Source organism: Perognathus longimembris, chromosome 1, assembly GCF_023159225.1.
Source record: "Perognathus longimembris pacificus isolate PPM17 chromosome 1, ASM2315922v1, whole genome shotgun sequence".
NCBI classification, from domain to species: domain Eukaryota; kingdom Metazoa; phylum Chordata; class Mammalia; order Rodentia; family Heteromyidae; genus Perognathus; species Perognathus longimembris.
Window position 1 is genome coordinate 14,327,056 of NC_063161.1, and position 144,179 is coordinate 14,471,234.

A 144,179-nucleotide genomic window follows, 5' to 3' on the forward strand; every position below is an offset into this window, starting at 1 on the left:
GAAACTATAACCCCTCAGGCTATAGGGCTGAATTTATTCTACCACGTAAGAAGTTTGAAGTAATTTGAGATGTTAGCTTTTAAAAAAATACCACATACATTTGTTTCTTGAAAATATGAATATTATGAAAGTATTGCAAAAGGTAATGCTTATATGGTCTATTATTCTATTCTTAAAAACAAACTACTGCTACATTCTCATATTTCTAATCTTATTACAACTAAAATTATCTATCACTTCTGAATTCTAGTCCATTCTTCACTTACATGTTAAAAAAAAAACAAAAGCACTGGCTTGGATTCAGGTTGTTCAGTCTACAGCCATAGAAAGCCCTTTCTCATTGAGTTTCTAGAAGTGATGTTTTCAAGGTAGATCAATGCCATGGATAGATCAATGCCATGATCAACTAACCCAGTACTAAGAAGAAGAATCCAGGAGACAGAAAGCTCCGTCTCTACAAACATGCTGGTGAAAGTAATGGGGCTCAGAACTCCAAAAGATGGCACCTGAGAGGCATTTGAGAAAACAGCAGAAGTAGGAAGGTCTCTCTGACTGCCTTCCTTTCAGTATAACATCATCAGAGCCAATGGGAAGGTGCCCTCCCCCCTGTGTCTAGAGGTGAGCAGATTCTAAATGGACTTAATTTCTCTACCATGTATCTGCACAGGTCATCAGGTCATATCTGCCATATTTTCCATGACTGTCCACACTTACTGTACCCAAGTTTTCCCATACAGAGTTTCATTTCCTTATGCAGAGTCCTTAGCCATATAAAACATGTACTAGAAAAAGGAACATGCTTTTGTTTGACTGGCTTTTGTTATAGGGACCTTATTCATAAACCTGTGACAAGGGAGGAAAAGATATACTGTTTTCTTCTTATTCAATGTATTCTTCTTATTCAACATATGCAATATAGACTCTAAAAGCAATCATGGAAATGAAACAGAAATACACAGGGTCCTCTGAACTCAATTCCACTGTAGCTCTTAGTTAGATGTCACTACTACACTAGTATATTTGGCAATTTCAAATGCTGTTCCTCAGTTTTCCTTTCTCTATTATACTTAACATTTTTTAAAACTATATTTTCATCATACTCATTTCTAAATCAGGTATTAAAAGGAAGAAGTATGGAACGATTGCAGGAAGGAAAGAAGGAAGAAAAAGAAAGAAGGAAGGAAGGAAAGAAGGAAGGAAGGGAGGGAAACAAGGGAGAGAGGGAAGGAAGGAGGAAGAGAAGGAGGAAGGGAAGGAAGAGAAAAGGAAAGGAAAGAAGGGAACAATAGATGGAAAGTACTGAGCCTCTACACCTCTTGGTAGAACTATGGGGGACAAAGGTATATAGTAAATAAAATCTGCTCATAGAACTATGGCGAACAAAGGTATATACTAAATTAAATCTGCTCATAAGAAACAGAAAACTATGACCAAGAACAAAAATAGAAAAATCTTCATTAGCCTAAACAAAAAGTTAGCAATACCCATCCCATCATTAGGCAGGGCATGGTATTATGTACATGTCAGCCCAGATATGTCAAAAGTATGAGACCCACCCTAGGTAAAAACGACAATACCTTACCTGAAAAATAACTAAAGCAAGAAGCATTGAGGGCATGATTCAAGTGGTAGAGGCTCAGTGTTCCAACCCTAGAACCACCAAAGAGAGAGAGAAAGAGGAGAAGGAAGGAAGGAAGGAAGGAAGGAAGGAAGGAAGGAAGGAAGGAAGGAAGGAAGGAAGGGGAAACAAGAAATAAAGATAACTATTCTCACCTCTTTGTACATTCTCAACTCTGAACCAAACTCCCTATGTCTCCTTGCATCTTTGTCTGTATTTTGGTCAGGTGCCTTTATGTATGCCTTTAAACAAATAGGAAAAATAAACAAATATGAAAAAGGAACATCAATTTCATTCAGGGAATATAGCACAGCCACAAGTATATCCACTCACCGATATATTTTTCTCTGTGCATTAGACAGGAGGTTCTGTGAAAGATGGTGTGTGTTTTTGTCATTCTACTTCTAGTTCTCAATGTGCTGCTGATTATGCTCAATAACTATTTCATGAATGGAAGAACAGATGAATATATAAATAAGTACATCCTTATTTACATCATGAGCACAAAAAGAAAAGACATGGCAAGGTGATAAGGGAGTACACACAGCTGAGCCACTACTTCTAGATGGTGCAGGGGTTGGGAGCACAGAAGAGATGCCCCATGCTTGAAGAAGGCCAGGTGACAAATGTGTTTGACTTTCCAGCTGAAAGTATGAGAGACAAAGTGAGGGTGGAAAGCAACTCTTTCACAGAAGCTAAAGGAACAAACAGGATACATACAGCTTGTTGGGGTACAGTACACAGTCCAATTTAGCCAGGAAGACAGATGAAATTCTGTAAGGCAGAAAGCTCAGGTCAAGCTGAATTGCAGAGGACTTGGGATGCTGTACTGGTTCTCCCATAGTCAATGACAACAGACAAACACAAACAAATCGATGTGATTCAACACATCACACTCCAGGACAAAGAATATGTTGAAGTAGAGTCCTGGAGTCAAAATCTTTTCTAAAGGAACTTAGCAGAAATTGCTCAGAATTAATTCCTTCTAGAGGAAATTCTGAAAATCTACACAGTACAACAAACAAAAGTATCTCTTTCCAATAGTACAGGTCATGGAAGGGTCTGATTTTACCCAGGTCAGTTATACAGTGGCACAGTTAATTTGATTCACATCTGAATTTGCTTGCATGCTTGCCCCCTTCAAACCTTTCGAGCAAAAACATGGAAAGGGGCACAGTGTTGTAAAGTTGAACTGAAAAATAAAGACATCAGGTGAAAGGCCTTGTAGTACCCCACCATTTAGTCTTGCTTGTTTGCTATCTTACTTACTTCCTTCTTTTTCTTCCCCTCTTTTCTTTATCCCCTACCTCATAATTTTTATATATTTGTCTTGCACACATACACTTAACTAGAACTATGGGATTCAGCATTCTCATTGAACACAACAAATTTCAAGTGTGTCTCTGTTTCAGTCATTACAATCAATCTTCCTGGGCAAGAAGCAACACTCTGCTTTGCTGCTAGAGAATGGTTGGGCCTTAAGGAACATCTAGAAGGTATATGCAGCTCCTTTTTATGATTACTGGTAGACCAAATCTCATTGTGTTCTTCCAGGATCATAAAACTCGTTCACATAGTCACCTCTTAAAATTTAGCTGCTTTGCCTAAGGCATGATTTTACCATGTGACAGTCACTTAAAAAGCCAATAACAGCCATATTCAAGATGATTCTGTCATTCAAGGAACCCATGTGAACACAGCTTGGCCTTTCTAGACCATTTTCTGGTTGTAATATCAACTTGCTTGACCTTGAGCTGCATACACATATTCTCCTTGCAGTCTAGGTAATTAGTTCCAAGACAATGAGGGTTCCATACCTTGGGGTGGCCTCCAGTTTCAGCATGGGATTGGATAGCCCCCCCACTGATGAGTTGCCTGCTCCAGTCACATATCTTGAGGAGAAGCTTTCCATATACAATAAGCCAGCATTGGCTCTGGCTTCCTGCCTGCCACTGGAAAGGTTTCCAATGGGCTCAGTGGTGATGCTGTGGAACTGTTATTCATAAATGGAGAAGATGCCAGTGTGTGTCCCCAACATGTGCCGAATGCTGATGCCACTACTGTCTCATCGATGGTGACTGTAGTTAGTGTCTCTGTTCATCCCTCCACTGAATTCTCCCTTCAGGCTTTCAGGAGCTGTGGGGATTTTGTTGTTGTTGTTGTGTTTTGTTTGGGTCCTAAAGAGATGGGTCAGGCATGGTCTCAATTGCTCTTGCTTAGTCTCAATTGTTCTCATTTGGTCTCGTTGCACTACAAAGCCTGTCCTTGGGGGTAGCACATGATGAGCTGTCTGTGCTTTGTTTGGAAAATCCACCAAAACGAAAGGTTTGGAAAAGCCCAGACTTTGAGAGACTTGACTCTGATGACCTTGAGAGCCCTTTGGAAACAACTTAAAAACCTTACGTTTCTTCCAACTCTGTCAATGCTATGATTTTCTCTGAGTCTCTCTTGTTTTGCAAAGCAGCGAGAGAGTTTAATCACACTAGCACCTTGCAAAGAAGCAAGACCAGAATGTGGGGTTTCTAATTTGATAGGAGCCCAAAGTAGGAGAAAGCCTGCCAGTTGGGTTGGCAAAACTCTAACTCTATCAAGTTCCAAATGTGAAGTCACCATTTACCTTACAAGGGAGTAGGGATATAAGGCCAGAGAGTAGTCGATCAAAGGAAACCAGTTTAGCTAGGAGGACTCACTGGCCAAGGAAAAAAGAGGGGAGAAAGGAGAAAACACACAGAGAGCAAAAGCAAAACAAAAACAAAGACAAGTCAATAAGCATGAAGTCTGTTCAGACCATCCTTCCTCAAATTGCAGGGAAGTCAGCAGGACTTCAGCAATGGCCCTCCGCCATTCCCTCTAGGAACTGCCAAACAAGAAACATAATGGCTTTCTGAGAATTCTTAAGCTAGGGTAAATTGAGAAGGATTTGCTCTGTCACTTATCCTAAAACAACCTGTAGCTGTTTTGTCTTTGTTTGTCAGTCTTAGGGCTTGAACTCAGGGCCTGGGTGCTGTCCTAGAGCTTTTGCACTCAAAGCCTTAGCACCACTTCTGGTTTTCTGGTGGTTGATTGGAGATTAGAGTCTCACAGATTTCTTGTGCAGGCTGACTTTGATCCACAATCCTCAGATCTCATCCTCCTAAGTAGCTAGGATTATAGACATTAGTTACTGGAGCCCAGCTTGTAGCTTTTTTGTAGTCTTAGGAATTCAAGACTCTAGGACTCTAAGATATGGGAATATTCAAAATCATTAATTGAGAAACAGAGGGTTATGTTTCACTTAATAGCGCTTACTTAAATCAGAACAGGGTTTGGCAGTTACAGGTTTGTTAATTTAAGTTTCTTTACTATAGCTCCCTGTATGTAAAGCTCCAGGAAGAATACATTCTAGAAAAGTTGGCCTTTGTTCTACTGGAAGAGCATAAATATAAATGGCTTCCTAGTAGAGTCAGGCTTTGCCTGAGCAGCTTTCTGTCTTAGACTCTTTAATTCCTTCCTTTGGGAAAGCAAATTTCTATTTCTGTTTCCCTGCTTGCCTTGTTTTATTAAAGATAACATGGTATTGTATGAAATCTGTAGGAACTTATATACCAGATACTAATCTATATTAGACCAATCTACATTTCAATCTAGGATCTGTAATTTACTATCTATATGATACCAGCAAAACCATTCAAGTTGTCCTACCTTGATTTTTCTCTTCATCTCTCCAGCAACTATTTTTGAGGATCCATTATATTCCAAAAATTGTAAGAAGTACCTCAAAAATAAGTGGAAGAAGAATTATTTCCTTAAAGTACCTGAAAAATAAATGAGAGCACTACAAATAATATGAAATGAAGAACTGGATATCCTAAGTATGTAATAATGGTAGTTTTGTGCGTTGCTAGTAAATTAAAAAGGCTGAGCATCTATTGAAAACGAAGGGCTAAAAACTGGGAGCAAGAGATAGATAAGTTAATGTTTTTTGAGATATTTTTCCCCTGACTATAGATGTGATACCCACTCAGTGAATAAAACTAAAAATGCAGAGAAGTATTAAGAATTTTAAAAATACTTGTTATTCTGCTACTCAAAGAGTCATGGCCCCAATAAGACCAGGTGCAGAGTCAGCCTCTGGAGGCAAAAGCATGTGGGAACTCTCCCTCTTCGTGTTGCCAAAGGATCCTACCCCAAACAGCACCTTGGGCCAGAAGTTCCTCTCCATTTGCCAAAACAGCCCATTTTCCTATACAGGGTCAATCACACTTGTTTTCTAGAAAAATGAAGTAAGGATGTTTGTGTACACGGTAGATTGTGGGGTGTGTGTGTGTGTGTGTGTGAGTGTGTGTGTGTGTGTGTGTGTGTGTGTGTTCTCTGCATATTTGTTTCCTCTTAGTGGTAGAAAAATACCAAGTATTGTCAGCAACAAGCAGCATCTTTGTAAAATGTCAATGGCATCACCAAGGCCAGTGGTGTGTGACTTCTTTTTAGCAAGATCAAGCCACAGATTCTACAGGAGCCAAAGGCTGGAAAAATGCCTAGGATGAAAACAGAATCAGAACACACAACTCATTGTCTTAAATTTTCTTTGTTTCTTTTTGTTGTTGTTGGTTTTTTTCTTTTTCTTTTTGCACCTTTGGAAAGATGGTGATGATGGTGGTGGTGGTGATGATGATAATAATGTAGATGACAACTCAGCTTTAATAAGACTCAGTGAGTATATATTTTGAAAACTATTGATATGATGGTTAACTAAAGGTGTCAGTTTAGCTGGGTTATACTATTTAGATAATTGGGGAAACATCATTCCAGGTGTTGCTGTGATTTTCTTTTCAAAGTGATGGCCAACATATAAACTAGTAGATTTTGATAAAGCCAGTTTCCATAATGTGTTTATCCAATCCACTGGAAGCCTTCTTTGAAAAAGACCTTCATTAAAGGAAAAGAGGGGATTTTACCACTTATTTCTTTTCAGACTCAAATAGCACCTCTTTACTGGCTACCCAGCCTGCTGATCTACCTTGTAGATTTTGGAATTTCCAATCAGGTGAACCATTTCCTACATATCCATGGATATATCCAATTGATTCTATGTCCCTTGAGAGCCCTGATTTTAAGCTACTAGGCTTAAAAGATAGTTTGAGCTCTGAAAGAATCTGCGGTCTTCGTAAGGGGTTATTACACAGAGCACGCTATGCTGCAAAGTGTTCATTCTACTTTCAAAGGTCTGACCTGGGCAGAAGTACCCAGGGTCAAGGGTATACACACTCACTAGAAGAATCATTACCAAGGGCTTCCCCAAAATGCACAGTCTCTTCTTCAACAGAGTACTCCAACTTCTGTTGAGACTAAAGACCCTAACAGAAAGTATCTGGAAGTTTCCCCAATCTTTCAGAAAAAGCTAGAGGCTAGGGTTGTGTGTCTCACTCTCAATAAATAGACAGAAACTTTACGTAACCCATGTAAAGAGCAGGATGGACTGGCGAACCAGTTTTCTTGGAAAGTTTAGCATTGCCCAGAAATAAGGCCTTTTTGCCTCAATCCTTATAGTGAAAAATCTTTAATAAGCATAATCATTTCCCTTTTTGATTAAAATCTGCTTCCTGAAGTATAAACCATTGGTGATCATTCTGCAACTCAATTCTTTCCCAGGACTTCTCCGTTAGACCTGGATTATGATGTAATGAGGTTTGGTCATTGCATATTTACTACACCTCTGCCCCCCTCCTGGAACTATACTAATCTCTAATGTTATGTACCAGTCAATCAACCTCATTGGAGAACTACTAATTATTATCTCATCCTTCTCATGATCTAACCTCACAATTATCTTGATACAGAGAAGCAGGAGGGAATGGAAGCTGTTCCTCAGTGTTTATTGGAGGAGGTTGCTAGTAGGAAGGTGGGAAGGGGAATGATAAAGGGTCTCCATGGTACCTACAGCCTCATCTCTCACATCACCCCAAGACTAGGAATCTTTGGGATCCTATAGGAACCTCCTGGCTCACCCTGTTCCTTCTGCATGGAAAAGTATTATTCACCACCTTGGAGGTGAACTCCTACTTCAAGGCCTAACTCAAATGCTCTTCTCTCTGCCAAACCTTCTTAACATTTCCAGACTCTTCAATTGAAGGGGGGAAAAAAAAAAGAGTGAGCCAAAAAGGATTGTAAATTATCTATAAATGTAATTAGCACACATATAGGGTGGAATGTAAAGAATGCACAGGATCTTTGTTCCAAGCCTTTGCATTGTGGCTCTGTGTTTGTTTTCCCAACACAGTGGCTTATTACACAGCAGGATTCCCAAATATCACTTACATATTATCATAACTGTTGGTTACTCTAAATATATCTTCTTTCTGAAAATGGTATTTTAAAGATTTAGCTACATATGCTTTAAAACTTGCTTTAAAGTATTTATTTTAGCAAGGGATATAATTCAGTGGTAAAGCACTTGCCTAGCATATACAAGGCCCTAAGTTTGATCTCCAGCACTGCAAAAAAATAAAATAAAGATATAGATATATGTGGACATATATGTATATTTAAGTATAGAATCACTTGCCCGAAAGATATTCATTTTTAAGAAATATTTTTAAATTCTGATAGGAACTGCATTTGTAAAGTCTTAAGGCCTCAAATCCACTGTGTGTGTGTGACACGTGTGTGTGTAGTGTATGTGTGTGTGGTTGGTTGGTACTGGGGTTTACACCTGGGACCTGGCACTCTTGCTTGGCTTTTTTGTTCAATGCTGATATTCTGCCACTTGTAGTGCCCCTCCACTTGTAGCATTTTGATGGTTAACTGGAGATAAGAAATCCCGTGGACTTTTCTGCCTAGGCTAGTATCAAACCTAAATTCTCAAATCTCAGCCTCCTGAGTAGCTAGGATTACAGGCTGACCCAATAGCACCCAGCACCGATCAACTTTTTTGTTGTTGTTAAAAAGGACATAACCGTGTGTTGAAGACTCATTGGAAACACGAAAACCAGACTCACACTTTCTCCGTTATATACTCAGGATAGAAAGGAAATACAAATGGTATTACTAATATACTTACTTAAGTGGTTCTTAAATGCTATGGTCTTTTAGCCTAGGTGTTCCTCCACATTTGCTACACTGATGGGGTAGAAAGCCTGCAGAAAAAAAAAAAAAGAAAGGCTGGCCTGAAGCTCCACTCCTAGACATCTAACTTTGTTTCATGGGATTTGTCATTTTTCTACCCAACAACCTTTCTTTCTTGTTTCATTTCTCTTCTAAAATAAGAAAGTTGGCCATTTTACTTAGCGAGTTTATGAGTGTTCATATTTTACCTTTGATGTTATTTGTTTTCCAGACTTCTTTTCAATAGAAAAAACAACAGCACATTTTTTTCAGCCCATGTAGGAGTTCAGCTTCGGTCCTATGGGCATGAGGAACACATCCATGCCATGAAGTTTATGGTCTTTCTTTTGCCCTTAGCCCTCTTCTCTCTTTTAGACGACAGCTGGTCAAATATCTCTCTTCTTTATTTAAGGACTTAATAAAACCAAAGACAAGTGCAATTTAAAGCTTAAGTGCAGCTTTTATTTAAATTTAGAACTTTTCTAACTCTACCTCCCTCCTCCCCCATCCTCCCCCTGGCCCCCCAGACCACACATCTGTGAAGTTGGCAGCGTCCCTTTCCCAGACGCCCACTAGAGGGCGCGCACATTTTTTCGATTGCCAAGGAAGGCGCCTTAAGTGAGTTCCAGTCCTGAGGTTTGAGACTGGTGTCTCTTTGCCCACTTTCTATTCAACATGGGGTAACTGTGGTGAGCTCTCAAGTTTTCATCCTTACCCCATGCAGTGCCTCCTCCTCTTGCCATCACGAAGAATTCCTTTGCTCACAAAACCACAACAATTTTGTGTCTGTTTCCAGCATTTGTCCTTTTGACATTTTAGAAGAAACAGGATCCAAATTTGATGTTGAAAAGAAAGCACTGATTTCTTTAGAGACAGGATTTCTCCTCCTTACTCTCATTTTCCCTGGCTGTGGGGGAAATTATTCCCTTAAGCAGTTACAGCAGCTCCTTTGAGAATAACAGGAGCCTTCTGAGCAGATTCTTCGAAGCTGACAGCAGACCCCCTTGCTCTGGAATAGGTCACATTTGGGAGTCTGGAGGGGGGGAGATGCAGTCTTTTCTTCAGACCTTTACATTCTGCAACAACAAGCACTTCACCTCAAGTGCTGGAGAATACACTCCTGGAATATTCCTCTCCACCACTACCACCCCCCCCCCAAAAAAAAAAGAAAAAAAATCAAGATCCAAGACAAATAGTGGAGAGTTCTTTGTCTTGAGCCTGTACCCTGTGTTGGATTCCTAAGGTCTTTCACCTCTAAATCTCCATTCTGCACTTTTCTCCTCCAGGAGTCAACAAAGGTATAAGGATATGAATTGCGCCTGTGCCCTACTGCACATGGGTATAAAATGACTTTTGGTTGAGCTCCTCTCCAAGGGACACAAGGAAGATTGAGGCCTGGCTTGAGCATAAAGAGGGGGTACTGGGCCTTCCTCCCCATCCTTTCTATGAACCACAGCCAGCCTGCCCTTTTCTGGAAATGAACCATTTTGTTTTATTTTTATTTCTTTTTAAAAGGTGTCAGAAGTCTTCTGAAGCTGTAGCTTTATGCAAATAGGTTCTACAACACAAGTGGAAAGCTTGAGGGGAGAGTTATTTATATCCCACAGGCATTACACATGCAAAAGGTGAAACTGTGAATCTCTGAATTTCCAGGAGTGGATGTTCTCATGATGAGCACGTTCTTGCAGGTAGCTATTTTGGGGGCACATACTTCCTATATCTATCTGTCAGATTTTCTTTTTAATTTCCACACAGGAGACTGCAGAAGCATTTAGTAATTTTAGAATGACCCTGGATATTTCTGTCCAATGAAATCTCCAAACCTGGACTTTTCCTGGACATTAGACTTACCACCACCACCTTAGAAGACTCTGGAAATAAATCCACTCAGTCACGAATAAGTAATAGTGAACTAAGCACTGCTGCATCAATCCTAGCTATTTGGGAGGCTGAGATCTGAGGATCATGGTTTGAAGCCAGCCTGGGCTGGAAAAACTTACAAGATTCTTATCTCCAAATAGCCAGCAAAAAGCCAGGAGTAGAGATGTGTCTCAAGTGATAGAGCACCTTTTCATGAAAAAGTAGGGGAGAACAGGTTAGCTCTGGTTCAAGCCCTGGCATGCACACACATGCGCATGCACACACACACAAAGATAATAATGTGGTACACTTACTGTCTGCTCATTTTCAAATAGACTCCTAGAACCAATAAAGAAAGTGAACATTTTGCTAGAAGTTACTGCCCTGCTCCATTCCTTCCTTGCTTTCCCATGACACGCAGACCATTCTCCAGTCTCCAAATTGGAACTATACATTTATCACTTCACAAAATTGTTTCCCCTTCTGGAAACTGAGAGCTCACCTCCAAATGTTTCCACAGTACAGGCAATGACAATTATGACTCATGGAAGTTTCACTTTTCTTTGATTGTGACATAAAAACTGGGACCTAAATTAAAACTCAATTATCTCATAAGGGTAATTGGAGTTATAAAACCAAGTGAGTTGCTGTGTTGATCTTGCAGGGAACACCATGACTGATGGAATGCTATGTGCTCTGCCCCCTGTGCAGCCTCTCAGATGAAATGATGGAGCGTAAGGTAATCTGTGCAGAGTGCATGCCAGGAAGGCATCACGGGGGGGGGGGGGGGGAGGGGGCGGCAGCAGCAAGGAGAAATGAAATGAGTCTCTTAAAACCTGTTGGAACCATTCAAGTAAGCCTCAACTGCAGGAGAAAGCTATACGGCACAGTGCAGCTCACCTGTTGGTGAACTCCGCACCAAGACTCTAGCTGGCACCTGACTCTCTGAGCTTAGAAACCCAGGTTCTTTCTCAGCTGGGAGAGGTGAGATCAAGTGTTTGGTTCCATAGCATTGATATTGTCCAAGTCCATGAGAGGAGGTGGGACTGTGTGTGTGTGTGTGTGTGTGTGTGTGTGTGTGTGTGTGTGTGTGTGTGCTTTACAAAAGGCGTAATCCATAAAAGCTACACACAAGTAAAAAGACTTGGGGTAAATTCAGTCATAAATCAAGTGCCCAAGAGGAGCCTGTGAAAGGAAGCTTTGCATTATTCTGAGCCAGGAACACCTGTCCAATGACAGGTGTCTATAGGGTTACTGCTTGAGGATGCACTTGGTGTGCTCCTTGGGGGCAAATCTGATCCACTGAAACTCTGCAACCTCATATTCTAAGTCTCTGGAAATAGAAATCCCTCTCCTATTGTGTGTGTGTGTGTTTGTGTGTATATATGCACATGCGCGTGTGCATGTGCACCCATCCTGGGGCTTGAGCTCAGGACCTGAGAGCTGTCCATAACTGCTTTGCTCAAGACTTTGCACTTTATCCACTTGAGTCTGGCTTTTTGGTGGTTAATGGGAGATAAGAGTCTCACAAAGTTTCTTGCCCTGCTGGCTTCAAATGAGGATCTTTAGATCTCAGCCTTCTGATTAGCTAGGATTACAGAAGTTGAGCCACCAGTCTTCAGCCATTCTGGATTTTTTTTTTGGGGGGGGGGGGGGGAAGGTTTCACTTCCTGCATCCCAAGAGACTTTGCTGTCCCCTTCCTACTCCTGTATATTTCAACAGAGTACATACCCATCACATGGCAATGGCATCTTCTTATCTTTCTGCCCCTCATCTGTTTCTCTAGGGATGTGTACAGCTAAGCACACAGTAGGTGCTTGCTAAACGATGCCATGCACCCTTGAAAGCAGCATAACTCCAGAGTTCTGACTTTTATTTCTGAAAATTAAACAGTGCTATGAGGCTTTACCTACACAGAAGATTGGACAAAACCTAGCCCCTCTGCAAAACCGAAGAGGTTTTTCTTTGAGGGCATCCACCTCGGTAAGTACAGTTCTGGCCCTGGGAAAACAGAGAGAGGTGGAGCAGGATTTCCGGGCACGTTCTGCTTTCAGCTGACGCATCAGTATCCTCACATCTTCTGATAACCATGAGAGGCAAGGTCCAAACCACCCTCGCCCCCATGCCCTGGGAGAGCATGCCTAGAAAGACAGCCAGAAAAAGCGCTGTGTCTAACCTGGGCTTTTGCAATTTTGTTTCCCAACCTACTGTCTTATCTATTGCCTCGAAAAGCCAAAGAGAAATAGGTACAAATTGTATTGACAAAATAAATAGAAATCAGAACTTGATTATAGCAAAGGCAAGTATACATTATAAATAGCAAAACAGCTGGCTTGGACCATATTGCCGGTCACTTACCCAATTGAGGGCTTTGAATGACATCATAACCCTGGAGAGGGTATTGCTAGCCAGCTGGTGTTATTTAGGATACACAGAATTGGAGTGACAAAACACACACACACACACACACACACACACACACACACACACGCACGCACACACTCACAACAGGTCCTACTTATGCAGAAAAATATAATAAGAAAATAGCCTGTCCCTCTGACTCTTTCCTTGGGGGCTATGGAGATGATGGACAGCTAGGCTTGTAGAAGGAGTTTACTCAATGATTTTATTTTTCAGTTGGTTTTACAGCTCAGCAAGTCTCTGCCTGGTCTCTAGCATAAAGCCAGAGCCAGTATGTGAAAAGAAGCCCATCCACTGCTGCAAGTTTGAGGAAATTAGATCATTCCTTTCAACTTGGCGAGTAGGACAAGGGGTCAGCTCAGGGCTAGCTTCCAACCTCGTTCATTCCAGTCACTGCAGGGTTAAACTTTTGAGGTTTGCTGGAGATAGTCTGTTGCTCTCCTTTCTTTCTTTCTTTTTCTGAATAAAATGTTGCATTTGCTCTAAAATATAAGTGTTCCCCTGTCCCATGCATATGCCTTTGATTCTGGAAAGGTGCATTAGCAGATGCATGTGTCTCGCTGGGTAGAAGGTTAATCAGAGAACAGACCGTAATTTTCTATGGCAGCCTAAATATTTTAATGCCCGCTCTCCGTGTCACTAATGCACATTTTTTAAAGAGGAAAAATAAAAATGCTTCTGTGCTCCAGTTTTAAAATGCAAAGGTATGATGTTATTTGTCACCATGCCCAAAAAAGTCCTTACTCGATAACTTTGCCAGAAGAGGGAGAGAGAGAGAAGGCAAATATTCCCCCAGCTGTTTCCTGTCTACAGTGTCTGTGTTTTGTAGATAAATGTGAGGATTTTCTCTAAATCCTCCTTCTCTTTGCTAAATCCCACTGTCACTGCTAAATTCAGAGCTGATAGAGCCTGCGCAATGGAATGAAGTCTTCAAATTGAAATGTGACATTGCTCTCAACATCAACCATCTCTCTGGATTTTTTTCTCCTTTTTTCTTTTCTTTTCTTTCTTTTTTTTTTATTTGCTTCATTGTTTCTGCTAAGCAATTTATTTCCAGACTTTGTACTTCCGAAGCCATGGGGAAAATCAGCAGTCCTCCAACTCAATTATTTAAGTGCTGCTTTTGTGATTGCTTGAAGGTAAATATTTTTTCTTCTTTGAAATGATGGGAGGGAGTTTGCTTCAGACTGTATATACTCCTTTTGCTCCTGAATACCACCGTTGTGCACTTTAGAATTTTCATTGTTTCAGAACTGGGAGTTATTTCTAAATTGCTGAATGTGCATTTCTGGGGAACTGACAAAATAGCTGCCTTTCTACAGATACCTCTAGCAGCAGAAATTATTGCAAGGTACTTAAGCTAAATCCTTTACTTCTGCCGAGCTTTGGTGGTATGTGACAGAAAATTCCTTTAAGTCCTGACTATGGCTAAGGGATAGAGAACATGGTTATAAACTTTAGGATTTTGCAGGTGCAGATGTTTAACGTTTAAGATCACATTTGTGTGTGTGTGTGTGTGTGTGTGTGTGTGGTCTGTGTGTGTGCAATTTGTCAGGACTTTCCTTTACAAGGCATACCACAGATGCAGTGTTATATGTTAGGTGATATGAAAGATTTCACAAATTACAGCCTTTGGAGCTAAGGATCCAGAACTCACTACACTTTTGTGTTCAGAGGATCAAAGTTACAGTGAAGTTTCATTTGCTCTTCAGAGAAACAACTCTCACTGCCCTTGCCTAGCTTTATCATTTCAACAAATACATGCTGTCTCCGGGACGCTAGAAAGTTTCTAGCAGATGCTTGTCTAACTTTTCTCATTGGAAGAGGACTTTCCAGGGTAAAGTTTGGACTTAGAGAGTTTTGTGTTGTAAAATGTTGATTTCTTTTTTTTAATGCTCAGAGTTGTCAAGTCTTTTTAGGTAAAATTGGCTACTGTTGTCAAGGCACCCAACTTCTCGTTTCTGATCACTGGCCCAAGTTCAAGTTTCCATTCTCAGCAAAATTATATCCTGCAAGACTTGTGTTTTTTCAATTTGCAAGCACTTTTTAAGCTGCTGTCACTGGGCTCCTTGGAGGCACTTGCCAGAGGGCTCAATTCATAAAAGCTCCCAGTCACTGACAGCAGAATTCAGTTGCGCTTTTCAAAATGTTTCACGGCTAAGACTTTCCTTAGTCCAGTAAGTAGCTCGGGAGTTTAGGTTACAGCCTTGTGGGGCGCCTGACTCTGCTGTCCTTGAGATCCTGGTGCACTCGGACTGCCTGGCTTTCACAGAAATGATGTCAGTATTCCTGTACCTTCTGTTGTCTGGGAGCTGGTGGTGTTTGTTTTTTTACATCTCTTATTAGATGATCATCAAAGAGAGGGCAGAAGGCTATCTCCGATTCACTACGAGATGGCAAAAACTATCTCCAAATGAACTTTTCAGGCTATGGCTACTGAACATTTTCATAAGCTCAGCTAGCAAAGTGTCCTTAACTTTTTCCTGGACTTGCAGCAGGAAGTGGCCATAGAGCGATGTGTGGTCTTTCCAATGAGATTCAGTGAGCAAAGGGGGTCCTGCCTAGGGGCTCTGATGGTCCTGCAAATCTCAGCTCTGTGTCTTGGAGGTTGAGCAGGGAGAATGGAGGAAGGGAGGGCATGAAGGAAGAAGAGAGCAGCCCAGGACTTAGTCGACTCTGTTCACTATTCAGGGCAGCTACAATCAGCACACAATGGAAATTGGTATCTTGACAGAAGGGAAAGGATTGTCTGCACTGGCAGCTGTGTGATTTGCTCATTATTTGAATGGACAAAAGGCTTGTAGCCTACCTGCCTGGGTGTCCAAATGTAACTAGATGCTCTCCCAAACCCCACCCACAAAGCAGCACATGTTTTTTAAGTCTTCAGTTTTCTCTTCACATCAGCTTCATAATACCCACCCTGACCTGCTGTAAAAGACCTGGAACACACACAAATGATCACACCTCCAGTGAGTATTTTCCTATGACTATTAGCCTTCCATTGGAACTGGGCATTTTTATAATGACCCAGATACCTGGAATCAATTCATATGCCATTTATTGAAGATAAAAAGAGAGGTCTTTGAAATGTGGATTTGTGAATTTTTTTTTGGAGTAGGAGGAGAGTTCTGAGGTGGTTTGGAGTTCTCCCCATCTCTTCTCTTGGGCTCTTTCTTCTCTATCATATCTTTCCTTTTTTCTTCATTTGTTTCTTTTGTGGCTGGCCAAATAAAAAGCCAAGAGATTAGTGAGCCTACAGGACCCTTTGCTTTAAAGTTTTTTTTAACCTCTCAGCAAGTTTGTTGGTTATTGTTTTCTGGTTTAGGAGTATAATGTGATCAATTCTCTTATTTTTTTGTGGGTGTGCTGGGCTGTGTTTTCTGTGTTAACGGAAAATATACCAGAGGTTCTGTCTTGTTCTAGAGCTATAATTCCTGATATTTATTTTGGTAATGTAATTCTGTGGTGGGAGGTGGGGGGAGAAATAGAAAAAACTATTGAAATCATCTTAAATGCTAGAGATTGATGTGCATTTCTGGTCTTAAATGTGTTCTGCCAGTAATAACTGTGAAAAGCACAGCTTTGACATTTCATGAAGCTCTAAGTTCATGCAGGGTATAACTTTGAGTACTATTCTCCACAGTTTTCACAAAAGCTGAAGAACTTAGAGGCAGGTGCTTGGCCTTCAGTATTGTCAACAAAGAAGGGAAGGATGGAGCAAAAGAGAGGGAAAGTAGAGTCATATAATATTCCCAGTGAGATTGAATTTTCTCTGGTTTCCACCGGAAATATTAAAGGAAATTTCCCCTACTCCCTTTTTGAACAAGAAAAGAACAAGGACCAAATGATCCTTTGCCCCTAGCAGTCCTTATGGCTTGGGCTAGGTGAGGGCTAGGTTAAGGACAACTGAGAAAATGAGATAAATATTCAATTGAGGTTTCACCTCTCCTCCTATTTTATGCCTGTTATTTATGATGATTTGACAAAAGATGGTTGTTGTTGTTATTGTTGTTTTCATCTTAACTGTTTTACAAGCATGGACTAAATATGCATCTTGTGTGAACAAGAATAAGGGAGTTAGGTTTTCTTGCTCTTTAGCTTTTTACCCAATTGCTCGTCTGAAGATCTGGCCACTAAATTAGAAATCTTGTTTAAAATGAGGATGTAAACTTTAGCAGTGGTATAGAGCCATTATGTTGCGAGTTCTCATGAGGTGAAGGGCGTAGCCAGAAAGTGAATAACTGAGTCTGTTTCTCAGAAAAAAAAAAGGAAGAAAAAGAAAAAGATGACAGAGTTGAATGGATGAGTGAGGTTCTCTTGAACCTCTTGGTGCAATTATGACTCCGGCATGACTTCGTCATTCTTTTAAGTGCCCTTCACCTAACAGCCTGTGTGTGGCTCTTCCCAATGCTGTTGAGCATACATGTATCTCTGCAGGCAAAGCTGCTCACCTTGGGGACCTTCTTGGAAAAAAAAATATCACATCTCGGTGCCACAAGTAGCAACATGGAAAATCCAACGGTCCCATTTTCTATTTCTTAGAGTGAGGACACACACTTCAGCCAGAGGAATCTGGTGGCTCCAGATAGAGCTGTCTTTTGGCTTTGGTCATTGGCTAAGTCATGCCAACCTGTGGGTCCGTTGGTAGATTTTGCTATAAAATGGATTCAATGACCCCTAAATGTCTTCAAGAGCTGAATTCTGAATTCCTATGACTGGAAAGAAAATACTTGGGCAAGTTTTTATTTTAGAGTCTTGTACATATGAGGGATTATAAGCAAGTGTTTATTTGACATTGGGTACTTTAGAATGCAAGGGTACCATTTACTTAGTGTTGGAGTCTTAGAAAACGATATCCCCAAAGTGTGGCTCTTTGGTATTCTGCATACTTTGGAATCAGAAGGAAAGTTTCTCTCTGACCCTTTTCTGCCTTCCTTTCTCCTACTTTCCATTCTCCCCTAAGGCAGACCATAGAAACTCGCTTCCTCAAAGGCAGCCATAAATCCTATAGATCTGACTTTAATCTTCCCTCTGACTTTCTGTGAAGTAGCTCAGCATAAAAAAATCTTGACCTATCTTGGCTGATAGTAGAGCATACAATCAATCCTTGTTTGGGGTGGAGGAGGGGGGACTCCAGCTCCAAACTCAGAACACAGAAGAGCAAAGAAGAGTCAGAACAGAAAATACTTCCTATCTTTCCCATCTCTGTTAACTAACATTCAATCATATTATTTTGTGCAGTGACATTTCTTATCTGGCTGTCCATGCATCTTCATCCTGAAGGCTCCCTCATCACATACAACTTTAATTAAATAAGTATATCATGCCTTTCTCTTGTTATACAAGTATAGGCTCTGACCCTTTGCTGGGTAAGGAAAGACATCCTACCTTTCTGCTCCAACAGCATGGCCAATTCCCAAGTCCTAGATTTTCTTCTGGCTTCTGTTTAGTTTGTTTCCTTCTTCCCATGGTTGGGTTAACTGCTGATAGTCTCAGGTAATAAATCTGTGTGCTCTCTCTCTGTCTCTCCCGCTCTGATTCCCTCTCATAGTCTTCATCTCTCTCTGTTTCTGTCTGTCTGTCTGTCTCCCACCCACCCCCAAAGATGTAACATTTTCCACAAGTTCTTTTTTGGTCACAGTAAACACTTATTAATCAGAATCCAGGGACAGATATCCTGGGTTTAATATTCTGGTCAATAATGAATGAATGAATGAATGAATGAAAGAATATGGAGGGCCAAATTTTTAGATGATTTAAATTATCAACACACATTTGGCTACAAGCCTGCATTTGGCACAATTATTTAACCTTTGACAATTTGAACTTGTAGCAGGATCTCAGAGTGGAGTGTGATCCCACTGTCACCACGTCTTTCATGTACATATTGGAAGAGCTCTTAGCCTGGTTCATTGTGAGAGGGAATCTACACCAAAGAGGTTCAGGAGGACTTTTCTCCAAGGATCCAGTAGCAAGGGGCTTAAGCACAGGCTGTTTGATGCTAAGACATGCTTAGTCCCAGACTCTAGCCCCTCATGTGCTTTGTGGAAGCCTGAGCCTCTGTCTGTTTCTTCTGCAGGTCAAGATGCACTTCATGTCCTCATCACATCTCTTCTATCTGGTCCTCTGCTTGTTCACCTTCACCAGTTGCGCCACCGCGGGACCAGAGACACTCTGTGGGGCTGAGCTGGTGGATGCTCTTCAGTTCGTGTGTGGAGACCGGGGCTTCTATTTCAGTGAGTAGCTCTCCCTCTCCTTATACTGCTAACCTGCTAAGGTACATGGCTCTGCAGAGAGTGTGTGAATTGCTGAGTGGATACCAGGGGCCTGGCAGCCATCCTTAGCCTCTAAAAGCCTTCATGAAAGCTTAATTTTTCAGTGGGGCTTCAACAGGAGATCAAGGATAGAACTTTCTTCCTTAATGGTTCTTCTTAACCTGCTTTCTGCTGAGCCTTCCTCCAGTGATTATAGGCTACTGTCACTGCTGTTTTCGTTTGTTTGTTTGTTTTTTCTCTAACAGGTGGATGGGGACCCTGGGGTATTGAGAATTTGGGTTTTGCGATTCATGGGTATCAAAGACACATAGGACTTCTCTGTGTGCAATAGCACTTGTAGTAAAGTTGTAAATACTCTACAAATGTGCCCTTGGGAAAAGAATTAAAAGGATACATTCATGTAATTGCCAAACAATATGCAATCATCATAAACAGACAAGACGAACTTTGCTCAAAGATGTGTTTACAAATAGACAAGCTTTCTGTAAATTCATCCTGAAATGTCATACCCTTTATACAAGTTGATTCTGACATTTTGTTTTGCATTTTGGTCATTGCTCACCTTTGGCATAGCTCTTCTCTGAGCATAGTTCTTCTTTGACACAGCTCTTCTCTTCTTTCCATTTGGAAGAGGGTCTTTGACAAGATCAAGGGAAAACCAGGGGTATTTATCCCATAAGTATGTCTCAGATAATGGCAAAGTCAACTATAAATTAAAAGCGTATAGCAAAGTTAGTGCTTGCACACAATGAGCACAAACAAAAGGCATAGGTACCTAAGAGAATTGATCACTTACATAATCTACCTCACAGGCATCTGTCTCACTATATACTACAAGACAGTGAAAAACTTAAAGCCAGATGCTCACTCTGTCTAATTCTTTGGATTGTTAAGAGAGTTCCAGGAAACAGAGCATGAATCATTCCCAAAGGTTTATGTCACTCAAATGTAGACAGCTTACTTAGTTACCTATGAAGCTCCAAATACATTGTGCAATGACTCATACTTGAAGTCTCTCTCATCTTATTCCCAAATGTTAGCCTCTCTCTAGGCAGGTGTGGGGGGTGGGGAGGTATAAGACTAAAAGTAAAGGGTGTGTATATATGCCAGTCAGGAGATGAGGAAGGGAGACAAGGAAGAGCAGGCAGGTGGGGAGACTGGTGATCTATACCATGGCTTTGCCAAAATAAAAGAAGTATCAAGTTACAGAGCATCAAAAGTGCTAATATTTGAATGAACACATTCCCATTCCATGCCTCTAGCCAGTGCTTTCATTGAGTGAATCCATTTGTTTTTCATGCCAATAAACCTTTCCAGTCCAGTTCTGTTACAGGGAAGATGAATGAATTCATTGGGTAGATGTTTTTTTTTTCCTAATAACAAATATGTTTTACCTTTAAAGTATCCCATGGAAGGTAAACATGGAACGTGGATATGGTTCAACAACAGGTTGCAACCGTTTTAAAAATGTTCCTGCTACTGATCAACATTTTGTTTTGGAGGGAAGGAAGGAAGGGAGGGAGGGAGGGAAGGAAGAGAGGGAGGGAGGGAGGGAGGGAGGGAGGGAGGGAGGGAGGGAGGGAGGGAGGGAGGGAGGGAGGGAGGGAGGGAGGGAGGGAAAAAAATGGAAAATGGTTCTCACTTATGCCTGAGAGGATTTCTTTTTCTGCCTTGGTAATCCATTTGTGTAATTTCCTTCCACCCAGTTCACTAGGTAACTGCCAAGCCTGCAAACCCCTTCTGCTATGTGCCAGGTTGAATTGTGCTGATAATTCTGACATGCTCCAGGATTTCCATGCATGGTGTATGGAAACTGGATCCTTCTATACCCATGACGTTAGCACTGGATGATGAGAAATTAGAATGGAAAGAATGACTTTAATCCTAAGTAACTGTTCTAACTCAGGCCCAGAGGGTACTGGACAATTAATTATGTTGGAAACCAATGTCAAGGCACTGAAAAGATTCTTTTGTTGGGCCACTACCATGATTAAGGTTTAGTAAATGTATATAGGTTGTGTTTTTATAATTTGGAAAAATAATAACATTACACATAGCAGTTCTTGATTTTTAAGAGTATGATATTGGATAGACAGTGGTTCTGTAAACCATGTGTTGTCAATATTTTTGCTGAGAGGCTATGATTCATGTGTTCTGCCTTACAGAATTCTGTCACTCATGTCAGTCCCTTCTGACCATGCACAAAGGTATTCTTGTTCGTTTTCCAGTCAAGTGGGCAACCAACTCCCTTTAAATTGTACTTTACTTCAAACATGCATGGAGCATCTGTTGTGTGTCCTAAAACTGAATGTGATGCCTAGAAATGACTGAGAGTCTGACCTTGCCATTAAGAGACCCACAATTTAGTTAGGAGGGTAAAAAAGATGGCCACCTAGGCATAACCAAGTGTCGAGTGAGTAAAATAACCTTGGAGACAAGATGAGATCCTTGAGGCTTTCTTAAAATATTTTGTATTGTTTTTGCCAGGCTCTCCCTTGCCATGAATGAACAATGTCCTCTCAATGGGCTTTATGGTGCCAAAGGCCCTGACTATTTCCCTTTGAATCCCAGAGGCAAGTTAAGTGCCTAGTCATTGTCCCTTTCTATGACTGAAGTGACAGCAATGAATCCAATTGAATCTGATGGAACTCCTTACTTGGGGTCTTCAGACCCATTGAGAAATTATGTTTGTCAAATACTTTGGACCACACTTCTCACTGCATGCTGACTAGTTACTGAATAAAAATTGTTTTTCTTTCTTTCAATTAAATATAGTGTATGTATATTAACAACAACTTAGAGACTATATTTTGGCCATCCCCAAGCTACAATGACAGTCTGTTTTGTGCCTGAGCCAATAATTCTTACAGGCATGAACTGTTGTCAACAAATGTTATTGTTTCCTTTTCATCCCCTGAGAGCTTTACTGGTGGGGGGGGGAGGAAGGGGTGGGTGGAGTCAGCTTTAAGCATTTAATTTTCAAAATACTTCTTAGAAGCAAACATTCTTTCTCACTCAGAAGCCCTGTCAGTTGGCACTTAACTGCTTCTTACCCTTATTTTCAAAGGTTTGTTGTGTCTGTGCCTTTTATTTTAAGCAACACTATTTTGGAAGCACAGAATTTTTTTTCTCAATAGTGTAAGGCAATTTCCAATGTTAGTTCACAATTTAAACATATGAAATAAAATTGTCTCCACTTCTTCCTTTGGACACTGTACCCTTGTCTAACAAGAAGATGTTTTAATGTTGTTAAAACTGTTCTGAATAACAAAAAATTAGTAGTGCTTATGTTGTACAGAGTAATTCAGCCTTGAAAATGAGCTCATAAACCCCATCAAGCCCAAATTTCACTGGTGGACAGTAGAAACAACCTTGTAGATGATCTGTTTTGTGAGTATCTTCCCATCATAAGTGGTATAGTGCATCTATAATTAATGATACTTCCCCAGACAATTTATGAAATGAAAGATCCAGAGAAGAGCTAATTACAATTCTTCCCTATGTATCATTGTAAGAGAGTCTATCCACCAGCCTTGTGTTCTTTCCATACTCCTTGAGGAAAACAGTGGCATAATGGAGATGAGAGCGTGTTGGGAGAAAGCTAGCTATTATCTTACCAGATGGATGGAGCCCTCACTGAAGGTGTGTCACTGTAACCTCATTTGCCATGAAATACAGCAATAAGTAAAAGAAAATGGAATAGGCTAAGCTTGCCATAGGTATATTTTTTGGCAGTCATGGCAGTTTTTACCCTTTTAACATATTGTTTAGAAGCTTGTGGAATTTTTCCTCCTTGGAGATATGTTAGAAATGAACGGACAACCATCTTGGATGGTTTCAATTAAGAATAACCAAACGAAAGAGTTTCTAGGGCCCTTTTTAGTTTTAAGAGTCCATAAACAGTCCCTTAAATAAACTATATTTGCTCTACTTTGGGCAGTCTAAGAAAAAGGAGAAGTAAATCAATTAGAAAGGAAATCTGGGTACCTTTTCAGTCATTCCAGATTTATGGCTTTTGTAAAATATGCTTCCAATGCATAGTTATTAAGAACAGGTCTGAATAAATGAATGGCATTTGTGCTAAAACGTAGTGTTTTTACAGAGTCTAAGTGAAACTCTGCAGTTAACTTTCACTGTTATTGATTGCATAAAAACCTTCTTAGGTTTAGGTTATTATTATTAACTCAAACTTCTTTCCTTTGATACACAGTGCTCAGAAAACTGCTCTGAGACCTGCTTTGAGTTGAATGACTTTGGCCTGCATTTTTAAACCTCTTGAAGCTGAAATGTCCTTGTCTATAAAACAAGGAGATTTTGTTAAAGTAAATGACCTCAGCCAACTTTAACAGACTTCTAGTCTAGGTTGTAATTAACAAGGATCCGATGCTCTTCAAGAAAAGAAAATACTGGATTTAAATAGTGACTTATGAGCTATTAGCTTCCTTTATCTTCTCTGAAGGATGGAAAGAAGTTCCCCAAAGATAGTCCAGGTGCCAGTGGCTCACACCTGTAATCCTAGCTACTCAGGAGCTTGAGATCTGAGGATCACAGTTCAAACATAGTCCAGGCAGAAAAGTCTGCACAAGACTCTTACCACCAATTAACTACTCCCAAACTGGAAGTGGAACTGTGGATCAAAGCAGTAGAGTGCTAGCCTTGAGCAAAACAGCTCATGTCAGACCCTGAGTTCAAGCCCCACAACCGACCAAACAAAAGCAAACCAGCTAATTTAAAGTTGAGACTGAATCTCTCAAGAATGATATCAGAACTCAGACATGACCATATTTACTCAGATTATGAAAGCAAAGGAGTACACACTTCATGAAAAAAGAGTGACATTTTCCAGAGAGAAGATGACTATCTGACACTCTGACCTTTATACTTTCTTGGCTGTGAGAACAAGTAGATAGGTTTGGTTTTAACTGTACTTTATCAAGTTACCGGAAAGAAATAAGAATCTGTAGGTTTCTCAATTTTCACTGAAAGTTTTTTTCCACTAAAAGAAGAGAGTGTACAATTTTGAACATGCAAAGATACATTTCCCCATCACTAGCACTGTTTTGAACCAGACTGGAATTGAGCTGTGCCATTGTATCAGTGTGCTTAGCACCTAGTAGGTCGCCAGGCATGCATTTGTGTCGTTGCTAGTCAAAGTTAGGCATGGGAACCATAACTAGCTGTGGAAAATCTAGTCTCTTTGAAGCTAATTGGCACATGTGGAATTATGGCCCTGGCCTCATTAGGACCACAGGACAAACGGGCCATAGACACTGTTAAAAGCAATTTTTTATCTTGACAGCAAATACTCAGTTCTTATTCTTTAAGCATACCCAAGAGGACCAAGTCTCTGTAAGTAAGAAAGTTATGGCTTCTGTGCAAAACTTGAAAACAATTTGCATTTTTATGACATGTTCATACTCTCTAAGGCCCTCTTCTATCTGTTAGAGAGTTATAAACAAGAGAATGAAGGATTCAAGATCAAGGGCTTCTCCTCTATTGCTAAATATCCAGAGTTTAAACCCCAACTCTGCAACTGACTTGGGTTAACCTTGACAATGGTACTTAACCTCATCACTCCTCAATGTCCTGCTCTGTAAAGTCAGGCCCACTGTATGGTGTTGGCATTAGAATTAAATGCATACATGGATTGCAATCGATTCAGTTAGAATGCTTCCTGACCCATAGGATATTTCACATGTATGCTTGCCATTACATTTATGTCTTTCCTATCTGGAATCATTTGCAGAATCTATCCCTAAAAGGTGAAATAGCTACAGAAACTAATTATGCACACATCCTCTTTCCTTAGGGGGTAGCTGAGAAAACATTGTTATCAGTGGTAGCGTTTATATCAGTAGTGCCAAAGCTAAAAAGGCAAGAAGAATGTCTTATACTTGTCTATTCCATTTACATTTTCAAAATCAAATCATATTGGCTCATGCATTTTCTCTTCACCTCAGTCTTGATGGGCAATAAGAATGGTTCCATTGGACAAATAAGGATTGTGAGTCAGAGAGATTTTTTACTTCCTCACTGAATGGATCCATAACCAAAGCCAAGTATTTCTTGCCTCAAAAAATGTCTTGCTTGGTAATTTGCATTATCTAAAAGCCTAAATTGTGTGCAAGCCCTCCTATGATAGATAAGAAGCAGGAATCTTGATGAGGTTGAGACATTTCCTCAAAATGAAGCGTGAGGGGGGTTGAGAGGCAAGAATTCCACCTGCCTGTTATCACTCAGTTGTTTGTAGACCGTTGCGGCTCGTATCTTCAAGTGGCTCGTAGAGAAGACATTTGGGATGCCAGTGAGAGTTTAGTATTCTACAGCTTCAAATGTCTGGTCCAGGCATGATGCACCATGACAGCAGTCCTTGGGGCTCCATTCGAACCAACTACCTCTCGCCAGCATCTTTCCTTGTGCTTGCAAAGCCTGCACCAAAGAACCAGACAAACTAAAAACAGGCACGAGGTACCTCCCAAGGAGAGGTCTCATTGATCTCAATAACAGGCTGTAAAATTCTTTGCCCTTTATGTAGCCAGACTTCTTTGACAACCATGGTGGCAAAAAAAAAAAAAAAATCATTTTGCTGACCTGGCAAAGTTCCATCCTGCACCTCTCCATGAAAGGTCAGCAAGCTCTTGCATCCCAAAGAATTACTTTTGGTTGCCTGGAAAGTTCAAATCCCTTATTAGCTGTTATACTAAGGAGATGACAACAGAGCATTTTGTTTGTCTTTATCTATATGTGAGAGCATGTTTGAAACATAGCAAAGAGCTGTTATTTGACATGCAATTCCCTAACTACAGTAAGCTGTATGCCTATTTAATGCATTGTTTAGTCTCACATTGGCTAGAGCCACTTAAAGAAACACTTGGCAAGCACTTGGTTTTCATTCTTGGCATAGCTGCCCCTCTTCATTTTTCACTGAACCTTAAATACCAAGAAAAACCCTTTCTTTAAACCCTCACTTTATATCTGGCATATTGTTTCATGTAATTTGCCAGAACCTTTGCACGTGGCTCCCTACATTTGTCCTATGCTAATTAATGGCTTTGCAATATTTGATCAGCAGAAGCACAGACACAAAGAGAAATTGTGCAACCAGTAGAGACCACACAGTTTTTAAATTAAAACCTTTTGCCTTAAATGCTCAGGCATTCTGCAAGGATAATGGTTTCCATTCTTTTTTTTAAAAAAGAAGTTGTCTTTCTGAACCCCGTAACAAGATACCCAAGAATCTGTTTCTACCTCTTTCTTGAAACTACCTGATGCTTAACAGGAAATATCATTGAAGATTGCTACCACTTTGGAAGGTCTTGGAAAATAGTCTTGTCAAACACTGAGTCTGACTCTCAGAGAGGAGAGATGTATCTAAGGTCACATAGATAGTTAGGAGAAGTAGAAGGAGATGCTGTTGATTCTGTTTTCTTATCCCATTCAAGTATTTCTCCATTAACAGCATCAAACCATGCCCATGTCAAAGTTACCTAAAATATCCCAGAGAGGCCTCTAATGAGATTTAGCCAAATGAATAAGATCTCAATGGATCCTTCAAAGTATAAAATAAACGCTTGACATTTAACAATTTTAGAATTTGGCTACAGGAATTTTCACCTTAAAGTGATTCTCTGCCTGTCCCAAATGTGCTTACGGCATTTCATCAAGTCCACTATTATATGTTATATTATTCTGAATCTCTGTCACTCTCTCCAGTGTCAACTTTGGTAGAACTACTTTGGAATGACTTAGCAAAGCTCTGTTCCTGGAAAATCTGAAACAGTCTGGCCATTTGTTGGATCAGCCCTTTTTTTCTGGACATTTCTCTGATGATCTCAAGCCAAAATAAATTTACACCTGATTTCTTTGCAGACTCACAAGCAAATACTTAGAATCTCTCTGGATTTTCTTTGTTCATTTGTGGCCTTTGGGCAGTACTAGAAAGACTGTTGAAGGGCCCTTTTTATACTTTGAAAATCTATCAAGCTATCACAGAACTGCCAGGCCATTCTGCGAGTGTTTCTGGGAAGATGGCACTACTACCTTTGTGCCATTTACCCTGATGAAATGGGTCTTTCATCAGAAGCGAGTGATTTAGAAAGACTGCACTGAGCCAACCCACAGGCAGCCAATTCCTGATTATCCATGAAACTGGGGAAAGGAGCACACAAGCTAGAATTCTGGACTGAACTGATTTGAAGATGGTTGATTTCTCTTCTCTCTCTTCCTACCCTATCTTCAACCCCTTTATAAAACCAGGTGATTTCTTTTAAAATCCTACTTCATGCTGATCCTTTGCACTTATTATTCCAAGAAATGCCATTAGCAATAGGACTTTCAAAGTTGCCACTATTAAAGTTTGGAGCCATGTAATTTTTTTTGAAGGTGAGGGCTGTCCTGTGCATTATAAGATATCTGTTATTATGTTGGCCTCTATCAACTGCCAGTAGTCAGCTTGACCTACTTGTGATGACCCAAAATGTCTCAAGACATTGCTCAGTGATTCTGGGGGGAAGACAAGTCACCCCCAGTTGAGAATTTCTATACTAGACACGTCTCAAAAAGAGAAACAACTAGAACGGTGTTGAAAATCAAAAGCTTACAAAGATTTGCTAAGTGGAAGATCAACTTAGCCACTAGTCACTGATTAATCCAGAATTTGTGGCCCATTGCCTGGAATTAGTGATGAGAAAAGTCTTTGGGCTTTTGAAAACCTTTCTCTGAAAATACAAGCTCTTCCTGTAGGCTCTTTTAAAGATATGGGTAGACTTTCCCTTTTGCCTTCCTGTGATGGACCTCATTTATGTTAGTAAGAGAAGTAAAGGCAGGCAGAAATGGTGGGGTGAAAACCATATGCTTAGAGGATTTTGCTTGTGACATGAATAAGAGGAAAGAGGAACTTGGCATCTCTGACCTCAATATTTGATGGTAATCCCTTCACAGTCCCATCTTGAGTCCTCACCAGTGAAAAGATTCAAAGGCAGTGGCTACAACTTTTCTCCTTCTTTCTTGTGACTTTCCTATCTGAATAACATCACACTCATTTTATTACCCAGAAACAATGAGCAGTCCAACATTTGGGCTGGACTCAGTTCCCTTACTGAACAACATTGTGATCTTGGAAGAATCATTCCATATCTTAGGCCTCTCATTCTTCCTCATAAAATGGGAAATAAAAATATTTTACCTCAGAATTGTTCTGAGAACCAAATATGGCATTCTGGAAAGTGAAAACGCTATCCTTCTATGTCATCAGTAACTGATTGAATTGAATACTTCATTTTGTGCCTTTACTCCCTGTCTGCAAATTAGCTCAATAAAATCTTCTGCAATAATTATAACCTAGGAAAGTTAGTTTGGTAGTATCATTTCTTAAACTTTATGTGTGTGTATATGTGTATGTGTCTGTCTGTCTGTCTGTATACCAGTACTGAGGCTTAGAACTCAGGGCACCATGCTCTCACTAGTCTTTTTCTCTCAAATGTGGCAGTCTACTACTTGAGCCACACCTCTACTTCCCACTTTTTTGGTGGTTTATTGAAGACACAGGTCTCGTGGACTTTTCTTCCTGGCCCTCAAATGTTTTAATGAAGAAGAAAAACATATTGGCATCTTATAGTCACATATCACTTTTGCATTTTGGCTGCTGGAGAGTTAATGAATGCTCATTCGAATGCTCATTCATTATGACACTTTCCACTCACTGGAAGAAGCAGAAAAGAGAAGAGGCCTATCACTTTACCACACTGGGTTTGGTGAAAGGGTTTGTCTCCAAAGGGGTGATGGGTAGTTACTGAAGAATCACACAGAAGCAGAAGAATCTCTTTCTCCCAAGTCAGCTCTTGCCCACTTCTGCTTCACCTCAAAACACGGTGTTCAGCTGAGGGAATATATTCTTAATCGGAAAAATATCCTTGCTCTTTTAAAACACCCATCTAAACTTCTTTCTTGTTAGATTCTAACTTGGGAGATTCTGCTTTTTGTTTTTTCTTTGAACGTGTCTAAAACAGAATCCAAGTTGTGAGTTTATCACAGAGACCAAATAGTCCTCTCTCAGGAGCCCCACTTACATCCATTATTCCTAGAGACACAAGCTTGGATATAATGCACACCTGAAATCCCAACTACTCAGGAGATGAAGATTGCACTTCAAAGTCAGCCCCAGGTATAAAGTTGGTCGAATGCCATCCCAATGCACAAACCAGTTGTGGTTGTGTGAACCCAAGCTGCCCGCTACATGGAGGCACAGATGGGAGGATTTCCATCCAAGACTATGTCTAACTAAGCAAAAAGCATATGACCCTATCTGAAATAGAGCTAGAGCAGGGAAGGGCTGGGGGTGGGGCTTAGATGGGAGAGTGCTTATCTGACAAGGATGCGGCCCAAAAATCAAATACTGTTTATTGCTCTTCTGAATTTTTTGTTCCCTTTTATTTTGAGATTTTGAGGAAAAGCAGAGATGAAATTTTCTGTTCTCCACAATAACCTGTGGGGAGCACTTAATAAAAGCCCTTGGTCTAATATTGAAAAAAGAAATCATTCAAGATCTATTTCCTTCTATCAGTTCCCAAAATAAGCCTCATTACATCATTGTGAATCATGGTTGTATCTAAAGTGAAAACTCAAATCTACTTGAGATATTGCCTTTTGTGACCCTTTCGCTGAAGAGGTCAGTAAGTGTAGTTAACAGAACTTTCCAAGTCTTTCATACCCTTACCACTAGGTTCCATCTATTTTGAAAACAGAACTTCTACTTAACTCATCTCTCCTTCTTTCTCCCTCCAAGTTATTTCAAAAGAGTATCTGTGGGCAAGGAAAATAGGTAACTAGCATATAATCCCTCACAAATAAGTCCCAGAATAGGTATTATAGATGGCCTACCATCCCTTAGAGAATACCACAAGTACTTTCTATTTACCAAAGCTGAAGTGAAGAGTCCTCGAGTTAGCAAGAACCCTGAAGGGAAATCTGGTATAGACAATCAAGGTTCAATGAAAACCACAATGTGATTGACATCATAAAGCATATTAGTGGGCAAATCTAGAACTACAATTCAATCAACTTCATCAGCAATCCAGAGCTCTTTGAAGAACTAGACATATTGAACTTAACCTTGATAAATTCATGTACAAGTAATCCTGGTAAATACAGTCAAAACACTCAGAGTGAGTGTTAAATTCTGCTGATATAATTCATCACAATAGTCTTTGGAAATCCAAGCACTTAACCATTCATAAAATCATCTTTCTGACTTCTAGTACCTATTGGTAGTTAAGTGTCAAATCTAATCAGCCTAACTATTGGAACCTGAATGTTCATAAACTCTAGTGGTTTGATAGCTTAGGTAGTTAGAAGGTGAGGGAGAGAGAGAGAGGGAGAGAGAGAGAGAGAGAGAGAGAGAGAGAGAGAGAGCAAGGGGGGAAGAATGAATGGAGACAGGAAGGAAAGAAGAAGGGAGGGAGAGAGGGAGGGAAGGAGGGAAGGATTCCATTTTAGTTCATTTTACAAGCTAATACATTTTGAATTGCTAACTCAGAAGATACCCACACAGGTATTATCAATACACTTCCTGCCCCCACACATTCTAGACTTGCTAGTCTTTCATGACGGTCTTCCATGAAGAAGCTTAGAGTTTCCTACGTATTTTGAGTTTTATGTTTCTTTCCATTAAAGTTTCCAGCCATTCTCAGACATATTTAGCTTGGCAGAAGGTAGGAGTGACTCATGGAGTGAAAAAATTTGAAAGCAAAGCTACTGAAAATGGATCTAATTTCTTTTTAGGGTAATTTGGAAGCGAGAAATTGATAATTTGTCTAATTTTTTCTGGTTTCGTCAGCTGTTACACTGCCACATATTTATTCCATATGGATGTTTTGTTATTTTGGAAACACATAACCAATTTCAGCTGCAACTATATCACATATGGCCAAAGAGTAAGACAATTGCTGGCTCATTGGCTCATTGTGTTTGGCTAGATACCCTTAATCAATGGCTATCGAGTGAAAAAAACAGGAGCAAACAAAGCATGTTCAGCAAGTTTCTTCCTATGGATCCAACCATTTCACTCTGGGTTTACAAATGTTCTCTACTAAAGACACGGCAATGTTTTCAGCATAGATAAGCTACCAGTTAACTGTGTCCACCTCATAATTCTACTCTTGTTGTTATAGAGATGTTCCCCACCCCAATCCCTGCTGTTTCTTGTTTCCTAATGTGAAACAAATAATGAGGAATAATTCTAAGACCAATGACACTGTCAAGAGTGTATGGACCCTAACTAATGAGCCACAAGACTTGTGAAAGGCATTGGTGCCCCAAACCTAGCTAGTATTTCCTTATTTTATTAATGTGCCTGCTTTGTGTGAAATTATAGAATTATGTCCCTTACTGAAAACCATAATTCAGTAAACACACAAAAGAACCAAGATGTGAAAGCAAAAGACACAGAAGGGCTTATTTCTGACTGGCTCTGAAAGAGATGTTGCCAATGTAAAGTCAGTGGGTTACTGGTTTAATGTAAATGATTCTGACCACTGCCACTACCACATACAAAACAAGAGCAATACTAAAGAACAGGAAAGTCTGTCCCTTAGAAGAAATCAGATTTCATTGATAGTTACAAAAAAGTGTTTTATGGCAAGAAGCAATCTCTTCTTTATAATGGGAAAATGAAGTTTGATTAACAAATGTTCTGGGAACATACATCAGCATTGCTTAGTGTATTAAGATCGTTCTAGAGCCTTACTACTCAAAACAACCTAAGGAAAAGAAAATTTCAAAAACCTAAGAGCTTATGAGAAATGCCTAATTAAAAGACTCCCCTAGGGGCTGGGAATATGGCCTCGTGGTAAAGCGCTCGCCTCGTATACCTGAAGCCCTGGGTTCGATTCCTCAGCACCACATATGTAGAAAAAAGCCAGAAGTGGCACTATGGCTCAAGAGGTAGAGTGCTAGCCTAGAGCAAAAAGAAGCCAGGGACAGTGCTCAGGCCCTGAGTCCGGGCCCCAGGACTGGCAACAGAAACAAATAAACAAAAAGACTCTCCTAAAACAAACTAAAATATGCATTGAAACCAGATTCTGAGGGATTTATTGGTATGTACATTAGGGTCTATGGAAAATATTCCCCCAAAAATAATTGGTGATATTCATTTCAGAAGAGAGAAAGTAGAAAATCATGGGAACTCCACTCTCAATAAAGATTTGGACAATGGTTTTGGAGCCAAATCTGCTAGTGATCATTACCAATAAAAAAAAAAAAAAAAAAAAGGTGATTGTCTATACAGAATTCCCATTTCTTCAAGATGACAGCATCTTTCCTCAGAGGAAATCTAAAACTGCTCTAAGGATAACCCCTGGCCTGACTCTCTGTGAACCTGAAATTAGAACTCACAATTGCTTTAGTGACAATTTCTAATTGCATCACTAAGGCTCAAGAATTCAGCTCTGATCCTCAAGATTTTGCCCAGTTTCTTTTCCAAAAAATACATTTTCGGGCTGGGGATATAGCCTAGTGGCAAGAGTGCCTGCCTCGGATACACGAGGCCCTAGGTTCGATTCCCCAGAACCACATATACAGAAAACGGCCAGAAGCGGCGCTGTGGCTCAAGTGGCGGAGTGCTAGCCTTGAGCGGGAAGAAGCCAGGGACAGTGCTCAGGCCCGGAGTCCAAGGCCCAGGACTGGCCAAAAAAAAAAAAAAAAAAAAAAAAAAATACATTTTCAAGAATAGCTAAGCAAGAGACCTCCAATATACATGCATGTTTTATATTTATCATTTTGCTTCTTCTGTTATGACCATCCAGGTTCTAATATCCTTTCTTATGAGTCTGAGTTGATTAAGTCCATTAGAGCTCCAATCAAGATTTACAAGAAATAGGTTAAAATGAGAAAAATATATTTCTCTGTCACCTGTGAGTAGGTAAAAGAGAAACTTAACACCTAGAGACAAATATTGCCATCTAACTCAAGCTTACATCTATACAATTGGTATTTCAGGGGCCTTTGGGCACTAAGGTGAAAGTACTTCGAAGGAATGTCTTCATCTCTATTCTCTTGAATACTGAGTGGCATAGAAAAGAAGCCAAAGTGATGAGTCTACAATTAAATTGCTTATTGATATAACTTCCATACATTTAACTTAAGTACCAAGCAAAAGCTACCAAGGGAAGAATGCAATTAGTTCCATACCTAATTTGATTTCTTAAAATGGATTTTAGAAATTTCCATGAAACAACATTAAATGGTCCTTCTAGAAAAAGCCTTAGAGACTATTTTGCTGAAATTAATTCAATAGAGACTGGACAAGGAGTCAGGGATATCACTGTAATACAACAATGTGGGCTGAGTATAAATGCAGCAAAACAAATTACTTTGTTCTAAGCTGGCTTTAGCATACCTAGACCTATGCCACTTCTGCTTCCAATATCCAGGATCTCTTTGGATACTAACTATCCATCCTTCTCTTTTATTTAATCCAAAGTGTATTTATTGCCTTTGTCCTGTCACCTATGCATTAGGATAGTGACCTCTGGCTCAAAGGAAGACGACATACCTTGTCTTTCCAGAGCTCTTCCTCAGACACATCAAGGGTACAATTCAACTCAAGTTGAAAAGATAATCACCTCCTCCTAGTAAAAGAAGAACCCAGATTTGGAAAAACAATTGAAACTTCAATAATGTAGTGATCATCAAATGGACATTTCTTCAAGAGCAAGTGGAAGTTTGAGCCAGTGAAGAAGGAAGGGTCCAGGTTCCCCTCCAATGTAATGGATGGCTTATGCAATCGCTCAGACTGCTGAGGACAGTGCAGACCGTCAAAACCAAGTCTTAGGACAAAGTGAGTTGTAGCATTATAGTTTGTTTTGCACCAAGATCCAGAACAGCTGTTAGCAATTCATGGGAAGATATCACGTGTCCCTCCTTCCAGTCCCCTCACTGTGGAAGTCCTCATCACTCACCAAAACAATTGCAACAGCTTCCTCCATGATTGCTCTGTGTCCAATCTTGCCTCCCACCCATGAGATTAATCTTTCTCAAGCCCAGTTCTGATCACTTCATTCCTTTTCTAAACAATGCCAGTGACCATCCATGGGCTAAATAGAGTCCAAACTTGACAGCAAGATATGTTATGGACAGCTTCTGTCTGACTTTGTGACTCTGTTTCCCTAACATCTCCCCCACAGCAGAGCTTACAAACCAGCAGTCTGTAAGTCATATCCAATCTTTGTAAGTATTTTGTTTGGCAAATACAGTGTTTTCATAAAAATGTGAATCATTTTCCAATATTTACTAAATGACTCTTCCCTTCGTGTTGTTGGCACATGCTTTCTTGCTTTACCCAAATCCTCACCACTCTCTGTTGCCTTCCTCTGGCCCACTTCACTTCCTTATATCACTTGCTCAGGTATTGAATCATTGGCTCAGTGAACTCATAACATTTACAAATGCCCCCCATGTATTCCAAAATCCAACCTAGATGACTTAGTACCATATGTTTTATTTTCCTGGACTTGCCTTCTGTTCTCTCAAATGTCACCTTCTCAGTGAAGCTTTCTACCATATGTCAACTTTCTTTTTTCTGAAGGTGAAAAAACCATTATATTACTCTTAAAGCACTTATAATCTGCTCGTGTGTGTGTGTGTGTGTGTGTGTGTGTGTGTGTGTGTGTGTTCATACATCATACGATCTGGTTAACTAGGAGCCCCCCCCCCCAAAGGTGGGGGCTATGCTTTATTTATCTCTGTAAGATTGTCCTCACTCCATCATACCCAGGAAGTCAACAGCAGCATGGAATTCATTAAGTTCTCCATTTTTCTTTGCACTCAACTGGCCTAGTCTAGCTGTGCATGTCCATAAGAAGGCAGTAACTCATTTGAAAGGCAGACACGGCGGATGTGGAAGGCCCCTGTGGACTTTCAGGCATTTTTCAAGTAGGGAGTGAGAAATGCTGTATCTAAAAGAAACTACTGAGGGAATTTAGGTAAACAGAACACGATCCTTTGTGTTGGAAGCTGACTATGATTGCTAGATGAAAACCTTCTTCATACCTCACAAAGAGCATCAGCAATGCTTTAGTATGCTCAACTTGTGTTAGAGTTATAGGAGTCAATCTATTCCTGAGGCTCCCACTGAACCACTGCCAGGTAAAGCACAAGTATCCCAGAAAAAAAAAAAAGAAAGAAAGAAATGCAAAGAGTTCTCCCTGCTGCATTCCAACGTGTCCATTTGCACAAGTTCTGAGTAGGGACTTAGAAAGGGCCTCCCAGGCCTATCTGCCTTAGCAGGAGGGCTGTCAACAAGTCACAGGGTTACAGAGTCAAATTGCACGTCTAAAAATGGAGCCAACTTAATGAATTTGGATGGGAATGATCAGTAGTAAAATATTGACCAAAAAGAAGAAAGTCACTCTTTTCAAGGTAACTAAATTCAGCAATATTTTACTGACCACTGTGTAACTAGCAAAGGGTCAGAAGCCATGAGATAGCTGAAATAAGAAAACCAGAGGACACATTAATATTAATGAGTACCTATCATGCTCTCAAACGGAAATATAAAAGTCATATCTGAAGGTCCTTCAAGCTGATTTTAAAAGGGAGACTTAGGCATATGTAGAAATAATTTTTATAACTTTCAATCATTAAAGGAAATAATAGTATATTTAAATGGTATTTTTTAAGTTCTTTCCTGGACATGGAAGATGTCAAAACATGTCATTGAATTTCTAAATGTATACCACACATGTTGATCCTCTCTTCTTTATACACAGTCTTGTAAGGTCTTCCATGGATTAAAAGTCATGAAGAATTTGTCATTTCATTCTCTGTCTGCAGTGACAAAGTTGCTTTGATTTTGAGTTGATAGAAAGCTCATGACAGAAATCCTTCTCTTTCTGAAGCTGCCAGGACCATCTTAAGTTCAAGGACATCTTCAAACTCTATCAGGAATCACAAGGTTCACCTCCCATCTGACCTCCAAATCCCATAATCCAGATAGGATCTGATGCTGAGAACAGCAGCATTCTCAGCTACTTTTCTTTCAGCACAAGTACTTTTCAAAGCACAAGGAATTTTTTTTTTCTTAAATTAAGCTGAATTCCACCTGTGAGTGACTGGACCTATTGGCATAATAATTATTTTCCTATTAGAAAAACAATATTGGATATCAAGAACTCTTCATCTGGGGTGAGGCGATTTGGGCATCTTAATGAAGTTTGAATAAACTGGTTGTAAAACCAGAGTACCTGTTGCTCATTCTCTCCTTTACAATCCAGGCACAAACACTCCTGCCTGCCTAACAAAACAGGTTTTTGTGGGTAGGAAGTAGGATAATGCCTGTGGAGCCCTCACAAAATTCCTAGAGAATCAATACTCTCTACCAGCTTCTAAAGATAACTTGAGCAACAACTTCTTAGAATCAAAATGATGCTGGGCCGAGTGAATGTCCTGAAACTGAAAGTGTGTTAGAAAATGCATTCATGCATCTTCCTCTAGGCCTTGGGGACTGCCTTTTCTTTTTGTTTTTTTTTTTGGGGTCAGGTATTAGTTCTGTGGACCAGAATGGCAAAGGCAAAAGGAAGAGTCGCTATATTATCGGTCAGTAGTTTTCAGATTTCTCCATCTCATGAGCAGGGATAAGAGGTTAATTAAATACATCTCTTGGGCAACAGAAATGATCAAGGCTGTCACTGTAAGACAGTTGCTTCAAAAAGTAGGCTTTTGTTTCAGGGGAAAAAAAAATCTCCCACAGAGAAACATGGAAAGCCGACGGGAACTATAAATAGGACTATCATTTATGTCAATTATAAATAGATTTGTTCCCTTTTTGATTAGAAGATTAATGCTAGCTAAGTCTGTAGTTGAACAGAAACAAGGGAAGAACTGACAAAATATTGTTTCAGGCTAACAAACTTGACACCTTTCCCCCTCCTGTGGTGTTTTCTCTGGATTTTTCCCTAAGTGAAGATACTTTTTCCCTCAGTTGAGTTTAGAATTCAGTGCCCTTTTTAAAGTACATTTGCTCATCCTTCATCCGCTCTCCTTACCTTCTAAAAGAAATAAGACACTTTTTTAAGGAGAAAAATACGAATACATCAGACGCTCCTCAAGTGCCCACGATGTCCTATTACAGTCTTCCTTTTGATGTGCAGATACTTAATAACCACATCATTGCATAGTGACCAAAAGAATATGGAGAAAATGAGGGAAAAGCCGACATTCCATAGGCTGTTTCAACTTAATACTCATTAGGTATGGAACCATCTTCCTTCCTTCAAGTGAGAGCACTCTGCAGAGGGAATCGCAACTCTTCAAGTCTAGTTAAGCCAACTCCTTGTCCTCTGATCATGCTCATGACTCATCTCTTCCCAGTACCAGAAAGAGAAATGGCAGCTTCTCATCCAAGCTGTCTACTAGGTTCATCCTGGGACAAGGAGTTGAGGATGGAGCTGCAAGGTGTCTCAGTTCTGTACCAGGCAAAATGGAATGCAATGAAAGATGTATCACCTCTCTGCTAGGATGACAAAACAGGACATCCTGCCCAAAATCCAGCTAGAATCTTGGAGGCTTTGGATTGTAGATATCCCAGACATACCTGGCATTAAAGAAACAGCTGTAAATGAAGATGTCTGTCAGGAAAGGGCAACATCAATAATCCCTTTAGGAAATTTCTCTTTCACCTGAAATAACCTATTTGGGTTTCCCTGTGGGATTTTTTTTTTAATTTAACTTGTCTACTGGGAATGTATACTTTGATCTGAGATGCAAGGGAGATTTCTGGGGGGAATAAAAAAAAAATACTGGGAAGCTTAAGTCCTCCGCACATAAAGAAATATATTGACTAGTTTTAAAGATATAAAATTCTTAGAACTGTTGGACAGGCTTTCTGTTGCCTGACCTCTCTCTTCCAAGTGGCATTGCTCAACAGCCCAGCGCTCATCAGAAGGCTGACATCATTCTGTTGTGCAACTGGCAGCCAGAGCAATGTCACTTTGCTAACTGCACTTGCTGTGTGCATTCAATGACTGAAAAGCTGAGTGGCTTTAAGTTTTGAGTCAGAAGTTCTAAACAGGATCATCTCCCCCCCACCCCCACCACCACCCCCTGAAACCTGAGCCCTTCGTTCTTCTGAAAAGTCAAAATGCATTTGAATCTTGCAAATGGAGAATGTCAGAGCCAATATTTTCCCCTTTAATCAAAACCTAGAAATGGCACTGTGGGTGGCTGGGGCCTTGTCCTCTTTTTCCTTTGCTCCCCTTCCCCCACACTCCCAGCCAAAATTCTCTAGGCTGCCAAGGGCTCTAGTGACAAAGCAGCTCCAGGCATTGTAGGATCCATCCTGAACTTCTCTGCCAGGCACAGAATGAATGGTGGACCCTGACCAATGGGATGTGGAGATAAGCCTAAGAACTCCCAAACTAAGAGGTAAACAAGAAACACTTCTCCTCCATCATCTGTATATGCACTCCCTCCTCCCCACCAACAAAATCATTTGGTTCTGTGTGGAAAGGTCCAAGTCTGCCTCCAATGTTGACTTCTGATTCGGTGAATCTTGCATCTATTTATGTGGGATCATTCCTCTAGCTTCATCTATGAACAGTTTTCAAAACTTAGGATTATGAAGCCCTTCTCTATTCTTACATAGTAGCCTGGCCTGAGAATGGCTGGGAGCTTCCTAAAGAGCACCAAGTTCTGGCTTGTTCACAAACGTGGCAGTGCCTTTCAGACTCAGTGAAGTTAAACATTGGCACGTGCAGGCAACCAGCAGGTGTTAGTGTTTATCTTGTTCTTTCTTACTACTGTCATCTTTTAAGGAAATCTAGGAAAAGTAGAAAAATGGGATCTGCCCTTTCTCTTGCTACATGGACTCCTATTCAGGGAGGAGAATAGGAAGCTCTGTCATTCCACTCTGGAGGAAAATCAAGTGGGTATCTGCAGGTTCTAGACACATCCAGCTGGTCATCTGGTATTATACTAATCAGATAGAGTGCAAAGTAAGATGAGATTGGAGAACAGGACATTTACATGGATGAATACCAACTACTGTTCTTACTATACTTTTTAAAATAGTCCCATGTATTATTATCTCAGATAAGTCTTAATGCTGTGAAACAGAACTGGAATTATCTTCACTCTGTATGTGAGACCTCTAAGGCACAGAGATGTACAGAATGTGGGCACATAACTTCTAAGTATAGCAACAAGGTTCTGAACTCAGGCATCTATAATACCTGATAACCTCCATAACTACTCTAAATATTTGCTCTTTTTTCCCCCTCTTTTCTAACTGAGAAATTTGCTAGATAACCTCTCTGGCCAAGTTCAAAAATCCCTTCCTTATCACACCCTCCTACTCTTTTAGTAAGAGTTTTGTCATTATGTGCTCCATTTATCTTGACATAAAATGTGCTCCATTTATCTTGACATAAAATAATTTGTCCATAGAATGATTTCCCCAAATTTACTTAAGTAGATGTTTTCTTGTGAGCTTCTAGACAGAATTGCTACCACATTCTTCTTTATCTATGAGCCTTGCCCCACCCCCCCAACCTAGGACAAAGTTGCATGTCTACAAAGTATTCAAGTGACATTGCCTGACCGGAAGTAAATCACACAGGCCTTTAGTTAAAGCTTAAAAACAATGTCCCCTACTTTTACAATAAGACTTTAAATAAATGTTTAAAAATGTTAACGCCTAAGAAGTGCCGAGCCTAGGGGGAACTTTCCCACTGCTAAAACAAATAAACAAACAACAGCAACAACAAACCTTCCAAACTATAATAAAGAAAACCATTTGGAAAAGCACAATGCAGACAGCTCCAGGTCTCAGACCAACCTCACCATTCCAGGTATAGCTGCACACGGCTGCACAATCCCAGTGGTGCTTCAGAAGGCAAAAACTTCAGGCCCATGTGGATGCAATGTCTCACCAAGGGCTGTATAGGGGGGTTCTAGGCTTCCTCAGAAGTGTCCCTTCATGCTTAAAAAAAAAACCTCTCAGCTTCTGAACACCTCCCCCCACTCCCCACCCAAACCTGAACTCCCCAAGGGTGATTCAGAAACACTCAATTTAATTAAAACTTCTTTTTTTTTTTCACATTCAAGTCACAAGTTTTCACAGGGTACAAACGTGTTGCTAGCCCAGCATTTTCCAGACTAGCCTGCTCAGCAAGGAAGGTGCTGATTTCTTTTTTAGGGACCATGTCCTTAAATTGCTTTGCTACATAGATGTCCCTAAGCACTCAATCTCTCTGGCAAATTCCAAACTAAGCTTTCCCTTTTTTTCTACTCTATTCTTTCTCTGGCCCAAGATTTCTTTCTCTCAGAGGTGAGCCAAGAGGGAGACAATGTTATTTTGTTTAAGTAGACTTTTAATATCTACCATTTGCTATCTCCAAACTCAGAGAAGTTAATAACAACAGTAACACTAGCACTTCATCTTATAAAAGGAGGTCAAAAGAGCACATGGAATGGCCTACAATAGTCTAACAGACAGGGCCCATCTAACACAGAAAGTTATAGATATGGAAAGTTGAGTGCTAAAATGTAATTGATAAGTGCAGGAATATATTTACGGAGCATCTACTATATGACAGGCTCTATAGTAGGAACTGCTGTTATGATATTGCACTGAACTGCCAGGGTTCCTGTCTTAGGTGGTGAGAGTTGAATTAAACAGGAACAGGTGAGCAAGAACAAAGAAGGGAAAGACACTTGTGTAGTGAAACCACCTGTTAAAAAGAACTACATAGTACAGTTTCCAAGGTTTGGTTTCTTCCCAATTGTTAGAACAACCTCCCATCTTTTCCATTTTTCCACCAATCACTCTACAGAATACACTGTTCTTTACTGATGGTTGTAATCATTGGTTTGTAATTTGCTTATGGAAAGGAAGCCTCACTCGCTGATAGATGCAGTTGGGGCTCTTCATCTTTTTCTTTACTTCAGCTAACCAAAGGAGGTCACTAAAACGGTTTGCTTTGTTGGTCCCCATAGGGAATTGGGCACATTGTTCCTCTCAATTTGCCTGCACACTTTGGGACATTTCTGGCACATTCTATTTTCTTATCCTTAAAAGATCCACAATTCCTGAAGTGTCTTGTAAGGGGAAGCACAAAATGTTCGTAGCTCTCTATTTTAGTACCTTGAGCTCTAGGAAGTGCTGATTTCCTGAAAGTTCATTATCCATCCTGTATAAACAAATTAAACAGAGAATGGAAGATGATCTTTCTAGTATTATTTGTTTGAAAAGCACTGAAGATGAATTCTCTAGATGAATCAGTAGGAATTTCAGATCCCTGAAAATCAAGTGCATAAGGAAGTCACAGGACTTCATGTCTCTATCCAGGAACCAGCTGGTCTAACTAGAAGACTTCTGGAATATAGAAGCTACACGAGAGCTATGGAATAAGTCAGTAAATTCCATATATGAAACTTTTACTCACTTGATATAGAACTAGAGTGTTTTGACATTTGCTTATTTTCTCACCAGAAGCCTTTTTGGCTTCCCCCAAATCCTCCTGCATGTCTTTTTTAACACCATCAGACTACAGCATCTTCTGAAATCACTTTCAGTGCTGAACTTCAATGGCTCTGTACCCCTAGATCACAAATCCTAACTCCAATTAACAGAAGCTTAGACAAAACTACCTAAGGTCATTCTTTTGAGATTCGACCCAAGGTATTATGAAGCCTTATTGGAACTGGAAAGAATGAATCAAAACTAAATGTAGAGATGAAAAGCTATTATGTCTGCAAATAGCACATAGATTCGAGAAGATGAAAAAAAATGTCAGGAGCAGGTAAAGTGTGTCAAAAGAATGAGAAAGGCAAATGTATTATCTATATTTACCAATGAGGAGACTTAGGACATAGCCTTATCCTTCAAATACAGAGATTGAAAAGTCCAGAAAAGCAGCATTTTTAAAAACCAGGTCTAATTTAGTACCAAAGACATCCCTCGTCCATTTGTCTTGAAGTGGAGCATTGTGTAGTGGCTAGGTTTCCATTAATGGAAGAACGTTACTGGGGCCCTCAGAACAAGAGAGCTTCATAAAGAAAGTCGAGAGCAGGGTCGAAGGGCAAACACAGTCCCTGTCATATCCAAAATAGTTCACTTAGCTCTTTGTGCTACTTTCTTACTCTTTCATGGAGCAATTTCTAGAAGAGTCGTGTAAAAGTCAGGAGACTTTTTTAGCTTTGAGCAGCAAATGAGTAAACTAGGCACAGAGAGTATGAAATTTAGTAAGGAGAGAGAAAAGGAGTGACAGGGGAATAATATAAAAGCCCTGGAAAAGAGTGTTTTCCCTTTGGAGAATCTATCCTGTGAAAATCCACATCTATAAAACATGCTCTGGATGGATTTTCTCGGTCCAGAAGAACCGTCACGTTAATAAAATGCATTTTAAGTCTCCATCTCCTGACCTCACATTTGACATGCTTGGGTTCTTCCTTCTTAACAACTCACCCGACCTGCCCTCTACATTACCTAACAAGATGAAAGGAGAAGCTGTTAAGGGGGGCAGGGTCTCTCTACATTTGTGTCTTACTTCTGCCCCATTGGATATAACATCACAAGGTTTAGCAATCACAGCTAACTCAAAGGGTAAGAGTTTATGTCAAGAACAGAAGTAGAAGTACCAAGCCAGGCACTGGTGGCTCATACGTAGAATCCTAGCTACTCGGGCTGAGATCTGAGCATCATGGTTCGAAGTCAGCTTAGGCAGGAAAGTCCATGAGACTCTCATCTCCAATTAACTACCAGAAAACTAGAAGTGGTGCTATGGCTCAAAGTTGGTAGAGCATTAACTTTGAGCTAAAAGAGCTTAGGAATAGCTTTGTGAATTCCAGCTCCACGACTGCCAAGAAAAAGGTAGAAAACCCATAGAATGAAAGGTTTGGAGCAGACCTTCCAACTTATAAAAACCCTCTGTCATATCCTGACAAAGGCCTGTGCTAGAATTCCTTCAGGGATAGTAACAAAAAGGAACTCAGCTGTCTCCCTTCTGTAAATAGAAATTCATACCAAGGGGTAGCATACCAAGAGTGAGATGGGGAGAGTGTGAGTTCCTTCGCTGAATCTGAATCCCTATTTGCACCTGCTAAGGCACTTAAGCTTACTCTGCTTCTTATGTTAGTTATTTGTGGGTTATCTCATCTCCCTGCTGGGTCATAAACTGGCTGAAGGCAGAGGCTTTGGCATGCCCATCCTTTTTCACAGTACTTAAAGTAGTGCTTTAAATATGGCAGGTAACCAATCTTTTTTTCTCACTTTTCAAGTTGACCACTTTTAAACTGACAAGCAACTTAGCTGTGCAAGACTCTGTAGATTATAAATTATGTGACCATAGATTTAAATTGCTTTACTTGCCTTTACTATGTAATCTATTAGAAAGTATGGTTGACATGTCAATAAGTAGTAAATAAATTTGTTGAATAAATTCATGAATGAAATAAAATTGGTGAATCACTGTTCCTGGCAGGTGCTATCCTTTTCCCCATATGAAGCTGAGTCAGTGTGGGAAGAATGCTTTATTTGACTCTAATTCTTTGTCTTTCACTTTGGTATTCCTGATATAAAGATACCACTATCACTGTTAATCCAATGCTGATGTAGCTTGAACTTTTGTTCAACGTCATCACAAATCCTGTAGTAAATTATCTAGAAAAGACAAACTAGACAAAATACTTAAATGGGGAAAAATGCAAAACTGGACCAAATCTTTTCTTATTGTTAAGAGCAGCACAAAGGACTGCCACAGCATCATCTACTTTGGTCTCTTGCTCCATGTACTCTGCTAGCTTCCTTCCAAGAATCTCTATATAAATGCATACCAATTCAATAGGAACAATAGTACAATGGAAATATTTGAGGTATCAGTAACTATCCAGGGTCTATTATTTTGTTCATCCAAAATCAGGTTGGCAGAAAAATGCTCTGTGAGTGAAAGCTCTAGAATTACATTTAAACAAGATGAAGATCTATTTTTCTCACACAGTAGTCTTAAGACACATAGTCCACAACTACTTAACTATTTTCTGTGTAGAACATCCCTGTTCTACAAAATCCTCAAAGATCCACCTCCTCTAGCTATTTGTTTTGCCAGCCTGTGTGATAGTCCTCATCTACATGGCTCAAGTGCCCTGCTCAAGATTTAGTATCACGTCTATCTTCCAGTCAACAAGAGTATTTTTTACATAATAAAAAAGAAAGGAAAGGTTCATTCTGGTAACCTTCTGGGAAAAGATCCCAGGAACTATTATGTAGCACTCTCATTTATCCTCCATTGCCTGGAACTTGAACATAAGGATGTATATAGCTGCAAAGGAGGCTGGGAAATATAGTGAACTGAAAATTAGGGTTCTTAATATTACAGAAAGAGGGAAAGTGAGTACTAGGAAATGATTATGGATCCCTATTAAGCATCTGAGTTCTTTATCTCTTAGGTGCCCAACCCCAAGTCTGAGCTTTTGGCATCTGTATCTAGATATCAGTCCTGCTAGCACTGCTTAATGAGCTGTGAGCCATTTCCCACATTATTAAAAATGGAAACAATGCTTCCTTCTTAGGTCCCTGTAGGGATGATCTGGCATAATCTTCAGCACAGTGAAAGGCATATGATAGATGCTTAGACCCCATTTATTACAATTATCATTCTGTCTGAATATAAGACTGGCTCCACTCAAGCTTCAGATCAATGTGGGTATGAAAACATTAACAAAGCTCCTGGTGGCCATGTTTCTTGAGCAATTGCACACCCTGTCCATTAGCCAGATTTATTAAAACAAATGAGACATTCTCAAGAAAATGTCTTTACTCTCATCTGCCCCTCCCTTTCTGTCTTCATTAGATGGCATCAAATAAGACAGAAGCAGTACTTCTTAGTATAATAAAATAACAAATAGGATCAGCAGTGGACAAAGGGGAGCATATGATGGCAACTGGGATAGTGGAGTTTTTAGAATGCAAATAGCATTTTTTTCTACTTTCCCCATTTATCAGGTCAAGAAAACTAATATGGTAAATTACTGAGTGAAAAGGTAAGGAAAAATCACCACCTTTGGCACTGTCCACAATACTGTGTCAAGTAAATGGGTTAAGAAGTATACTGGGGTTATGTTGCATTGTTTCATGCTAAATTTTTTCCTTACAACATCCTCTAAGATGCATTAAGCTCCTTCCATTTCTGTGTAGTTGAGAACTTTCCACTCAAGGTGACAAACCATGTGGTGGAATGATTTGATAGTCATAAAGGCCCAAGTTTGAGTCCTGGAATGGCCACTTCCTTGATGGATGAAATATATTAGTAAACTTTTCTAAGTTTTGGTATTTTTAACAATAAGTGGGGTAATAATCGTGTCCATCTCATGGGACTGTTGAAAGAGCTAAATGAGATTGTACATGTATAACCCAAGAGCCTTCCATGTTTTCCAGTCTCTTTTAGTCACATTCTCTCCAAATTGACCTAAAGTAACTTGTGACTTCTTCACATATTCTCACAAGAAAACTAGGCTTTGATTAGGAGCTCTGGAGACTCACAGCATTATGCTTCTTCAAGTTAGTCTACTTCCAAGTACACATCCTAATTATTTCCCATTCTGTGCTAGCATTCTTTGACACCTAGATCTACCCTCCTGTATTATATTCCCTCTTCACTTAGCTCACTCAAAGGATACAGAAAGGTGGGAAGGAGGAAAATCATGAATGGCTGGAAATTTTCAGAAGAAACAGAAATGGACATAAGGAAGAGAACCTGAGACCTTGATAGTGGGAGACAGAAAGCAATACATCACCTTCCTGAATAGAGGATAAAAGAGTAGAGAGTAAAAAAAAAAAAAAGATAATTGTAAGATTCTGAGTCTTGGCAAACAAGAAGACAAATCATTAAAGATATGGCAAAATGAGAGGAAGATTTGACTTTGGTTAACTTGACATTGGTCTATCAATCATAAATATAGCATTCAGAAGACAAGTCCCAAGAGACCTTAGTGTACTAAACCGAAGCTCAGAGAAGGGCAAAACAGAAAAACTGGCCTGAGAGTTTCATTGTACAGGTGATTGCTGAAGTATGCCTCTTTCCTTGCCCAGAAAACATTAAATGTGTGAATTTATTTTAAAGGAAAGAAGAAAATGAATAGAATCTCAAAAGGACTGAGCACCATTCAATCATACCACAAATGATTTTTTTAAAAAACTCATTCCTTTAGACCAAGAACTAAATTTCTCTCCCCATTATTAGTTTTTCCATTAAAATTTCAAATCATGGAACCATAACATATTGCAGTTAGGATAAGTCTTAAAATGGCCCAAATAAGGGCTGGGGATATAGCCTAGTGGCAAGAGTGCCTGCCTCGGATACACGAGGCCCTAGGTTCGATTCCCCAGCACCACATATACAGAAAATGGCCAGAAGCGGCGCTGCGGCTCAAGTGGCAGAGTGCTAGCCTTGAGCAAAAAGAAGCCAGGGACAGTGCTCAGGCCCTGAGTCCAAGGCCCAGGACTGGCCAAAAAAAAAAAAAAAATGGCCCAAATACCTCACCTACTAATGGAGAATCTGACCTACTAGAGAAGTGGGAAAACTCTGCTTTCTCACTCACATGGAACAAACTACTATCAGAAATTCTGCAATTAGAATTAGCTCCTGCAGATTATAGTGTTAGACATTTTTCCCTCTGCATCCAAGAAGTTTCCCTCTAACTGAAGTACAAACATAGATAGCAAGGAGACCATGTGGACTCAGGAGCCAGAAGTTTGAAATGTCAGTCCCACACAAGAAGAACACACTGCATAGCTTCAGAGTCATTTTCACTTTTCCAAGCTCATAGTTTCTTCATTTGTGTAGCTAGAGGATGAGTCTAGACCATCACTGAAATATTTGGTAGCTCTGACATTCTCCAGTGATCTCTAACTGGATCCCTCTTCTAATCCCTCACAAAATGGAGATGCAAGCCCATCCCAGCATTTTGGGATCTCCGTCAGGACAAGAGCTGGCCTCTCTCTGTGGGGGCTGGAGAAGGGAAACAGCTGAAGCAACACTCTCAGTTTCCTTCCCATTCAGAGGAGAACAATCAAGCTCCTCCCAGGGGAAACCCATTTGGATTTGGACAGTGTGGGGTCTGTCTTCTGACGGGAAAGGAGGATTACTGAAGAACGTGGGTGCTTAGTGGCCATGATTCTCAACACAGAATCAAAGATGGAAGGAAAGCCAAGAAGTCCTCTATCTAAGCCTTCCAAGGCAGATGGTTGTCATCCTATGTTTAAAGATCTCCAGGGTAGCAATTGCACAGCTTCACACAGCGCCCTGGGTCTGCATGTTTCCCTCTTAGAACCAAGAAACTCTTCCTGATGTTTAAGTGGAAATACTCGGAATGCAGCTTGAGTGTGTTTGCTTTTGCCTAGTGCTCAGTGGAGATGAGGATGAATACGCTGTATACATCTCTGTATACCTGGTTATAGTCATTAAGGCATCCCTTAGCCTTATCATTTTTGAGCCACATCTTAACTTCATTTATCACCCAGCTAATCATTTTTTTTACTCCTTACTGGAACATTTCCAGACTTTTCAAATGAGTCTTAAAATAGGAGGTTGAAATATGAGTACCTACTCTAATTAAAACCTCAGCAATGCCAAGTTTTGAGGAAAGATGATTCTCTGGGATTTCATTTTATAACTACATACTCCAGCCTTCTATTTTGCCCATTCAGTGCCTACAACTCTTTGGCTATAGTCATTGTCTCCAGCAGACAGAACCCCTTCTTGTTCATGTCAAAAAGCCCATTTTTAGTGTGGGGTTTGTTGTTGTTTTTCCAGAGCTGAGGACCGAACTCGGGGCCTTGCGCTCACCAGGCAGGTGCTCTACACTGAGCTAAATCCCCAGCCCTGAAACAGCCTGTTTTTAAGGATTTCCCTTTTCCAATTTGTTTATGATCTCTCTAGATTCTAATACTACCTTTGAATCTTTTGAAGATCTTTTCCTGTTGCTGCTGCACAATCTGAAAAACACCCTTTTCTACTAGCTATCATTGAAGAAGAAATCACAGTTTACAACCATCCCCAAACACCCTGAGTGTTATTTATTTCTCCCATTACTCAAAAGCATGGTTTGAGCCTGAACAACAATACAGACTGCCTCACTCTATTCATCCACACTGGTGTTCCAAAAGATGTTTGAACACCTGTGAGAGGCACTTGGAATACAAGGATAGGTAAATCAGTATCTCTGTCCATTTACTAACATGACCATATATTTATTTAAAAAAATATTCGTTAAGCATTTACTCTCTTCGTGGCTGGTATGAGGGCTGTGGCTATCTCAGTGAATGGGGAATAGAAAACTCTTGCCTCCACAAAGTGCTCTTTCCAGCAGGTTTGCATACAAGGGAGGAAAAGGACAAATCCATCAATAGGTAAATAGGACCATGCCAAACTTAAAGCAATACTTTGGAAGAAACAATATGATAATAGATTTAGGTCATTTGGGGGGAAAATGTACAGACACACAATTATACACCATGTAAAGGGTCCATGAACTAGATTTCTAACTGCTACCATTTGAGTAAATCTTGATTCGTGGACCAAGTTGGTCACTTGGTTATATGCTTTTATTATCCTGTGAGCTCCTTGGAGGCAGACCCAATGTCTTACTACCTCTATAACTCCAGTCAGCCTTGGTGGGATGCTCCACATACAAGGGACAGATACTCAGACATACTTCTGTGCCTTTGGAAGGCCCTCCCCAAAGGACCCTAACAAGGCTGCTGTGTGAGAAACTGTTAGGGGCCATGGGGAGTCAACACAGGGGTCCCACCCAATCCTAGGGATACTCTATTGACTTCTTAGTAAAACAATGAGATCATTTTCTATTTTCTCTTTTCCAGAAATAGATCCCTGAAGAAGACATGTATTGAAATGACCCAGGGAGGCCAAGGGAAGGAAGTGACTAGAAAGAAAATCATTAAAAACTCAAGTTCTTAAAAAGGAAATGGAAACAGGGACTTGAAGGAAAGTTCCAATTAGCAAGCCAGCCATGGCCTCTGCCTCCTGTCCCTATGCACCCAATACAGATTTCCTGTCTGTGAGGCACTGTTTGATAGAAAACTCTGAGCACCTCACACATAATCTCTTGAGGAGGACTGAGAAACTAAACGGAGCTTCATTTACCCCCTTGTTGCCACTTCTCTATGAAAGCAGTTTGATTAATTAATCCTATTTCTTCTGCAAAATCAATCCTAAAACTTAGCTAAGAAATACTGGTGATTATGTATGGCCCGACTGACAACCAATCATAATTTTTCTTTTATCTCCATGAGTTTTGAATGACCTATAAAAAGTTGTTATGATGATGTGGTCTTAAAGGTGTGCCCCAAACCTAACCCTACCTTTTTGGCTTTTCTAGATTACCATAGACACTGAAAAGGTAGGCTTTGGCTTCTCATAAATGTCTGTCTTCTGAGCTAAGTTTTATATGATGCAGACCGGCTTTAAAACCCACCTGATGATTTTAAAGCTTAAAAACAAATTAAACTTAGCGGAGCAACAGTGATTCATGCCTATACTGCAAGCAGATCAAGAGGCTGAGATCTGAGGATCATGGTGCAAAGCCATCCCAGGCAATAAAGTCCAAGAGACTCCTATTTTCAATTAGCCAACAAAACGCTGGAAAACAGAGCTCTGGCTCAAGTGGTAGAGCAGTAGCCTTGAGCAGAACTAAGCTAAGGGAGGATGCCTAGGCCCTGAGTTCAAGCTCTAGTACCATCCCTCTCTCTCTCTTCCTTCCTTTCTTTCTTTCTTTCTTTCTTTCTTTCTTTCTTTCTTTCTTTCTTTCTCTCTCTCATAAACACACACACACACACACACACACACACACACACACTGAACTTGGTATTTAGAAAATGCAGCTTTCAGTGTCAGAGGACACCGCTATGCATATGGCTTTCCATTTTGCCAGGGAGCCTGTTAAATTTAGATTTTTTCTAACCTCAACCATGGCTTCTGGTCTTCAAGTTGCTAGTTGGAGTGTAGAATTGAATGACTGTGAACATTAAAAAAAATATGTAAGAAAGGGGAAGAGTTAACATGCATGATTTTTCCCCCATTCGGTGCCTTACTTTGGAAGATTATATTTTTTTTCTCTATTTTGCAGTTCAGTTGGTTCTGCCATCAGATTAGCATACAGATAACCTTTACTAGGAACTTATCAAAGGAGATACAAGCCCTTCCTGGTCTTTCCCAGGACTGCAGTCTTAATTAGCTCTTCCCTTCTCTCCAGTGCTTGTGTACTTGACCCCAGATTACCCACACATTTGGGAAGTGAATTTTACACAGTGGCACAGATAGCAACCAAGAGAGCTTTATGGAAATGCACATTCACAGGCACCTTCCCAGACCTCTAAAAATGGAAAATCTAAGGTTGGGGTCCATTGGTTTGGGTTTTAACAAGTCCTCCAGATAATATACCAACACAGGCTCAAGTTGAGAAATCACTGCTGTGAGTCTTTGTACATCCACCTACCCCAAGGTGTATTAGTCTTCTTGGACATTGGATGCATAGGTTCATGAGCCTGAAATTCATCCTTTCTTGGGGCACAGAGCACAAGAAAGTGAGGAGAGAGAAGTCTTAACATGTAAAAGCAAAGGAACTTCCAGATCCGTAAGCTACATAAATTCTGTCTGCTGATCTATAGAATGGGAATAAGTCCATCAGCAGGGGTTTGTTGACATGCTAAAGGACAGAAGGTATGACTGTGATTTGTACTGCCGCCCGCTCTCTGGAGCGAGCTGTGGAGCTGACTTGTGTGGATCGATAATGCTGACGTGTGTTATGAACTGCAGGCTGCTGGGGGTGGGACTGAGGCAGGGACGGGCTGTCCTCTTTGTCCTCGTCTGCATCCTGAGCACGGAGTCCAAGCAGCTAATAGCCAGTTGTTGGCTCTTTGGTGAATAATGTAAACTAACATTTGCTAAGTGTTTACTCGTGCATTCATGACCAGCACCTTGTGAGGTGCTGACATCTAAGAGGATCAATAGTTTATCCATAGTCATATAACCAGGGATGGGGTAGCCAGTGTTTCCATTCAAGAAACTGGCATCAGGGACTATGTCCTAACCATGTCCCCATAACCACTTGCACTCAAATAGCAATAGTGACACTGGAGAGGATCATGTGAGATGCTGCTCTGTGAGCAGTTGCTGGGTGCCACAGGCTGCTCCACACTCTTGGTGCCTCGCTCCTACTAATCCATAGAGGTAAGTATTCTTATAGACCCCTTTAATGAGAGGAGAGGTAGAAATACAGACACTGGTTCAATGTTTTGGTTGATTGGTTGTCTGGTTAGTTGGTTGGTTTTACTTTCTTATTTTGGGAGGTGCTTGTTTTTTCTTTCTGTACTGTGCTGTGCTTTGCTTTGTACAGTGTTGGAGACCAATTCCTGGCCCTCATATGTGCTAAGCAAGTACTCTACCACTGAACCAAAATCTCCAGTCCTTGATATTATCTTTCTTTTCCTCATTGTGATACTTTCTCTTTGACATAGCGCTTCTATCTGTGACTGTTTGTCTACAGATGAATTGTGCCTCACATGCCCAGAGCTGTTCTTCTAGACACAGGAGCATAGAAGCATGAAGTTTCTGCCCTCAAAAATACTTAAAACCAAGTTGGGGGGGGGAAACACAGAACAGAAGATAAAGGTTATAATATGTAGCTAAGTTGGAGTGGTTGATGCACAAAGTAATTATGTCACTTCTCCAAAGAGGTTAATAGAAAAATCATGGGAACAGAATGCTCTCTGATACCCAAAAGAAACTTCACTTGCTAGACTTAGACTTCAGCACTTGTTTGGAGCAAGCATCAATGACCTGTGGAGCCCATTAGTGGGCACTGCACTTTCCATTAAGGTGCCACAAGAACCATAAGGGGCTACTGATCTGTTAATGCATTTGTGTCTAAAACAGACTAGATGCTCAATAAATATGTGTGATGGAGTGATGATATACATGAGAAGTAGCATATGGGTAAGGGGGGTAAGGTAAGATTTGGGTCTGGATAGAAAGGCAGGATATCAGGGATATTATACCCCAAAGAAGGTTGAAAAACACTAGGCTGAACAAGAGCTAGGTTGTCCAGAGGTGACCTCAGTTCAGAGGGATCAAAGGAGGAGAGCCTATGATATTTGGGATTCAAATGATCTCACTCCATCTATTGGAGTATTATGTTGTCTTGGCAGCTGTAATCCTTGAATCCGCCCTAGAAAAGGAACATTATAGATACTTTGTGATTTTGAAAACTGAGAACCAGGATCTCTTGTCATCAATTTCATTTTCCTAGATTTTATTTTTCTTTTACTTAGCAACCCTTTGAAAGCCAAACCTAAGTCTCTGTGACGTCTCATGTTTCCTTCAGAGGAAACTGCACTAGTAATTGAAAACAGAAATTTGGTATATTTTCTCTAATTCATAGGACACAGGTAAGAGTCTTGTTTGTGTTCCACCTTCACTTTCGCTTTCTTAATTCTTAGAGAAAAGTCTGGATATAATTCCCTGCTTTGTGCATGAACTTCTTTCCTGTACTTATGCATGCCTGTGGAGTTCCAGCAAAATAGATATGTCTGACAGGCATGGTGGTACATCCCTATAATCCCAGAAACTGGGAGGCTGAAGCAGGAGGATTCAAGTTTAAGGCTAGCTTGGGCTACACAGTGAGGAATCTATCTCAAAAACATAAAAATAATTGTCTGCAAATAAAAAAAAGAATTCCATGCCTGATAATTTTTTCATAATCTATCCACAAGTAGGATGTGATCTGTCTAAACATATTGCTATATTCCTAGCATTAGAAGTACTGCTAACAGTAGTATTCCTACTAATAGTAGAAAAATGGATTTAAAAAATGATAGTAAATATAACCAATAAAATGTTCTGAAGTTTTAAAATGACAATTATGAAGATCATGTAGCAATGTAGAAACACTTGCCATGTAAACGTAAGTGCCAGAAATATAACACAACAAACTTAGGCTGTGACTGTAGCTATGTCCAAATATGATGTGCATCTGGATAAGAATAAGAAGAAAACAACAACATAATTTGTTAGGATATCAAAGTTTTATGTGAAATATTCTCAGTCTGTTCAAGTTGTTATAACTTTATGCAATCCACAGTTACTGGAAATGAGATTTTCTGGCAAGATGTCAGAGCTGACTGCTCCATCTGAAGCTGCAAGGGTCACAGTATGCTGGGTGGAATGTGAGCCTCCATCATCCAGCCATGTCCTCAAATGCAGAAGTGAAGTGCACAGACTTCCATTTCAAGGGCGAGAGCCAGCCTTGGCACTACTTCTGGCATTCTCCAGAAGGCAATAGACTGTGTCTAATACATGTGCTTAATCCCTGGGAAGGAGGGACCCACTTAGAAGGTCTCACTTACATCTAACATAAGCATCATGCACCCATGAGAGTCACAATAAAAGACTCTGATTCAGAGTTTTTCATCATGGTGGCCTGACTCTACTACCCCTTACAGAAGATATGACTTTGGCCAAGTTACTGCTTAACTTTCCTAAGTCTCAGCTTCTTCATATTCATCAAGATATAATCACAATTCCTTCTCCACAGAGAGGCCACAATGATATAAATGAGAGAAGACATGAAAAGTAACATTTCCCTGAAAAGTAATAAGACATGAAAAATGATGGTTTAATAGAAAGTACTCAGTAACAATAAGCTGTTGGCTATGTGTTATTGCAAAGGCTCTGATTTTTCTAAATGTCAAAGAGAAAGCCGAATGGAAAAGTTTTTGAGTTTATTGTGGTTATATTTTGGGTTTTATTATAATGCCTTCTCTATCACTAGCTTCCTGTATGCAAGTCTCCTCAAATGTTCTTGCCTGCATGGAGGGGTTATCTTCACTACTGTGTCAGAGAGCTTAATGAATCTTCAAACCAGATTTGAAGAAACACAACATTTCAGGCCAGGTAGAAAGCTGGGAGAGATACCATGGGACATGCCACAGATGACTAACCCAGATGGGGGATATAAGACATTTGGGAAGCCAAGAGCTACAGCCAAAGACAGAAGAGGAATTTGGTCTGAAAGTCGAATGTTAAGACATCAACAGCCTGGAAAGAGAAGTTCAGGGTGATTTGTGGCCTGTTGAGTACCAGGGGGAAAACAATGTGGCAAAAGAAGTCACAGATGTTCTGAAGAATGTGAGGAATTTATGACAGTTCATAGTCCCACTGGGGGAATGCCTGCCAAAGACAAATCTCAGGAGACTATGGGAGCATCAGTTCACCAAGGAGATACAAAAAGACCAGGAGTTTACAAGTGACCTTTACCAGAGCATCTTCCTGAAACAGAAGAAGAAAATAAAGATGAAAAGAAGTAAAATAAAATACCAAGTGTTTAGAAGTAGATTCCATTTTTCTTGATCTAGTAGCTTCCATTTTTTAAACTACTCGTTTCTTTAAAAGTCATTTTTCAATGTTTTGAATGACAGTTCCGGGGTGAATGCTAGGATCTGAGTATGAAATGACCTCAGGGACCCATCTATTGAAGGAAGTCCTGATCTCCAGTAGTGGCGGCATTGGCAGGTGATTGGATCATGAGGGTACCAAGTACATTAATAGATGAATCCACGGGAGGAATTCATAGGTGAGTGGACTATTAGAAGGAATTTGATTGGAAGCAGTAGGGGGTGTGCCTCCGCAGGATGTATCTTTCTCTACATCCTCCTTTCTCTTTCCCTGCTTCCTGGCCACCATGAGGGAAGAAGCTTTCCTCTGTCATGTATTTTCTGCCATGATGTTTCTGCTTTTTATAGACATAAAAGCGGTGGAGGCAGCTGACCATGGACTAAAACTTCTCAAACTTCTGGGCAAAATAAATCTTTCTTCCCATAAGTTGTGCACACGAGGTGTTTTGTCAAAAGTGATGACAAACTCATACAGCGTAGATTGCTTTAGTGCTCTCTGTTTGTTCTTGTCATAACTGCTTCTGAGTCAAAAGTTTTACTTACTCTCCTCCCATCTCTCCTGTATGGAAAGTGCTACAGAACCCAAAGAATTGTTTCTTCTCATCAACCTGAAGGCTTATGTATGTAATGCTTATATAATATAGTATTATATAATAATTGTGATTTGACATAGTTCAGACTACAGAAACCATACCTATCAAAATATAAGAAACTTTCAAAGATAAGAAACTTTGCATGGCATTATGAGGAAGAAGGTCCTGGATAGGAGGCAGGAAAGGAGAGAGAGAAAGAGAGAAAGAGAGAGAGAGAGACAGACAGACAGAGACAGAGACAGAGAGAATGGAGGCTTCCCAGATGCAAAACTGTCCATCGGAAGACAGCCTTTAGCCTCTGCACTTAGACCCTTACTTCCTGCTACAGTTAGAACAGAACTTCAGTATTAGCATAAACACTACTCATGAAGCTGTCCCAAACATACGACTGAGCCAAAGAGAGCAGACAGAAGGCAAGCATCAGGGGAAATAAAAATGGCCCACAAACTAGTCATCCTGGCCTGGTGTCCCTACTCAAAAGGATTCTCCCCAGCTGTATGTCACATTAGGTTTCACATTGCTTGTCTCAAGGAGTCCAACTAATTCTGCAACGATGGAGAGGTTTTGTGATGAGTTGGAAAATGATTTCTGGGGCAACACTCTAGTTCAAGATGCCATTGTCTCAGAGTGGGCCCCAGGACAGAGCTCTGTGACCACTCACAGTATGTCTGAAGATGAAGAAAAAATACAAATAAAAAGACTACGATATCTCCAGCCAATATCACAAGCCAAAAATATTTTTTCTCCACTGAAGTTAATAGGATAATTAAGAGAATTGGAATTTTTTTTTCTTGGTGGATAATTATATTTTCTAAAAAGCATTTAATGAGGTTTGGGATGTAGGCAGGATGTTGGTCCCAAATGAAATAAAGATGAGAACATCATTTATCTTGGATTCAAGCTGTAACTTAACCACCTCATATTCTCAAGTGCTTGCGCTCTCTGTCTCTCTCTCTCACCAGTCATAGATCATTGCTTGAATAATAGTCAGGTTGGAAGGAATATAGCTAAGAGGTTGAATCATTACCATAAGATTACTAATAATCCACTGCAATTGACTTTGGGACTGCTATAACAAAGACATGGGAAACTCTAAAATATAATAATTTAGGGAAAACACTTATGTTCTCTTGATCAGACTTAAGCAATCAAATGCTATGGGAAAAATGGAAGCATTTTATAGGAGCAAAATTCTCCATAAAAGAAAGAAGTAATAGTCCAATGCATCCAGATTTTATCTGAAATTTTCTGAAATAATGTACTCTAAATTAGCCATTCAGCCTTAGTCTACATACTTTCTTGGAAGAAGTAATAGTCCAATGCATCCAGATTTTACCTGAAATTTTCTGAAATAATGTACTCTAAATTAGCCATTCAGCCTTAGTCTACATACTTTCTTGGTATTTTGATGAATAATACTATACCATGCTTAAGAATGTCTTGTAAAGATTTAAAAATTTTTAGTAACCTTGTCATTAATGTATTCCCTAAAAACAGGATGGCACATAAGAAATCTACATTTATGAACTTTATCATGTGATTTTTCTCCCTTGGACACACATTGAGTACTAATGACATAGATCATGACCTATCTAGAAACACATGAGGGAACATGAACTACCATTGGAAATCTCCAAGAAGATGATGCATTTGTTCACCTGAACAGAAGTGATTATCTCACACAGGATTCATATACCATTGAAAGACACCAAGAAAGATAAAACATTGGCCTACATTGAGCATTAAACATTAAGTATTGTGGTCAACAATATTGATAACCCTCATAGGGCTGAGTTACTTAGAAGAGTAATGGTAAAACGTATTTCTAGGGAGACTTCTTTAATAAATCTCATTTGCAATTCCCACCAAAATGAGAAGCCATTATTCTCTTAACACTCTGATTTTTATAATGTAGTTTGATTGTATCTACTTCTTACACAACTCCTGGGAAGGGATGGATTCTAAAAGGGGGTAGTGGGGTTGGAGATTTAGCTCAGTGGAAGAACATTTGCCTGGCAAGTGCCAAGTCCTGAGTTTGTTCCTCAGCTCTGGGGGTAAAAATGAGTAGCATAGCCTTCCAGATAATATTGAGAGCTGTGTCTTGAAATTACTCAGTACTTTGGCTATCTATATGAGTTTTGGATGACTTATGAGTCAATGCAAAGAATCTGGGGCTGAACTCCAGTATTGCTCTCAAGATACCATATTGCTTCTTTCTTTTCTATTTCCTCTATACAAATGGCATGGTGTTGTGAGCTATAGAAACACTCTCCCAGACCTTTTGATCCAAGAAAAACACTGTTGACACACCAGCATGAAAAGGATGTCACACACAACCCAACTGGCAGTCAAGTGCAAACCAGGCAGTTATTTATATCATGTAACACCCAAACCATCTCCTCCAGCTCTTCACTCTCCCTCCTCCTTCCTTCTCTCCATGTGTTCAATCTGTCTCTGACTCTGGCTGCTGCCTTCTTGGCCACATAGTGCCAAGGGCTGTTTCTGCTGCTGTGGAGGCTGTCTTCCAATAGTTTACACCCTGATGCAGGCCTGGATGCCTTTCTTTACAGGCCTTTCACCTCCCAATACTCTCCCTTCCTTCAGACATGCCAGATTTCCCTGGCAGCCATCACCTCTTCTTCACCTGCCATCATGACCCTGTCACACCCACCCCTGGGAAAAGGTCCAGATAGGCCCCAAGCAAAAAACAGAGGTCTGAGTGAGAAGACTGACAGGGAGCAGGGCCCCTAAGAACACAGGGCAAGTGCCAAAGTTGCAAAGAAAAGAGAAACCATAGACTTTAGAGTGAAACTAAAAATAAAGAGATTGTGCTTTCATACTCCTTTGGCTGGTTCATCTTTCTGTAGCACTAGAAAAGGGGTGTTGTCCTCTATTCATAAATGCCTGTGTTTTGCCTACAAGGCCTCTCTTTTCACACCTGAAATAGTAAACTAACAATCATAGTGTAAGTGTAGCAGATAATGTGGATGGCAAGGTTACAATCTCCAGGTTGGAGCCAGACTCTGCTTATAATTTTCATCACAGTCATTCGCCCACAAAACAAAACACGAACTGAAAAGGAAAGGAAGAAAGAGATTCTTCAATGTCCCTTCTTATCCTTCCTCTTGTTTATTTTGATTCCGTTCAGACCTGAGTTCAAGATGGAGTAGTGATTAAGCAGGCCTGCTGATACTCTATACTTTGTGGCTGCTTATTCCCAAAACAGGCCTGACAAAAAAAAATTTTTTTTAAGAAAGGAATTCATATCTTCTAGTCAATCTAGAGAGAGAACTAACTTCTATGTCCCAGCCTACCACCAACTAGCAGTGCATGAACTTGTACTCTACTATCCATCAGTGAGGACAGTGAATGTCAATGGACGTCAACAGTAGGATTGGAGAGAGAAGCAGGTTGGAGTGGTAGGAGAAAGGTGGGGAAGCCAATAGTAGAGAGAAGACAAATACTCCTGCTGTGTGACCATATATTCACCCCCCTCCATCTTATGCCTCATATTTTGAAATAAGACAGGTGGATACTGAAAAGGCAGTCTTTTTTTTTTAAGCTGCAGGTTATTTGGGGAAAAGATTCAAGGTAACAAGAGGTCAAGGAATACCCATCTGACATTGCCTTATTGAACTTAAGGATCCAGTCTCATAGAATATGTACATTAAAACTATTCAGAATGATATGTTCAGAATGATAAAATTGGGGCATTCTTGCAAGGAAACAGTCATTCATTTATTTTTAATGCAGAATGCCCATCTCTGTCTAGAGAAACCATCCTTTTTTTTTTTAGATTTTAACCATAGTAATTTGTTTTCTTTTGTTTTGTTTTGTTTTTCAAATTTTTAATACTTTCTCTGTGTGTGTGTGTGTGTGTGTGTGTGTGTGTGTGTGTGCGCGCGCGCGCATGGACGTGCACGCATTCAGGCTTGGAACTCATCCACCTGAGTGCTGTCCCTGAGCTTTTCACTCAAGGTTAGCTATAGCTTTTGGGTGGTTAATAGGAGATAAGAGTCTTGCCCAGGCTTGCTCAGAGTTGTGATCCTCAGATCTCATCCTCACAAGTAGCTAAAATTGCAGGCATGAGTCACTGATACCTGATCAGAAATCTATTTTTAAGAGTAAGATAGAAGATACCTGCTTAGCAAGATATGCTGAGAAGCTTGATTTCATAACAAATAAACAACATTTAGTTACTGATCACCAGATACTATACAAAGCACTTTATATACATTCTTATCTAAGTTGTCCAACAGTTCAATCTAGGAGGTGTTTTTGGTATGTCCATCTTCCAGTCCTAGAAAATTTGGGGACCTTTTCCAAATCCAAGGTCCAAATCCAAGTGAATCAAGAACTGTCTAACTCAGATTCTATAACATGTCATAAATAATAGAACTTGCATAACTAGAAAATGGTAGCTAACGTACACAGCAGTCTCCAATGAAACAATTCAAACATAAAAATGACCTCTTGGCATTTGATTATCTTTCACCCTAGACATTGATAAACCAAAACACTCCCTCAGGACAACATTTCTGTGCTGCACAGCATTTCTCTTTCCAGAGTATAATTTTCTTGGCTACATCCACCTCCTCCAAGCCCTGGAAAAGGACCTAAGCTAGTAAATTGTGCTGTCCTGGCAAGACGCTCATCCTCAAGGGCATTGTATCAGGCAAAAGTAATACATCACACTGCTTCTCAATCGGTTGGCCCATCTCTCCATAGAGTCTTAAAACAGTCATGTTTCTGCTTTGAATCTCTAGTTGTCTTTGCCCCTAGGCTTTGCATGTTAGCTCCTTGGCCTTAAAAATTAAGGTGAGCTGAGCAAGTACCCTTTTCACACCTGCCCTTGAGTTGGGCTTCCAAAAGAAGAAAGGCTGTCCAGAAAGTGACAGCCCCAAACACTGTTTCATTCCTTTCAGACCCAGAGATACATAAACATTGACTTGGCTGAGTAACAGAAAGACTTTGGTCTTTTGGATTCTGGGGATTTTGTAGCTGAGAAAAAAAGCTACTGAGGGGTAAGGGTGGTGGTAGGTTATATATGGCCATGATTCCTAGATAAGATGACCTCCTCCAATTGAGAGGTAGTGGGACCAACAAACACTGCCAATTAAAAATTAACACAGGCCCAAAGTGAAATCAATGCCTAAGTTTGATAGGTTTTCAAGAAAAGTTTGTGACCCCTAATTCATAGAAAAGGGAACATTTTCTCAGTGTTCAGTTTTACAGATGCCAAAGGTCAATCTCACTTGGAAAGATACTTCCACAGAAAAGCAGAAATGTACCGGGGCCACTAGCAAAGTATAAGGCAGCAGATACATATATACACACATATACACATACATGTTACATGTATATATATATACATAATTTCTTTAAAATCGTAAATTCATAAACTCTGATACTGATCAAAAGTCACCTAATTTTCTGATATGTGTCAGAGAAGATATATGTCTGTACCCATGTTATTCTAAGTGCATAGTGATGTAACCACCAATAAAAGCTTCTTTACATATCTTTTCTAAGTCATATATATATATATATATATATATATATATATATAGCTTTACATGGCTATGTGTTTTGCAATACTTCTTAAAAATAAAATATGATTTCCACAGAAAAATTTTAAAAGTACAATATTAACTCTCAAAGGGGTTTAAGTTCAGGCAATATTAGCCATTCCATATGTTGTATTTAAAGTCTGGATAATAGTATTATCATAATTTTCCTTCTGTTAGGCAGTTATGAAAAGAGTTGGTCTTTCATATAAAGCCATTAATGTGGGAAAGATTAGGAAGTGAATTCTGTTTCCACAAATGAACACTGATTCTGTAATCCCAGCAATTGTAAAACTGAGGCAGGAGGACTGGAAACTTAAATCTAGCCTGAGCTATATAGAAATACCCTATCGCTAAAAAGCAAAAAGGAAAGGAAAGAAAAGTTGAATGCCAAAGTGGTAGGTGTGGGGGAATAGTTCAATGGTACACTGCACACTTAACATGCACAAGACTCTGGATCTGAACTTAGAACCGAGAGAGAGAGAGAGACGAGAGAGAGAGAGAGAGAGAGAGAGAGAGAGAGAGAGAGAGAGTAATGCTAATATGTAGACATCTCATGAGGGCCTAAGCTGCTCAAAGTCCAATATAAGTTTAAAAAAAAGATTGCTTACAATTTTTCTACTATGCCATATTATGTCAACTTAATTATTTTTAATAGGTAAGATGTGCCACAGAGAAATACTGCCCCAAGAAGCCAATTATTCTAAGTTATCAATGTGCCAAGATATGTGAAATAAATAATTGGTAGGAAAAACCTGATTTTCTTGCTTTTACATATTTTAATTGTGATACTCAGCTGTTCAATCAAGCCTCAGTTAGTCAAAGTTAAGTGCAAATTCATTTATTAGCTAAGAATCCCATTTGTGCTTTCTACCTGACATGTAATTGAGAACTTTCTAGAAATCTCTAAAAAGAAACAACTTGAATGGTCTTACTCCTCTTGTATCCTGCTTTCTTAGAAATGATCCACTTTGGAATTTTCTTCCACTAGCAAACTTCTAGTGAATAGTTTTATTCCTCAGAACTCAAAGAGTAATAAGTATTTGTCTTCAAAACTAAGTATATCCCTATATATGTAAATATTGGAAAACTGAATGTACACCTATACTTAGTACATAAGTAAAGCTATTTAGCTTTACATAAAGTAAGTATTGGAAAATGTTTGCATTTGTCATTAGTTAACTGATTCTTCAAATCAGAGTTTTTCTCTTTCCAAATGGCAAAAGTAAAAACAGCTAAAAACCCTTCTCACTAAGCAAGAGGGGAAGTCTCCAAGGAAATCAAAGTCAAGTAGTGTTTCTACTTCATTTCCAGAAACCAAAGCAACATCAGTAGAGGTAGATAGATTTAACAAGGCTAAACAGCCAGCATTCCTAGATCTAGAAGTGATGAGTCCAATTGAATCTCAGCATCATTTGCATTTCTCTTCAGCAATGGAGGAGTGCAAGTTGCTTGCATCTGTGACAAAATGTGAGACTCAGCTACCCGGTGTGGTTTTGATGATGCCACAATTCTGTCCCAAACCCTTGTAACTAGCAAGTTTACCCTGAAGATGATTGAATTACTCCCCTGACCATGCATTATTCAAAGGGAAGTGCTGTTATTATAGAAGCTAGTTGTTGAGCCATTGGAATTCTATCTGTTGGCCAACTTTCAAGATATAGCCGGGCGTCATGACTAAATATTATGTCAACTCATAGGAGAGTCAGAATCTATGTTAACTGGTGGTCAACTTGTCTGCTAAGTAATATTTTGGGCTATATTCTAGGAAATCTCTGAAGCAAAATGTTTAACACAACAAACAAAATATGTAAATTTTCAGTGTTAGGGCTTTGTCAGCAAGAAAAACATCTGTAGAATGTTATACATGCCTGTTTTTTCTCATATTTGAGTGAGTATGTAGACATTTTATAATGTCAATACAACTAAATGTTGGGCCTATACCTCATTTTAGAAGGGACTGTCCCAGTTACCTGTCATTGACAGGTAGTATTGAGTAGGATAATGAAAAATGAAGCTGTTTAGAGGATTCAAATGATAAATACAGAACAAATTTTTACCATCTAAGTTTGAAAATATCTGAACCTCTTTCTCAAAGCCAAAGCAAATGGCTTCCAGTATACCAATTATTTAGCCTAGAAGAGTTTTCTCTTCAATTTCTCCATAGAATCTCTGGAATAGAAAACCCACCACAAATATTCACCGGGTTTAATACAGGAATCTACTCCTAGAAACTATGACAGATATTCTTACAACCTTTATTTAACTGCTTTCTGCAAGGGGCTATACATTGCTTTTCAAAGAACTCTATCCGGTTTTTACCATGATTGTGTTCAAATTGTTAAAAACTGTTTTCCCTATATTAAATCATTATTTATTTCCCAATCACCTTTCAGTCTTGATTCTGCCTTCTAGTGCAGAATTACATAATAGAGAGTGTTTTTTAATATAATTTTATTGTTATTATTATGGTGATGAATTTCATAAATCAGATAATGAATACAATTCTTTTTGGAAAATGTCATCCCTTTTTTTGTTTTCCCCCAGTTTCCCCTTTCCGGCCTTGCTTGCAAGTTGCATAGTTCATTTTCCACATAGTGTCTACTGAATACCATGACTGTGTTTTTTCACTCTTCCTCCATTTTTAAAAGAGAATTTTTAAAGGCAAGGATGGAACAATTAATTTTGTCTCATTTAAAAAATAGTGACTAAAATTAGCTATAATTCAGAAGTCATTAAAATACCACTTCTAGCAAAATCGGCACTACATCAAATTATTCTATTGACTTTCCAGTAAACTATATTATGTCATGCTTCTTGTTTTAGCCCATAACAGGAAATATCTTTATTGTGGCTCTGGAGAAAAAGAGAACTGTGAAGCATTTGAAATAAAGGATAAAACTTTGTCCCACAGTTGTTTTCTGTCTGTTAGTAAGAAAGTCTTATTGTTTATTGAATATCCTAATATTGAACTAGAAATTAAGCCTACAGGACTTTCAAAGCATGGATTAAAACTTTAAAAGGCATATGTAAACACTTGTCATATTCATATATTCTGAATAGGGTACAATGAGTCCATTGTAGGCATTATGAATAGACAAAGAAAAAATCTCTCTAAAATTATGGTAGCTAGTGACAGCTGATAGTTGTGTTTATGGGAAAAATCCAAGTCTATATACCACTGCTTCAATAATTTTTCAGAAAACAAATATGAATAAGATCAACTTTCCTTGTGGAATATTATTTTTTAAATCCTACAATTATCTGTTCTAAATTTACCAGTCTATGGACTAAAAAGCATAGTATTGAAAGCCTGGACTAAAAGTTTCTTTAAAGACTGAGCCACATCAAACTGTGAGCTCATCTGAAAGAAACAACAATGCAGGTATACGGGGTGTGTTATTTTTGCTTTGATGATAGATGATTACTATTTATTTCACAAGATGAAACAGAGCTGCTGGAAGTTTCATGGCTCTTGATAGTCATCAAAAATGGAATATGCAATGCACAGAAATGCTCCCTGCTGGGCTGGGATATGGCTCAAGTGATAAAGTGCTTGCCTACCAACTTCAAGGTCCTGAATTCAAACACCAGTATCAACAACAACAACAACAGAATGTTCTCTATCATACCAAGAAAAACAGTTGATTCCTTTTGTCATAGCAAGAATCTCAGAAACAAGATTAAGTTGGAGGTGCTCAAAATGGAAATCATCTTGGAATTCCCAAATCTCTGTAAACCTCTCTGTTTTCAACTCATGAGCCTGAGTTTCGAAATTAGTTGTTTCTGAATTGGCTAAGTTTGAAAGTTTCTGGAACCACTCCTATAACCCCACCCCAAACATCAAATTACCATAATCAACAAATGTCTCCCATTTGAAATTTCTAATCTCAACAAACAGCACTCATCACCTGAAACAGACTACCAACATAATTGCAACAACATGGGCCAAGTCACCTTTTCCTTCCTCCTTACCCAAAGTGAAAACCCCAAGTATATCCTCCATTTTTGACTGGCTACCCAGTTAGCAAAAAGAATGTAGAAGTCCTTTGTGGATTACAAAGAACCATGTAAGCCCATTTGTAACTTTCCTCTAATTTATAGTCCCAGGAATGGATTATAAAAAGAAAAAAAAAAACATTGTTTACATTGCTCAGGGGACCAGTTGAGTCTCTGCTTGCCAGCCCTGGCTGGCTAGCAAAAGCAGAGAGTCCACTTCTGAGCTAGACTTCCCTCTGATGGCCAGTGCACACACCGCTAAGGCTCCAGTTCAGGCCAGCTGCCTAGTTCCTCCACAACCAGGAGGAGCCCACAGGGTTTGTTCTGAGAGAGACCAGCAGGTCCCACCCAGAAAGACCACAAATGAACCCTCCTTAAGTTACTACCCCCAGCTGCCCTAAGAATGACAATAAACCTGCCTTATGGGAGGAAGCAGCCACCAGGCACCTGGGCCAAGCATCAGGAAAACATTTAGGTTCTTAGAGGATGCCACAAATGATTGGCCTTTTCAGCATCAAGGCAGCCAAGCTAGTTTGGTACCAAGCCATTACTATGGCCCTGATCTCCCCCATTCAGGAAGTTCAAAATACACATGAAGATTTTGACTTTCCAATTCCTATCCTTCAGTATAATAGGTATTATTAAATGAATATAGGATGTTTTATTTAACATAATGCTGTCTGGGGTTAGGATTAAGATTGAAAATATGTCTGACTGTTCATTGGATGCTTATAGATGGTTGCTTCACACATTTATTTCCATGAAGTCTAGACATTGCATGTCAGTGGAGAAAACCCAGGCATCCTACCACCAAAAGATGCTAAGGAACATGAGATGAGGCAAAGGTCCATACTCCCTAACCTTGCTTGAACTAGCACAGCTTCATACTTTGTCTGTTTTCTATACTGGAGTATAGGTGTGGGTTTAACCAAAGATTTCCTATGACAAAAAGTTGACAAATAATTGAGGTGCAGGTTAAGTTCCACATGAGCTTGTTTTACCCTTTCTTTTAGTCCTAGAACCAGTTAAAAAGTAAGCTCAAAATAAAAGCAAACTAAAACTATTTGCCAAGAGGTCTGATTTGAAAATATCAAAAGAAACTTAAGTCATGGTATTCCTTAAGGGCAATTAGAATCACATGAAAGGTGGACACTGATTTAGTTCACTGTCTGGTATAGTAGTAATTCTATAAGAAAACAGAGACAATGTTCTTATCTTTCTGTGGTAAAGGGAGAAGGGCCCTAGCCCATTGGTGTTATTATCGTTTCTAAGTTCCAAGACTTCTGGATGAGTTTTCATGGACCACATAAGACAAGGAAAAGGTTAGAGGTGAAGTAAACCATTATTTATACTTAAGACCTGGTAGGTTTTAGGTATTATGCTAGGTACTATTCATCAATTTATTTCATCTAATACATTTCATCCTCAGTTCTGACCAGGAAGATGTTATTAACTCCAATTGACAAATGGGGAAACTAAGACCTCAAGGGGTTTGGTAACTTGTCCAGAGTTATATATCAGGTCTCTTGATGATGTGTACTCAGACTTGTTAGCAAACATACTGAAATTTAAGCAACTCATTCTGAAAGTCTATCTTCATATAAATAAAATAGGAGTAAAATTTTGGAGACTTGCAACCTCTTCCATACCCAACCTGATTTTACAGTGGAAGAGCTAGGCAAAAGAAAAAAAAAACAATTGAGCTTTCCTATATATAAAAACTACACATATTTGCTACAAAGATTCATGGCAACCGCTATTCTCAGTATCATTTATGGAAGAAGATATCCTTTCACAGATGTTTAAAAACACAGATAACCTAAATATCTTGAGTTAATATTTGCACAATGTTCACCCATGCCAAAATATAATTCTGTACCTTACAAATTAAAAATAGGAATTAAAGTTTAACAATGTTTAAAGAAAAATGTATTCCTAGTGGCCTCCCAACTAGTCCAGTATGTAAGGAAAAGTTGGGATTACATATAAACAAGCGTCTTGATCACAATTTACTAGGAAGGTGGGCAGAATTGACAACAACAAAAATAAAGTGCTCAGTGAATGAGGTAGTGAGTGTAGGATAGATTCCAGGAGCTACTTGAATACCAAAGGATCTGGGTGTGAGACATGTTTGGGAAAGCTTCAAGAAGAAGGTGAGCTGATGGAGGATGTGCATGGACAATGTAGGGAGATGAAAAATGTTAGGTCTGGATGACAGAGAGTTTGCACTTTAACACCAGGCCACCATGTCTGATTGTTACAGACAAGCCCACTGGCTATGGCTCCAGCAGTCGGAGGGCACCTCAGACAGGCATCGTGGATGAGTGCTGCTTCCGGAGCTGTGATCTGCGGAGGCTGGAGATGTATTGTGCCCCCCTTAAGCCTGCCAAGTCTGCCCGCTCTGTCCGTGCCCAGCGCCACACTGACATGCCCAAGACTCAGAAGGTAAGCCTTCATAGGTGGGAATCCAACCATCGTCAAGTAATCTCTGTCTTTTACAAGTTACTTCTGACTTGGATGGGCCAAACAGAAATTCTGCACCACAGTTTTCCTGGATGACAGGACAAAAAACATCTCCAGTCCCACCAACGAGATGGATTATTTGTCCATCCTTATGATCATTCACTCTAGCAATCTGGTGACTAGAAGACGGTAGAAAACATTGAATAAACCCAGGCTTTGTATCAGACAAAACCTGAAGTCACCTGCTGAGATTCCTTGGCCAAATAACTTATCAATTTTATCTGTATTAATGAGATCTACCAAAATAGAATATTGTCAAAATTAACTAAGTTAATGCATATACTTCAAGATGCTTTGTATATGCTTGCACAAAACTACTGATGGGCCAATATTAATGTCTGTCATATGGGTCATTAATAACAAAACATGTCAGCCCTGGGATTCTGCCGTGGTACACAAAGAAATAAGAGTCTCTAGTGGAAATTAATTGAAATTGGCATTCAGTGGCAAATATAAATTAAACACATTGATAACAGAAATTTCTGTGATTCAAAGAACACTTAGAACTTTCTAATGATTAAAATTTGCAGAAGTCTTTTTTTCCACAAGTGTGACTTTATGCCTACCTGGAAAGTGCCAGTGATATCAGCAGAAACACACAAAACATCTGATACACACTGATCATGAAACAAACTTTTGTTGAGTGGGTGAGCAAAAAGAATGAATATCAGGACCAAAGTAAAATGTTAATACTCAAGCAGCAATAATAAGAGAGAGAGAGAGAGAAAGAAGAAAAGGAGAAAGTAAAAGAATATGAGTAAGGAAAGGGTATTTAGGTCTCTAGGGGGACTTTGTTAAAGAAAAAGAAAACGAAAAGTCAACATGTGGTATTTAACTTTGAAGCCCAAAATAACATTGTTCAGAAAGTATTATATAACTTAAGTGTATAGATGGGATTGGGAGGTTTGGGGAACAACAACAAAAGGGGTAACAATGATCAAGATTGATGCATTGGACTCTTAATTTGACTTGTTGGATTGAAACTCATTTGGTACAACTACTTAAAATCAAATTAAAAAAAATAAAAGACAAGATAGTTCATGACATTTTTGCTGCATCCTGGTCCTAAAACACAGCTAAGGCTGAAGGACAATGGTGTCTTCATGGCAGTGTCACCTTATAAGCCATAAGGGGACTACTCTGGGCCTAGAACACACAGTGCACACAACCGTGAGACAGGAAGCAATAGACACAGAAGAAATTGGTGGGACAAGGCAGGAAGGTGTGTAATAAGAGGCTAAGGCATATTCATTCTTTCTCTTCCCATATGATCCTGTGCCTCTCAGTATCTAGGCTGGGGAGGAAGTGGGTGTCAGAGATGAGTCCCAAAGTTCTGGAATGCCGGGACCCTTGGCTGAGGTGTAGACTCCTCTTCAGTACAAATGCTGTCTCCTACTACCTCTGGAACCTGGGCATCCCAGGCTGATTCAAAGACTGTCATCAGGGACACCGTGGGAACCAACAATTCTCAATGCAATTGTTTTTGTGATGTTTACAGTCTCAGCCCCCATCTACCAACAAGAAAACGAAGCCTCAGAGGAGAAGGAAAGGTGGGCCAAAGACACACCCACGAGGGGAGCAGCAAGAGGGGACAGAAGCAAGTCAGCATATCAGAGGAAAGAAGAAAGAGCAGAGAAGGGAAACAAGAGCTAGGAACTGTGAACACAGAGGCACAGAAGGAAAATGGAGGACAGAAGGACTAAGCAGACAGAGACCAGGATGAGAGAGGAACAGACAGCAATACAGAAAAGCAAGACATATTGTAAAGGGAAAGAAGAACAGTAACCCCGACGGAGCTAGACAATGCATGTTTTGAAGTAGAAGTAACCGGTGGTAGAATTTAGCTAATAAACATGAGGGGAAAATATGGAACAGGAAAATATAATGCCCGGGAAAGTGCAAGAATGTGGAAAAAAGCAAAATGAAAGAAAATATAAAAGAGGCAGACAAGACAGACCCTTCCCTTTTACCTCCACCAACATAAAGAGAAATAACTCAGAATAAAAACCAAGGCTTTCATATGCCTTTTAAATTTTTATGCAAAGCTGTTATAGAAGAAATTGCCCATGTCAATATATGTTCAGAGTTAAATATTAGCCTCAAATTCTCAGCAAGACTGAATTGTGTCATAGAAGTTCCCAGATTTCCTTTCCTGCAATGTCACTGGAGGCTGAGTTTTCTTAGTCAAGTCCAGGGTTTAGGGTAAAGGGCATCAGATATTGACATAAAGGCCTGTGAGGTAACCTCTAAGAGGCCACTGAACTGTTTTTGCTTTTTCTCTGCACTTTTTCATACCCAACATTCAAGATTCATTCATTTGCTAAGGTTGCCATCACCAAGAACCACAGACTGAGTGACTTCAAGCACAGGCATGCTTTTTTTTTTTTTTTTTTTTTTTGCCAGTCCTGGGCCTTGGACTCAGGGCCTGAGCACTGTACCTGGCTTCTTCCCGCTCAAGGCTAGCACTCCGCCACTTGAGCCACAGCGCCGCTTCTGGCCGTTTTCTGTATATGTGGTGCTGGGGAATCGAACCTAGGGCCTCGTGTATCCGAGGCAGGCACTCTTGCCACTAGGCTATATCCCCAGCCCCAGGCATGCTTTTGCTCACAGCTCTGGGGACTAAAAGTCCAAATTCCAAGTATCAAGAAGGATATGACTCAGGTTTCTCTCCCATATCTCTGTTCCCTTCCCTTTGTTTATATCCCCATTCCTAAGTATCTTCTCTGTATAAGGACATCAGTCAGATTGGGTTAGAAATGACCCTCCCATGAGGGTCCCATGAGGGACTCCAAGTATAGTCATATTTCAGATTCTGACGGTTGGAACCTCAAAGACATGAATTTAGGGAGATGGGGAGTAGACACAATTCAGTCCAAAAAGAAGATTTCTGATGCCCAATCTCAGCTCTTTGGTTATATATCTGAAAACATTCTCCTTCTCTTCCTTCTCCTCTTCCTCTTCTTCCTCTTCTCCCTCTCCTCACCCATGCATACTTACTCATTTTTGACTGCCTTCTCACTTCTCCCAGCCCCCTTCATATGCATACAAACCTAGAATATTTTACATCTACAACCTGAGTTTCTATTCTATAAAACATCAAGACCATGTTGTTAGAGCTAGAAGTTTCAGAAGTCAATTGCCTCAATCCTTTCATTTTAAAGACAAAGGAAGCTGAGATCTCCAAGTTGGTAAAGATGGACTTAGACTCTAATCTTGTTTCCTTCTGGCTAGCAGACAACATCATAATCAAAATAAAATCAACTAAGATAGAATTCCAAAAGGAAAGGAGAGGGAAAAAATGGACATGTGAAGTCTGATGAAAATGATTTGACAGTTTTCTGCCAGAGAAATATAAGAAGTGAATAAAACAAACATTCCAGCTTTCCCTGAAAGGTAGAGAACAGAAAAGCAGAATCACAGAACTTAGATTGTACATAGCGTCTCTTTCACTTCCTTTTACTTAATCAACTGGAGCTGAATCTTCATAGAGAATAAAACAAAACCTCTCAATAGCACTCAAATTGTGAATTGTAAATGTTAAGAAAGGGTACAAGACAGGAGTGCTCAAGGAAGTAAATGAGGACACTTGGGGATGAGAAAATGATGCAAAACCAAGCAAACTATGTCATCCAAGCAGCCCACTCTGAAGAAGTCATGATATAAAGAAATGTCCTTCATGCTCCTGCCATGCTTTCTACTTCAGGCTCTTCCTTCTTCAAAGGCTCACTGACAACCTGGAATCCCTCCAATGTAATGGCAATACCCAAAGCTCAATCCAGGAGGAAGAGATCCAATCAGAAGCGTGTCAAAGCCCACATGGGAGCCAGACCACTGCAGCTATGATTGAAAAGTGGATCATGCTTTCTCAGACTAGACAAAAACCATGCTGATGTCTGAGCCATCTGGCTAGTCATCTTATTCAGAAGAGGTTGAGTTATATTAGGAAAACATGCTTTGGAGCTTGTTTCAGGCACAGGCTAATAGGACATTTATCACCTTCGCAGAGCCTGTAAACACATACGGCTCTCCCAGAGACCACTGCTCATCAGAAGAATTCAAGTTTATGTCCTGTGGAAAGGTTTGACAAACTATAAATATTATTCAAAAACTTTAACATAGCAATAGAACATTCTAGTCAAACAAAGTTTCCTTAATCAGAAACAATGTATTAAAATATATTTCTTTGTACAGTAGCTTTTCACAACTCTGAAGCAACTCTTGCATACCTATACGTGATCAGCATGTAATAGGAACTAAAACTCCAAGTGCTAGTGGCTCCTCCTTGTAGTAACGTAGCTACTCAAGAGGTTGAAGTCCAGAGGGATTGTAATTCAAAGCCAGCCTGGAGAGAAAAGTCTGCAAGAGTCTATCTCCAAAATAACTTGCAAAAAGCCTAGATGGATGTATAGGTCAAGTGGTAGAACGCCACCAGGACAAGCAACCCAAGCAAACAAGGGCCTTGGTTCAAACCCTAGTGCTGACAAAAACAAAAAAAAGGAAGCAGAAAATGGGAAGAATCAAATAGTATCTTTTCATCTCCTTTCCATTATTGATATCATGCCATGAGTGTAGGTAGGGTCTATGGAATGTAATACTAAATGAATAGACACATAAATATGTGGGAAGATGGATGGGTGGATGGACAAATGGATGACAGATAAATAGATGAACAGAGAGCAGATTGATGAGTAGGTTGACAGATTCAGTAAGATACATCATCACAGGAGGAAAACAAAACATAAAAACAAGTCATACTACTGAGATAAAATCATTCTACTCTTCCTACAAGGGATAGCAAAGAAAGAACAGAATAATCCAGGAAAGGCAAAGGAGATTTGCTAACATAAATCTCACCTGTTTGAAATGTCCTTCTTTAACCTAAATTGAAATTGTCCAAGAACCTACTGCAACAGGTTGAAGTTGGTTAACACTTTATATTGAATGTGACTTATTGATTAGTCCGTTCAATGTTTACTTAAAGTGAGTAGAATACTGGGAACTATTTAAAATTTCTATCTTTCAGTTTCAAATGTTTCTTTTCAAGAAAACGGATGATTGTGTATAAAACTAATTGGGATACATATAGATTCATGATCCTAAAATAAAATCATTGGAAAATAGTTTTACTGATCATCTATAATATTAAAAACAATGTGAACCATGATGGAACACTATATTTGAGAAAGTATTTGAGAAACAGTCCAATATAGTCAATTAGAGAATTCAGTCAGACTGTCACAGGCTGTAAAGTCATCATTGGAAAATAGTTTTACTGATCATCTATAATATTAAAAACAATGTGAACCATGATGGAACACTATATTTGAGAAAGTATTTGAGAAACAGTCCAATATAGTCAATTAGAGAATTCAGTCAGACTGTCACAGGCTGTAAAGTCAGACTGCCTGAGTTTAAATCATGTATCTCTCACTAGGTAGCTAGGCAAATAATCTAACTTACCTATGCCTCAGTTTCCTCATCTGTCAAACTGGGGTAACAAATATATCCCATAATAGTTGTAAGGTCTGAAGATTTATATATATGTAATTTACATTTATACATGATTATATATATGAGTGCAAAATATATATGAATACACATACATATATATGTACTATTGAAGTACTAGCTAATCTTATTATCTTATTGTACTTACTTTGGAAACCTAGAGCTATATGGAAAAACAAGCACAACACCAAAAAGGTCAATCCAAGCTTGCCAACCTTTTGGTGTTTTGGTGGTAGATTCTCAAGCATGTGATGGAAGAAGAGAACTGGGTGATCAAAGATTACTTCCAACTTGGAGAACACCTAGTTCTTGAATAATTTCAATTCAAATTGTAGCTTGTCTCTCCAAAATGAAGAATTGGTAACATATCTGTTTGGGTTCATACAATGAACTTTTCCGAAAAACAAACAAAAAAATCATTTTTCTCAACCAGTTTAAAATCAAATATAGTATGTGTTTTCATTTCATGTTTCTTGGGGAAATTTCAATTGTAGCATCAACTCCAGCCAAAATAAATAGAAAAGTGGGATATTTCCGGGCTCACAATGCTTCCGGGACACTTTAGTTTCTAAGACCGCCAATCCAGTAATTCTTTTTTACACAAGCATTTGATCTACTTTCAAATATCAAATAAAAACAAACCAAATCCCATACTGCTTCAAATGTGGGTATTATTGGGGTACAACAGTGGAAAAGGAAGCAAGAAAATTGCTTCCTCCCCCCCCCCCCCCCCCCCGCCAAAAAAACCTCTTCTCTCCTACACCCCTTGACTACTTCCTTCCAACCAACAGGGCAACAAAGCTTTCTTAGGCAACATATTTTGCAGGTTCTCAAGTCCATTGCTTCCGTGGGAGAAAAAGAAGTCTCTTTACCTGCCCATTTGAGGTTTTATTGGTAGCAATTAAAAGATGAATAGTTCTGCATAAAGCAGAATCCTTTTTTTAAAAAAAATGAATTTTAGAATCTGCGCTAAATAATTCCTTGGCTAACAGACTCACCTTAAGGCTGAAAGCCCAGTTATCAATTCCTTTAACCTAAGCAAAACAAGCCTACCTTTAAGGAAGAAATGGCCAATGGTAATGAACAAAGCTTCTTTAGGGTCTACTCAACTCTCAGACAATGCACAATCAGTCCCTCAAGCCAGAGACTAAAATCCTACCTGCTTGGTTGGCAGAGATTGGAAGAGTCACAGTCTAGGCTGGCCTAGGCAATGAAAAAAAAAAAAGTGAGACCCTACGTCAATAATAACCAGAACAAAAAGAACTGGAGGCTCAAGAACTAAATACCTGATGAGCAAAGAAAAAAGCTCTAAGTTTAAACCCCAGGATCACTAAAAATAAGTAAATTAATTGATTTTTTAAAATAAAATAAAAATTCAAGTTCTCCATCCTCACTGACCTAACCAATATTAGAATGTTTCCCTGATGCCCACACATTTGTTAAGCTTTCTTTAATGGGACTTCTTAATGTCAATAGTCTGCCTCATTTTCATCAAGTAACTAAGAGATTATTTAAAGATGCAAACTTCGATTTAAACTCCAGAATACAGAACCGTAGACAACAAGTATGGCAAGACAAAAAAAAAAAAACTCCAATTTTTTTATGAGCAAGACTGTGGTAGGCTGAGAATTGGAGATCACCCCTATTCATTATCAGTTATAGTCAGTTATAGACTAGGGACTGTGCATTATTTGTATCATGAAGCTGCACCTTTAAGCTGTTCATGAAGGATTGCACTACTAGAAAAAATGAAAAACATAATGAGTCAATACACACATGGCCTCAATGTTGTTATTTTGTCAGTCTTGGATGGCAGAATCACTATTAAATGCTCTGCTTTCTCTCTGTAAATAATACTTGTTTCCACTAGGGTGGAAGTGAAGGAGCCTTTGGCACACTGTAACAATTCTGATTTTTGAAGTCTGTATGCACGCAAGAAGCATGACTGGTTCTTGCACCATTTTCTGTCTTGGAAAAGCACTAGCTGGCATCCTCTGTGTTTACTCTCAGATGCTGAAGGCTCCAATCAACCTCAAACAGATGCAAATCACTTCAACTTGTCATAGTGTTATTTTGTTCATCCTAAAAAGTTCAGGGGAGTCCTCCAGACTTCCAAAATTTCTTTCAATTCAGTGAGGAGGAAAATTCAGAACACAGAATTTGAGTGTTCTGCCCAGATTTGTTACACACGAAGGCTGAGTGGAAGAGGGCAACACCCTTTCCTACTAACCCTGTGAACTCATCACTGTTGCATTGAAATGACACCAAAAGAAAAACCCTGGGCCTCATGTCTCTTAAGGACATGGAAAGAGAAATGGCCACATCCACTAGTTTAACTCTAGCATAAGCCATCTGTCAGAAGAAACAATGGCATTTTGGAGTTGTAAGAGAGAATCAATAATCAAATCCAGTTCTTTGGTAAAAATTGCTGAATCTTTCACACATATCTAACAGCTAACTAAATAAGCTGTCCATAAAATCAACATCTGAGGAGCCTTGAAGCCTCTTCTGTTTTACAACATCCTTCAAGATGATTAAAGACAACATAAATATCACTTGACCATGAGGGATAGTATCTGTCAATACTTTTTTTTGTCTTCATCTTCCCTTTTTCTATAAGATTTTAAAACATTTTTGGTAGTGACTCCTACACTGCAGGAAGACATACGTGAAAATACAGTCAGGTGCGGTCCTTTGAAGAATAAGAAAGTTGATAAATCAGGATCATTTGGGATCAGGGGTAGGATAGATATAAATATCTTAATTCCTGTGGATTAAAAGGTATGCCAATCACCAGGGGAGTAAAAAAAAAAAAGAAGAAAGTGGGAACTATAAATTTGCTATCCTAGTACATAAGAGGATCTTTAGAAATCCCGAGTGTAGCTAATTGTTCCTCATGCTCAGCCAGAAGAGGAGTAACAAGCTAGGATGAAAGTGCTTTGACAACAATCACTACTTTTCAGAAGGTAATAATAATGCCAATATTTATTCACTATATACCCAAAGCCAGGGATATAGTAAATGACCTCATTTAATCACTGTAAGCCTGAAGGTAAATACTATAATTATCCCTGTTGTGTCCATTAGAAAACTCAGACTAAGAAATGCTAAATATCTTGCCAAGGTCTGGCTCTAGCAAGATGCCAAATCAGACTACAAACCCAAGATACATACTAGTTAGGTCAGCAGGTGCTACGAAGCTTCCTCTTGCATTTCTTCCTTGACATATATTACACCACAACCTGCCATGTGTCATTTTCAGACACAAGATGGCTCTGGGATATTCATCCTTTATGAAGCACAACAGGAAGAAGTTGGCTTTACAATGCCTGCTATGAACTAGTCTACCATTCCTACAGGAAACTTACATCAGATCTTTGGGTCTGGAAGTATACAGAGGTAAAGGAAGCCTACACCTTCCCTGAAGGACTATACCTGTTAGTCAGTATGACCTTTAGGGCCCTAACAGCAGGACCTTTCGAATACAATTATCTCCACATGCCAGGGAAATGTATAAGGGTATTCTTTCATAAGACTCTATGAGATTGATGCTCTTGCCCCATTCATTTAATTTTCAGAAGAGTTAATATTGATGACAACAAGATAGTAATTATCAAAGCTCCTGAGAAGGAGCTTGCATGCAAATTAAACCTGTAAGCCTAGGACTTCAATGAAACAAGAACTGAGATGGGAGTCTGATGAGCAAGTACTTTATTGGGAGGACTGCTTGTGTGAAAAGAGATGGGAGAGTATTTAGAAAACTGTGTAAGCCAGCATATGGCAATACAAGATTGACCCCAAGTGAGAGAGAGAGAAGGGGTGTGTGTGAAAATGCTGTAGACAGTATTATAATACAAGAAAAGTACCACCATGAAGTCTTTGAGCTAAGGTTGGCCAGCAAAGAGTGGGTTCCCCAGGAATGGATCTCCCTTGGTATCCCTGCTGCACTCAGTCATCGGCTTATAGAATTGCCAGTTCACTCCTACCAAAGGTCATCCAGTGGACAAAATAGTCATTTCCACCACAATAAAGGCACTTCTAGGTAGTTTCCAGCAAACAACATGGAGCTGGACAGATCTACCATACCTCTCACTTCATTAGAGAGGCAGCCATATACAGGAAAGGTACAGGTCTCTCATATGTAATTTGTCCTTTGGCTTTAAAGCCACATCCTAAAGCATGGAGTTCATATGACACCCAACTTGGCTCCTAGAGATGAAAGGCTGACCTAACCCTCCTGGAATTTGAACCTGTGATTGCCTGAAGTTAACAAAGGTATCAACATGGACTCTGAGACTTCTAAATCATCCTCCATAATTTTATTTGCCTGCCAGCCAAATCAATACAGAGCTACAACACATCTTTTTCAACAAGAGAAGAGCTGATGTCTGGGCTATCTTTCAATCATTCACTATTCTTTTGTCTCTCTTTCTCTCTCTCTCTCTTTCTCTCTCCCTCTCATTTTGCCCTTTTGATGAGAAGGCTAATGCCAAGTTGGTATTTTATACTGTACAATAGGGTGCCACTATTCCATGCTAGAAAGCATTTCCCCCATCTTTTTTTAAGAGGATGCCAAATTTTTCCTAGACGATGTCACACAATACTTAATTTGTTTGGAATGGGTGGAGATGGAAATATAGTCTATTGAAAGTATCATTGCTTCCTCCTTGAGATTTCAAGAGCCTATTAGCTTCCTTTTAGACTCCATCTCTCTGGTAAAATGTCATAAAGATAGGAAAAGGAAAAAGAAGCACTTATGGTATCCAAAGGTTAGCTTTTACTAATTGAATACTGTGCTACTGGACTTCTCTAAAAGACCATACAAATGGGGCCCAGTTGACGCCGGATATAAGAATGACACCCACCCTTCTAAGAGTTTCCCAAGGCACCACCTTCTTCTCTAAACCAACGTCTACTACCAGCCAGGGTCATGGGTGCCTCATGATATTTTCAACTCTTGCTATTGGAAAGAGATTTGTATATTGAGGTATTTTCTTTTTCCAACTTAGGGAGGTAACAGCGTGGTTAGTTGATTGGCTCCAAATCCAAAGAAACAGGAGCAAACCCCAACTTCTATCTCATCTTCACTGTAAGAAACCAGGTAAGGTTTCTACTCAGTTTCCAACTTTCAGAGCCCATGAAATTCCAATGGTAAAATGCATCAATATCTAAAAATCTCCATCTCCAAAAATTAAATAAGGAAATGTGTGCAATAATAAGCCTGAATAATTTAGATGCCCAGCATGCAATAAATCCTCACAAGATGTAGACAATTACTTCAGTTGGTCATAGTTCCACCAACATGCTCGTGGGACGCCTCAAAACTCTCACAGCACCTCACAAGCCTCCACTTGGAAATGGGATTGGTGCAATGGCACTTCACTAAGTGGGCCAGAGAAGCCTTCACATGTAATGTTAAGAATGATTCTTGTTACTGTCATTGCTTTTAGCCTTCAGTGATTTTCTTCATCTGAAACTCCATGGATAACGTTGAAGAGGAAAGTCTGGAGCTAGAATAAGAACCAAGAGAAGATGGGAGATGCCTATGCACATTAGAGTATACATACACAAAGTACAACAACTGTATGTTGCCAATGAATCCCTTCCTTTGCATATTCTCTCATGAGTCCATTAACTCTTCCTTCAGAAGCATGATTTTCTTCAACCAACCCCAGTGGCTGGAAGACCATCCATTTTTTTTCCCCCTTTAATCCTCATACCTTCTCTGGTGTCAATAGGAAACAGTATTTACTCACTACTGTTTTTCTTTTCAAAAATCTGTCGAGTTGCATACTAGAAACAGTTTCAGCTGGTTTGTTTGTCTTGGACAAGCTGTTGAAGTGAAAAGTTTTTGCTTGGTTGAATTTGGGACAGTTTCATAAACCTGGAAGAAGTGCATTGAACGTGGGTGCCAGCACCGAGGCCGAAGCTTCTAATGTGTTTCCACTTGCTGCCCATTGTAAAGGGTGGCTGGCCGTAATTAAATTAAGACAATGAGCAAAGCAACAGATGCAACTGAGACCATGTCCCTGAGTGCTTTTGTTTTGTCACTGTCATTGTCTGCAACAAAGAAGTCACATGTGACAGCCTGGGAAGAGAGCCAAATGCAAACCAGACAATGTTCCAGCTGGTTTTGAATGGCCTGTATGTACGTGTGTGTGCTCATAGGAACTCTGCTACTTGCAGCAATGATGGATACATTTTGGCCCAAAGCTTTGCTGTGATGCTGAGACAGAGCCACAGAAAAAGACAGGAAAGGCTGGGTGGGGGAAGGGGTGCGGGGAGGGAGGTGTTGGAGAAGGAGAACCTCCATTCAACTTTATACTTTTGACCTTCGGCTTGGAGAAAAAGAAGGATCAGAAGATAAAGCTTGGTAGATTGGTTCAAATTAACCACAGTAGAGACTTTGTGAATTTGAAGAGTGAAACACAAAAGGGACCTGGATATTTTCTTCTAGCAGTCTGTAATACATTCAGCCTGAGCAAAAAAATGGGATTGGACAGCTTGTGAGGCTTTCTTTTCCTTGTTTCTGCTTCATTCTTGAGAATTTTCTTAGTATGGGAACTTCTGATTCTTTAAAGTTGTCTTTGTGTCTAAGATGGTATGCATCTGGAACAGAAAAAGAAAACCTCAAGTATTCTGCTACTTGTTAGTTATATTGATAAGTAGTTAGGCAGAAAGGTGGTACCCTAATAAGAGGTATTTTGAGTGTCTGATGGACCACATACCATCAGCAGATCCACACAGAAATGTCCTCAGTGACTCTACGCTGTGACCCCCATGTATCCTTCTTTTATCTTTCAAGAAAAAAATCCCATAGGAAACCATAAGACACAGGAATACACGGCTAGTGGTAGCTTAATGATAGATGCTTTGCACAGCCACAAATGTGTATTAAACCGAGCTGGTAAAAGTCACATGCTTTTTTGAGAGAAAACTGCCCAGATTTTAAACAGAAGGCATTTCTAGCTATTTATTTATAAGTACCCTGTTTCTTCTCACTAGTTTCTTTTGTATTGGCTACTAAGCTAATTATTTGAATGAATGTTTTTATACAGTGATGCTAGTCCACAGTACAGGAAATTAACCATCAATCTATAAAATGCCTTTCAGTGGTAAGAACTGAACAACAAATGTAAGAAACAATTATCAATTCCCTCAGTATTGGCCAATAGGTATATCTTCCAAGGAATGCTACTGGGTTTCCCCCAGCTTCAAGATCCAATCCTTGCTAGCTCTGCACATTCTAAAGCTCATTAGTTCCTAACATTGTTGTGGTTGGGTGGGTGTTCACCTTAACCAGAGGGAAAGTTTGGAGGTTCTAGCCACCCTAAAGAAAAATACTGTTTTGGTATTGTTGGAAACATGTTCTGAAAAGAAAAAGGCCTGTACCACTCTGTACCAATAATTGTCCACTACATTTTCTGGATCTAAGTAAAACCAAGCAAAAGAGGACCTCAATCTCAAATGTGTGGCTATAAATACCATTTTTTGCTTCTAAGACAAGTCCCTGACCTTGTAGAGCTTCTATTCTAAACAAAGCTCAATAGCGCTTCTATCATAACCTTGATTGTTGAATGATTGGTAGCACTAAGGCAAAGATCTCAAGATTTGGGACCTCTATTTTCCAATAGAGATGATACCAATTAGATAGCAATTTGAGTAGAATTGTGTAAAGAATAACAGCTAAGACTCATGTCATGTGTATCATGTGTCAGGTCCAGTGTTTGTACTTTTATGTACATTAATTTTTCAACATTTAATTCTCTAAAGTAGTTGCTATAATGGATTTTAAAAAACTGAGAATGAGTATTGTCATTTGCATAGGTTTCCATTGCTAAACTTCCCAATCTCCTGCTTCTAAAATGCTGCCTCTAGGCGGGGGGGATCTCTTTTCAAAAATTACAGCATACAGTAGAACCAATCACAATAAACAACCAAGGAGGAGCCCAAAATCTGATTAATTTTTTTTCCTTCTCACTAGGAAAAGATTCCATAGAACAGAAGGATAACAATGTCAGGATTCTCTTTCTATTAATGTGATAGAAGCAGATGGGTGAAAATCTCTGTATTATACGCCACCAAACATATATACATGTAGCCTGAGTAAGACTTAGTTGATGAATGGACTAGGTATGTATTTCTCAGAAAAGCTAAGGCTCAAAGGTCTCTCTTAGGAAAAAGTAGGAACATATTACACTAGGCAAAAAAAAAAGAAAAAAGACAAAAAGAGATGTCTATGTATATATCACCTGATCTGGAAGGAATTGCTTTACAGTTAATAATCATAGAGGACATAAGCATTGTAGACTAGAGTGACAATGTACATTAAGGATAAGATTTTATTTTTTGTTTTTGAAAAAATAATGAAGAAAACAAGGGGTGGGGGGTAAGGGGCTGGGGGGAGGAAAGGAGGAAGAAAATGAGGAAGAGGATAACAGCTATGACAAGAAATGTATTTATGACCTTAAGCATGTAACTGTAACTCCTCTGTACATCATCTTGACAATTTAAAAAAGTCAAGAAAAAGAAAGGTCTCTCTTAGCTTGATTATCAAGGCATAAGATACAGAAGATTGAGACCCAATATTGTAAATAGATGGGCACAGTTAGATAGGAGGAATTAGTACATCTTCCACAAGCACAGAAAGGTAATTACAGTTTATAATAACATATGTTTCATTTAAAAAACTGGACAAGAGCCTGAAGGTTCTCAACATAAAGGAAAATTTTCAGGAAGATAAATCTTTAAGGTGAAAATGCTAGTTACTGTTTGTTCATTATACATTGTATATATACATATTGAATTATCTATCACACTGTATCGCACAATACAGATAATTTTTAAATAAATTATTTTTTAACAATTCAAACCTGAAACTAGAGGCTCAAGTGGTAGAATGCCAGCCATGAGCAGAAAAGGCTGAGAAAAAAGCACAAAGCCCTGAATTCAGTCCCACTTCCAGCTCACACATAAATACATAAATCAGTATATATAAAAATCTCACCTCCATATTATGGAAACGATTGTTATATCACTGTTGTAATTACTTTCAACATGCGATGTGAAACCGTAGCTTCTATTATTGATGATCCTCTTGAATGCCCTTCCTGTAGTTGTACCTGCACTATCTCTGTATATTATCTGAGTACATTGGAAACCGTGTATACAGATATTAGAACTAGGAAACTGTAAGGGAATACCAAAATCGAGAGACACAGGGCAAAAAAGACAAACAATTACAAAAGCAGTACTTGCAAAACTGTTTAGTATAAATCTACTGAACAACTCATGGGGGGACAGGGAAAGGGGGAGGGGGAGGGGGGAATGAGGGAGGAGGTAACAAACAGTACAAGAAATGTATCCAATGCCTAAAGTATGAAACTGTAACCGCTCTGTATATCAGTTTGACAATAAAAAAAAAAATCTCACCAAACTAATGATGCCCTTTCTCTTTTATTTGTAGGAAGTACATTTGAAGAACGCAAGTAGAGGGAGTACAGGAAATAAGAACTACAGGATGTAGGAAGACTCCCTTGAGGCATGAAGAAGAACACGTCACCATTGGATCCTTTGCTCCAAGGGAGTTCTCTATTAAACATTGGAAAACCTACCAAAAAAATAAGTTTGATGACATTTCAAAGATGGGCATTTTCCTCCAATGAAATACCTAACTAAACATTCCAATGTTGTCTTTAGGAATGATTTGGTTAAAAAAAAAAAAAAAAAGCTTTTTTGCACTTTGCAAAAATGGTCCCGGAGTTGGTAGATTGCTATTGATCCTTTATCAATAATATCCTATAGAAAAAAAAAATATATATATATATATCTTAGTCCCTGCCTATCAAGATCCACAAATGCATGGGTGTTGTATAGATCCAGTTGCACTAAATTTTTCTGTGAATCCTGGCTGCTGAAGCCATTCATTCAGCAACCTTGTCTAAGTGGTTTATGCAGTGTTTTCTTAGTTGTTATCTTTCTATATAATATAAACTGTTTGCTTTAGAGTCTAATAATCCCTCTTTATGACATTTGTTTTTGTTGAATTTGGCCTCCTCAAAAGCAGTAAATAGCTAATAGTCAAATGGCCCACCGATTTTTAACTCACACACTATTCCATCTGTGGCATTTGTACTAAATATAAGTTGGATGCATTTATTCTAAGCACAAAGCTTCATTTTTTTTCACATCATGCTACAAAGAGAATACATATATGTATATATATACGTATATATACACATATATAATGCAAATAGTTGCAACTTGAGGCCAATCATTTTTACATGTATGTTCAAAATATAGAAGGTCTCAGTGGTTTCTTCGAATGAGTTAGTATGCAACCTGAGTAGTAACTTCTCTTTTTATTTCTCCCATATAGAGCACTATGTAAATTTAGCATATCAATAATACAAGATATATCAAACAGTATGTAAAACTTTGTTGGTTTTTTTTTTTAGTACAATGGTGCTATTTTGTAGTTTGTTATATGAAAGTGTCTGGTCAAAATGGTAAATGGTGAAAGCAAAAACAAAAGGGAAAGCAGGGAGCCAAAGATGACCAAAAGAGAAAGGAAAGTGAAAAATCTATAGTTTTGGGAAAGAAGATAAAATGCCCCAGTTATGCCTCCCAAGAGGAACTTCAGACACAAATCCCACTGATGCACATTTGACAGGCTAGTCCAAAGAGGGAGCCCCAAAATGGAAACAGCAAAAGGTTAGACATTTTTAAGCCTTGGTTTCTTTTTTTTTTCCCCCTCACTTAACAAAATAACATCTGCCAGCTCTGCCAGGGACTCACCACTGTGTGACCTTGGGCAAGTCACTTCACCTCTCTGTGCCTCAGTTTCCTCATCTGCAAAATGGGGGCAATATGTCATCTACCTACCTCAAAGGGGTGGTATGTGGATTAAAAGATAAAGCTTCTGATCTTGACTTTGGGTCCCTAGAAAGGTGTAACATCAGAGCCCTTGCATTGTTGAGTCACAATAGGTTTTATAAACAGCCCGTCACACCCAACAGAGCTCAAGAGTTATAAACCAAATGCTCCTGATAATTCCAGTGCTTGTCAGTGAAACTACCCAACTAATTAATTAGTCTGGCTAATTATGAAACATTTAGAAGGCAATCTCTCTTAAAATGCCTTTTGAAGTAAGTGACAAACGTGAGTTATAGTGTAATTTTAAAGTCTTCATGTGAACTTTGGAACATGAAAACTAAACCATAAAAGAAGGAAGAAAAAAGAAAAGCAGAAAAATAAAACCATTTCTTCAGTGAAAGAGTAATTATTCTACTGTTAGCTCTGGATGGATGTTCCAGGAACTTACTCTCTCTTTTAATAATATAATGATAATCTATTATGAAAAACATGTTTTTCTACTCCTTAGATAATATATGAAAATAGTTCAAGATTTCAAATTCTGAGGGAATACCTTAAGGTCACCAAGTTTCTTTTAGGAACTTTTATATTTGATTTATATACATGTCCTTTTTTCTTGACTTGTTAAAATATGCTGTCTAGACTTGTGAACTGAGAGTCAAAAATGTCCTTCCTGTCTGCTTAGAAAAATGGTCCTTATCTTTTTTATACAAGAAATTTCAGTGGTGAGGATAGGTCTGTGTGTGTTAACCTAAAAATGTCCCTTATCTCTGGATCAAGATTTTTCTGTTGAGACAGTGAATCCGCCAACATTCAGATCTTTTTTATCTGCCTTAAACTTATTTTTGTGTGTGTGAAGAATATGCAGGTTTTATTATCTTACACAAATATTGTGCTTTGTATTCTGGAAAAGTTTATACAAAAAACAACAACAACAAAATCACATCCTTAATTTTCTTTCATGGAGTTCCCTAAAGGTGCTGAAGTGGGGACTGGGGCCTTCTTGGACCTATATCTCCGAATTAGTTTTTTTTGTTTGTTTGGTTTTTTTTTTTTTTGTTTTTTTTTTGCCAATCCTGGGGCTTGGACTCGGCCTGAGCACTGTCCCTGGCTTCTTCTTGCTCAAGGCTAGCACTCTGCCACTTGAGCCACAGCACCACTTCTGGCCATTTTCTGTATATGTGGTGCTGGGGAATCGAACCTAGGGCCTCATGTATAGGAGGCAAGCACTCTTGCCACTAGGCCATATCCCCAGCCCCCCGAATTAGTTTTTGTTTTTTAAAAAAAGGCCATATTCACTCGGGCACAGCTATTTGGTTAGCAAGCAAGCATCTTAGCTCTCAGTTCTCATAGTGATTTCAGTTGAGCACCTTGGCATGCTGGGAAATAGTGTGATTACTATAGAGAAATGGAAAAGAAACCACAGGTCAATTTTACCTTTTGCCTGTTTTCCAGATGGGTGGTGAGAGAGATGAGAGGCTGGATGCTCTCCCCAGGAGGCCACTTCTGACTTTTACCACTTCTTTCCAATGTGTACCTTTTCAAATTGCAGACTCCCCTAAAAAACTTTACAGGCAACTCTGCAGACTTCTGGGTTTCATGATTTAGTTATGGGTATACTAGTTCTGAGGCTCTATGACTTACTTTATTCATTTACTGCTAGGACACAAATTTTCTAGTGGGAAAAACTTAAATATACAATGTATGGGGTTTTTTCCCCTCTTTTTCCAATGCATAATCCTCTCTAACCAGATCATAAATCAATGAATAAAAATGGCTTATGCTAACTCACCATTTTATCTTCAAACAACTATGAAGACAAATCTATGTAAACTCAGGAAGTTGATAGCTGTTTATTGTTGAAGAATGACCAGCGATTGATAGAAAGGAGTACCTCAAACTTCACAGTTCTAAACTTTATAAGCTTTGCTATGGAGTTACATTGCTTTAGTGCTTATAAATGGGGCAAAATGACCATAAATATTAGATTTGAACTACTAGGCTTAAGTATGATTTAGTTGACATTACTCAAAATACCTAGGTCAATTTTTGGTCCCATTTCAGTTCCATTTAAAAGGTGAATGCAACTCTCTATCAGAATAAATGTCTTTAGGAGAAAAAGAAATATTCTTTACACCCACCCTAAACACAGATACACACAGACACACACACTTATCATCTTAAGTATCCAATGGAATATAAAGAAGAAATCACTTCTTTCCTTGCAAATCTTATTTAAAACAAAAAATAAAATTTTTTAAAAATATTCTTAAGCTTTCTTAAGAATGTTTTCTCTCCTTGGATGTCAAATTTGGGGCAGATAAAATCATCTCATGCTCTCTGGCTTAAAACTTTTTTCTTACTAGCTTGTGTACTGGGGAAAATGCTAGGCATAGAAAATGTAGCATATTTTTTGCTTTCCCATTTATTGTTTGGCCAGCTATGCCAGTGGTGCTATTGTTTCTTTAAGAAAGTACTTGACTAAAAAAAGAGAAAAAAGAAAAAAGAAAAAAAGAAAAAAAAAAGAAAGCATAGACATATTTTTTTAAAGTATGAAAACAACAATTCTATAGATAGATGGCTTAATAAAATAGTATTAGATCTAGCCACCTCCACCACTTTTCAATGTTTTGTCACTTAGAAGTGTTGTTCACTAAATTGTGAGTTTGAGGGTTCAGGGGAAGAAAATGGAAATTGTTCAAAAAACTTAGAAGACTCCATTATTTTGTTGGCTCTTGAACAAAACGAAACTAGCAATACCATGCAATCTGAACAATTTATCAAGAGCTTCAAGTAAAAAAAAAAAATGGGGGCACGGAGAATAGGTCTTACTGGTAAATGGCAGAAGAAAAAGAGAATTTAGTTGCTTAATGGGTCTTGTGTGCACGTGTGTGTGTATGTGTATGCTCCGCTTAAAAATAAATATTCAGCAAGCAGAGAAAATAAAAACAAGCAAAAGGGATAGATTTTCTTCCTACTTAAACTGTAGCTCTGCCACATCCTCCTTAAGTATTCTTTGTGTTGAGTGGTTTATAGAAGATATTGTCCTTTCCTATAAATATCTCAAAGAGTAGTAGCTCATGTGTAAAGCAATCACTGATCGTAGTGGAAAATGCTGGAAATTATCTCCTTATGAGATGGGGGTTATCCACTTTTACAAAAGAAAAGAGAGAAACAAAATCATGAGTAATTGTTGAAAGAGATGGCTAACAATCTATGAAGGTATTTGGGGGTTTTGTTTAAGGTTATTTTTTCTTTATGCAACCTTTATGAATATCTTAATGTTCAAAAACAACTTTGTCTCTTTTTTCTTTTTTTCCTATTGGAATGAGGATAATAAATTGAATCACTTCTTTAATCCATAGGCTAGATAAAAATCTATGTTTGACTTATGGAATCAGACTATTTAATTTTTTTTGCTTTTTTTCCATCTTAAAAGATTGTTCTAATTCATTAGAGCAGAATTTGTTGGGCACTCCTCACTGGGCGGGAGGCGGGGTGGGTCGGGGGGGCGTTGTGAAAAAGAAAGTTTTTCCTGTTCAAATCACACAGGCTATCCCATCAAGAATTTTTTAAAAATAAATTTGTTTATTTTTAAATGCAGTAGAAAAATTGCACATTATCATGAGCTCCCCACAGTTGAAAAAAAAAAGGGAAAATGATGCGGATTCTTTTGTTTTTGTTTTGTTTTCAATGCTAGTGTTTAATCCTATAGTATATATTTGCTTATTGCTATTTTAATATTCTATAAGATTTTCCTATTAGATATTAGAAATTGATACATAGATATCATCTTTTTGTGATTTTTCTGTTTTTTTAAAGGAGACTGTCTGAAGCTTTAAGTGCATATGGTACAGGATAAAGATAACAATTTAATTACCAAGTTATATCTGGAAGTCATTTTTTTGTTTTTTTTTTAAGGAATAAATCATAGGCAGAGGGGACTTTATAACCATCTTTACTCCTCCTAGCCATTTTTTTTCACTAACTGCTGAGAGCATATAGAGGGCTGAGATCCTAGAATTAAAGAAACTTCTTTTTTTTAAACCTATATTGCAACTATTCTTTCTTTATGTATAACTACACTAGTCATAAATATAGCACGCTTTCCTTAGTTTTCCAACTGTGACTGGTATGAATTGTAAAAGGAAAATTTATTTTTCAATTCATAAAAACAGAGAACACAGAGTCCAGACGTCCCTGTGCAATTAAGCTAAGATGGAAATAGTTTCTCCTACTTAAAACCCCAAGCTGAATCACCTTCAAAATGAACTTTCACAATCCTTTGAATTCACCTTTGTTTAAATTATCCAGGCCTAAAAGCGAACATTACTCATTTTCTTTGCCCCAAATGCACTGAAGTAACATAAGAAAAATGAAAAACAGAATTCTAACATCTCTCCCAAGACACCCACTGACCCCACCAAAGCCACTTCTGCTGACCCCTTAATCTGATTTTATTTGTTTATTTATCTTGTACCTGCTGCTAAACACACTGCAAGAGGAACTCTGAAACCTCAAGCTGTCTATTCATGTCTCCTATTTGTGTATATGTATCATTAAATTGTCTATCCAAAATATCAAAACCTTCCAAACTTGGCACATCTCAGATTCGGTTTACATGAAAGCCCTAAATACCAAATCAGATCTCTTCTTGCTAAGAGAGTTAATGAACTATGAGAATTGGGATTCTATCATGTATTTCGCTTAACATATTTTTATCACACTTATAGGCTAAGTATGATAAATAAACTTATACTCACTGAATTAATTTGCCCTGCTACTTTGAAATCAGGAAATAATGATTGGTCATCATTGTATCTGTTTTAGTTCAAAAGCAAACTTTTGTATCAAATTTATTCTAATTTTATTTGAAATTATTATTCAGTTCATTTATGGAAGAGAAATATCAGCCCTAATGACTTCTAAAAAATGTGACTAACAGAATCATTATCATACATTCACTGTTTAATAATCATATTTTGAAAATGTATGGCTAGAGTGTCATAATAAAATGGTATATCTTTCTTTAGTAATTACATTAAAATGAATCATGTTTGATTAATTGATTCTTTTGGCTAATGTTGGTGTCATGTGTCATTCCTTAAGAAGCCTAATATTCTTTAGCATTTTTATTCATTGTGGTTATTGCATCAAATAAACACAAAAACTTACCCAGAAAAATAAACCTAGTCATATGATAAAATGACAATATCTTTCAGAATTTACAGATCATATTTTAAAATAAATACATTGCCAAGGAACTGCACAAAATATGTATAAGTAAACAATGTATGGATTGTATAATATATGCATGAACAATAAGTGAATTTAAGAAACTGACTCTACTCACTGTGACTTGACAGTGAGTTAGTACCTATGGTGCAAAGTGTTTGGGAAAACATTTCATACTGACAAAAGAAACATCACAAAACATATCACATATGGCACCTAACATGCTAATGGAATTTAATACACATCTAACCCAAGAGGTTTCATAATATGATGTCTTAGCACTGAGTTTTTGTTTCAATAAGCCTTCTAACTCTTTGCTGCCGAGATACTGTAGGTATCAAACTGGAATCAGCATTAACAGAAAGTCCAAGATGTAATTTAAAAGAAGTCCCTCTCATTTAAAACATCTGATTCCACTTCCCTTTTCATAAACTCACCAGTAATGTAAAACAAACAAAAAGAAAAGCTCACAAACATTTGTGTTCCCTCAACACTTCTGTGGCTGGTCCCATTCTTCATCCTTCACCTTCCTCTTCCCAAATGTCCCATTCATGTTCTCAACATTCTGTTCCTTGGGTCTTCTACATCACTTTTCTCCACCTTCCACCCAGAAAAATACAATATCCCTCCATTCACACTTAACTAATCTAGTTTTGTTAAAGGCTTTGTAGATAATGAAGTGGAAGAAATTGAGAAAATAGTAGACCACAGTTTCCAATTCGATGTTAAGCCTCACTAGAAATCCATCAAGGAATTTCTGGATGCCCTCAGGCTTCCTATGGACTTTGTAACACACCCTCCACTTCCACAATACCTCCTATACAACTCCCTTCCTTAGGAAAAAGCCTTGTGAGAAAATTCTATTATGTTCTGCAGAGCAACCTTCCTCTCAAAAGCTTTGCCCACGTTAAGGGTGAGGTCAGACTTAGTACCGAATATATCCAAAAGGTGCATTTTTTTCTCTAGAACAAAAGAATAATTCTGTCCTTAGGAGAACTCTATCTCCCTTCAAGGTCATCTAGGTCAAATGACTGCCTGTCCGAAAAATAACATGTTTCTTTGCAGTTGAATTTGCGTCAATGATAATGACCACTACTATAATAATAATGATGGCTAATATTTTCTGAGTACATATCCTGTGCATCAGTCACTATTATGAACCCTATTTTAAAGACTACAAATGGAAGCCCAACACTTTATACAACAAACTAAAGATGACAGCCAGGTAAAGAAAGGTTGAATCTGGATCTGAGACTTCAAAACCCAGTTTCTTACTACTTGACTAGATTTATAAGCATTGAGGTATACTCATTCCAATTGCTTTATGTGCAAAACAATAGCCAATTACATCAGTGAGTGATAAATCACATTTGACTAGCGTACTATGGTAATAAATAAACATTTCTACACAACAGCCTGTGTACCTAAACTGGGCTTCCAACAGTTCTAGTGCCTTCTCCCTGCCACTCACTCCTTTAGGTTGCAGTGTCATTTCTTGACCCCTTCACACAGTGTTTATTTACAACATTCAAGGATAAACCAGTCTCAGGAGACCTCAGAGAACAAGGCTATGTCTTGGACCTTCCTACAGTTGAGGAATAAACAATTTCCACATGAGTGAAACTGCAAGTTAATCACAAAGAATCTTAGCAAGCGTCTTGGCAGTAATTCATCAGCTTGTCCCTTGACAGTTTATCAAAGTCAGGGAAATGATTGAATAAGAGGTTCTGGAGGAAAACATATGTATACACATATATATGTATATATTCGAAGCCTAGGAAAACATGTGTGTATATATACATATATATATGTATGTATATTCAAAGCCTAGAGTTTCATAAGACCCACAGTCCTCTGTCTCTGCCCTTCAAAGCAACCTCAGTCAGCCAGCCCCAGTAGGACTAGCGTTGCCCTATATGTCCTTTGGAAAACATGTGGGGATCATCATTCATGCACTGATTGTAGAAAGTGTTATTGGCACTTATTGGGCACAGACCAGGGCTTCAGACTTCTCATGTAAGTGATAACCCTGTATATAATCATTGAGAACTGGAATATAACTCCATTTTATTTGTAAGAAGTTCAATATATTTCTCCTTGACTTTAACCTAGGCTGACTTTTTCAGTAATGCAATTACTATATAAACTAGGGGGAGGTTTGATTCTCTTTGGGGCATTTACCAAGTGTCCTCCGCCATTTTGGAAACCCACATCAACAATGGCAATGCTTGTCTTGCTACTGAAACACTTGATTCTGTACCTGTGGCAGTCTGAGCAAGAGCTCTCACCGTCACAATTCTCCACAGGGGTGCCAACATCTGACTTCAATATCTTTACTAGTAGACTGCTGTCTGCCCATTTCTGTCTCATAATACATGTTATTTTGTTCTAACCTGTTTTTCTTTCATTTCTCCTTCATATACAATTCAGGCAGCAGTTCAATGATTTCTTTTTCTGTTGAAACTGCATGCTGACACTATTTTTGAACTTCACTTTGGGACATTAAAGAATATATCCTAAAATATTCATTGTAAAAAGAGAGCTTTAGGTATGGTAGAAGTGACTCCAGACATATTGTCAATTATGACCCTCCCTGGATCACAGGGAGTGATGGATGGCAGGACTTTTCCTATCTCAACAGGAAGGAATACTCAGTATTCCATTGAGCTGAAAACTGGTCTTTTTCTCACCTGTTTATGGATACTGATTAAACCTCTTTGGGATCCAATAAGGGATAATGGTTATAGCTAATACAACATCTGGTTTCTAAATGTTCTTTTCTTTCACCCTTTGATGGCAGAAGGCAACTTTGAAAAGAATAAAGCAATCACTAAAAACAGAAACAGATGTAAATTGAATTTGAGATCATTATAGCAGTGCATCAGAAGTAAAATTTAACCTTGGATTTCAAGAAAGGTAGGAAATGTGGCCTGGCAGGAAGACTCCACTGCTGAGTGAAAGAGAAGGAGCGTTGAAGATTAAATGAGTATCCTGTAATTTCCCAACTCTACTTTTTCTTTTTGTTAGCTCAGTGGCTTTTGCCTAACCCCCAGCATCCTTGAGAGGGTCCAAGTCGAGAGGGTCTTTCATGCAAAAGGCAATTTGGGGCATCAGAGGCTCTCATCATGGAAGCTTCTCTGTGTAAGTATTGTGGCTGAACTCCTGCTACCCCATTAACATGGAATTGTTATTCCGAAGGTGGAAAGGATTGGGACTGTTCATTGAGAAAGTAAAGCAAACAGCAGTAAGAGAGGCAGAAACTGGACCCAGGATTGTGCTGCTCTGTCTGATTTGGCCCAGAATTTCTACTTTAGCACCCTTATATAACTTAAAATATGCAAAGTTAGGGCTACCCCCAGAATCCTATTTCTTCCTTTCTCTGCTTTAAGGTCATTTAGAAGTAGAGACATTCTCATCATTCTCTCATAGCCAGATTCTCTTACACTGTGAATACACTGTGAATATTTAAAAGCCTCTTCTGGTTGACAGTGTGTGTGTGTGTGTGTGTGTGTGTGTGTGTGTGTGTGTGTGTGTGTGTGTAACCTGCTTGTTCTCACATCTATTTCCCAATATTCCTTTCTGCTCCATTTCACAAGGAACTATGTTTTGTATCAACCTGTGGTCTCTGATTTCGATGTAAAAATGGACAATATAGGGCACTAGCTAAAGATGGAAGATGAGAGGAAGAAAGAAGTCAGCATACTTTCCCCCAATCCTCTCTGATTCCCAGTAGCACATTCAGCAGCTGCTGCAGCTTTTCCCTCAAGGATCCTGACCCCAGCCCAAGAAGACCCAGCCCTTCTGAGAGACCTTGATTCATCCCAATGGTTTACCCATGTGGTAGCACAACATCCTCAGGGATCTCTTGCCTTTGGCATAGTGACTGCCTGAATGCCTTCATCTCTGGGTTGGCTCCTCTCCCTCATTTAGCTACTTATCTCTCATCACTTGCACCAATTGTCTCTGTTTAAATATCTAACTACTAGAATGTTTCTGGTTCCCCTCCCCCCACAGGACACTACCAAAGCAAAATGAGAGTAGCATAGGGGTAGGAAACTTAAGTAAAGAAACTGGGCAGATGTGGATTTGTGTCATGAGCCTGACATTTCTAGCCAGATGCCTCAGAAAAATTAAAGCAAGTTCTGTCTTCTCCTTTCATAAAGTGGTTATAACACTGATACCTTATATTGTCCAAGGATTAGATATATTGTGGAAGAGTTCATAAACTTCTAACCTTCTCAAAATAGTGAGATTTCTTAAATTGTAAGTCAAAATTGGGGGATAATGACATGCAGTGGCACAATCTTTATTTGACTAGTAATCTTAGTTATTCAGGAGAATAAAACCTGAGGATCGTAGTTCAAAGCCAGCCTGGGCAGGAAAGTCTTGTGACACTTTTATTTACAATCAACCATCAAATATCCAGAAGTGGAGCTGTAGCTCTAAGTGGGAACTGGTGGCTCATGCCTATAATTATAACTACTCAGGAAGCTGAGATATAAAGATTTCACATACACACACACACACACACACACAGAGAGAGAGAGAGAGAGAGAGAGAGAGAGAGAGAGAGAGTTCCCAGCTTATCTAGTCTTATGCTCCTCCACTTTTAACATTTTCTTTCATATTTTTAATATCTCTGGCATATCAAACAGCAATTCTATGAGAGAAACCCTAACCTAAGTTAAGTCCTTAAACAGAGGAATCCTTCTGAGTCTTTCAAGATGCATGTGATGTTATTCCAAATCCTTTTCATGGTCACTTCTGCATAACTTGGTAATTTGTTCAACTAGAAAAGCAAGTTTGAGAACTTCTAGGAGCTATTTTTTTTGTCAGTTATGGGGCTTGAACTCAGGGCCAGGGCACTGTCACTGAACTTTTTCACTCAAGGCTAGTGTTCTACCACTTTGAGCCACAGTGCTACTTCCAGTTTTCTGGTGGTTAATTGGACCTAAGAGTCTCATGGACTTTCCTGCCTGGGCTGGCTTAGAATTATGATCCTCAGATCTCAGCCACCTGATTAGCTAAGATTACAGGTCTGAGCCACTAGCGCCAGGCTTAGGTTGCTTTTGAAACTGAAGTACACACAGAAACAAACTTTAGATATTATTCCAGAAAGTACCAGGAACTCCTGAGGTTTAAGGGCCATTCTATAGATCTCCTCTTTCCTTTAAGAAATAGAGCACATTCAATGTATCCTTGTAAGCATTTTGAGTGTGGACTCGGATTTCCCAGTAAGACTATGCAGTAAACTAAAGCAGACAGATAGGATAAGAGGCATCTGCCAGTGAGTGTTTTGCTTGAGTTTATTTGTACTTTACAAAGGTAGTCCTTAAGGTCAAACTGACAATATTCCAACACTTGTGAGCAGAAGCTCACAGCAAAGAAACCACATGCTTCTGCATCATTAGGTGGCTCTTTACCTCAGAAGCAAATGAACATGGGAGGCAGATGTGAGTGGACATGCATGTGAGAAGTGCACATGTACCTGGCGGAGATGCTGTGTCTGAAAACGGAAGCTCTGTCTCAAGAGCTACGAGACAAAGCTTCCTGAAGAAGCAGCCCAGACAAACCCACTGGAAGCTGTTCTTCCAGTAGTTTTAATGGACTGTGCACAGGCACACACATTTCCTCACCAGGCCCTCCTGGGACAAAGCTACATAGTTTGGAGACAAGTAGACAGGATTAAGGGTGAAGTCTGTGAACCATGGAAGCAATTTTCCTCTCCATGAAACTAGCTGGTCCTTATAGGGATCAAACTCATGACCTCGGGCTCGTTAGCACTCTACTCCAACCATGCCCAAAACAAATACAGGTTTGAAGCCAGAGGGTCTCCAAACCACACATAAGAATGTAATCAACTGAGCCACAGGGAAACACATAAAGCAAACACTTTTTATAAAGGAAAAAAAGAACTGAAGCTCTGGAAGAGACCCACGTTCTCTGAATCCCTTAGTTATCTCAAGACATATTAGAAATTTCCACTTAGCTATCTTCTGACACTTTGATTTCAATGCATTTGTCCTTTATTGGTCCTTACTTGTAAAAGTCATTTGCCATTTGGAAAATTTATTCTATGGTACCATCACTCAGTAAACCAAAATTCCAAATCTGGAAGTTGTCTCTAGCAACATATTCAGATCTAAACAAAGTCCACTAAGGCAAGTGTTAAAATGTGTCTTCTCTGTCTCCTCCTGCCTATCCCCAATAGCCATCGTAGTCTACCTCTTATCATTTTCTGGACAGTTACAATAGCTACCCACCAGCTCTTTTCTCTTCAAATGATACATTTCATTCTTAAAATTCTGTTTATCCTGTTCAAAATTTTCAGTGGCTTCCACTCCAATCAGATAACTTAATGTATCTCAACATCTATGACAGCTAAACCATCCACATGCATTTTGCCTTTGCATCCTATTCACCCTGCTTGGAAATTGTCTCCACTGTTTTCCAACTACTCAAAGGTAGTCCTCATGTAAGACATAGACCATGTTCAAAATCTGTCTTTCTAGGCTACTTCAAACCCATGTATCTTTCTACTGGACTCCTGGATCCCACATTTGCAATCATTCACTGGAAGTACAGTTCTCTACTAATCTAACATTACATTAGATTTAACATTATATTACATTATATCTTCTATGTAATACTTCTCTACCAACTATCTTAGAAATTCTTGGAGGGCCCAGAATGTTGCCCTTTTTTTCCCTGTCATTAGACATTTATTGAATCCCAGTGTATGAGAAATACTCTTCTGTGAATACAGTCATGAGGAAGTCAGATACACATTACAATAATGGAAAAATGGATAATAAGAAATATACAAAAAAGGATACTTTCAAACAAAAAAACAATAAAGAAAAGAAGGCAAAATGATATGATATAAATTGAACCACTCCTAGTAATTGATTTCTTTTCAGGGGCCAGATAGATTTGCGAGAAATCAAATTTTTGTAAAATAAATTGTTCCCCAATTCTGTATTGGTTGCCCCATTTTCTCTTTTATCCTCTAGCATTCTCTCCATTACAAAAAAAAAAAAATCGCCCTATTGTCCAGTTTTCTCTCCTATGCAGGGCATGCGAGACTTGTTTCCTCTTTTGGAAACAGACATTATAGCCCTCTGCTTGACAGTTGCCCACATCTCTAGTTGTATTTCCAATATAGCAGCTATAAAAGTCTTAAGACATAGCTGGTCCAGATTGGGAATGGGTGCTAACAATTCTGAGAGTATCCTGAGATTTACTTACAGGAGTTTGAGGAGACCCCCAAAGCAAATATCATCTCACCCCTCATGCATCTAGGCCAGGGATGGGGTCTATGTTTGAAATAGACTATTCTGTCCTTCTTAAAAAGACTTATCCTTGAGATAAACTAATTGACTAGAGCCTAATCTGCTGAAGCATGATCAGAGTTTAGAGAACTTGGGGGATGGGTAGTAAGGGGAAATATCTAATTGCTGCCAACTCTCACCTTCCATGTAGGAAAAGGAACAATCCATTCTAGCTGTTCTACTGTACCTAAGGGGAAAAGAAAACACAATGGGGAAACACTTGTGAAGTTCACAAGTCAGATTCCCCTCTCCAACACCATCACATCACTGAAGACTTATTTATAGTAGTTTGTTTTAGAGAGCAAAAGGAAAACTTGAATAATTTAGGTCCTTGCAAAACTGAGAAGGAAGGAGATCCAGAGTCTTGCAGGAAAGGAATGGTTTTTGATGGGAGAAAGTCTCCTCCCCTGAGATTATCAGAAGGGAAGATGAAAAACAAAGCACAGCTACAAGTAGGTTGCCAGTTAGTGATGGGAAAATCCAGGTATCACTTTTGGGTAATGATGGTTACATTCTCTGTGATGGAGGATACAAGTCTACTATTAAAAGAAAGGACAATAGGGGAAGGGTGGAAGCAAAAGGTATACAATGTGCATTGTGGCTGGTAGAGCAATACAATGTAGAAGAATGGTTCAACCAAGAAGGATCATTTGAAGACAAAGAATGCAAATGCATAATGATGCCAACAATATCTTTCTGTGTATGGCTACAAATTAAATATACCAGGGAGAGAAGTCAAGATCTTTGCTAAATGCAGCAGGAACTTTGAGCTGCTTCTTTCAATCTCAATCAACTGTTTATAGTTCACCAAAATGTATATTCTCTGAATTATTTGGTATTTTTGTTGCTGTTTCACTAAAACCATTACTAAATAAGCAGTCCTTTTTTTGTTTCTACAAGTTAACTAAGAAAAGGAAGATAGCCTTTGGAAAGGAACATAAAGACACAATGCCAATATGCATCTGATCATATAAAATAGTATTTTATATGAATTCCAGAAACTGGAAACAAGAGGGTTTTTTTTTCTTTGTTGAACTTGTGGTTTTCTTGTCTTTTTGTCTAGTTTGTTTGTCTATCTGTCTTTGGGAAGGTGGGGCAGGCACAGAAATGGAGGGACAAGGGGTGAACAAATGCATCAGTGGTACTCACTAGATACTATGTTGAAAATGAACTATACAACTTGTGGGTGGGGGAGACAGAAGGGAAAAACTGGGAGAGAATGAGGGAAGGTATGACTTTGTCCAAAAAGAAATGTACTCTTTACCTGACTTATGTAACTCTAACCTTTCTGCATATCACTTTTATAATAATAAAATATGTTTAAAAAAACAAATAAATGAAGAAATAATATGTGTAGGTGTGTTATCTTTGATTCCTTACTCCCTGTCTCCTATATCTTTCCTTAGTGTATCTTCTTGTTCTATATCTTCTAGGACATGACTAGGACCAAAGTTAGCTGGGCAAAATAATTCCTTGAACTCCACCCAAAAGGGGTTCAGAACTTCTTGAACTTGGACCCTGAGTCTCCAGTTTGATACATTCCCCCAAATTATACATCTTCAGTTAATATATGTCCATAATTTGGACACAAATATGCATCATACATTTGGACCTTCCCTGACTTTAGAAAGGAACACCCCCACTAATATAAAAACAAATGTGAGGAAGCAAGAGGAGATGTCTATTTCTGATCCAATAAATTATCCTCAAAGATAATTACTTGAGCCTAAAGTACAAATGGCCATTTGCATACATGTGGGATCATAAATGCATGGATTAGCAGTTGATCCCTTAGGAGCCCTCATTCAGTAGTGGTCTATAAGAACTTTGCCCATCCTGTGTTGAAGGGATGCCATGATGAGAACAAATGCCCAAAGCCAAGGAAAAGTTGTATAAAAGGAAAACTTAAAGAAGAATATGGAAGCTTGGATGGAATCACCTATGAAGTAAAAGGTCATCTATTCTTTTCTAATCACAGTTCAGTTTAATGAAGGGATCTGGCAAGGATGGAGCCTGGGTTGTAATAAAGATGTTCTATTAACTAAAGAAGCCAGTGAAGAATACAGTAGCCAAATAAACTGTACTGGCCTTCCCTCCCTTACCAGCTGTTTCCTTTCTGTTGAATGGAAATAGGAAACATTAAACCTTCTAAACGCAATACAAAAATAATTTTTCAGACTCTAGACAGCATGATCAGGTCCTTACAAGAGAAATGACTTAGTGGTGACTTAATGATACACCCCCAGAATACAAATTATGGGGCCAGACATGGAACGTTCATCAGCCTTTCTAATGACATTCACAGAGTTATTTTTATGCTTAATCAAATGACTCTCAGACAGCTTTTGAATATGGAAAGGATGATACAAAATGTTTGTGCCAATTTCTGGTCATGCACTTTACTTAAAAATTGACTTGGACTAGTTGAAATTTTGGCTGAAGGGGTTTCTTGGTAAGTACACAATAAAATATGCAGGCATTTCATTGGAATGAATGAAGATGCCACTTCAGTTTGAATGTTGGGGTTGTCAAAGGTCAGCTAGGTGATGAAGCAAAATTCTCATTCACACTATTTAGAAATATTTTATAGATTACATGTTGAAATAACTAATTTCCAGTCCTATTCATGGTTAGGGAATTCACTGAAATCTGTTGAAAGTACAATCACTGATTCCAAACATAAGAAAGTAAAAGTTCGCTGTCTTTACTTGCTTTTGTAGACTATAAACACAAGTTTGTCATATAATATAGTTGAGAATGAAAAAGAGACACTGGTAGCCATTTCACTGAAAATATTTGTTTCACAGTTAAGATGAGGCATTAAATTTAGCTCACAGGACACGTAGCAGGTGGTAGGATCTATCATAGAACTGAGATTGAGAGCTAACTTTTAAAGTTTCCATGCATATCACCTACAGGGAATAATACAAGGTTCAAATGTCCCCCTCTAATGAGCAGTCTCCTCTAAGTCTGTCTTTACATCATACGAACTGTGTACTGTTTTCTAGGAAATAACCTGGTAGAAGATAGCAAAGCAGGAAAAGGAAGACCCCAGCAAAACCTTACCCAAACTAATTCATTTGAAGAGAAAAAAATTATTTTTTCCTTGGCTAAAGTAATTTGGTTTGGCTTTCCACATGACCCAAATTCACCAGATAATTACCAGTTTTCTGTTTCCCTTCATGCCATTTTGGTCTGGCCTTTGAATCCTGGGTGTACCCACAGTCCATGGGATTAACTGAAAATTTCCCCTGACATTATTAAACCCATATACCATGCATTTTATGGCCTGCTACAAGACCCCAGGTTGCCAGCAATGGGAAATATGCTCAGAAGAATGGCTTGGGCCCCAAATCAGATAAAGGGAAAGAAGTTATTAGAATAGACTACTTGGGGTCATTAAGTGAAAGAAGGTAGGGATTCTATCCCCAGTACGTTGCACAATTACATAGAAGTTGCTCAACAGTTATTTCTTAAAGGCATCTACAGATTAATGTATATAAAGTCATATGAACACCACAGAAAATTGAGATAGCAAAAATGTAACTTTTTTGTTATAAAAATGTGTTCGCTTGTCAGATCTCTCTCTCCCTCTCTCTCTCACACACATATACATACACACCACATACACACACACACACACACACACACACATTCACACATGCTCTTGTGTGACTGAGTACAGGCAGTACAAACAAGTACAATTATCAATTGCTCCACCATACTGTGAAACCAGGCATTGTTCTGACAAAGTCTTTCATATATATTAATTCATTTAACCACTGCAAACCCATGTAGCAGAAACTATGATTCTACCATCTAGCAGACAAGGGAAGCAAGGCTTGGAGAGTCTCATAAACTTTTGTAGTTTCTCAACAAGTAAGGAGAAAGAACCAAATCATCCTGGCTCCTGAGACCATTCTCTTAATCATCAGGCTGGACTGACTTCAGAAATAAATCCAAAGTAATACAGATGGTTGATGTACATAGTATCCAGGGCTGGAAGCTAACCTTCCTTCCAATGACCTTTAGAAACTGTGTCTATGTCTTAGGACATTTATTACTGTCCCTGACCATTGAAAAGACAGCAATACAATTAGGTACCTCAACTGAAGCATAGAAGAATGAGAAGATATTGTTTCTGTTTGTATGGACTGACATGCAAGCTGGTGGTTTACAAAAAAATTATTAAGTGAGAAGACTGAGAGAAAAGGCTTATGTGACAACGTCCCTCTGTAAATGAACAATGTATGTTCTGAAGGGCACAGCAACCTTCTATGCTCACCAGCAACTCTCTATATGTCCTCTCAGATCTATCCTCCTCTTCACATCCTTCATCTCATCCCTTAACATTTTCCTTCCTATTAGGTGATGACCAGTCACTGGCCCAGAGAGGTAACAGCATAACCTGGGTTTTCCCCTTTTCTCTTTGTAACATAATTCTATATCACACAAATCTAATGGACCCTTCTTTCTCTCCACAAAGCCTGGATCTGCTAAATCATTCAAATCTATGCTTCTATTGGGGAGTACATGAACTTATTTTACTTATTTCATTATTTTTGTTGTCATAATCTAACGGTCCTAATTCTCCACAAAGTAGCATTGATGTTTCTCACTGAACAGAAAAGAAATGCTACAAACATAAGCAGAGATTAACTCTGTGTGTGTGTGTGTGTGTGTGTGTGTGCGCGCGCGCGCGCGTATGTGTGTGTGCATGTGCATGCCATTCCTGGGGCTAGAACACAAGGCCTGGGCACTTTGTCTGAGCTTTTTTGTCCAAGGCTAGTGCTCTACCACTTGGGCCACAGCTCTGCTTCTAGTTTTTTAGTGGTTAATTGGAAATAAGAGTCCTCAAGGACTTTCCTACTCTGTTTAGCTTCAAATTGCATGATCCTCATATCTCAGCCTCTTGAGATGTTAGGATTACAGGCCAGACATGAGCCACAGGCACCTGGCCAACATTAACTTTTTAAAGACAAAAACACTTCTTTTCCATGCCAGTTAAGTCAGCTACTTAGCTTAAGAAATCATCAAAGCATAATAACTCATTTTATTTTATATTATTTTATTTATTTTTCTCTTGTTGTTGTTGTTTCCTCCCCCCGACTTTCAGGAGCAATTCTTGGTGATGACCCTATTTGCTCCAGAATAGAAAATATGACTGAGTCTTACAAAGTTGTTATCAACTTGCTGTGAAACTTAACTACTTCCCTACACCAGGAGATGTGTCTCACAATCATCTCACCTGTGGTTTATGAGGCAATTACTGAGAACCAAGTCTTCTCTGAGAGAAGGTGCATGTTGATTACTTCCCTTGACCATAAAAGAATCCTTAGGGTAAGGGAGATATTTCTATCCCCACTTCACAGATAAGACAGCAAAGGCTTATTATACTGGCATAGGGCTAAAAAGCAGATGTAAAAACTGATTTGCTGATCACTGAAACTCTTTAGGCTCTGTAGATCTATAGCAATTTGTTTTTTCTTTGGGGGGTGGGCGGTGCGTGCATCTGTATTACTATAGAGCTGCCAATTTTATTATAATGGACAAGTATCAAGAAAATACATGTTTGTTTGCTGTACTGAAAAGGGAATGCCTGATATTTAATCACCAGTCAAACGGCTGAGGGTATCCTTGTCCAAGAAGATGCAGGCAGCAAATGTGAGTGAACAAGCAAATTCCCTTTGGTTGACCAATCTGGGTTGATTGCGTCGATGGGGCCATTTTTCAACCTCGCTTAGATGAGACCAGAGTTGCAACATCTTTAAAAAGGGCAAGGCAGAGACCACAAGCATTCTGGCAAAATTTCTGGTTTGCAGTGGCTTCTCCAGCTGACTTATTTTTGCTAAAATGATAAGGCTCCTCTCTGAGAAGGAAACTCTAGCGCCTAGGGAAGGAGCCTAATTGGAAAATGCACAAGGAACCATATGTAGACCCTTATCCCTGACACAGCAAAATATTCCCCTTGCTCTGGATGAACAAGTTGTTTTCCCACTGCTTGCGTGGGAGAGAGATGACGCATTCTGTGACAGTAACTGCGAACAGGTGGGGGGGAAAGCAATGGTCACTTCCAAGAGGCCTGTTAAAACTCTCCTTTTTCAAAGTTTGAAAGAATAATAATGTGGCTGCCCAAATGAAAACCTATCTGTTGCTATGCATTCAGTGTACACCTTCTTATGCACTCAAAAGTCTCAGTTAAAATCACAGCTGTTATTTGTGTGGGTTCAGAGGCTCTGCCACAGACATGGCAAATGAACAAAGAAAAATATTCATGTTGTTTGATACACCTGCAACTGGGCTGGATGGTGGTTGATGTCAGCTGCATTCATATTTTGTCTGGAATAATAATAATGCTTTTCATTTGCAGAGAGCTTTGCAGTACATGGAGTCCTTTTATATGCATTTTATGCATTTGTTACAATTAAATATGATGCGCTACTTTCTTTATAGTAAACAATGTCATGGAATATTTTCTCAAATGTCAGTGTAAATGGACAAACCTTTCAGAGTATTTGAAAGATATCTGTTATGTGGTCACAATGATTCCAACAATAATAAATACACCCACACACATACACACACACATGCACATACACACAGAGTATGTCTCATTTTTTGGTTGGTCTATATTTGGGGGGGTTATTTATATAAATCATTTGTTATTCTTGCTGTGACTTCTCTGTGACTCCAGTCAGATCCATAGTGGGTGAATATCTTTCAATTGTTTATGAGATCTGATATACATTGATACATGAACACACGTGTGTGTGTGTGTGTGTGTGTGTGTGAAATTTGTTGACTTTTAGAGTTACAAAATTGGTTAATTTGGCCCAATTTGTTCAGGAAAAAGGCCACAAAGAAACCTAGATGCCCCTCAGTAGATGAATGGATCAAGAAAATGCAGTACATATACACAGTGGAATTCTATGCCTCTCTCAGAAAGAATGACACTGCCCATTCATAAGGAAAAAAATCATACTAAGTGAAGTGAGTCAGACCCAAAGAAACATAGTCTCTATGGTTTCCCTCATCAGGAATAATTAGTACACATCTAGGATAATCCTAGCAGAAGATCACAATAGCTCATTAGCTATGTACATATGAACACATAAGATGATGCTAAGCGAAATGAACTCCAAGTTATGGAAACAAGTGGTTTATCATTGTTGTTGTTATTCAACATACTATGTGAAAACACAACTTTTTCTTTTTTCTTTCTTCCCCATGGTTTTACCCTTGATGTCACTGTGACTGACTCTGGTACCCTGGGTATTGTATATATGTGTATTGGAACTAGGAAAGTGAAGGGGAATATCAAAATGGAGAGACAAGGATAAAAGACAAACCAGTGCAACAGCAATACTTACAAAAGTATATGCTGTAAACCAACTATACAACTCGGGGGAGGGGGGAATGGGGAGAGGGTAGCTGGGGAAATGAGGGAAACGGTACCAAGTTGGATAAGAAATGTATGCACTGCCTTACATATGAAACTGTAACCCCTCTGTACATCACTTTGACAACAAATTAATTTTTAAAAGGCCACAAAGAAGTTCATATAGCTAAACTAGGATTAGAAACCAAATCTTTTTGTCTTTTTCTTCTGGACCATAGCTAATATTCTGTACTCAGGAATTCTTCACTTGTGGAAGTCATGCTATTCTCATACAGCAATTAAAATAAAATTATTTATACAGCAACATGGACTCAACGCAAGCTTAACTATACTGCTGAGAATTTAGGCACAATTACATGGTTATATACTGTGTAATTCATTTACATGAAGTTTAAACCTAGTTAAAACCATACTATAATGACAAATTTCTATCCTTTGGGAGAAGGAAATGAACAAGATGACTGTAAACTGAGAATTTGATTTCAAAAGGGTCTATATCTTAATTTGTGAGGTAGTTAAATAGGTGGGTAGAAACTCACCAAGTAGCCAGACATCAAAAGGCTGTGCCTGTAATCTTAGCTACTAAGCATGTTAAGATATGAGAATCATAGTTCAAAGCCAGCCTAGACAAGAAAGTCTGTGAGAGTTTTATCTCCAATTAGCCAGCAAAAAGTTAGAAGTGGGGCTGTGGCTCAAACTGTAGAGCATCAACTTTGAGCAAAACAAGCTAAGAGACAGAACTCAGGTCTCCTGAATTGTAGCTCTAGTACAAACACACGCACATGCACACACACACATACACACACACACTACCACCACCACTACTACCACACCAAAATAAAACCTCATCCAATTGTACATTTACACATTCTTCATCCATAGGAAAAAAATAGAGATTAACAATGCCTTACGAATGTTACAAATATTTAGCAAAAGAGAATAATTCTGGCCCTCAAGTGATTTTTAATCTGAATTATTCTCTCTGGCTGACTTTTCACTATTACACAAACAATAAAATTGCCAAATCTCTACTTCTTTGAATAATTGGGCTTTTTCTTGTGTGGGTTGAGCTCATTGACCTTCAAAGCTTCTCCTACATCCAATTTTTCAGGGTTTTGTTTTTTTTTAAAGATGAGTGGGAAGGGCCATCAGAGATTATCTCGCTGATGTCTAATATTTTAAAGGAGATTGGGGTGGGTTTAGAAACTGGAAATGACTTCCCCAAGATTGCATGGTTAATTAGGTTCAGGTCAGCAGACATCATCTCAAATCAATTCAACAAATACCTTTGAGTTCCTTCTTTGTGCTAGACACTGAGTCAGACAGTGTGAGTTCTTAGACTCCAACATGCCACAGATAAAGACACCAGTGCACTGCTTTGTGAGAACAGCGATGAGCTCATCTCTCCCATCCTGACATGAGAGCACCAGCAGACAGGGTCAGAAAACTTAAAAAGGAAGCAAGACCAAGGTCAGAGCACCAAAATAATATAACTAGAATGTGTCTTTTTCTGTACTTAATCCTGTTATCTTCAAAGTCTTTCCTTGTCCTAGTGTACTGGTTAGGAGAGTCTGTATTGCATGGATGACATACAGATGCTATGGTCATATATATTAAGTTATGCATGCACATATAACATAATGTAATGGCATATAAACTTCTCTTTTTAGTAAATGTCTATCTTCAGGCCAATGAGACATTTTTAAGGCAAAAATATTTTCTTCTTTTTTCAGTGAATTTAGACAAATTAATGGCTATAGCCATCTTAGAAAGTGACTGTATGAACCAAACATGGTAAATGTACCCTCTACATCTCAAACATCAAAATTCACCTCAGTTTTGGAAGCATACTAGAGTAGATATAGGCTCAAAGAGGAAGCTGTAAGACACAGTTCCATTTTAATTCTGCCACTGACTAGCCATGTGACTTTGTTTTCTGGGTAGTTACTTCTTTCCAACTAACTAGAAATGTTAACTTCTAAAAGCCACTTCATTTTCCTTATCACCTATACAACTACTCAAGGGAGCATAGAAAAACCTTCCCAAATGTGTTAGCTCGACATCATAATATAAAGCAGGTCTCCAGGTGCCTATTTTGCCTTCTCGAGTCTCTGGTTCTGGGGTTCTAGAGCTTGGACGCATTAGTTCCCCATGTCAATACCACCGAGGGGAACTTTTAAAAATCCAGATGCCCAGGCCAGGTTCCATATTGATTAACTGAGAAGATACAGGGTGAGAGAACCAGGCATCAATATTTTATAAAGCCCTCGAAATTATAGTGGTCCTCAAAAGAGAATCACTGCTTTCAAAGGCTTTAAAATTGCAGAGGGAGCTAATGAGAATAAAGATTGACAGATGAGATTCCACATTAGAATAAGATAGAGATTTGAAATTTACATTTTTAATAGCTCTTAGGAATTATGATCCCCTGAGGGCCACACTTTACTTGGAAAATCTCAGTCCAAGTTGCCTGAGTTCAACCAAGCACTCACTGGCCTTGGCTTTCTTTTGGCTTTGCTCTGTGCCTGGAATGCCTGCCCCTCCCCCTGACCTCTATGAGAACTTTTGATCACCTCCCAAATGTAAACTCTTCTCTGTGACTTTTCCTGACCCTATCCCTGGGGGGAATTAATCACTACCCAGTCTGAGTTTCCATAGCACTTTGGACATGCTTCTGCTAAAGCATTTATCACATGGTGTTAGGGCTGTTTCTTTATGCATCCGTCACACCCTCTAACTGTATTTTCCCTTTTTCATCTTGCCAGCACCTAGCACAGTGCCTGGGACATAACTCAAGCTAGTAAATGTTTATTGAATTAAATGAAGTTGTTTGTAGAGTTGCTCATCCTATCAGATACCTATCCATGTGTGGCAAGACTACAGATGTTGGGATGGGGCTCAGGAAAGACTCTAACACCAGAGAAAAGAGTTGGTCATAGGAGGCAGAGAAGAAATGCCGGCACCAGGGCTAACCCATGTCTCTTCCAACACCAAAGGTATATACAAAACAGGTCAAGTTTATCCCCTAGCCCCAACACAGACAAGGATAGCAGATGATCTGGGTGCTGGTAGCTCACTCCTGTAATCTTAGTTACATGGGAGGCTGAGGTTCAAAGCCAGCCTAAGCAGACAAATCCAAAAGACTCTTATCTCCAGTTAACCAGAAAAAGTCCGAGGTGTATCTTTGGCTTGAATGGCAGAGCACCAGCTGTGAGTGAAAAGCTTGAGAGAGCTTGCAGCCCTGAGTTCAACCACCAGGACCAGTACACAATACATAAATAAAAGGATGGAGCTTGAAATTGAAAAGTAGACATGAAGCAGAATTCCAGGCACCTGGCTCTATTGGAAATAACTGGAATGTTTATTATTGAAACAAAAATTTAAAAAGACAAGTGAGTCAGAAGCTAGACCTGCAATCACACATTTCTATGACCTATGCTAAGAATCTGAATAGTTAATAGAGCCACCGGAAATTTTTATGATCAGTCAGTGCTGTTACTTGACTAAGCCAAGTGAAAAGGTGCTAGCAGTGAGGTAGAAAAGGTTTTAGTGAAAAGGATCCTAGCATTCTAAGACTTTTCCACCTAATGATCTTCCTGGTGGTACTATGTCTCTGATCTGATGGGGAGTTTTGGGGAAAACTAACCAGGGACACCTCTAGGCCTATGGAGGCCAAATCTAACTTTGGAGAGTCATCATAATGAATAGCATCTGCTGAGTTGCAGCTCTCCCTAGTTATCCTGCCATGAAGCCTGGAGCTGGAGCAGGGCTGAGCCCAAGGTAAAGATATTGCACAAAGGAGAGTAGAAGCTGAGAGAGGCCACAGAAAGCAAGCTAGCACTGACAGGGTGGGTGGAAAAGGATCACAGTGAAGGTCATCTCTCTGTCTCCCTAACTACAACAATTCATTCCAGTATTTTCCCTTACTCTGGAGAAAGAGTGGAACACAAGTGTTTCATTACTGAGAATTAGCCAGGCTCAAAGCATAGTCTCCAAGACTGCCTTTACTTCTGACAAGAATTTTCTGTTGGGGTTGGCGGTGGTGCCCCCAAACTACCTTCATTTTTTTGATCATTCACCAGAAAGCTCTATAAAACTTTTGAAATATATTCTTCTCATGATTGTGGATTTTTTTTTCCAGTCCAAGGTCTTGAACTCAGAACCTGGACACTGTCCCTGAGCTTCTTTTGCTCACAGTTAGCACTCTACTACTTGAGCCACAGGGCTACTGCTGGCTTTTTCTGTTTATGTAGTACTGAGAAATCAAGCCCAGGGCTGCATGCATACTAGGCAAGCACTCTACCATGAAGCCACATTCCAAGCCTCTTCTCATAATTATGGTATATTTATTACAGGTAAGGGGTTAGAACCAGACAGGAAAAGACAAAAGGCAGAGGATAATAGACTGAAAATGTGAGGCTGCCATTTTCCTCAGGATAAAAGGCCCATGTAACATTAATTGCTCGTCTAAATTGGTTGAACTTCTGTTCAACCCAGCTGTTCTCCTCCTTCCCCCAAAGCTTAGACATTGGCAGTGTTCCTATTATGGAGTGACCCTAAGCTTATTTAAAAATACATATCTTATTACCTCTAGGTAGTTATACAAATGAGTTGCCATTCAACAAGACAGTTTATGAACACAATGTTTCTTGACCAAGGTCATCAAGTCTTATTGATGAAGGATCTGCGATTTCAATGGTTCTTCCCCTAACATACTGCTTGGTGAGAAAATCATAGGAGCTTCTTCTGGATGTCACTCACAGTCCTCTTCAATCCCCCTGTGCATCCCAGTGTGCATCAGATAACTTGGATAACCAGTACTGATCACCTCAACCAACAATATGGCCTTATTTTCCCTACCAAATGAGAAAGGAAGCCTGAAATACTATAGTGTTCTCTGTTCTTTCCTCTGGTAGGAGCATTTGTCTCCCAAGTACTGAAACTCCTACATAAGCATTGTCCACAAAATTGTGAGAAATGACATTTCTTTCTTCACTTTGGTCCAGGGATCCATGTTTTTTGCAAGAGCCTAACCACATATCAAAACCAAGTAAATACATTGCACTCATAAACTGACATGTTGAATTGAAATCCTTTCAAATCAGAGATATATATATATATATACACATATATATGTGATACAAATACATGTGTGTATACATATGTATATGTAAACATAGGTCTCACCTCCAAGATGGCCCCAAATTTTCAAGATATGGATTCCAAATTTGCATTAGTTACTAAGTCATTCTACTGTTTCATAAAGCCAGATGTTTCTAAGATTTATAATAAGAACCTGCATTTCCCTGGCATTTATTTATTGGCTTTCTTTCCTAAACATGCTTTTTATTGGAAAGAAGCAATATTGGGTATGATACTGTCGTAGTGCACAAAGCATGATCTACACATGATAGATTTGCCAAATATGTAGAGGGTGAGGGAAATAAGTTCAAAACCAAGTAATACCTATTTTAGTGAGAACATTAGTATATTTCTACCAAAACAGAGTCAAGTGTGGCTAATGTTGAGTCACCAGGCAACTCATTATTCTCCTTGAAAAGCTGCATGGGAATAACAATATTGGTCACTAGAGTTGACAAGTTGGTGATGCCAGGAAAGCCTTAGTGAAGAGAAGACTATATCACTAATTTGGTGAGTTCTTACCATTCTGGCCACTTACCCATGGAGCCCACTGAACACCACTGAAATGGAACACTGGGCTGAGTAAGGGTGAGATTCTATCGACTTTTGAGCAATAGGATGTATTGATTATTATCTTATAATTGTCAGAGCCTTTTGGCAAATCTTACATGGAACTTAAATACTGTAGTCATAGTCAAACAACAAATCAGACCAGGGTATGCCAGGATACAACAGAATGTAATGATTTTGTAGATCAGAAAAATACTATTCCTAGTTCCAACTTCCATCTTCATTACTCAGTTGTGAACATTTGTATTTTTTTATTATTTATTTTAAAAGAAGTTTAAAATATCTCTAGGAATACCAGTGAACCAGGCTCATATGATACATATTCAACAATCATGTTCAAAATCATACAGAAGAACACTATCTGTGAAGATACTATTGCTACCACCACTAACACTACATGACACCTGCTGCCGTTTCCCCACCACTGAACATTACAGAGAGTTCGGTACTCATGGCTATTATCTCAGATCCTATTAACTGCTTCTGTGTCCACTCATTACCTTATGATCTGATGAGTCTTTGGTGCTCTGACTCTCTAGCTTGCGTTTTGTTTTGTATGGAGAGTGAGTGTGTTCGTGTGTGTGTGTGTGTGTGTGTGTCCTTTTTTTGTCATGGGGCTTGACCTCAGTGCCTGAGCGCTGTCCCTGAGCTCTTTTGCTCAAAGCTAGCACTCAACCACTTTAAGCCACGGCATTACTTGCAATTTTCTGGTGGTTAATTGGAGATTGGAGTCTCATGGAGACTTTTCTGCCTAGGCCAGCTTTGAGTCATGATCCTCAGATCTCAGCCTTCTGAGTAGCTAGGCTTATAGGCATGAGCCACCGGTGCCTAGCTTTGTGTATCTTTTTAAAAACTTCTATCAACATCAAGTTTTAACAGGATAATATAGCATTTAAAACATAAATGAAACAAGAGAAAAATGAGAAGTATCATGATGATGAACTAAAAACACTTTCTTACCCTAAATTTAATCAATAACAATTTTTAAAAAGAATAATCAGAAGAAAATTGACTGTATAAAGTAAGTCATTGAAAAATAACTCTCTGTTTCTCCTTCTATTTCTCTCTCTCTCTCTCTCTCTCTCTCTCTCTCTCTCTCTCTCTCTCTCTCTCTCTCTCTCTCTCTCTCTCTCTCTATTCTCTCTTCCCCATCCCTCTCCCATAGAGACAAAAGCTCATCTGGGAAATGTGGTTCCTTATAATTCACATGACAGGACCAGCAGGATATATGCACTATGACAACTGGTAAACTTGACCCTCTGATTTAGAAAAGTCAATAATGGTACTGCAAGTGGGGAGACCATAGCCAAGCTGGAAGTGTTTAGTCCCTCTTAGGCCTCATGTCCAGAAGATGAACCCCATCATTCTATGTATGATGCCTGGTGGTAATTTTATAACCTATGGATAAAATGGAAGTAAATGCTAGTGCAGCCAAGCATTTACCTTGTATTATGGGATGATATGGTCAAAGAGGCACCTAAATATGTCCCCTAATATGACATAGAGACCCTAAATCCTCTGAACTTAGGAACTGGACCTATCTGATATCATCTTTCACCTAGAAAAGACATGTTGCCTTTAGGTTGACCTCAGTAAAGTGTAATTCACATAGAGCATATATTCGCACTGGTCCCATTTGCACCAGAACTCATTTTCTTATGGTGCCAAGGATCAAAGCCAGGGTCTTGTGCATTCAAGGTGAGCAGTCTACCACTGAGCTAGATCTCAGACCATTCTCATCAGTTCTTAAACCCAACACTGTATGGGACTAACAGAGGCTTATCTGATTAGGGAGAAAAAGTAATTTTTTTAAGTCTGAAATTGGAAAATTATGCCCTTTTTCTTTTGTCTTTCTTTCCCATGGTTTTATCCCTGATATCACTGTATCTGATTTTGGCACCCTAGATATTGTATATATGTGTACTGGAACTAGGGAAGGGAAAGGAAATACCAAAATGGAGAGAAAAAGGATAAAAAGACAAACCATTATAACAGAAATACTTACAAAACTATATGGTGTAAACCTGTCAAGGATGGCTATACCTTTAAGACCTGGGACTGCGTGGCTATTATCCACTCCTACCTTCCTCCCCCCCCGCCCCCCCCCCCCGGGTCCGGAACCAGAAAGTCAGCCCAAACCAGCCCCACCTCTCGTCTTGGAGCACATGTCTCATAAAGGGACCGGCCTGAGCCCAGGGGGCCAGTCCTGGGGGGACTGTGATCTCCACCTCTGCGGGAAGGCCCGTGACATCACCGTGATGGACAGTTCATCAGCCAATCGTTAATACCCAGTTAGTCCCTCCTCTTCCTGCCGCCATTACTGTTATATAATCCCCTAACCTGAATAAATCTTCGGAAGCTCCTGAAGCTTACTCCGAGATGCCCACACGTACCTGGCCTCCTTGGCGAGTATAGGGAGGGGGTAGGGCATACTCGCGGCCACACCTGGTCCGGAGCTCACTCATGGCCCTTGCTCCCGCATTACTTCCTACTGGCCAGAGGCTATGCGTGAGAGCGATAGGGGAACACACAGAGGGGGCAAATAGGCCCAGGATCCACATGGAAGGAGGTATAAAGTTAGCCTGGCAAATGGCGCCCAATGTGGGGCCAAAAACCCACGGGAAACAAAAATCTCAGCATCGGTAAGCCTCTGGGAGCACGGGTGTGGTCAGCCCATCAATTCAGCAAAGGATGGGGAAGGACCAAAGTGGCTGGAATAATTTGTCTTTCACCAGATTGGACTTTTGGGACGTTCAGGCCAAGGGCCAAGGGATTTCCGCTGCCCGGGGGATGGGCTCACGTGCGGGTCCCGGGCGCGCGGCTTCACAAGTCCCCGCAGCGCGGCACCAGGCGGGGTGGAGAGGAGCATGCCTCCCGCGGGAGGCCAGCCATGGTGGCTTCTCGACGAGCAGGGTGGGCAGCGCAGGGCCCGCGGCAGGCACAGCAGAGGAGCACAAAAGGCAATGGCAGCAGCGCCCAGAGCGAGTGTTGCCATCTGGGCCGGGACCCCCCACCCACCCTGGGTTTCTGGGTTCCGATTTGCGAGTGGCGGTGCTATTTTTGCAATTTAGAGATATTGAAAAGGCAAAATGCTGAGACCAAATCTCTTGTGTTTATGATTCTGGTAAACACGGTTAAGAGTACTTTTGTCACAATTATTTTGGATATCAGCCTAAGGATTCAGGTACTAAATCCTATGTGTATACTGTGATGTAATAAGTAAGACTCCTAACTATCTCAAGTTACATATAATCAGGCAAGTATTTTAAAGTATGTATAATAAACTGGTGGGGATAAAAGTAAATTCTCATTAACCTTATATGTAGAAAAAAAATGGCAAAGCAAGCTAAAGTTTCTCACTAATTTATTGGAAAGCTAAATGGATAAATGTTTCTAATTTTGTAATTGTAATTCCTGCATTAAGAAAAAATTGTCATTTAAGTTCAGAGTCTTTCAGATGCAAATAAGGCTGAGGCAAAAGCTTAAAGTACATTCCTAGATAAAAATTTAAACAACCAGAGTGCTAACATTTTGCCAGGTCAAAGACATCATAGCTGTATTGGAGGCCACAGAGTTACCTTGAGATTTTGTAACTAGGAAAATCTCTTAAAGTCATCACCCTGCTTGAACCAAAAGGGCATCAGCCTACAAAAGCCAGAGAATACTCAAAACAACCAACCAGGAAATGCTGGGGGATTTCAAATGTCTTTAAATGGTCTGTGTAGAATCTTGCAGGAGGTGTGACAGCCTGTCCAGAGGACTCTCTGAGATCCTACTACAGCCTTACCCAGATGCAACCCATCTCTCCTGCTGGCCTGCTAATTTGGGATGGAAGACACAGCCACTTCAGATCCACTGAAGTTGAGACCTTTACATTGTCCTGACCTTTTGCCCTCCTAATTATTATTCATTCGTTCTCTCTTCTGCCTGCCAGTAAGATCAAATGGTATGATTTAAATTGATGGCACATAGATCTCATTCAGTCTGCTGTTCTCTATGTGTTATAATAGAACTCTGACAAACAGTTGTTGGTCAATTCTCGACAAGTTACAGATGGGGCTCTGTTCCTATTGTTCTCCTTGTTGCTTTAATTGGATATAAAAAGGGCTCGTATGGCTAGAACTCCTCGGATTACAGTTCAAAGCCAGCCCGGGCAGAAAATTTCTCTAAAACTCCATTTCCCAACTAACCAGCAAAGAGCCAGACTGGAAGCTTGGCTCAAGAGAACCAGCAAAATGCTAAAAGCGGCACCATGGCTCAAGCGGTAGAGTGCTAGCCTCGAGCAGAAGTGCTTAGGGACAGTGCCCAGGCCCTGAGTTCAAACCCCGTAAATGTCAATGGGAGCACGCCATCCCAGCAACAAGCACCTGAACCCCTGGGACTCAGCCAGTCCAGGGAACAGGGATATGGAGAGGAGTAAGAGGAAAGTGTTGCCACATCCTAAATGAAGTCACCTTGTCTCGCCCTTTCAAAACTAATCAGAGCTGGGAGATCAGGAGGAATAGTTACCTGTCCATTTTCCTTTTTCCTGCCAGTTGTATATTAGTATGTATATTTATTTTAGCTTCTGACTGGCTACTCCAAACCAGTTCACTAGCCCTAAACACTTCCTTCAGTTAATCCTCCTTCTTTGTAATTGACCACAATTGGGTTTATGCTCCAAATGGAACTTTTCTGGCTTATGCCCAGGGTATGTTCTCCTATGTCATTCATGTTAACTAGCCCTGTGAACTTGTCAACCTTTTGCCTGACCTTTTCAAAAGTCTCTTTTAACAGAATAACATCCCTCACTGAGGTCACCACCTGGGAACTTGCAGTTCAAGGCCATCATCTTTTTTTAAAAATTTTATTTATTAATTAAACAAAAAATTTTTGACAAGGTGTTGTGCAAAAAGGGTACAGTTACATAGTAGGGCAGTGTGTACATTTCTTGTGATGTCTTACACCCTGTTTTTCTTTCCCTTCCCTAGGTCAGGTAGACATATATACAATACACAATGTACCAAGAACATATACAGTAGCCACGTGGCCTACGCCCAAGAAAATTCGCCTAGGGCTTTAAATGTAATGTCGACATTAGACAATATGTCAACAGTAGTCTTATATGAACGTACATACATAGCTTTTGAGCTATTGTATTCCACTGAGAGGTCAATTTTTGACCTTTATATGTTGAGTAGTTGTTTGGTTTTAGTTACATAATGTTGGGTCGCTGACCCAATCCTGTGGAAAATACCATTTGACAAGCAGTTTTTGGTTTCACAGACCTGGTGTCTACTGTCTCTCCATCACCCTATCTTAACACTCTATATCAGGGAGATCATGCCCCTTTGTTTTCTGTGTTCTAGACTTGTCTCGCTCAACATTATTTGTTCAAGTTCTGACCATTTACCTGCGAATAACAATATTTCACCATTCCTAATCGCTATGTAGTATTCCATTGTGTACAGGTACCATATGTTTTGGATCCATTCATCTGTGGAGGGGCATCTGGGTTGTTTCCATATTTTAGCTATTGTGAAGTGTGCAGTGATAAACATGGAAGTGCAAATGTCTTTTTGATATCTTGGGGCCTGCTGTTCCGGATAGATGCCTAGGAGTGGTATGGCTGGGTCATAGGGTAGTTCTATATTGAGCTTTTTGAGAAACCTCCATACTTATCTCCAAAGTGGTTGTACTAATTTGCACTCCCACCAACAATGGAGAAGGGTTCCTCTTTCCCCGCACCCCCTCCAGCATTTGTTGTTGCCTGAGTTTAGAGTATAGGCCATTCTAACTGGAGTGAGGTGGTATCTCAGGGTTTTTATTTGCATTTCCTTTACTGCCAGGGTTGTTGAACACTTCCTCATATGTTTCTTTGCCATTTTTATCTCTTCTCTTGTGAAGTCTCTCTTTAGCTCCTTTGCCCATTTCCTAATTGGTTTATTGGGCTTGGAGGGGCTTAGTTTTTTTGAGTTCTCTGTAGATGACAGATATTAGGGCTTTGTCTGTTGCTGTGCTGGTAAAGATCCTTTCCCCTATGGTTGGCTATCTTTCTATTTTGGTGGCTATGTCCTTAGCTGTGCAGAAACTTTTTAGTTTGTAGTAGTCTCATTTGCTGAGTCTCTCCCCTATTTGTTGTGCCCCTGGGACTATATTCAGGAAGTTCCTTCCTATGCAAGGCCATCATCTTTCTACACTGCTGTGCCCAACGCAGATCTGGATCCTCGAATGCCCCAGCCCTAGGGACTTCCTGATGTGCCCAAACTACAGGAACTGGCCAGAGGAGACCATGACTCCCTCTGGTCCTAATAACCATTCTCGTAGTAATGATGAGGACTCTTACCAACAACACTGGATGGTACCAGGCCATATGGCAAATCATGGGTCCCTCACTACTTCACCCCCTTTCAGCAGGAAGTAGTTCCAGAAGAAATGACCTTTGCCCATACTCCCAGCCTGGTGCCCTCCTGTGTTAAGTTCATTATTTAAAACAAAAACATTCCCCATGACCAGTTAAGGACAGCTATGCTCACATTAAGTATCTTAAATTTACAGTTAAGGACAGCTATGCTCACATTAAATACCTTAAATTTACACAAAAAAGAAATTTTAAATCTCCCCAAATCAGTGCAGGAAGGAGCCTTGTATGTGCCTTTTCCTATTGGGAAACTAAGCCCAGAGCACTCACTCTGGAGAAATGTCTTCTTTTTGTTCTCTCTAGGAAAACAAGGACTGTGCTGGATGTCTTCTGCTCTTCCATGGGAATATGGGAAGCCTGCCTGCATGCATCAGCGGTAGACGACACCGGAGGCAGCCAGCTTCCCTTCCCTGCTTGCTTTCTAGACTCTTCCTTGAGCGTCTTTCATGGCGCAATGTTTTGCCGTGGTGATATTTACTGTGGCTTTGCACAGGGACTGAAATGGGGAATTGCACTGTTTCCCTTTTGCCCTTTACCCTGCTGCTGAGTTTAGGGGTTCCTGTTGGAGAAAAATAGGCATAAGGGTTTAGCACCTTACTTCAATGTTTATGATAAAATGTTTTACTAACCACATGTGTTAAGTTATCAGCACCTTGGCTGCTGTGGACTACCAGAGTCACCAGAGGTTAAACCTGCTCCTACCTCACCGCTAAAAAAGGAAATGATATCTGCATTTGTCTTGAGTGGCGCGGAAACGGGCTAAGGACTCCAAATTCTCTGGACTGAGCCAAATGGATGGCCCCTTCACTTACCCCCCCTTTTGTGGAAAAGGCCCCACATATATCTTATGTCAGCATTTGCCTCATGCCTACACATGCCATATGTTTACAGCATCTCCTGCTAATTTAAAAAACAAAAAAGGGGGAGATGTCAGGGATGGCTATACCTTTAAGACCTGGGACTGTGTGGCTATTATCTACTCCTACCTTCCCCCCAGTCCAGAATCAGAAAGTTGGCCCAAACCAACCCCGCCTCTCGTCTTGGAGCACATGTCTCATAATGGGGCCGGCCTGAGCCCAGGAGGCCAGTCCTGGGGGGACTGTGATCTCCGCCTCTGCGGGAAGTTCCATGACATCACCGTGATGGACAGTTCATCAGCCAATCGTTAATACCCAGTTAGTCCCTCCTCTTCCTGCCGCCATTACTGTTATATAAACCCCTCCCCTGAATAAAACTTCGGAAGCTTACTCCGAGATGCCCACGAGTACCTGGCCTCCTTGGCGAGTATAGGGAGGAGGGAGGGCATACTCGCGGCCATACCCAGTCCGGAGCTTACCCATGGCCCTCGCTCCGGCATTACTTCCTACTGGCCAGAGGCTATGCGTGAGATCGAAAGGGGAACACACGGAGGGGGCAAATAGGCCCAGGATCCACATGGGAAGGAGGTATAAAGTTAGCTGGGCATAAACCAACTGTACAACTCATGGGGAGGGGAGGGAGGGGAAAGGGGAGGGGACAGAGTGAGGGAGGAGGTAACAAGTTGGATAAGAAATGTACACACTGCCTTATATTATGAAACTGTAATACTTCTGTATATCACTTTGACAATGAAGAAATGAAAAAAAAATAATGGATGGTCCATTGAACGTGGGAATTTCATTATTTCTTTAGAGCTAAGTGTTTGAGCCCTTCACACAAAAAGAGCTTGCCTTCTTCTGGGGGAAGATCCTGGGATTATTAGAGCAATAAAATACAGTAGGCCTCTAGATTTCTAAAAAGAAATATTAATTGGAGGACAATATCTGGTGCTTCAGATATTATTGTTTCATTAAATCTCACTTCTTTAAGAAATAAAGGAAAACATCCCCATTTTATAGATGGAGAAAACAAAGTTCATATAATTAAGGCAGTTTACTGAGAATACAACTAGTGATTGGAAAACCAGAGTTTGAGATAAGAGCACCTCTCTACCTAGAAAACATCTGAGGTGCTCTTTTAGAAGGAAGGAGAGAAGGGGCAGGTCAAGCAATACTTGAGATCCAGTGATCCAAAAATGAAGAATCAAATTCTCTTAAGATTGAATCAGATATGAAACTGCATCCCCTCTGCACACCATCTTTACAATAAGTCAGATCTACTTCAGTTGGAAGTCATAAAGATTCCACGAGAAGAATAGGTAGGGATCCCTAACAAGAGGATTCTGGAGCCTTGTCTAGCTAGCATTGGTTTCTCCTCAGATTATTTATGGGTTAGCTTTGGATTATCACTGTCTTCCTAATGATAGCCTAAAAACAATGGACACATTACCCAACACAATAATTTGAAAGCAACCTATTTAGAGTAATAAATTTGCCAGCATTCCCTAGACTCATCTCACCCTGAGCACTGGGAAAAGAAGAGGGAATGGCCCTCATTTCTACTGGTTTTCCCAGCATAGTATGGCTTTCCTGCCCCTTTTCCCCAAGCCAGCTCTCACTTGATCCCATTTCTTTCCTTTGGCATGGTCTCCCTTACCACATGGTCAGCTGGTAAATGACCAGTTGGTCATTTTAGGCACCAGCACTGGGCTAGGCACATTAGGAATTTTAGGGCCTCAGATTTCCAGAGTTGAAGTGGATTGCCACCTGCTGGCAAACTCAGCTCAGGTTCAACATTTCCTACTGCACACACTCATGGATTCTATAAAAAGAATATTTTTTAAATATGGGACAATTGCTTTCTGACATGGCCTGTCACTGTCAGTACACTGGCTTTTTCTGGCATTTCCTGGCTCAAGGACTGTGAGGTTCCCTTTCCTTCTAGACAGTTGAATCCAATTCTTCTGCTTTCTGGATTTAAGTTAAGGTTTTGTCTTATGAAGCATATTGGGACAGGGATAAAGGGAGATCTGCTATAGCATGCCTCTGCATGCTCTTTGGGTCCCTGGAGGAGCTTGGATCTTTCCTGTTATCTTCTCCACCCAGATCATAACTTAGGTCCTTTTAGAGGGTGCCCTTTTTCCTGTTTGTGGACTAAGCCAGCTGGAAGTCTCTCTGACATTTTGTCTGTAGCCATGCCTGCTTTCAGTTTCCTCTTTGATCTTATTTGTTTTCCTGTTTTAGTTATTCTCCCCTTCCTCCACTCCTAGGCTCCCTTTTCCAGCCCTCTACTCTTTCCTGATCCCTGATCTGTCAGGCTGTTGGAACTCAAAAAGTCAAACAGGACCATCTTCTCTACAAATGACCTTGGTATTATCTACTCACATCTGACACAGCTGTAGTTCCAGTACTCTTTCTCCATCTTACCAATGCCATTTTGTTTGTGCAATTTGACAGCTTCCAATGTGTATCTATACGTCAATGACAGTATTTGCTAATCCCTCACTCACAAAACACATGTGTGTGTATACTTTTTTTTTTTTTTTTTTTGCCAGTCTAGGGCTTGAACTCTAGACCTGGGTACTGTCTCTGAGCCTCTTTGTGCTCAAGGCTAGTACTCTACAACTTGAGCCACAGTGCCACTTCTGACCTTTTCTGTTTATGTGGTACTGAGGAATCAAACCCAGGGCTTCATGCATGCTAGGCAAGCACTCTACCACTAAGACATATTCCCAGCCCACACTTGTATATTTTAATGAAACATTTTGAGCCAATCACAGCTATTCTTCAGAAATATTCTTTCCTAGAGAGAATACAGCAAATACACACAGCAAGTTAGAAATAAATAATCCTACAAACATATTCATTTGAAATATTTTTTTTTCTCAAATTTTTATTATCAAACTGACGTACAGAGAGGTTACAGTGTCATACGTTGGGCATTGGATACATTTCTTGTACTGTTTGTTGCCTTGTCCCTCATGCCCCCCTCCCTCCCCCCTTTCCCTCCCCCCCCCAGTTGTTCAGTTCACTTACAGCAAACAGTTTTACAAGTATTGCTTTTGTAGTTATTTCTCTTTTTTTACCCTGTGTCTCTCGAATTTGGTATTCCCTTTGAATTTCCTACTTCCAATACCAGTAAACACGGTTTCCAATATACTCAGATAAGATTACAGAGATAGTGTAGGTACAAACATAGGAAGGTGATACAAAACATCATCAATAATAGAAACTACACATACACATAGGACGTTGAAAGTAGTTATAACTGTGATATATCACTTGTTTCCATATCATGGAGTTCATTTCACTTAGCATCATCTTATGTGTTTCTAAGGGTATAGCTATTGGGCCTTGTGATGCTCTGCTATGGCTTGCCTAAACCTGTACTAATTATTCCCAATAAGGGAGGCCATAGAGTCCATGTTTCTTTGGGTCTGGCTCACTTCACTTAGTATAACTTTTTCCAAGTCCTTCCATTTCCTTACAAATGGAACAATGTCATTCTTTCTGATACAGGCATAAAATTCCATTGTGTAAATGTACCACATTTTCCTGATCCACTCATCTATGGAGGGGCATCTGGGTTGGTTCCAGCTTCTCGCTATGACAAACTGTGCTGCGATGAACATTGTTGTGCTGGTGGCATTACTGTGTCATTTGAAATATTTTAGTATGATTTTAAAAGTCTTCTCTCTTGGGGCTGGGGATATGGCCTAGTGGCAAGAGAGCTTGCCTCGCATACATGAGGCCCTGGGTTCGATTCCCCAGCACCACATATACAGAAAACGGCCAGAAGTGGCGCTGGGGCTTAAGTGGCAGAGTGCTAGCCTTGAGCAAAAGGAAGCCAGGGACAGTGCTCAGGCCCTGAGTCCAAGGCCCAGGACTGGCCAAAAAAAAAAAAAAAAAAAAAAAAAAAAGTCTTCTCTCTTTAGTGTCTCCATATCTTAGCATACCATCAAACTCAGAGACTAGTGGCTCACCCCTATAATCCTAGCTGGTGGCTCATGCATATAATCCTAGCTACTAAGGTCTGAGGGTCACAGCTTGAAGCCAATGAAGAAAGGAAAGTCTATGAGACTCTTATCTCCAATTAACTACTCCCCCCCCCAAAAAAATAATAATAAAGCCAGAAGTAGAGCTGTAGCTCAAATGATAAAGCAGTAGCCTTGAGCAAAATAATTCAGGGACAGCACTCAGGCCCTGAGTTCCAAGAACAGAACCAGCACACATACAAAAATAGCAAATAAATAAAAAATGAAAAACCTCTATAATCTCTTGGGGAAATATTGTTGATCTTATTTACCATGTACACGGACAAATCCATTAGAAGAAAACTGTATGCTGTCCATGTCACATGTGAATAAGAAAAAATATTTTTCAGACTGAAAAAGAAGCATACAACTACAAAATCAAGCAGAATTCTGGAATGACTTCAAGGAATAATGTAGTAGAGAAGCAGGAGAAAAGTTGAGACAGAAAAAATTAATTTTATAGGTAGATTTCTTGTTAAGCCATAAAGCACCATAAAGCTCAAACCACAATTCAAAGCCACACAGAGACAATTTAGGGACCCAGAAAGCTGGCTATTTCATGAACACATAGAAATACAAATTAGTTATCTAGACAGATTATAAACAGATTCCCTAATGTCAGTACTAGTATTGAATAAATGTTTATTACAGAGACCTTTCAAAGTGATCTCCTCCATGCTAAGTGGCATTGTACCTCATTTTAGGCAACCCCACAGTAGCTCTATAAAGTAGATACTACTCTTAGCTCCATTTTCCAGATGAAGAAATGGAGAGTCAAACAAGTTAGACAATTCTTCAAGTCTTTACAGGTAGAAAATCACAGGTTTGGTGTCCAGAATTGCTTGACTATATAGAAGTCTATTCTATTCAAAACTTTGATTAAGCTACTCAGATAAAGGAAGCAAAGTTAAGAAATGGAAGTGTGGCTCAAATGGTAGAGTGCCAGCCTTGAATTTTAAAAAAAAAATTAGAGCCACCAGTATTGACACCAAAAAAGAAAGAGAGACAGAGGGAGTGAAGGAGAGATGAAAGAAGGGAGGGAAGGAAGGAGGGACAGAGAGAGGCAGGAAAGCAGGCAAGGAAGGAAGGAAGGAAGAAGGAAGGAAGGAAGGAAGGAAGGAAGGAAGGAAGGAAGGAAGGAAGAAGAAGGAAGGAAGGAAGGAAGGAAGGAAGGAAGGAAGGGTGAGAAACTGGTAATTCATACTCTGGCTCCAAAAGCCTCTACCGGAAGGTAATTTGGTTCACATTTTATTGGACAAAGCAACTTATATCACCACCCTAAGTTACAAAGAGAAAAGCAGTCAATGTGATGGTGTCTGGATAATGTTATGTGTCACAGGAGCCCCTTCGCAGGAGGAAGTATGGAAACAGAGATAGTTCTAATGACTACCTTAGTGCCACATTCATAGGATTTCCTGTGAGTGTGCTGACCACACTAACTCTATCATTTGAATTTGTGTACTTTGAATTTATTTGTATGCTTTGTGAACAAGTCTAATTTCAAACTATTTTCTACTCTGTGATCTCTCAGACCACTAAATACACTTTGCTGCAACTTAAAAAAATACAAACCTTACACAGGCAACATTTCAGACCACATTAATAAAAGCAAGGTCTAAATAAAAATCCTCATTCCAACTAATAAGTGGAAAACTGAGACTTTATAACATGACATAATATATGTAGAAACTTCCAGCGTATTTCCTGGCACAAAACAAGTGCTTAGTAATTGTTAGCTTCCTTAAGCATTTCAGACTCCAATTAATCTTTCTACAAGAGACACATCTCAATAACTGCCAAGGACTGTTGAAGTCTAGCAACACTTCTGGCTCTAATACCGATGACCAGACACACAGCATGCTATAAAACAATAAAGACAAAAATAAATAACATTGGGACTTGTTGTCTCAAAGTATCTTTCTCCAGAGAGAAAATGGTAAGGACAAATTAGTTCTCTGGGCCACAGTTATTTTCACACCAGCTAAACCTCCTGAAGTGTGACAGCTTCTCAGCTAACTAGGCCAGTTTTCAAACACTTTTGACATGCCCTGGTCATCATCACTCCCCACTTCGTTGTGTATTACACATTGCTACAAGATACTGGAGGTAGGAGAGAGAGAGAGGACAATAGAGCTTGTTTTCTCAAGGAGAAAAAAAAACAAAAACCACAACTGTTTGCTAGACGGACATGGGGGGAGGGTGTCCAAAAGACAAAATTCAGGAAACCCCCACACAAAAGTGAACCAGGGTAATCAGATGTAGATCTTGGAAGAAGCCCACGGTATGAGAGCAATTCTCTTTGAGAATTTAGAAAACAATGATAGTGCCAATCGCATAATCCTGCTCATCCCTTCTCTGATTAAAACCAGGATAAAAGGAATTCCAGGCTACTAGAAAGAAAATAAAACAAAACAACAACAAAAATAAGAGGATATTGTTTACTAATCTCCCTCATGGTGGAGACGCTTTAATGTTGGAATATCCCCATGACTCTACCTTACTTGACCTCAGATTTGAATACCTCTAGCTAAACCCTTGCTTCTTCATTTTACAATATGAAGAAATGCTTGCTTGGGGCCGGGGAGGGGGAGACTTGCTCGCTAGATACACTTGAATGCACTTCCTGATGAAGTGGGAGATGCGCCAGCTGCCACTACAGATGCTGAAAGCACTAGGAACAAGTGAAGCTGATTGTAATAACATGTTGCATCAGGCTGAAGAAGCTATGGTGGTAGAGAGCCCTTCTATGGTGTGTAGGCACCATCCAGCTAAACAAAGGCCAGGGCAAAATGGGGCCTATCGCTCTACCTCAGTTTTGGGGCACACTTGTTGATATGTTACATGTTATGAGAGTGCTATAGAATATCTCTCCAGAAGGAAAAGAAGTAGTATCACCAGGAGAACACTGAAAGTTCTTTTGCTTTGACCAAGAGATGATGATTGGCAATTTAAGTAAGCTGTATGGGCTGTGATTTCAGGCATAGAGAAGGTTCTCAGCCAAGAAATAAATCATTTTGCTCCTTCACAGGCTTTCATTTCCACCATTTAAAAACATGTAGCTCTCAATCTTGTTCTGTTGTTAAAATTAAAATTCAAGCCATAGTAAATCAGTATTACATCATTTACACTTTACTATGAATTAACTGATGCATTAGAATCCCACCCCTGAGATTTGTCACCACTTCTAGCAGAAAAAAAAAAAGAGGGAGAAAGACAAATAACAGGGAATAACACAGTACTGCACATCTGAATGGGATTTTACAGCATTTGGGAACAGACTGCTTTAGCCTTAAAATTCTGAAGTTGAGTTGAGAATTCTCTAGGAAAGTGATAGAAGAATACACACAGGGAAGGAAAAGGTAAAATTAAATTTTACTCCATCTTCTCATGTTTTCATTGTTTCGATATATTTATTCCTTGGGTCATTTGGGGAAAATGGAATTTTCTTTTAAAGGCCAAAAGATGGTTATCTTTTAGGCAAAAGGCAAAGTCATGAAAATTACAATTGTCTTGTTCTGGCATGCTTGCCTCTTCACTGCTTCAAAGGCAACCTTCCACATGTCAGATACAAGATATATTTTTCATGAATGAGTTACTGAAACTAAATCTTTAAAACAAAATGAGCAGTCTCCCACAGTTATTACAGAAGAGATTTTCTGCTTATTCTAACCATTTCTTGTTGCTCAAAACATAATCAAACAATATTCTAAGAACTGCCAAAAGAGTGACAAAAGTCAGCTTAACATCAATGGTAATGACAAGTCATCACTCTCCGATGATGTATTTGGTTCATTTATTTACTTTTCAACTTTGTCACAAGTCCACAAAAATAAGGTAAAGTTTCAAGTTTTGCCTATTTTTTTCTTTATTGTCAAAGTGAAGTACAGAGGGGTTACAGTTTCATATGTAAGGCAAGTACATTACTTATCCAACTTGTTACCTCCTCCCTCATTTTTAGGTCTATTTTTTAATTTTTAAAAAAAAACTCAATAAAACTTTCAATAATCCCAGCATTTTTAAGGTAGGAGGATCATGAGTTTGAGAACAGCCTGAGCTATACAGTGAGATTTTGAAGAGGGAAGGAGGGAGAAGGAAGGAAGAAGGGAGGGATGGAGAAAATGAAAATGGTATGAAAGGAGAGAAAAAGAATGAAAGTGGAATGAAAAGTTAGGCAAACTCTGTATGGTATCTCAGTCACTCCAAGGAAGTTCTAAGCAACTGTTAGGACAACTGGACAGCTCTTCCAAAATGGTTACTTTGAACAGTAACACTTATTTCAACAAAAAATGTACCCAAGGACTAACGTATGAAACTGTAACCTCTCTGTACATCACTTTGACAATAAATAAGAAAAAAAAGACTTATTTCAACATGTAAACTTGGATTTGTTATAAAATCAACAAATGAGCAAAAGATATATTTAACTCACTCTATTCTCCCATCTATTATTCAATAAGTATATCACATGCACAAAAACTTTTTTTTTTGCCAGTCCTGGGGCTTGAACTCAGGGCTGGGCACTGTCCCTAAGCTTCCTTTGCTCAAGGCTAGCCTTCAACCACTTGAGCCACAGCTCCACTTCCAGCTTTTTCTGTGTATATGGTACTGTGGAATCAAACCCAAGGCTTCATGCATGCTAGGCAAGCACTCTACCACTAACCCATATTCCCAGCCCCACACAAAAACATTTTTAAAGTATATGCCCTAATAAGGCAGAGCAGTATCTGTGTACTTTATTTACATGGGCCCATCTCACTCACTCAATATCTAGGTTAGCAATAAATAGTATATATCTACAGTAAGGATTATTACATATATAGTTCCAACTCTCACCTTATCTATCCTTGCACTCTCAATTTATGCATACAGTGCCAGTTCTGAAGCTTGAACAGGGCCTGAGCACTGTCCCTGAGTTTTTTGTTCAAGGCTGGTACTCTGCCATTCTAGCCACAACACCACTTCTGGCAGACTTTGCTACTTGGGCTGGCTTCAGACTGTGATCCTCAGATCTCAGCCTTGAGTAGGTTTACAGGTCTGTGTCATTGGTGCCCAGCTTCAATGTATATAGTTAATGGCCTACTACTCCATTTAGATGTGCAGTACCAAGGCCTATTTCTGTTATCCTTACTACTTAGAAGCCTAATATGGTGGATTGGGCAAGAAATGTGACCCTGTCTTTAAAAAAAAAAAAAAAAGCGGTGGGTGGGGGGGAGTGGTGAGGAATCTGGCTTAGCGGTACAGTGCTTGTCTAGCATGCATGAAGCCCTGGGTTCGATTCCTCAGCACCACATAAACAGGAAAAGGCCAAAAGTGGCACTGTAGCTCAAGTAGTAGAGTGCTAGCCTTGAGCAAAAGGAAGCCAGGGACAGTGCTCAGGCCCTGAGTTCAAGCCCCAGGACTGGCAAAAATCAGGACCAGAAGCCTGGCTCAGTGGTATGAACACTCAAATCACTGTTCTGAGTTCAAACCCCAATACCATAGGAAAAAGCATTTTCTGTTTTGTGAAAATTTTCCCCTAGTCACTCTCTACTCTCCAACACGCTTTATTTTATTCCTATGACTAACCATACCTGACTCACCCTTGTGTTGTTTATTGTCTGTCTTCTTCCCACTAGAATATCCATGCCCTGAGTACTCTTTGTCTTAGCTTATTTATGGCTGGAAACTAGAACGGCACTTGGCACATAATATTTTTATAGTAAAGATTTGTCGAACGAATGAGTTCTCAGTAGACCATATGAAATAATTGTGTGGCAGTTGTATTAAATAAGTTTCTCTAGAAAAACTGAGCAAATAGGAGCTGGATATATAGAGACAGATACGGATTTTTAAAAGAGGATTTGTTACAGATTCTATGCATTATCTTATCTAGTAAAGTCTCACAATATGGCATCTGTGAGTTGGGAATCAAGAATACTGCTGGTAAATATCAGTTCATTTATGAAGATCTGAGAGCTAGGTGAGCTGGTACTATAGCTTCCAGCCTGAGATGATAGGTCTGAGAACCCAGCAGGAGGGAAATGGGGGGCACTGGCATGAGTCTCAGAGTTTGAAAGCCCAACAACCAGGAAGTCTAATGTCTAAAAGAAGAAGAGGGTGGATGCTCACCTACAAAAGAAAGAGGAAATTCACCTTGCATTTTGTTCTACTTTGGCTCTAGGAATTAAGATGATTCTCACTCCCATGGATAAAGGTATAGCTCCTTAATTCCTCTACTGATTCAAATGTCAATCTCTTTCAGAAACAGCCTTTCTGAAGATATACCTAGAAACAATGTCTTACCACCTATCTGGGCAGACCTTAGGCCAGTCAAGTTGAAACTATCATAGTAGTTCTAACAGCATTTATGTTCAGATTATATTCTTAGAAAGTGGAAAACTTCTAATGTGAAAAATAGCCAGTATTTGAGTAAACAATCAATCAGACTTTGGCCTAATGTGCCCACAGGAACCTACCAAGGTTACTATTGTGAAGCCTATGTTAAGTGTTAAATCATTTGAGCAGGGTATATCATTCCATGTTAGATTCAGAATCTGCTCATACTGGAGAAAATGCTTCTTGAGGAAGGTGAAAGATGACCTGAAAGAAAAGACTAGATGTGTATTATCCTAGCTTGGTTTGACAACGTGCAGTAAAGGACTAATGTTGACATCATTTGGATGTCCTGCTTTGCTCTCTTCCTTTTTAAATGTGCAGCTCATTGGAAAAGAAAACATTATATAAATTCAAAGCTTTATCTTATCAAATACCCATAATTAGCTTAACTATGTGGTAGAGTTTGCATGCACAGCCAGTGATTACGCCATGCCACAATTAAAACAATGCCATGAAACTAATCACAAATGAGCTAGACAGACTGCGCTATCTTTCTGTTCCGGTGTCTGAATGTAATTCTACTCTGCAGACACCATTAGAATCTTTCAACATGCTTTTCAATCCCTGGCTCGTCTGAGGGTGAGTAGGGTCAGGAAAGAATGGGTGCTGGCAGAGTGGAGAAGAATCCTGAATGAAAGTTGGGGTGCTGGGATGAGTTTTTCATTGCAAGGAAGGAAAGTAGCAAAAATGATTCTTGGGAAAGTTTTTCTTTTCTCTCTATAAAAACTGTCTAGCCAGAAAGTCTGGCTATAGGAGCTCTCTAGAAGACAGAAAGACCTGGCTGATATTTCTCCATTCATATTAATGCTACACTCATTTTCTTTGTCAGAAGAGATGAGGAAAGAAAGAAATGCTCATGTTAAAATTCATCATTGTGCAGTTATCTAGCCCAGTGCCAGGGCATAAACAGTTTACCTGTATGCATCCCATACTCGCCACAGGTTTTCATTGATACTATTATTATTCTTACTCCCAACTAATAGCAGGAAAGAAGGCACCAAAGTATATGGGTTACACAGCAGAAAGAATGTTAGCTGACATTAAAAATTTGCTCCAGAACACTGATAACTGCAAACCAATTCAGACTAATTCTTAGTCTAGTCCTAGACTACCCCAACAAAACCATATGAATAAACCCCACTCAATGTGATTATACAAGAAAATAGGACCCAAATAACTACCTCCTGGGTGTTCCTGGCTTTCCTTTTGGTTGGGATCTTCACTTTCCCATATTGTAGACATAATAAGAGCAATAGAAATAAATTGACAAATATACTCCTCTATACCTGAGGGGAGGAATGTAGGTATAGGTGTGCCCTTCTACAAGAATAAGTCTGAGATAGTAAATCTAGGTAACTATTGGGAAAAAATAATTCAGTATGACATATATTGATCTTAAAACTAAAGTTAAGCTCTTTTTTTTTTTTTTGGCCAGTCCTGGGCCTTGGACTCAGGGCCTGAGCACTGTCCCTGGCTTCTTCCCGCTCAAGGCTAGCACTCTGCCACTTGAGCCACAGTGCCGCTTCTGGCCGTTTTCTGTATATGTGGTGCTGGGGAATCGAACCTAGGGCCTCGTGTATCCGAGGCAGGCACTCTTTGCCACTAGGCTATATCCCCAGCCCTAAAGTTAAGCTCTTTTATTCCTAGTCACCTTGAACATTCTCCATAAACTGACATGGTATAGCAACTATGTTAGTATTCCTTACACAGTTGTTCGAATGTGTGAAATAATACTTTTTAACAAACTCAACTTACCCTACCCATTAGAGACAATGATCTTCAGGTATATCTTCTCTCTCATCTGGCCATGTATATCATCCTTGCAAATAGAAAAGAGTAAGTTATTTATCATGCTTTCTAACTTAAATATATATATATATGTACACAACACATACATATATGTATGTATATATATATATATATATATTCTAGTGGAAAGACATAACTGCATTCTCTCACACTTCTGTTTACTCAACAAATATAACTGTGTGTCTGTCACATGTCTGGCACTGGGCTAGAAGCTAAAAAAGAAAGTTTCAGCTATGACCTCATCCTATAGATGAGCACACACTCTTTAGTAGAGGTCAACGCACATATGTGAGTACTCAAGAAACAATACACTCTGCCAGTTACTATAGCGGAAGTATGCACCGGATATGGTGCATTGTTAAGATGGTACATTCGAATCAAGTTTTTAAAATATTTGAGAACATCTGGACTCATCATGTCAGAAAACACTCTACATACTTCTAACGGGACACGAAATAAGTCAACAGTGCTAGTAAGAACTTGTTCTGCCAACTGAGAGTTGTGACCAGCAGTATTCATTAGTTCAAAACTGGCCAAGGGCAAGAGGATCTGCAGAATAGGAGCTTTCCTTGGACAGTCATCCGAATAGCCTTACCACTGCTTTTGCTGGGCCATATTCCAAATCACTGTAGCCTTTCTTGGTGCCTCCTTGACAACTGAAGTCAAAGCCTAGTGCTTGGCAAAGATGATTTGAATAGCATGCCACCCACTTCTCTCTCTGCTGCCACAGTGATTTCTTGACATTGTGCGAATCTATCCTAAGCATCTAGGGACCATAAGTAGGGAAATTGATTTCCTTAAAAAAAAAATCCAACTGGAATGGAGCTGCCAAATGAGTGTCTAGGAGGATATGCCTGGAATTTGGGATTTTTTTGATTTGTGTTGCTACAAACCCTGGGCAAGCTGCCCTACTAAAATTACCATTAAGTTGAATTTATGACCATGTAATGGTGCATTTCTCTCATTTAAAGACAGATCTCCTCTATCTGTCTGGGCTCAAGCATGACTTGTGTGAGAAAACAATAAATCGCAAGCCCTGCATCATTCTCTTGTTGTGTGTGCCCTGGGATTGGAGTAGACATGCCAAACTAGTGAAGGTCAGTTTGTGCCTTTTTTTCTCCGCAGGGGAAGGCAGAAAACATTTGCTAAAGGAGGACTTGCTAAAGGATCAACAACATAGTTGATAACCAGTGCAGTTGTATGACGTTGTGGTTGGAATGCCTTTGAAATAGCTCCCAAGTGGCCCCGGGGATCAGGGAAGATTTGCACAGAGAATGAGTTATGTGTCCTGGTGTGTACTTTAACTCTATCTTTGACCTAAAGTGTCCCTGGGAAAAGCACTTGGCCTTGCTGACCTCACCATCTGTCAACAGGTAGAATGATGGCTATTACCCAAGTGGAGCAAACCAAGCAACAAGAGACACCCTCCAGAAATGTCAACAGTTTCTATGGGCTGCCTCAAACTTTTTAATTCAAAGCAGAGAGACAAGAACAGATGAGGATAAAACCTGATTTCATCCTAAATCCCAGTCATGGAGTACTTAGTTAGGATGTTCTTTCTTGAATGTCCCAGTGCTTCATAATGCTTTCCAGAAGAAATGAGGGTCACTGTAACATTTAATATTTACTGAGTATATAAAAACCTCAGGCCAGGTACTAAAATGAAGACCTTTACCTGTATATCATGTAATCCTCATCACCACTCTATGAGGTAGGGACTTTTTCCTTATTCAGGTGAAAAACCTGAAGAATTTGACCCATTGGTCAAATATTGAGACTCAAACAAGGTTTGTATGTTTCAAAAATACCATACTCCTAAGCACCATTGTTGACAAAGAAGGAGATATCATCTGTTTTAAAATTTCTAGATCAACTGCTTCAAATGTTAGAGAGAACAATTTTAAGACTCGGAAGCTTAATTATTGATTGTCTTTTAAATTAGTGTCACAATCAAGAAATCTATTCGATAGCTATTTTTTCTCTCACCAACAGCTAACTTGTGTCCTTTGTCTATATAGATTTACATGTGATCTATCTATCTATCTATCTACATACATGATTTAAAACAGAAGCATTTTCAGGACAAACTACCTTAACACCTGATTCACTACTCTAACTTCTTTTGCAAGTCTTTCACATTTTGTAGTCTTAAGTGATATTATAAATTCTTTTGTGCTCTCCAGCATCTATTTACATGGGTCTCAAAAACCTTATTTTCTCAGAACTTATCATTTATTTCAACCATTATGAGCTAAGTGGCAATGAACTTCTTGGTGACTCAACATACTATGGGAAATTCAGACGGATAAGACTTTCTAGAAAGATACAAAATAAATCCAGATTTCTGAGCATTGTCATTGGAAGGGTTCTGTGTTTTCTCTTTCATCCCATCACTGTGAACTGTTATCCCACATATTGCTAGTGTAAACCCAATGTTCCCATGTCTATAGTATGTCTTTCTTTATAAATAATGGTCTAGATAAGTGCCTGAGGCAGAATCTATGTTCCTGCCACGGAGTATAGTATCGAGGTTCCATGCCATGTATTTCCACATTATCATTTTGGATCATCTCTGAGCTCATAATAGTCTTGCTAATGGTTATGCCTGATCAAACACAAATTAAATGTGAATGCAACCTGGACACTTTGAAATAATCCAGACATAATATAGAAAGAGATCAAATACAGATGCTTATATAGGTATAGATATCAAAATGGCTATTTTAGCTTTAACTCTTTGTAGACCCAACCTAACTGCTGGAGAATATGAGTTTCTGAAGTGGAGGATATATAAAAAGATATTCTTGATCCTCATAATTTAAATTTACGACATTACTTACTTACTGTGGTGCTTAGTTATGTTACAATGCTTAACATATAAAGTCTTACAAGAAATAGTAAGCTGGAAAAAACCATAATAAAAGGCATTCAATGCCAAGCCATTAAACAGTTTGCTAACACTATTTTCTTCCCAGATCTACCCATGTGCCTGTGTGAGAGTTTGAAAAACTACTTTATATGTTTTAAAACTTTCTCTTTAAGAACATACCAAGCCTCTAGTCCCAGCTACTAAGGAGGCAAAGATCTAAGGATCATGGTTTGAAAGCAACTAGGGCACGAAAGTCCTTGAGACTCTTATCTTCAATTAACCAGCAAAAGCCAAAAGTGGAGGTGTGATTCAAGTGGTAGGGATGCAACCTTGGGCAAAAACGCCAAGGAACAGTGCCATGGTACAGGGTTCAAATCCCAGGACCAGCACAAACATACATACACACACACACACACACACACACACACACACACAGAGAGAGAGAGACAGACAGACAGACAGACAGACAGACAGACAGACAGAGACAGAGAGAACATAGTAAGTATTAGGGTAAAAATACAAGACACAAACTGGGAAAAATTTTTCATATACATCTATGAATTTTCAACCTGAGTATAATTTTTTAACTCTCAAAGTTCAATAATAGAAACAAAGATCAGAACAAATACAGATTACAAATAAGCATGTAAAAGATTTTCAACAAATGCAGATTTAAAACAGGATGAGATTTTAAAAATGAATAGAACAAATAATAAAAGCAGTATGAGATAACATGACAGGCTTATTACAATGGCTAAAATTTAAGTGCTGACCATGCAGTGTGCTGATGAGGAGATAAAGAAACTAGAACTCTCACTGACTACCTGTGGGAAAGGGAAATCATAACAAATGGTTTGCAAATCAGTTTGACAGTTTTTCAAAAAAGTGAACAAATGAGTATTATCTGGCCCAATCATTCCATTCCTAGGTAATAGTCCAAGAAAAATTAAAACAAATACCTATACAAGTGTTTGCACAGGAATGTGCAAAGGAGCTTTATCCATTTTTGCCCCAACCTGGGAACATTGCAAATGTCTATCCATAGGATGGATTACTACTCAACAACAGAAAGAAGGAAAGTTCAGATTGACACAGTAACATAGCTTCATCTCAAAATAATAATTATGCTTTTTGGAAGAAGCCATACAATTTAGAATCATTAGGAACTAAGAGCAGTGCATACCTCCATGATGACTACGGTAGGAAAGAGGGAAGGGAAGGCTTATCAAAGAGCACATTAAATTTACAGGAACAACCAATATGTTTACTACTTTGATTATGGCAGTGGTCATGGGTATACAAGTACATCAAACTCTCAAATTACATGGTACGAATCTGTTCAGTATACTTTTTGACAGGTAAACCTTAAGAAAGCTATGAAAAGCAGAAAAATTCACAGAAGAAAATGAGAAGGAATAAGAGCTGTTAGAGCACCAGAACTTGAGATACAGTAGAAAATTTAACAGATATAACCATCGACTATTTCCTAGATGAAGCCATTGATGAATAGACCATGATAACTCAATAGATCCACTGACCTTGACATCCATAGAACAAGATATTAACAATTTTGACATTCAGTGTTTCAAAAAAAAGCAGCATGAAGTATATCTTGGTAAAAATCAAAACGTTATTGCTTAGGATTATCCCTACGGCCAAAGCACCATGTTCAATGCTTTTAGTCACCCTATGATTCTAGCAGTGTCAAATGGCCTGATGAAGCCTGCCCAGTCAGTGACAAAGTTATCTATACATCTAGCTTCTCATCTTTTTTCTCTAGCCCTCGGAATGGATTTACAGAGTTGTAAGGGAAGTATACTTTTGAAGAATTAGCAGTCAAATGACCTGATGATCCTTAACCAGAAAGGAATTATGTAATACAACATATTTGCACCTTAATTGCCAAAAGCACTCCTACAGGAGCACCATTTCTGTCAAGCTGCCAATTTCCAAGGTCAGATGCTCAGAGTCAATCCCTGCTTCAGTTTAGGCTTTGTTTACTACAAATATCTGCCAGTGGGAAACAGGCCTGGAACAAGGAAACCTAAGAGAAAGAAACCACAAGGTAAATCTATATACTATACTACCTCGGGGCAATGATGCCACTATGAATACATCATCCTTAGGATATCATCTAATGCTGATTACCTTACTAATTATCTGATAGTGTTCATATAATCAGAGTTATGGTTTTCACATATAAGATTTGAAAGGATATGAATACTCAGCCCCACCCCCCAAATTTATGTCATATTATATACGAAGTGCATCCGTTCCATTGCCACAGCCTTTCAAATCAAGTCATACAAGGCTTCATCTAAATGTCATTTAAATCAGGTACAGAAGCCAGGAGTGCATGATAATGTAATCTGAGTACTATAATCTGAGTACTCAGGAGGCAGAAATACAAGGATTATAAATTTAAGACCAAAATTAGCCACACAGCAATTTTCAGCTCAGCCTGGGACATAGATTGAGAGCCATGTCACATTAAATTTTTTTAAAAAGTAAAAAATTAGGTCTGGGTGATATTCAAAGTGCATTTTATTCCAGGGAAAATTTTCTCTCCAGCTGTGAACCTATGAAATCAGGCAAGCCATGTGCTTTCTAAAATTCATTAATGGGGATGGGATTGTTGAAGGGGGGTAACATAGATCAAGATGCATTGTATTCATATTCTGCTTTGTTAAATGACACCTCCCAGGTACCAGTGGCTCGTGCCTGTAATCCTAGCTATGCAGGAGGCTGAGATTTTGAGGATCACAGTAAGAAGCCAGCCTGGGCAAGAATGCCCATGAGACTCTAATCTCCACTAAAGTACTCAGAAAAGGCTGGAAATAGTGTTGTGGCTCAAATGGTAGAGCACTACCCTTGAGCACAGAAAGGCTTGGGGCAGTGCCTAGGCCCTGAGTTAAGCAAAAACACAACAACAACAAAAAAAACCACAACAAAGAACAAAAAAAATTAATAATAATAAATAAAATATAATGATGGGACAGTTTCCATGATAGCTAATACCATCAAGAGGGAAAACCCAGAAAGAAGAAAAGGTTAATGGGTTCCAAGCAAATCCCAAACAGGGTAAGATGAAATCCATCAGATATTAAGACATATAAATAATTAGAATCATTCCTTTTTATTTGAGGAAGAGGTCCTACGTTCAGAACCCACAAGGATCCCTGTCTGGCATTCATTGCTGCTAAGCAAATTGCCTCAATTCAAGGAATCTGCAAAATAATTGTGGTCCCACAGCTTGAAGCAGAGGTCATCTGGCCTACTGAAAGAATAAGAATGGTCCTACTGATTGCCTTCATGGTCATTAATTTCCTCTTCCTGAAGGACAAGAATTAGTAGCTAAATAATTGTTATCTTGTCACCTTAAATTCAAGGAGCCAGACAGCCTTCCTTCATTTTTCTGCTTCTACATCGCCATCAGTTTAAACCAGTAATGCTTCTGTTCTTAAACCCCACACACTCCTCATCAAATGATAGTATAGCCACACTCTTTTTGTTTGCTTCATATCGTTTTTTCAGTTTTGTAATTTAGATTGGCTAAGAGTTTTCCAAAGTTATGTTTCCTTTTTGCTTAACAACTCCTTCTCCAATTTACTTTATTGCTCAGGCTTTAGTACAAGAAATCAGAAGAAACCAAGATGATCATCAGAAGTACCCTCAGTGACATGTCCAATCTCATTAATTTCAAGTATACCTTCTACAAAACACTAGAATGCAAACACAATTCAGCCACATTCTTTGCCATAGTATAACAAGGATCAGCTTTCTTCTAGTTTCCAGTAATATGTTCCTCATATCCATCAAAGAGTTCATTGGAATTGAATCCATATTTCTAGAATTCACCTCAAAAATATTTCCAGCCCCTAACCACTATCCAATTCCTGAAACATGGCAGCACCAAAATTTATATTTGTATGGACTCTCCAGAGAAAAAGAATAAGAAGTAGACACAGATATTGATGGAGATACATATTTGTTGTAAAGAATTAAGTCATTGGTTATAGAGGCTAGTAAATCTCAAATTTTATAATGAGCAAGTTACAGAACCATGAGAACCAATGATATATTTCTGCTTATGGTGTGAATTTTTGTTTGTGTTCAAAGATATGAGAACTGGGAGATTCTTGTCTAAGAGGGAAGGGGAGAAAGAGAGGAGGGGTATGGTAAAAAAAAAAAGAGAGGGGAAGGGAGAGATAAAGAAGGGGAGGAGAGTGGCATAGAATGGGAGGAGATGAAAGAGGTGAGAGGAGAAAAGAATTGAAAAGAAAATATAAGATGTTATACAAAAGACACAAGGGTTTGCTGAAATGTCCTAAGGTTCTGAATTGTGAGTTGACTCTCCAAGTTCCCAAACAGCATCCTTCCATGCCCTTGATGTTAAGCAACGTAATTGTTGGATCAGATGACTCAAGAACCACAACCACTAGCATAGTAGCCTTATACCTATGGTAGAACTTTCTCCTTTTTCTAAGCTCCACTCAAAATTCACCATTTTTTAGGTCACTTGGTAAATAAAATGGAGCCACACACTCAGGGGAAGGGGGAGTGTTCGATATCACAAACTGTTTCTGATTTGGATTTGATAAATGGTTTGTAATTCTGTTCTCATTACTGAGGTTCAACTTGGTTTACTTCCGCTTTCACCAATCAAACAATAACCTAGTAAAGTGTTCATCTACTTTGTTTCTAGGGACACCATGATCAACTAACCAATTCTATAGGATATGTGTGAGTCAGCTTACTCTGATGGATGCTCTGCCTCTGTTGTCCATTATGATAGCTATACTCACTCCATCTTTGATGGATAGAGGATAAAATTTTGTCCCTGCCTCTCCAAGACCCTACTACTGTCATCACATTTAGGGTTTCCTATTCAGTGATGACAGTTCCCAGTATAAAGGCTGTTCTACAGAGAAGAACCATCAATAGCTTCAAAAATTCTAGGCCTTCCCAAATGTATTTATTTCTTAGTGTCGATGAAATTTTTATATTCTAGACCCTCCCTTGGTGTAAGCACATGCTAAATAATGAACTCAGTCTAACATTACAAACTTCCTAACCCCTTAAATTTTCTCTATTCAACCATGATGAGTACAATTTCTAATTCATTCACTAAGGTCTACCTTTTACCCCATGTTTCAGTCAATCAGTGAAACTATTAGTGGAGCCCTTTCTAACTCCCAGTTAACCAGTCAGAATCTCTAAGCAGTTGGCCTCATTTCAACAAATTTAACCTGGTCAACTTTATGTCCCTTCCTCATCAATATCCTATATCCCCAGTATTCTTTGACTCCTTTTAATTTGTTGTTTATGGTCTAGGATACAATCTGACTTGATTCTGCTCAGGGAGAAGAGGACCCACAGAAGCCATCACTTGTGACAACTTTATTATTATATATTATTACATAAATTATCTCAAATTGATGTTGGGACTTGGGAAGCATCTAAGGACTGAGCTTTACCAAGCTCACCATCTGGGATTCCTTGTCTTCTGGCTTGTATTGATTTAGCCAATACCTGAGAGCGGAAGAAGTCAACTCAGAATTTTCATCTCCTTCTCCCTCCCTGCCTCCCCATAGTGACTACTGGAGCTGTGCTCCTGAGGTCACAACTTCTGACAAGCTCTAGCTCACACGGGGCTGCAGTAACACTGTTCTCTCCCCTTGACTTCTCAGGCCCAGGAGTCGAAATAGCTTCCTGCTGCTGCTCCTCTGGGTGTCTCTTCATCCTTTGTTGGTTCCCTTAGTATGGCGCCTGACCTCATCCCCTCATAATGAGTTCAACTGTTTTAAGTCTGCCATGTATTTTGCCAGGACTCCCTGAGTGAACCACCCTTCCTCTGAAAATTCTTCTCTATTCTCTACCTCACAGACAACTGTGTGGAGTTTTCACTGATGAGACTCTAATGATATTTCTGCTATATTTTGATTTATAATATTTATCCTTTAAGAATTAAAAAAGTAAAAGACAAAAGATTTATATGATCTGAAGCACTGCCTAATGTATGAAACTGTAACCTCTCTGTAACTCAGTTTGATAATAAATAAATAAATAAATAAATAAATAAATAAATAAATAAATAAATACAAAGATAACCATTTCTGGGGAAAAAAAAGAATTAAAAAAGTATTTTATGCTTTATAATGTAACACATAGTTTCAGACTCCATCTCCATAAGGCCCTAGTTCTTCAGTTTTTATTAGGCCTAGTAGAGGGTCAGCTTTTCAATAGGGCCTTTTCTGACTGTCACTCCATCCATCAGCTGATAGATAAATTTTTTAATGCTTTCTCCTCTCCATGCTTTTCTCCAGATTCTCCAACTTAAGAACATAAGCCAAGGCAATGAAATTGCCTACCTCATACCATTTGTCTTCTCTTCTTCATGTACCAGAAGCTGGCTTTGAAATCTTAAGGTTTTAAGATAGATCCTGAACAGTAAACACTACTACAGAAATGCTCTTTAAGAGTTTTCCAAGGTTATGCTCTGGGAGCTTATGTTTCTGTGCCTTCATCTTGTACCAGACCTACGTCAATCTGCTGCTCTCTACTCCATATGGTCTGGCAAGTAACTCCTCCCTTTTCCACGGCAGGGAGTTAACTCTACAGCAGAAACAGTGAGTCACAAGGACAAGAACTGAATGATGTCAACGACCTCATCACGACAACACAAGCTGGTGTCAACACTGGAAAATGGCATGTTCCTTCTTCTCAGACTTGAGTCACCTTCCTCTACAGATTGAATGCAACAGCAGTCAGCTTTTAGCTGAATTCCTTGAAGCAATGTCTTTTATTTTCCCTAATGCATATCATGGGCCCTATGCCAAAGGAGATGGTGATCTAATGGGGAAAAGACATATATGCTTTCAGGTCTCCAACCATTTCCTGTCAGCCTATGTTCTAGCAACCTTGAACTAGTTCGAGATGAATAATTTCAAGGTCTCAAGTGTGACATCAGTCTTCGTTGCATACACAGATGGTTTATGCCAATAAAATTCATTTAATCCAGAAGATGTCTAGAAGTTATTTCTGGAAGCATGCAAGAATAATCAAATTTATAAGAGAGTCTCCCTGTGGGGATGATAGGAAGCTTCTTTTTCTTTTGTTCTGAAGCTAGATATATTTTTCTCTTCTTAAAAAAATTCATTTTTATCTTTAAGTAGTTGTCCAAAGGAGTTGCTGTTCAACGAAGTAGTATATGAATACAATGAATCTTGATCTATGTCATCCCTTGGGATCCTCATAATAGTATAACAGCATTGGAATTAAGTTGAACTCAAACAGTTGAGTGGAATGATGAAGAACAAGAAACCTTGCCCAACCCCTTGCTTTTAGCTTCCCATGACATTGAATTCAGTACTTGTTTAATTATTTAATCTATGATTGGTGGGTTTGATTAGCCCCATTTTAAAAATAAGGAAGCTGAAGTTCACATAGCTAAGTAAGAAACAGGAGTTTTATTTAACTAAACAAGGCCTTCAGATAACAAAATTGGTGGTATATATAGGTGGGAGGGTCTTTTTTCTGACAGTCCTGGGGCTCGAACTCAGGGTCTGGGTACTGTCCCTGAGCCTCTTTGTGCTCAAAGCTAGCGTTCTACCACTTGAGCCACAGCACCACTTCTAGCTTTATCTGAGTAGTTTAATGGAGATGAAAGTCTCGCCAACTTTCCTGCTCAGTCTGGCTTCAAATTGCAATCCTCAGATCTTAGTCTCCAGAGTAGCTAGGATTACAGGCGTGAGCCACTGGTGTCTAGCTGGTAGGGTTCTTCTCCACAGGGATTAACCTCTTCATTCCCATCACACTCCATCCCTCCCAGACATGTTCTCTACTTTCTCATCCCTGTACCTTTGCTTTATCCTTCCCTAAAAACATCATTCTGAATGCCCTCTCTGCTAAGAAGCTTTCTCAGATTATGTTGTACAGAAGGACTGCGTTCTTGATAAACTACCGTGCTTTTTTTCCCCTTTCTGTGCTCACTTATCAGTTGTTAGCAAGGTATCAGTAAGCACTTACCCAAGTCTTTTGTTTCTTATCCAGTTTATAAGCAGCCCAAGACCAGGCACAAGATCTTAACATCCTTCTGTGTTCTTTATCATTTTGACAACTTAGGCACATACTAATGTAAGTAATTGGGAATAAAGGAATGAGCAAGTAATTTATAGAAGGAACATTTTAAAGCATGCCATGCATATGTTCTATCACTACCCTGTTACTAATTTTTCCATATTTATCTTGCAACATGTCATGATTTTGTTTTTTGTTTTTTTTTTGAGACATCTCACTATGTCATATAGTCTGATCTCAAATTCCTGCACTCAAGTGATCCTACTAGCTAAGCTTCTCAAATAGCTGGAACTACAGGCATATACCACCACACCCAGCTACAAGCATGATTCTGAAATTCTGAAGTACTGCTAAATTAGTTTGTCATAGAAAGACAATTGAAAATATATATGAGATTAAATAAGAAATAACTACATTGTTCTGTAAGAGTTCTCAACTGCAACAATTTAAACAGAAGAAAATGCACAAATCATTGCATGAGTGAGTTGGATAACCTATATGGCACACAGCTGCCCTGATGTGGCTTCATTTTTTCTTAAAATAGAATTTTAAAAAAAGCTTGAGAGGCTAAAGACAATTACCTAGAGCCCCCGACCCTGTTTGCAAAACACTAAACCTAGAATGGAAAAGAACGTTGAAGATGGTTTTCAGAAACACTGAAAGTCTTTTTATTTAGAGGGGGTGGGCAATCCTGGGGCTTGAACTCAGAGCCTGGGCACTGTCCTTGGGTTTCTTTCTGCTCAAGGCTAGCACTCTTCCACTTGAGCCACAGCACCACTGCTGGCATTTTCTGTTCATGTGGTACTGAGGGATCAAACCCAGGGCTTCATGTATACAAGGGAAGCACTCTCGCCACTAGGCCACATTCCCAGGTAACACTGAAAGTCTTCATATGGCCCAAGCGAGGAGGTAAGACAGGGATGAACTTAAGAGAAAACATAGATCAAATAAACAGCTTTGCTTAATGATTCACTCCTTCAAAGGAATTAGCCAAATTCGGGGGAATTGTGAATCCTTTTGGTCTTTCTTTTGTCACGCTACATAAATAAGTCCTCTAGTTAATGAGAAAAACATTTGACTTCCTTACATGTGATATATTCCCATGAAAAAGATGAAAATCGGAAACATTTTCAAGCTGAGAATTATTTTTTTTAATTCAAAAGCATCCATGAAGCCACTATGCACCAACTGGAGGCATTTGGCACTACCTTGGAACCCAAGCCAGCATACTGGCCCGTCCACTGAGCGGGAAGCACGTAAGAAACCACAGGATGCTCAGCCTGGGCTCCTTCTACAATGTGCCTCACCCTCAGGTCAAGTCTCGCGTAGACTGGGAAGAAGCCTCAGTGCCAAGCAGAAAGTAACCTGCATCTTCTTTGCTCATTAAATTGCTTTTCCCATCAAAGTGGCTTTAATAAAAATGAGTGACAAAAAGAGAAGAAAATTGTCATCCCAAATTATGTTTTCTGAAGCTAGCCAAAAATAAACATGTCTCAATCCTTTCCATGAGAACCTTCTGTGATCCCCCAACCATTCTCTTCTCAACAAACAGCATTACGATCTACCAAACAGATCAAACAGAACACAGATTTAGTCATCAGTCAATTAATCATCATTTTCCAATGGCTTTTCTAGTTCTACTTAGAGCATTTTAGCTTCCTGGCATATTTAATGATATTAAGATTTTGAACACACTTAAACCTATGTTCTTTCTCGTGACTATTATTATCCCAAAGAATGCCCCTAAAGCAAGGAGACAGAGGATGTGAACCAAATCATGAAAACCCAGAGAGCCTCCTCCTCTAGGGGACTGAAAAGAGGATGAAGGTGACAAAATAGATGGTATAAGGAAAACTAAACCTTAGAGATTATAAGACATCAAAATTTGGGATTTTTTTTTTGTCACAACAGCTCAAGCCTGCTATAACTTTGTGTGCTAGAACTTTTAGTTCTGCCTCCATGTTTGGAACAGGCAAAAGAGCACATTTCTCAAGGCTCACATAAAGCTTATACTTTCATCTGAGGATCAAGTATAGCCTAGGTGTACTTGGGTTCCTCAGGGATGTGTACCTTCTGTCTTTCATCCCTATGAACTACTACTTGTCACCAACAGAAAATATGGCTGTATAAATCAAATCTAGGGAGAAATATTCATCCATGCACCTGCCCTTGTTTTTGTCCTTTCTTCTCTTTAAACACACAGACTGTGTGTGTGTGTGTGTGTGTGTGTGTGTGTGTGTGTGTGTGTGTGTGTGTGTGTTTCTGGGGATTAAGCCTAAGCATTCCTGCATTCTAGACAAGCACTCTACCACTTGAACCATGCATCCAATGCATCCAGCCCTTTTGTTTGTATTTCTTCTGTTTTGGGAGATCGCTCAGCCAAACATTACACCAGCTGGCACTTAAATTTGTGATCCTCCTGCTTATACCTTCAGAGTAGCTGGGATTACAGGCATACAACACCATATCCACTTTCTGGACAGCCTGGCCAGTATCTCTCAGAAAGGAAACCTGATTTTAGTCTTACATTTTTACTTATGACCAGACAATATACATTTTATGGCCTCTATAATATCCCTCTAACATCTTTTATTCTAAAATTTGCCTTTGGGGCTGGGGATATGGCCTAGTGGCAAGAGTGCTTGTCTCGTATACATGAGGCCCTGGGTTCTATTCCCCAGCACCACATATATAGAAAATGGCCAGAAGTGGTGCTGTGGCTCAACTGGTAGGGTGCTAGCCTTGAGCAAAAAAGAAGCCAGGGACGGTGCTCAGGCCCTGAGTCCAAGCCCCAGGACTGGCCAAAAAAAAAAAAAAATTTTTTTTTGCCTTTTTAGAAGCAGCATGTAACAATGAAACCCCACTCCACACCCCTATAACTAATGAAAGGCAATAAAAATGAAGCAGAAGGACATAGTATGGCTAGAAATTAAGTGTCCAAAGTAAACAGTTAACATTTTGATTGAGATAAATAAACCTGTCCCTATAACTGCTACATACTAAAGTGATCCACTCACTGGCTCATTATGCTTAACTTTTAAGAGACAATCCACCTCCTATTAGTGATAATTGAATGAGCCATGCAAGGGTTCAACAATAGGACAGAGTTTGCAACACTCCCTGGAGGACAAAGCAACTTGGCAGACAAAGTAATTCATTCCAAAAGTAAGAAGAGGGGCTGATTATCCTTTCAAGGTTCTTTTGGGGTTATGTGGTCCTGTGTTTATGTAACAAAACTATTCCAAACCCACTTAAGTCAAGCTAAGAGTTTTTTCAGTTAAAAGTTCTGAACTTATTGGAACTGCCAGAATTTAGAGCCCCTGCAATTAAAGGCAACCCTTAAACCTCCAACTCTCTTCTAAGACAGGAGATAATGAAATCTATTTATTCATAGGAAGACAGAACAGCATTTTTTTTTTCACTTAAAACTAAAGTACAAGCAGGGTCCTAGTGGCTCACCACTATAACCCTAGCTACTCAGGAGGCTGAGACCTGAGGATCATGGTTTGAAGCCAGCCAGGGCAGAAAAACTCTCTGTGAGACTCATCTACAATTAACCACTGAACAATCAGAAGTGGTGCTGTGGCTCAGGCAGTAGTGTGCTAGCCTTGAGCACAAAGAGCCTCAGGGACAGTTCCCAGACTCTGAGTTTGTAGAGCCAGAGTGAAGGACCAGTGTAACCTCATATTATACTAAGACCCCATCTGTACCTGACTGACCTTACTGTAAGCCCTAAAGACCATAAAATGCCCTGGGACAGGGAGCTCTCAAAAAAAACATAAACACCCGTAAGAGTGACTGGCAGAGAAGAAAAACAAGTTTTGGAGTTATGCCAGGACTCCCCCACCCAGGTGTGGTTTCCAATATCTAATTAAAAACCCTGCAGCTGTGTATATATCCTCCTTGCTATACCCCTATGGCTTACCCAATCAATTTTAAATGTGTCGGTCCCTTGATCTGACCAATGACCCTTTCCAGATTCCTTCCCACCACCAAATGCGCCAAACATGCTTTAGAATTATTTTATAATTTTCCCACGGTGTGTGTTGATTTGTTAAAAGATGCTATGATGTATGCTAAGTCCATGCCTTCCCCAAAGAATGTATAAAACAGCTAGAAGCCCTAGGCTCAGGGCCTCTTAGTGTCACCAGAGTGCTGAGTGCACGGAGAACCGAGCTAGCTCGAAATAAACACCCTTTTTGCTGCTGGCATTGGTCTTAGTCTCTGGAGGTCTTTCTGGGGATCTGAACTCGAGCATTTCAGGTTCAAGTCCCACACTGAAAAAAAGCAAAAATTAAAGA

The 144,179-nt window shown here is 39.4% G+C and overlaps 1 protein-coding gene across 6 annotated transcripts; it reads left to right on the forward strand.

Annotated features, from left to right (window-relative positions):
* Nucleotides 1-13,760: 13,760 nt before the first annotated feature.
* On the forward strand, nucleotides 13,761-88,847 carry Igf1 (insulin like growth factor 1). 6 transcript variants are annotated; one of them, XM_048357086.1, is made up of 6 exons: nucleotides 13,762-14,119; nucleotides 19,060-19,216; nucleotides 67,136-67,317; nucleotides 68,894-68,945; nucleotides 82,370-84,812; nucleotides 85,047-88,847. In XM_048357086.1, exons 1-5 carry the CDS (start codon nucleotides 14,057-14,059, stop codon nucleotides 82,393-82,395), a joined length of 480 nt encoding a protein of 159 aa, XP_048213043.1. In that variant the 5' UTR covers nucleotides 13,762-14,056; the 3' UTR covers nucleotides 82,396-84,812; nucleotides 85,047-88,847. The 6 variants fall into 6 exon arrangements, with proteins under 6 accessions (XP_048213056.1, XP_048213043.1, XP_048213049.1 ...); XM_048357099.1 differs by lacking the exons at nucleotides 82,370-84,812; nucleotides 85,047-88,847 and adding an exon at nucleotides 77,913-78,106 and having other exon boundaries at nucleotides 13,761-14,119; XM_048357122.1 differs by lacking the exons at nucleotides 13,762-14,119; nucleotides 85,047-88,847 and adding an exon at nucleotides 15,089-15,157 and having other exon boundaries at nucleotides 82,370-84,110.
* The last annotated feature ends 55,332 nt before the right edge of the window (nucleotides 88,848-144,179 follow it).

What these genes read in the sequence shown, in the direction of transcription:
- Igf1 (XM_048357086.1), top strand. Translation starts at nt 14,057, where the DNA reads ATGGGGAAAATCAGCAGTCCTCCAACTCAATTATTTAAGTGCTGCTTT. An exon ending in GCTTTTGTGATTGCTTGAAG is followed by an intron (nt 14,120 to 19,059) that starts GTAAATATTTTT and finishes TTTCTTCTGCAG; the next exon opens with GTCAAGATGCACTTCATGTC. An exon ending in GCCTCAGAGGAGAAGGAAAG is followed by an intron (nt 68,946 to 82,369) that starts GTGGGCCAAAGA and finishes TTTTATTTGTAG; the next exon opens with GAAGTACATTTGAAGAACGC.